General features: G+C 41.5%; 2 pseudogenes; one reads left to right on the top strand and one right to left on the bottom strand.

Moving 5' to 3' along the window:
• Positions 1-52,507: 52,507 nt before the first annotated feature.
• LOC136789181 (ubiquitin carboxyl-terminal hydrolase 42-like) lies at positions 52,508-105,657 on the bottom strand (annotated as a pseudogene).
• Positions 86,468-95,022, top strand: LOC136789177 (ubiquitin carboxyl-terminal hydrolase 42-like; annotated as a pseudogene).
• Positions 105,658-130,794: the final 25,137 nt, after the last annotated feature.

Here is a 130,794-nt window from a genome sequence, read left to right as displayed (position 1 = left end):
GTGTACCAACCAGGACCTATGGTCCTTCAATCTGAGGGCTTAAGTTTGCTGTATCTAAAGGAAGTTACATGTGCACAAAGTACCACAAAATAGCTGACATGCGGCAAATCATCCCCTGTGGTAAAATAAATAAAGTTTCCTATATGCAACAAGTGCCACATCTTTTTTTCTCTTTTTAACTTGCATGTTTCTTTCAGACTTGATGATTTGTATTTCTCTGCGCTCCACTTTGACAATGCCAGTCGCAAGCGTAACAAAAAGAGGAAAAAGGAGAAACATCAGGAAAGTGAAAGGCTTCTTGGAATACTTAGATCCTCGTTTCCAGAAGAAAACCCGGGAGAAGAAGGAAGAATCCCATCCTCCAGATGGCTCTTTATGAGAGCAATGCAGAAGTGAGGGCAGTAAACAACCTCACAAGGAAGGGAAGCCTTCCAGTGCAGGTGAAAGCAAGAAATACAGCTCCATCGCATCCAGCGAGTATATTAAAGGTAAGCGGCTGCAGCATGTTTATGGGATTCCTTTTAGATTAATCTAGAGATTATTTAAAACAGTCTTTAAATGCTTGATGACTGAACAGTCTGCTGGATATTAAAATATGTTTTGAAAAATATGTTTCAAGTGTTGTTTTTTCAGCTATGTGGGGAGAACAAATACAGTGGCTATGAATATTTTGGCTATTATTCAGAACAGCATGTGGAGGGATATGTAAAATATGTAATATGTAAAAATCCAGCTTTTTTTCTACTTTTTGGTGGTTTTTTTTTTTTTTTGTCTTTTTCTTTTTTTCCCTGCTATTATAGGTTTAAGAATATAGAGGAATGCGCTGATGGAAGCCATGTAAAGAGTCTCCAAATTTGCATTGGGTTTAAGCTGAAAGAATTTTATGTCTGCACAAATTATGATACTGTCATACTTCTTTGTTGTTCTACCTCAATATACATCTAATTGTTAGACTGCTGGATTTGTTCCCAGTATTGATGACAAAGCCCACTATAGATGCTGTCTGCGTTACTGGAAAATGATTTGTTTCAAAGTAAAATGACTTCCAGGTGAGGTAAATGCTGAGCATGCTCTTCCTGCCTCCTTCTTCACAGTGCTCATAGTAGATCGCTTACGTATGTATTAGTCAGATTCTCTTATAAACTCCTAGTGCGTCTCTGGAATTTTGAATTTACAGTGACTTTACGCTCTTCTCTCTCGCTCCTCTAGGCGGTTTCATCTGTTACCAGAGCTCTAGAACTATTTGTGAAACCTGAAGAGCCGGATGGAGAGAATTGCTACAAATGTAGCGAGTAAGATTATTACTAATTATGTCTTAATACTAGATATTAGTTTTACGTATTGCATGACTTAGAGCATAAGTTATCTTTTAACTTCATTTAGAAATAAGGAGACGCAGCTTTGTTGTTGTTGTTGTTGTTGTTGCTTCATTTTGTAGTAGTGGTGAGCTGAAGCAAGGAGCTATGGAGAATGATTTGGAGTGGAAGGCAGCAGCAGGTTCCTGTGAGTTGAGAATGTGAGCTGGCTCTGTGGTAATTAATGTTAGCAGCCTGTGCTGGCTCACTAAGCAGCGTCTTGCACAGCTCTTGAACTGTGAAACCTGTCGATGTGGACTAATGTCTGAAATGAGCTCCCTTAAGCCTAACCCGTGCACAGGGAAAGCCTGTTGAGTTCAGGCGCTCTCTATGCTGATCAATATGTAAGATGTTTCTACGTATGTGAGAAACAATTGAACTTTTGTATAAGATGGTTTGGCAAAACAAGTTGTTAGTCAAACATCCCCTCAGAAAAGCACAGAGTGCCCGGCTCAGTTCTGTAGGATTCATGCCTGACCCCTCTAAATGAAAAATGCAGTATCCACTTCTTGTTGTTGGAAACTAAGGAAATTAGGGTGTTGAATCAAGAGCGTCCAGTAGGTTATTAAAGCAATTTAATCCCAGGTTCGTCTTAGCCTGCGGATCCTAGAAAGCAACATGCAGTGTATTCAGGATTCTCATAACTGATGTCTGAGGAAGAGAAAGAACTGTAATAGCACCTCACATCTGAATTGCATGGTCCTTCCTTAATGTGCTCTTTGAGGTGAGATCGGTTCAGTCACACATAAAGCCAGAATTTTCCGCCTTTTTGTGAGTTTAAAAGGAAAGGCCTTGCACATGTACAGTACTTTTTCCATTGCTGATAACTGTTATTAGTCTTATATGTAACTCATTTTTAATATATTTTTTTATATTTTATAACTCCCTGGTAATAGGCTTTCGTGAGAGATTCCTGTTCCCGCTATGCTCTGAGTTGTTGGGAAAACTTACCTTCTTCTCTGTATTAACAAACGTGACATGCAGTGCATGGGTTTATGAAAAGAAAAAAACAAATAAATTATGCAAGTAAATATCATTCAAATAGCATAAGCATGCGTGAGACATTGAAACGAGTTTGTTTTGGGGGCGAAAATGAAGATGCTTTCAAACACTTGTCTCTGCTTGTTTTTAAGGTGTAAAAAGATGGTTCCTGCATCCAAGAGATTTACCATACACCGTTCTTCCAACGTTCTCACAATATCACTGAAAAGATTTGCAGATTTCACAGGTGGAAAGATCAACAAGGTATATTTACCGCTGTAATGCAACTTTGTCATCATGTAATGGGACATCCCCCAAAGCTGAAAGTTGTTAATATTTTCAGACAATATTTCAGTATGGTTACACAGCTGCTAACCTAATGACTTGAGTCTTCTGCTCTGCAACTTCACGTTTTGTTTTCAAGCAGTGCATACATCAGTTTAGGCTTTGGACAAGGAGATTTGTAATGCAAATAGTGATAAACCAGAATCAGTGCTACTGACGAGCGTAATGGTGAAATGCAGCAAATCAAGTATTCCTGGAGAACTGCGAGATTACAAAACCAATAAGCCATGAAGCACTTTTTTTTTTTTTAATCAATTCTTATATGCTGAAATAACACCTTCAAGAAAATCTGTTTATCTAGCCAGGCGACGGTGTCTACCTGTAAGCACAAAGGAAATGCCTTGAGAGTTCGTTTGCTGTATTTGAAGTTTTTATACCCTGCAGAAATAATTATTTAGAGTAACATGTAACTGAGGAGATTGTAGCAGGAAGTATATTATTTCTAGCATTAAATTGCATTTTTAACATTACATTTTTAACAATGATCGATACAGAGTATTTGTCATGCAAATCACCTGTGTACACCAAGTAATACTTATTTCAATATATATCTGTACAGTATTTACATTTTATATTTAAACTCTAACTCGAAACATTTTCCAAGAAAATACAGAAATAAAACTGGTAAGCCGCAAGTCTTAATCTGCAGCATTTGGTCTACAACAGACCTGGCTTTTCCAGCAAGCATATCTACATAGATATGTCACAAATCTTAAAAAAATAGGCATTGTTTTTATCTATGAAGCATTATAAATGCTGCTTGGTTTATAAAGCTTCAGTTTTGTACCCATTTAAAACTGTTCAAAATTTTAAGTGATTTAGAGCTTACTTTGTCAGAATATTTTAAAATTTAAGTCAGTCCAGGGGAGTTTAACTGTTATATACAGTTCTCTCCCTAGATTGCACTGGCAACGGGGCAGCAATTTAATGCTAGAAATAATATACTTCCTGCTACAATCTCCTCAGTTACATGTTACTCTAAATAATTATTTCTGCAGGGTATAAGAACTTCAAATACAGCAAACGAACTCTCAAGGCATTTCCTTTCTGCTTACAGGTAGACACCGTCGCCTGGCTAGATAAACAGATTTTCTTGAAGGTGTTATTTCAGCATATAAGAATTGATTAAAAAAAAAAAAAAGTGCTTCATGGCTTATTGGTTTTGTAATCTCACAGTTCTCCAGGAATACTTGATTTGCTGCATTTCACCATTACGCTCGTCAGTAGCACTGATTCTGGTTTATCACTATTTGCATTACAAATATCCTTGTCCAAAGCCTAAACTGATGTATGCACTGCTTGAAAACAAAACGTGAAGTTGCAGAGCAGAAGACTCAAGTCATTAGGTTAGCAGCTGCGTAACCATACTGCTTTCCAAACATAAGATGTAGAGCTTACTGAGTTTCTATGAAGAGTTTAAATGGCTCCCATTAAGCAAAGATGTCCCCACACTGATACTTCCTCTTAAGCAAGGATTCTACCTCCTTTGGCTGAGGCTTGCTCCCTTACTCACATTCGAACATTCATCCAAGTAGCCTGCAATTCCACATTCGTGGGGGAAAGTCTGTAGAATAGAAAAGGTTCCTCCGGTCTCTTCCTCTCAGCCTTTTTTTGAAGCATGCAATAAAGCAAAACTTTCACAGGCTGACCTTCCATGCAAAACAAGGCAACTTAGTAAGACAGGAACCACAAAACTGATTGTTCTTTAAAGTTAAAATGAGATTTGAAGTAGATCAAGTTAGCAAGTGTTGTTAAGTCCGTAAGTAAGTCTCTTTTTGCCAATGCAGCACAGTTCCCTATCATGTAGCCAGAGCTGCTTCTGTAGCTCCAAGAAGCAAAACTGCTTTGACAAAATACTGTGTCATGAAAGCATTTGTTGGCGCAGGAGGCACAGCTCAGGTTCAACAAGTTTGTGAAAAAATGAGTACTAACAGAAGCAGCAGCGTCCAAAGAAACACTTTATGTCCCCACTGCAAAATGAGGGGCTTTACCTTGAGTGTTATGCACGCTGTCAATAGAAAAGCACTGTAACAGAATCTGCCACAGCAGTTTGTATGTTACTGAAAGACCATCAGAGGGGGACTGCAGAAAGATCTTTCAGAAGTTCCAAAAATACATGTGGGGGTGGGAGTTTAGTTGTGTTAGATAACACAATCTTAGATAAAGATTTTGGTCTTAACGTAAAAGTAAGGGCGTCTACTGATTTCTTCAACTCCAACAACTGAAGCACAAGTCTGAAAAATCGCCTTTAAGAATGCAATGAAAATATTTAACTCTTCTGTATGGTCATAGTTTGTTGTCAAGCAAAGGAATGAATGCTGATGCCTTAACTATCTAGGGCTGTAGCTTACAGAAAGACTACACCTTCCTGTTTTTTTCCCTTTAAAAACGTTAAATGCATGTGAAATTATTTGGGGGTGTTTTCACATGCAAAGCCTAATGCAACGTGTGCAAGCCCTCTCATCTTCTTCCTTTAGTAGTGTCGCATTAAGGGGTGTAGCTGATTGACCGTTACGGGTCCGGTCGGCTTCAGGGTACTGAACTATCACGGCCACGGATTCACCAACAACGCAGCACGCCCTCGCTCTAGTCGCGTTCAGGGAGAACTATCACGGCCAGGAACAATGCAATTAAGTGCAGTTTATTACGGCAACAGATACACAGGTCCTTTGGATTGCCAGTGATAAATTCACTGTCTGCAAAAGCAAGCTAGCATGCATGAAATGCACAGGTACACAGCCTAGGTATTAAGACGTTAAAAAGCATAAAGACACTAGAGATTTCTAAGTTTCCGTGGAGACGCCTGGTATAACCAAGCGTTCAGATCTTACCTCACAGCATCCCAATGGGCGGGGGGGTGGGGGGGTGAGAGGCTCAGCCTGTCGACTGATGTCAGAAGGTATCCTTCGTGACAGTATCTTCCCCAACATTCCCTTTCTCTTAAGCCAATTTACATTATTTTCTATCTTTTAGGTGGAGCTTGAGTGACTCCAGTCATGCATATCTTGGTTGTGATTGGTAGAAATTATCTCGCTTGCGTTTAAAGGTACAGGCTCCGAGAAATTCAGAGGATGTGCTCAGTGAGGGGTGGTTGCACCTTGGAGGCGGGTAGCTTTTGGGATGGAGGTGTGCGTATAATGCCTAGTCACTTAAGGCAATTACTCCACAAGGAGTAACCTTACTCCTTTAACTTAACTACTGGAACTACTTTAAGCTTTAACTACAGCATATCTAAAACATGAGAAGGATGTTACTATGTAAAAAGCAGATGAAACCAGTCCTTAAATCTTACTGCTTATTGTGCGTGAGCAGACTGGCATGAGTTTTAGCTATACTGGCAAATATCAAAGCACACCTGTGTAGTCCCAAAGCTGGGAGAAAAACAAGGAAACCTTGAAGAAAATGGGGAGGCCTGTAGCTTGTGTAGTCTTTTAGCTGAGAAAATAAGGAAGGAGAGAGACAGGTAGCCTTGAGCTAGCAGAAGCAAGGAAGAGAAGGGACACGCCGGTCAGTCACTTCAGTTGCCTTAGGGGAATCGCTTTGGAAGTCTTTATTCACAGTAGTCCCGTTCCCTATCAGTGCAACAAGTAAGAACTGCATTTTCTACTTTTGTTTTGAAGAAAACGGAGGCAGGATAAAGCGCACGCTTACTTAGATCTCTTTGGGCAAAAGGCTTAGATTTTTCAGAGGGTCTACAATAAATAGCACCTCCACATCCTTGGGCCACAGAGACTTGGCTTGAATCTTCTGCAGGTGGTATCCGGCCCCAGTTTGCGGTGCGTGACATCAGTTTTTTAGTACTCGGTTTCTTGGATTTGCCAGACCGCCTTGAAGATGGCTTTTTAGAATTTGAAGATTTGGGCTTGTTAACCGTGGTCATTGTTCTCATCTGCGACAGAGACAAATGTTCTGGTTGACGTAAGAATACCAAGAAGCATTCCAAGAAGAAAAGAGTAGTAGAAGTCCTGTCACTTAATCTCAAAGAAACAGCCTTTAAGAACTAAATTGCTGGTATGAATGATTTAAAAGGAATCCCCAAACTAAACACACAAAGTAAAAATTTCCATCCAAACTCTATCAGTATTACTTTTAGCTTCTGCAGAACTAGTGGCTGATGCCATTTCTTTCACTTTCGTAGGATTTTAATCCATTACAACTCTGGAGTCTTTTTAATATAAAAATGTAAATGACATTCTCTGAGGGGAATCAGTTATTTATTGCATTTTTGGGGCTTTGCAATTATCTATTAATTATTACCTATTATCTAATAGATAATGGTTGTGATTTATATATAATTGTTGCTCGCGTTAGTAATGGAACACTATTACTTTACTGCCTGCGCTTTTCTGTTTCGTGTGCACAAAGGTACCTGCATTTCGCTGCTACTTTACTTCTGTCTTTCCAGGGCTCGCCCTCTACCGCACTGTCTACTGCACCAGTCATGATGGGTTTGTTGTGATTCTATAATGAGCCTAGCTTTTGAATACACTTTTTCTGGGCGTCACTTTGTGATAGCAAGTTAATTTGTGAGGGCTTATCACTTATGACCTGCTGCTCAGTAGGTACACGCTTGGCCTCTGTTAAGCAGAGAGTCAATCACAGCTTAAGATTTTGTCCAAGATGCCATTCACGAAACTGAGTTTAACCTTGACATAACTGAGTTTAACCTTTAAACCTGAAGCTTCGTTAAAGAATAAAGCAGCACCCAAGCCAGGAAACAGAAGTTAATCGTCACTTTACCCTGAAACGCACGTAAAGCCAGTGAGCTATTCTGTGCTGGCAGGATCGCTGCCGGGATGGCCGACGAGGCGGCGGGCACAGGGGGCCACAGGTCCTGCTCCCCGGGGCCACAGGTCCTGTCACAGGGGGCTGCCAGGGGTCTCCAGGCGCCGGGAACAGCGGCAACAGCGGGGACAGAGGGGACAGCAGCGACAGCAGCCGCCACCTCAGCCGAGGCCGTCTCCACAACTGCCACGACGGCCTCGGAACGCCGCCCAACTCGGAGCTCCAGCGTGACGCCTTTTTAACCTGGCCGCGGTGCTCACGGCTACAAGCAGAGCGTTTCCTCCGGCGTGTCTTTACTGTCGGTGCCGGATCGGCCCTCACCCCGAGCTCTCCCTGCCGGGAGGGCTTTGCGGTTGGGGTTTCCCTCCCGCCGCCGCCGCGGGCAGGCCCCGCGCGCAAGGTGTCCGCGCTGGGGAGCAGCACGTCGCCCGCGGCGAGAGCCCGAGGGCGCGACACGAAAAAGCCCCGAAACGAAAAAGCCCTGACGTGCGGGCGAGGTGCGCCTCAGGTGCTGCCCTGAGAGGGCGCTCGGGCACTGGGACAGCTGCCCAGGGCAGTGGTCATGGCACCGAGCCTGACGGGGGTCAAGAAGTGTTTGAACGATGCTCTCAGACGTAGGGTCTGCTTTTGGGGTGGTCCTGTGTGGAGCCAGGAGTTGGACTCGGGGATTATTGTGAGTCCTTTCCACCTTGGGATGTTCTCTGATTCTAGGTCAGCAATCCATTATCTGATGAGAGGTGTGGAGTCATTCAAAGGGAAGAGAGAACAAAACACTTCTAGTTTTCAGAAGCGGGTATTTGGTAACCAAAACGATGATTCCTTTTCTTCTAGAGCAAGTAGCAGCAGGGATCCGCTTTACAATATGCTGGCAACAAGGAAACGAAGAATTGCAAACAAGACATAGGACTTGATCAGCAGCTTGTATACATGCATCGACTTATAAATGAGCACACAGCTGAGCGATAATGCAAAAATTGGACAAACTAAGTGAAGACGTTAACTGTAAATTTTATAGGTATACACTTTACTATGACGTAAGAACTTGGCAAGACCTTTCAGGGAAAAGAGTTGTTGGCATGTAATTTGAAGTAAGCTTCAAATCCCAGAGGATGACTTTGTTGGAACTTTATTCAGCTGAAAACGTGGAAGCCTTGCTTCTGCTTGAGTTAGTTACAGCTCCAGTTTACTTTGGTTGGGAGGGAAGGCATTCCAGGCTAATGTGCTGTACCTGTTCCTTCAGCTCATTGTCCATAAACGGAGGAGCAAATGAAATTATTTGAATCTCCATTAAATGCAGCACTACAAAGTGGAGTAGAGGGCGATCTAGCACTTGATTTTTCTGTAAGCAGAAAACCCAACAGAATCTCAACAACAGTTTTCAAATCTTGTCCTGCAGTAAATGACCAGCTGAGTGAAGCTTGCATTTAGAGTATGTGCTCCTACGTTAGATGGAAATAGCTTTTCCTCTTCAGAAGTGCAACTGAGTGGTGGACTGGCAGCTACGTAGGGAACTAGTTGTGCCAAAGGGTTTGTGTTGAATGCACAGAAAAATATGCAGGTCCCAACAGGAAAGGATTGTCTGTAGGCATCACACTGAGTACAGATGTTGTCCGTGGGTTCGTGCCCAGTGCACCGCGCCAATAAGCACCCCGAGTCGGAATGCACACGAAGGTCTTTTAATTACATAATTAATTACAGAACTCTGCAGAGTCAGGTACTTGGCTATCTTTCGCAAAGCAAGCACACCTCTGACTCGAATCACCGTCATTCATACACAGGAAACTTGTGAAAACTGTCTCTTTGGCTCCTTTTGACTGGTTATTACAGCTCACCTAACTTATCTCTACTGAGCTTGCGCATTACAGAGGAACACCGGGGGGGGGGGGGTACAGGAGGAGGGGGCACACACAGAATCCCACATTAGCATAGATTAGCATTTTGACAGGTGTGATTTCTAATGTGTTAATGACCCTTAATGAGCAAAAGGTTACTATAGGTCAGTCTGGAGCTGGTTTTCTCCTTCTTGTTTTTTCCCTTTTATCCCTTCTCTTCCTTGCTTCTGCTAGCTCAAGGCTACCTGTCTCTCTCCTTCCTTATTTTCTCAGCTAAAAGACTACACAAGCTACAGGCCTCCCCATTTTCTTCAAGGTTTCCTTGTTTTTCTCCCAGCTTTGGGACTACACGGGTGTGCTTTGATATTTGCCAGTATAGCTAAAACTCATGCCAGTCTGCTCACGCACAATAAGCAGTAAGATTTAAGGACTGGTTTCATCTGCTTTTTACATAGTAACATCCTTCTCATGTTTTAGATATGCTGTAGTTAAAGCTTAAAGTAGTTCCAGTAGTTAAGTTAAAGGAGTAAGGTTACTCCTTGTGGAGTAATTGCCTTAAGTGACTAGGCATTATAAGCACACCTCCATCCCAAAAGCTACCCGCCTCCAAGGTGCAACCACCCCTCACTGAGCACATCCTCTGAATTTCTCGGAGCCTGTACCTTTAAACGCAAGCGAGATAATTTCTACCAATCACAACCAAGATATGCATGACTGGAGTCACTCAAGCTCCACCTAAAAGATAGAAAATAATATAAATTGGCTTAAGTGCTGCATTGGCAAAAAGAGACTTACTTACGGACTTAACAACACTTGCTAACTTGATCTATTTCAAATCTCATTTTAACTTTAAAGAACAATCAGTTTTGCGGTTCCTGTCTTACTAAGTTGCCTTGTTTTGCATGGAAGGTCAGCCTGTGAATGTTTTGCTTTATTGCATGCTTCAAAAAAAGGCTGAGAGGAAGAGACCGGAGGAACCTTTTCTATTCTATAGACTTTCCCCCACGAATGTGGAATTGCAGGCTACTTGGATGAATGTTCGAATGTGAGTAAGGGAGCAAGCCTCAGCCAAAGGAGGTAGAATCCTTGCTTAAGAGGAAGTATCAGTGTGGGGACATCTTTGCTTAATGGGAGCCATTTAAACTCTTCATAGAAACTCAGTAAGCTCTACATCTTATGTTTGGAAAGCAGTATGGTTACGCAGCTGCTAACCTAATGACTTGAGTCTTCTGCTCTGCAACTTCACGTTTTGTTTTCAAGCAGTGCATACATCAGTTTAGGCTTTGGACAAGGAGATTTGTAATGCAAATAGTGATAAACCAGAATCAGTGCTACTGACGAGCGTAATGGTGAAATGCAGCAAATCAAGTATTCCTGGAGAACTGTGAGATTACAAAACCATGAAGCACTTTTTTTTTTTTAATCAATTCTTATATGCTGAAATAATACCTTCAAGAAAATCTGTTTATCTAGCCAGGCGACGGTGTCTACCGGTAAGCACAAAGGAAATGCCTTGAAAGTTCGTTTGCTGTATTTGAAGTTCTTATACCCTGCAGAAATAATTATTCAGGGTAACATGTAACTGAGGAGATTGTAGCAGGAAGTATATTATTTCTAGCATTAAATTGCTGCCCCGTTGCCAGTGCAATCTAGGGAGAGAACTGTATATAACAGTTAAACTCCCCTGGACTGACTTAAATTTTAAAATATTCTGACAAAGTAAGCTCTAAATCACTTAACAAAACTGAAGCTTTATAAACCAAGCAGCATTTATAATGCTTCATAGATAAAAACAATGCCTATTTTTTAAGATTTGTTACATATCTATGTAGATATGCTTGCTGGAAAAGCCAGGTCTGTTGTAGACCAAATGCTGCAGATTAAGACTTGTGGCTTACCAGTTTCATTTCTGTATTTTCTTGGAAAATGTTTCGAGTTAGAGTTTAAATATAAAATGTAAATACTGTACAGATATATATTGAAATAAGTATTACTCGGTGTACACAGGTGATTTGCATGACAAATACTCTGTATCGATCATTGTTACAAATGTAATGTTCTGTGTAAATCCAGTGCGTGTTAATCTTTTCATTTGTCATCAAGAGCTGTTACTTAAGCCTGGACATTCTCAAAAATAAAGTGTGAAACTATATACCATTGTGTAGCTCCTCCTTTATCAAGAGTACATGCAAGATAATTGCTCCTTTTTTTTTCTTTCTAGAGGATGATTCAATTTTATAGCATGGATTATAACTGCTCTTGCAAGTGACCTTCTTTTAAGCACAACAGTTTAAATGATCAGGTTACAGAGAAAACCCTTTCACTGCAAAATAGATTCAATAAAGGCTTGTGGCTTACCAGTTTCATTTCAAAACCCAAGTTGTTGGGTTTGATGGAAAAATGGTTGGTTTGGATCGGGTCGTCGGTTTTGATGGTAGGTTTAGTCTGAGTATTGAAGGCTTCCATCAGTAAGCTCTGCATCTGAAAGACAAAGGGAAGAAATGTCATTCCCTGTTGTGACACTCAACATGGAACTGTCTGGCTCAGTGGTTTTCTTTCTAAAGAGAGAAGTCACAACCCTGCACGCGGCTTGATCTGCTCTCTGACTACAGGGCTGAACTGACTGGAGAAGGTGGCTTCCAAAGCCCTCCCATTAAACTGACTGCATTTCAGTTCTATGCTAAAATTGGTCAACTGTACAGAATATTAGGACAAAGCTACCTGCTTTGATAGCAAATGGTAGACCTTAGGTAAGTTACATTCATTTGAAGGTTTGACTGGACGGCATCCTTGTTTTACTAGTGATCTTGTGGTCAAGCTGACCAAATCCTAGCCACAGAACAGAAGCGTTCAGAAACTGGCTAGAGAGAGCACTTAGGAATGCAGGAATTTAACTGCTTTAACACTGCTCTTTCTCTCACGTATCTGGAATTTCCTTAAATCACAAATTATCACTAGCTATCCTTGTTAATTTATTCAAAGTAACATGCGTCCAGGTGAAAAGGCACACTCTAACAAGTCCTCAGTTGTTCCTAGTCTGCTCCTAGCTTACTTGAGAGGTTCAAAACAGTTAAAAATAAATAAATAAATAAATAACCTGCTGAAGCGGCCTTTTTTCAGATTAGATTCCACCATTCAGAAAATCCTGCTTAAGAGACGTTTTTTCTTTTCTTTGAAAGACTGACCTTCCCACACAATCTTAGATAAAGATTTTGGTCTTAACGTAAAAGTAAGGGCGTCTTCAACTCCAACAACTGAAGCACAGGTCTGAAAAATCGCCTTTAGGAATGCAATGAAAATATTTAACTCTTCTGTATGGTCATAGTTTGTTGTCAAGCAAAGGAATGAATACTGATGCCTTAACTATCTAGGGCTGTAGCTTACAGAAAGACTACACCTTCCTGTTTTTTTCCCTTTAAAAACGTTAAATGCATGTGAAATTATTTGGGGGTGTTTTCACATGCAAAGCCTACTGCAACGCGTGCAAGCCCTGTCATCTTCTTCCTTTAGTGGTGTCGCATTAAGGGGTGTAGCTGATTGACCGTTACGGGTCCGGTCGGCTTCAGGGTACTGAACTATCACGGCCACGGATTCACCAACAACGCAGCACGCCCTCGCTCTAGTCGCGTTCAAGGAGAACTATCACGGCCAGGAACAATGCAGTTAAGTGCAGTTTATTACGGCAACAGATACACAGGTCCTTTGGATTGCCAGTGATAAATTCACTGTCTGCAAAAGCAAGCTAGCATGCATGAAATGCACAGGTACACACCCTAGGTATTAAGACGTTAAAAAGCATAAAGACACTAGAGATTTCTAAGTTTCCGTGCAGACGCTTGGTATAACCAAGCGTTCAGATCTTACCTCACAGCATCCCAATGGGCGGGGGGGGTGGAGGGGTGGGGGGGTGAGAGGCTCAGCCTGTCGACTGATGTCAGAAGGTATCCTTCGTGACAGTATCTTCCCCAACATTCCCTTTCTCTTAAGCCAATTTACATTATTTTCTATCTTTTAGGTGGAGCTTGAGTGACTCCAGTCATGCATATCTTGGTTGTGATTGGTAGAAATTATCTCGCTTGTGTTTAAAGGTACAGGCTCCGAGAAATTCAGAGGATGTGCTCAGTGAGGGGTGGTTGCACCTTGGAGGCAGGTAGCTTTTGGGATGGAGGTGTGCTTATAATGCCTAGTCACTTAAGGCAATTACTCCACAAGGAGTAACCTTACTCCTGTAACTTAACTACTGGAACTACTTTAAGCTTTAACTACAGCATATCTAAAACATAAGAAGGATGTTACTATGTAAAAAGCAGATGAAACCAGTCCTTAAATCTTACTGCTTATTGTGCGTGAGCAGACTGGCATGAGTTTTAGCTATACTGGCAAATATCAAAGCACACCTGTGTAGTCCCAAAGCTGGGAGAAAAACAAGGAAACCTTGAAGAAAATGGGGAGGCCTGTAGCTTGTGTAGTCTTTTAGCTGAGAAAATAAGGAAGGAGAGAGACAGGTAGCCTTGAGCTAGCAGAAGCAAGGAAGAGAAGGGATAAAAGGGAAAAAACAAGAAGGAGAAAACCAGCTCCAGACTGACCTATAGTAACCTTTTGCTCATTAAGGGTCATTAACACATTAGAAATCACACCTGTCAAAATGCTAATCTATGCTAATGTGGGATTCTGTGTGTGCCCCCTCCTCCTGTACCCCCCCCCCCTCCCCCCCCCCCGGTGTTCCTCTGTAATGCGCAAGCTCAGTAGAGATAAGTTAGGTGAGCTGTAATAACCAGTCAAAAGGAGCCAAAGAGACAGTTTTCACAAGTTTCCTGTGTATGAATGACGGTGATTCGAGTCAGAGGTGTGCTTGCTTTGCGAAAGATAGCCAAGTACCTGACTCTGCAGAGTTCTGTAATTAATTATGTAATTAAAAGACCTTCGTGTGCATTCCGACTCGGGGTGCTTATTGGCGCGGTGCACTGGGCGCGAACCCACGGACAACATCTGTACTCAGTGTGATGCCTACAGACAATCCTTTCCTGTTGGGACCTGCATATTTTTCTGTGCATTCAACACAAACCCTTTGGCACAACTAGTTCCCTACGTAGCTGCCAGTCCACCACTCAGTTGCACTTCTGAAGAGTAAAAGCTATTTCCATCTAACGTAGGAGCACATACTCTAAATGCAAGCTTCACTCAGCTGGTCATTTACTGCAGGACAAGATTTGAAAACTGTTGTTGAGATTCTGTTGGGTTTTCTGCTTACAGAAAAATTAAGTGCTAGATCGCCCTCTACTCCACTTTGTAGTGCTTCATTTAATGGAGATTCAAATAATTTCATTTGCTCCTCCGTTTATGGACAATGAGCTGAAGGAACAGGTACAGCACATTAGCCTGGAATGCCTTCCCTCCCAACCAAAGTAAACTGGAGCTGTAACTAACACAAGCAGAAGCAAGGCTTCCACGTTTTCAGCTGAATAAAGTTCCAACAAAGTCATCCTCTGGGATTTGAAGCTTACTTCAAATTACATGCCAACAACTCTTTTCCCTGAAAGGTCTTGCCAAGTTCTTACGTCATAGTAAAGTGTATACCTATAAAATTTACAGTTAACGTCTTCGCTTAGTTTGTCCAATTTTTGCATTATCGCTCAGCTGTGTGCTCATTTATAAGTCGATGCATGTATACAAGCTGCTGATCAAGTCCTATGTCTTGTTTGCAATTCTTCGTTTCCTTGTTGCCAGCATATTGTAAAGCGGATCCCTGCTGCTACTTGCTCTAGAAGAAAAGGAATCATCGTTTTGGTTACCAAATACCCGCTTCTGAAAACTAGAAGTGTTTTGTTCTCTCTTCCCTTTGAATGACTCCACACCTCTCATCAGATAATGGATTGCTGACCTAGAATCAGAGAACATCCCAAGGTGGAAAGGACTCACAATAATCCCCGAGTACAACTCCTGGCTCCACACAGGACCACCCCAAAAGCAGACCCTACGTCTGAGAGCATCGTTCAAACACTTCTTGACCCCCGTCAGGCTCGGTGCCATGACCACTGCCCTGGGCAGCTGTCCCAGTGCCCGAGCGCCCTCTCAGGGCAGCACCTGAGGCGCACCTCGCCCGCACGTCAGGGCTTTTTCGTTTCGGGGCTTTTTCGTGTCGCACCCTCGGGCTCTCGCCGCGGGCGACGTGCTGCTCCCCAGCGCGGACACCTTGCGCGCGGGGCCTGCCCGCGGCGGCGGCGGGAGGGAAACCCCAACCGCAAAGCCCTCCCGGCAGGGAGAGCTCGGGGTGAGGGCCGATCCGGCACCGACAGTAAAGACACGCCGGAGGAAACGCTCTGCTTGTAGCCGTGAGCACCGCGGCCAGGTTAAAAAGGCGTCACGCTGGAGCTCCGAGTTGGGCGGCGTTCCGAGGCCGTCGTGGCAGTTGTGGAGACGACCTCGGCTGAGGTGGCGGCTGCTGTCGCTGCTGTCCCCTCTGTCCCCGCTGTTGCCGCTGTTCCCGGCGCCTGGAGACCCCCGGCAGCCCCCTGTGACCTGTGGCCCCGGGGAGCAGGACCTGTGGCCCCCCGTGCCCGCCGCCTCGTCGGCCATCCCGGCAGCGATCCTGCCAGCACAGAATAGCTCACTGGCTTTACGTGCGTTTCAGGGTAAAGTGACGATTAACTTCTATTTCCTGGCTTGGGTGCTGCTTTATTCTTTAACGAAGCTTCAGGTTTAAAGGTTAAACTCAGTTATGTCAAGGTTAAACTCAGTTTCGTGAATGGCATCTTGGACAAAATCTTAAGCTGTGATTGACTCTCTGCTTAACAGAGGCCAAGCGTGTACCTACTGAGCAGCAGGTCATAAGTGATAAGCCCTCACAAATTAACTTGCTATCACAAAGTGACGCCCAGAAAAAGTGTATTCAAAAGCTAGGCTCATTATAGAATCACAACAAACCCATCATGACTGGTGCAGTAGACAGTGCGGTAGAGGGCGAGCCCTGGAAAGACAGAAGTAAAGTAGCAGCGAAATGCAGGTACCTTTGTGCACACGAAACAGAAAAGCGCAGGCAGTAAAGTAATAGTGTTCCATTACTAACGCGAGCAACAATGATATATAAATTGCAACCATTATCTATTAGATAATAGGTAATAATTAATAGATAATTGCAAAGCCCCAAAAATGCAATAAATAACTGATTCCCCTCAGAGAATGTCATTTACATTTTTATATTAAAAAGACTCCAGAGTTGTAATGGATTAAAATCCTACGAAAGTGAAAGAAATGGCATCAGCCACTAGTTCTGCAGAAGCTAAAAGTAATACTGATAGAGTTTGGATGGAAATTTTTACTTTGTGTGTTTAGTTTGGGGATTCCTTTTAAATCATTCATACCAGCAATTTAGTTCTTAAAGGCTGTTTCTTTGAGATTAAGTGACAGGACTTCTACTACTCTTTTCTTCTTGGAATGCTTCTTGGTATTCTTACGTCAACCAGAACATTTGTCTCTGTCGCAGATGAGAACAATGACCACGGTTAACAAGCCCAAATCTTCAAATTCTAAAAAGCCATCTTCAAGGCGGTCTGGCAAATCCAAGAAACCGAGTACTAAAAACCTGATGTCACGCACCGCAAACTGGGGCCGGATACCACCTGCAGAAGATTCAAGCCAAGTCTCTGTGGCCCAAGGATGTGGAGGTGCTATTTATTGTAAATCCTCTGAAAAATCTAAGCCTTTTGCCCAAAGAGATCTGAGTAAGCGTGCGCTTTATCCTGCCTCCGTGTTCTTCAAAACAAAAGTAGAAAATGCAGTTCTTACTTGTTGCACTGATAGAGAACGGGATTACTGTGAATAAAGACTTCCAAAGCGATTCCCCTAAGGCAACTGAAGTGACTGATGTTACAGAAATTAATTTTGATATATTTACAGTCGACAGAGAAATATGGGGAGCATTTTGTAATGCACAGATTCATCCGTGTCTTTTCTGTTTTGCAAAGAAAAGTGTTTGATTGTTGCTATTCACAGCTTCCATTATTCACAGGTTTTTGAATGCTAACATTGCTCAGGAAAAGATCTGATATTTGTAGGGGTACCGTCATTCCTAGTTATTTGTTTTTACATTGTCCTTGCATTTATTACCATATAATTTCAAGTCTAAGTTTGTGGTTTAAGTTATAATAAGGAAAAAAGCAGTAGTTGAGGTAATCAGGTTAAAGATTATAGATGGAGAGGAACTTGGCGTTAGATACTAAAAACAGGATGGCAGTTAGCCTTGCCTTAGAAAAATTAAAATGGTTGACTAAACTTTTTTTTCCCAAAACGTTGTGTTGACCAGCCAATTTGAATTTGGCGGTATTAAAGCTGTCTGCAATAAGTTTTTCTGTTTTGGATTGTAGCTAGTTCCTCTAGGTGCTCCCGCAGAATAGTATTTTTACTAAACCTATATATACTTTACATATTTACTATACCTATATATACCTAATGCCTTTCTTGGAAACAAACAAACAAAATCTCTTTTTAAATATAACTTTCTTGCAGTTGTTAATGATGGAATTGCTCCGCCACAAAGGATTCTTTTTCCACCTGAGAAGATACGTATGGATTGGCAAGAAACACAAAGTGTTGGAGTTGGCCTGTACAATCTTGGCAACACATGTTTTCTTAATGCTACTCTACAGTGTTTGACCTACACCCCCCCCCCCACTTGCCAATTACATGCTTTCTCTTGAGCACAGCCAGTCATGTGAGTACTTTCTAACAGTATTTTAAATCTGTTGGATAGCTCTGAAGGTGAAAGAACAGCAGTGATTCTGTGGGACAAAGTTACTTGCCTGATTTTACCTGTAGAAGCTGGCTTTGAGCATTGTATTAGCAGTGGGCTCAGAATAGCATATGGAGTGCGTTTAATGCACCATATGTGTTTTTTGTTTGTTTTTTTAAAAGGATCTTTTCTTGATTCATGGGAATAATGAAGTGCATTGGACAGTAATGCATTTAATGAACATTTGGCATTTGGGCTATTTGGGCTTCCTGCTGCTAGAAAGGCAATAAAATTTAGGATGTTGGCATCATAGGTCTTTAGTCTTCACAGCCTAGGTTCCATAATGCACTACAATAAATGGTCTGTTCGTTGTTGAACCAATTAAAAAAAAAAAAGAAACAAACAAAAACAAAACCTAGAAAGCAATATGAGCTGTTATGAACATGACTAGATTTTTTTTGTGGGACTGTATTAAAATCTAGACTGATTTTGGTCTAAATAAAATGTTGTACTATAAACTAAATGTTGTACTAAACGTGCATGCTTTTTAGGCTGGTATCTTTGTATCGATACCTAGAAATTTAACTGTTTTCTTCCTGTATATAGAAATTGTTTCAGTTAAGAGTCCTGTTGAAAAAAGGAGGGCAGAAGTACTATTACATACATTACTTTAGTTTTTCCTTTCTCCCAAAGGACTCGTAGCTCTGTATCATGAAGCTCACCTGACAGCACTGTGCTGAAAATAACCCACATTCTCTTAATGCTGTATCATCAATGTCAAATATTCTTTCCTCATATATTTTGCAGCCTGTGGAGTTCACATTCCTGTCAGCCTTCACAAACGTGACTTTGCAGTAGTCTTTTAGATTTCTCATCACAAAATGCACTTGAACACAGGCTTAATGGATATTTTTATTCTATAAAGTTGTGTGAAATGAAATGTTACGAGACTGTTGGGACAAGGAGAGTGGATATTGTATCTATAGTTTAAATGTTACTTATATGTTTGTTTGTAGTTATGTCTGTTTCGCTAGACTGGGATGCTTTCTTCTTTCACTCTTCAGGTCGTGAACAAGATTTTTGCATGATGTGCACGATGGAGACTCCCATTAACCAGGCCCTGCGTTGCACTGTTGATGCCATCGAGCCTACGCGTGTTATCAATAATCTCAGTCGTAAGTGGCTTCAGATGTGTTTCTTTTTCAGTATCTTGTAATCTTCAAATAATTATTTGATGTGTATAAATGGTTTTAACACTATAAAGAAGAGAGGTTTTAGAAATACGAGAATTATTTCATTTTTAAATGAGGTAAATACTATCATCTTCTTATTTAGGAATAGGACAACATTTCCGTTTTGGCAGTCAAGAAGACGCACACGAGTTCTTGCGCTATACTGTCGATGCTATGCAGGAAGCGTGCTTGAATGGAAGCACCAAGTCAGCATAAACAAATTCACTTTTATACGTTCTCTAGCACCTTGTAGTCCTTTATTTACTATCAAAACTGAAAGTCTACGTCATCCTTGGTTTTCATAAAACTCTTTGAAGAGTTAACTGTGTGCCTTAAATCTTCTGAGGTCTGATTATAATTTATTTCCAGATTGGACAGATCTTCTCAAGCTACCACCATCATTCATCAAATATTTGGAGGATTTCTAAGATCAAGAGGTACTTTTAAAAATATTCCTGTCCTTAGAACTGATCTGTGTCTTTTGTCGGTAGTAAAGCAGTCTGCAGCTTGTCTAAAGTAGTATCTATCGACAACTTGAATTTGGACAGTTAGTCTCCTCCACGTATTGTTAAGCATTTATGTTTTGCTTCCAGTGAAGTGCTTGAATTGCAAAGCAGTTTCGGATACGTATGAGGCATTTCTTGATATCACTTTGGATATAAAGGTAGGATGTTTTGTAAATATAATTCATGATGTTTAAGTACATGTATAACTTTCTAAATTAAACTTGTTTAACTTAAAAAACCAAACCACATACAATGTTAAAATATAAGAGCTTGGTGGTGGTTAGAAAGTGGATTGGACTTTGTCCTTCTGTGGAACCCCTGTAAATAGTCTCCACGTAAGGAGACAGCTCCACGTAAGGACACAGTTCAAGAGCTGTGCAAGACGCTGCTTAGTGAGCCAGCACAGGCTGCTAACATTAATTACCACAGAGCCAGCTCACATTCTCAACTCACAGGAACCTGCTGCTGCCTTCCACTCCAAATCATTCTCCATAGCTCCTTGCTTCAGCTCACCACTACTACAAAATGAAGCAACAACAACAACAACAACAAAGCTGCGTCTCCTTATTTCTAAATGAAGTTAAAAGATAACTTATGCTCTAAGTCATGCAATACATAAAACTAATATCTAGTATTAAGACATAATTAGTAATAATCTTACTCGCTACATTTGTAGCAATTCTCTCCATCCGGCTCTTCAGGTTTCACAAATAGTTCTAGAGCTCTGGTAACAGATGAAACCGCCTAGAGGAGCGAGAGAGAAGAGCGTAAAGTCACTGTAAATTCAAAATTCCAGAGACGCACTAGGAGTTTATAAGAGAATCTGACTAATACATACTTAAGCGATCTACTATGAGCACTGTGAAGAAGGAGGCAGGAAGAGCATGCTCAGCGTTTACCTCACCTGGAAGTCATTTTACTTTGAAACAAATCATTTTCCAGTAACGCAGACAGCATCTATAGTGTGCTTTGTCATCAATACTGGGAACAAATCCAGCAGTCTAACAATTAGATGTATATTGAGGTAGAACAACAAAGAAGTATGACAGTATCATAATTTGTGCAGACATAAAATTCTTTCAGCTTAAACCCAATGCAAATTTGGAGACTCTTTACATGGCTTCCATCAGCGCATTCATCTATATTCTTAAACCTATAATAGCAGGGAAAAAAAGAAAAAGACAAAAAAAACCCACCAAAAAGTAGAAAAAAAGCTGGATTTTTACATATTACATATTTTTACATATTACATATTTTACATATCCCTCCGCATGCTGTTCTGAATAATAGCCAAAATATTCATAGCCACTGTATTTGTTCTCCCCACATAGCTGAAAAAACAACACTTGAAACATATTTTTCAAAACATATTTTAATATCCAGCAGACTGTTCAGTCATCAAGCATTTAAAGACTGTTTTAAATAATCTCTAGATTAATCTAAAAGGAATCCCATAAACATGCTGCAGCCGCTTACCTTTAATATACTCGCTGGATGCGATGGAGCTGTATTTCTTGCTTTCACCTGCACTGGAAGGCTTCCCTTCCTTGTGAGGTTGTTTACTGCCCTCACTTCTGCATTGCTCTCATAAAGAGCCATCTGGAGGATGGGATTCTTCCTTCTTCTCCCGGCTTTTCTTCTGGAAACGAGGATCTAAGTATTCCAAGAAGCCTTTCACTTTCCTGATAATTCTCCTTTTTCCTCTTTTTGTTACGCTTGCGATTGGCATTGTCAAAGTGGAGCGCAGAGAAATACAAATCATCAAGTCTGAAAGAAACATGCAAGTTAAAAAGAGAAAAAAAGATGTGGCACTTGTTGCATATAGGAAACTTTATTTATTTTACCACAGGGGATGATTTGCCGCATGTCAGCTATTTTGTGGTACTTTGTGCACATGTAACTTCCTTTAGATACAGCAAACTTAAGCCCTCAGATTGAAGGACCATAGGTCCTGGTTGGTACACAGATCATTAACAATGGTTAGCTCTGGAATATATGCAAGTAAAAAAAAAAAATGTTTTAACCTATTCCAGAATGGTGTGCAGATGTGATTCGAACTACGTGGTCCAAAGCTAGTGTTCTGACACAATTCAGCAATATCTTTCCTGTCTTCACTGATCAACCTAATGATCCCCAGTCATGATCCCCAGCCAGATTATGCTATCTAAATAACTTAGAAACTATGAAAAAAACCCAAAACAAAACATGAGAAGCACCCGGAAAAGAATTAGGAAAAAAACTGCTGAGTATGCTGGAATCCCTGCTTACTTGGATTCCTTCTCTCCCTGTTTATCTTCAGACTTCTTTTTCTTCTAGAACTTCTTATATTTTTTCATGTTTTCACCACCTAAAAGCTCCTTTTCTGCCTTTCTGCGTTTCCTTTCTATTTCACTTTCACTACCTTCTGCGTGAGCATATTGTCTTTTTCTGTTTCCTTCTTTTGCTTTTTCTGGCGACAGTTCTCCAAATGAGCTGACACAGGTGGAAGTGCATGTCTCTCACGCGAATGTTTTCCAGAATGTTGCTGAGCTACTGAGCAACGATGTGAGTCTGCTCTGGGTGTGCTAAAGTGATGTACATCTTCCTCTCTCAAGAGGGAACCGTGAGGCCATCTGCTTTTGTAATGATAAGCCCAAATCTTCAAATTCTAAAAAGCCATCTTCAAGGCGGTCTGGCAAATCCAAGAAACCGAGTACTAAAAAACTGATGTCACGCACCGCAAACTGGGGCCGGATACCACCTGCACAAGATTCAAGCCAAGTCTCTGTGGCCCAAGGATGTGGAGGTGCTATTTATTGTAGACCCTCTGAAAAATCTAAGCCTTTTGCCCAAAGAGATCTGAGTAAGCGTGCGCTTTATCCTGCCTCCGTGTTCTTCAAAACAAAAGTAGAAAATGCAGTTCTTACTTGTTGCACTGATAGAGAACGGGACTACTGTGAATAAAGACTTCCAAAGCGATTCCCCTAAGGCAACTGAAGTGACTGACGTTACAGAAATTAATTTTGATATATTTACAGTCGACAGAGAAATATGGGGAGCATTTTGTAATGCACAGATTCATCCGTGTCTTTTCTGTTTTGCAAAGAAAAGTGTTTGATTGTTGCTATTCACAGCTTCCATTATTCACAGGTTTTTGAATGCTAACATTGCTCAGGAAAAGATCTGATATTTGTAGGGGTACCGTCATTCCTAGTTATTTGTTTTTACATTGTCCTTGCATTTATTACCATATAATTTCAAGTCTAAGTTTGCGGTTTAAGTTATAATAAGGAAAAAAGCAGTAGTTGAGGTAATCAGGTTAAAGATTATAGATGGAGAGGAACTTGGCGTTAGATACTAAAAACAGGATGGCAGTTAGCCTTGCCTTAGAAAAATTAAAATGGTTGACTAAACTTTTTTTTCTCAAAACGCTGTGTTGACCAGCCAATTTGAATTTGGCGGTATTAAAGCTGTCTGCAATAAGTTTTTCTGTTTTGGATTGTAGCTAGTTCCTCTAGGTGCTCCCGCAGAATAGTATTTTTACTATACCTATATATACTTTACATATTTACTATACCTATATATACCTAATGCCTTTCTTAGAAACAAACAAACAAAATCTCTTTTTAAATATAACTTTCTTGCAGTTGTTAATGATGGAATTGCTCCGCCACAAAGGATTCTTTTTCCACCTGAGAAGATACGTATGGATTGGCAAGAAACACAAAGTGTTGGAGTTGGCCTGTACAATCTTGGCAACAAACGTTTTCTTAATGCTACTCTACAGTGTTTGACCTACAAAAAAAAATCCAGCTCTTTTTTTACTTTTTGGTTTTTTTTTTGTCTTTTTCTTTTCTTCCCTGCTGTTATAGGTTTAAGAATATAGAGGAATGCGCTGATGGAAGCCATGTAAAGAGTCTCCAAATTTGCATTGGGTTTAAGCTGAAAGAATTTTGTCTGTTTTGATGTTTCTACGTATGTGAGAAACAATTGAACACTTGTCTAAGATGGTTTGGCAAAACAAGTTGTTAGTCAAACATCCCCTCAGAAAAGCACAGAGTGCCCGGCTCAGTTCTGTAGGATTCATGCCTGACCCCTCTAAATGAAAAATGCAGTATCCACTTCTTGTTGTTGGAAACTAAGGAAATTAGGGTGTTGAATCAAGAGCGTCCAGTAGGTTATTAAAGCAATTTAATCCCAGGTTCGTCTTAGCCTGCGGATCCTAGAAAGCAACATGCAGTGTATTCAGGATTCTCATAACTGATGTCTGAGGAAGAGAAAGAACTGTAATAGCACCTCACATCTGAATTGCATGGTCCTTCCTTAATGTGCTCTTTGAGGTGTGATCGGTTCAGTCACACATAAAGCCAGAATTTTCCGTCTTTTTGTGAGTTTAAAAGGAAAGGCCTTGCACATGTACAGTACTTTTTCCATTGCTGATAACTGTTATTAGTCTTACATATAACTCACTTTTAATATATTTTTTTATATTTTATAACTCCCTTGTAATAGGCTTTCGTGAGAGATTCCTGTTCCCGCTATGCTCTGAGTTGTTGGGAAAACTTACCTTCTTCTCTGTATTAACAAACGTGACATGCAGTGCATGGGTTTATGAAAAGAAAAAAACAAACATATTATGCAAGTAAATATTATTCAAATAGCATAAGCATGCGTGAGACATTGAAACGAGTTTGTTTTGGGGGCGAAAAAGAAGATGCTTTCAAACACTTGTCTCTGCTTGTTTTTAAGGTGTAAAAAGATGGTTCCTGCATCCAAGAGATTTACCATACACCGTTCTTCCAACGTTCTCACAATATCACTGAAAAGATTTGCAGATTTCACAGGTGGAAAGATCAACAAGTTATATTTACCGCTGTAACGCAACTTTGTCATCATGTAATGGGACATCCCCCAAAGCTGAAAGTTGTTAATATTTTCAGACAATAATTGTAGACCAACGACATTGGGATGCTGTGAGGTAAGATCTGAACGCTTGGTTATACCAGGCGTCTCCACGGAAACTTAGAAATCTCTGGTGTCTTTATGCTTTTTAACGTCTTAATACCTAGGCTTTGTACCTGTGCATTTCATGCATGCTAGCTTGCTTTTGCAGACAGTGAATTTATCACTGGCAATCCAAAGGACCTGTGTATCTGTTGCCGTAATAAACTGCACTTAACTGCATTGTTCCTGGCCGTGATAGTTCTCCTTGAACGCGACTAGAGCGAGGGCGTGCTGCGTTGTTGGTGAATCCGTGGCCGTGATAGTTTAGTACCCTGAAGCCGACCGGACCCGTAACGGTCAATCAGCTACACCCCTTAATGCGACACCACTAAAGGAAGAAGGTGACAGGGCTTGCACGCGTTGCAGTAGGCTTTGCATGTGAAAACACCCCCAAATAATTTCACATGCATTTAACGTTTTTAAAGGGAAAAAAACAGGAAGGTGTAGTCTTTCTGTAAGCTACAGCCCTAGATAGTTAAGGCATCAGTATTCATTCCTTTGCTTGACAACAAACTATGACCATACAGAAGAGTTAAATATTTTCATTGCATTCTTAAAGGCGATTTTTCAGACTTGTGCTTCAGTTGTTGGAGTTGAAGACGCCCTTACTTTTACGTTAAGACCAAAATCTTTATCTAAGATTGTGTGGGAAGGTCAGTCTTTCAAAGAAAAGAAAAAACATCTCTTAAGCAGGATTTTCTGAATGGTGGAATCTAATCTGAAAAAAGGCCGCTTCAGCAGGTTATTTATTTATTTATTTATTTTTAACTGTTTTGAACCTCTCAAGTAAGCTAGGAGCAGACTAGGAACAACTGAGGACTTGTTAGAGTGTGCCTTTTCACCTGGACGCATGTTACTTTGAATAAATTAACAAGGATAGCTAGTGATAATTTGTGATTTAAGGAAATTCCAGATACGTGAGAGAAAGAGCAGTGTTAAAGCAGTTAAATTCCTGCATTCCTAAGTGCTCTCTCTAGCCAGTTTCTGAACGCTTCTGTTCTGTGGCTAGGATTTGGTCAGCTTGACCACAAGATCACTAGTAAAACAAGGATGCCGTCCAGTCAAACCTTCAAATGAATGTAACTTACCTAAGGTCTACCATTTGCTATCAAAGCAGGTAGCTTTGTCCTAATATTCTGTACAGTTGACCAATTTTAGCATAGAACTGAAATGCAGTCAGTTTAATGGGAGGGCTTTGGAAGCCACCTTCTCCAGTCAGTTCAGCCCTGTAGTCAGAGAGCAGATCAAGCCGCGTGCAGGGTTGTGACTTCTCTCTTTAGAAAGAAAACCACTGAGCCAGACAGTTCCATGTTGAGTATCACAACAGGGAATGACATTTCTTCCCTTTGTCTTTCAGATGCAGAGCTTACTGATGGAAGCCTTCAATACTCAGACTAAACCTACCATCAAAACCGACGACCTTTTTACCATCCAAACCAACCATTTTTCCATCAAACCCAACAACTTGGGTTTTGAAATGAAACTGGTAAGCCACAAGCCTTTATTGAATCTATTTTGCAGTGAAAGGGTTTTCTCTGTAACCTGATCATTTAAACTGTTGTGCTTAAAAGAAGGTCACTTGCAAGAGCAGTTATAATCCATGCTATAAAATTGAATCATCCTCTAGAAAGAAAAAAAAAGGAGCAATTATCTTGCATGTACTCTTGATAAAGGAGGAGCTACACAATGGTATATAGTGTCACACTTTATTTTTGAGAATGTCCAGGCTTAAGTAACAGCTCTTGATGATAAATGAAAAGATTAACACGCAGTGGATTTACACAGAACATTACATTTGTAACAATGATCGATACAGAGTATTTGTCATGCAAATCACCTGTGTACACCGAGTAATACTTATTTCAATATATATCTGTACAGTATTTACATTTTATATTTAAACTCTAACTCGAAACATTTTCCAAGAAAATACAGAAATGAAACTGGTAAGCCACAAGTCTTAATCTGCAGCATTTGGTCTACAACAGACCTGGCTTTTCCAGCAAGCATACCTACATAGATATGTAACAAATCTTAAAAAATAGGCATTGTTTTTATCTATGAAGCATTATAAATGCTGCTTGGTTTATAAAGCTTCAGTTTTGTACCCGTTTAAAACTGTCCAAAATGTTAAGTGATTTAGAGCTTACTTTGTCAGAATATTTTAAAATTTAAGTCAGTCCAGGGGAGTTTAACTGTTATATACAGTTCTCTCCCTAGATTGCACTGGCAACGGGGCAGCAATTTAATGCTAGAAATAATATACTTCCTGCTACAATCTCCTCAGTTACATGTTACCCTGAATAATTATTTCTGCAGGGTATAAGAACTTCAAATACAGCAAACGAACTTTCAAGGCATTTCCTTTGTGCTTACCGGTAGACACCGTCGCCTGGCTAGATAAACAGATTTTCTTGAAGGTATTATTTCAGCATATAAGAATTGATTAAAAAAAAAAAAGTGCTTCATGGTTTTGTAATCTCACAGTTCTCCAGGAATACTTGATTTGCTGCATTTCACCATTACGCTCGTCAGTAGCACTGATTCTGGTTTATCACTATTTGCATTACAAATCTCCTTGTCCAAAGCCTAAACTGATGTATGCACTGCTTGAAAACAAAACGTGAAGTTGCAGAGCAGAAGACTCAAGTCATTAGGTTAGCAGCTGCGTAACCATACTGCTTTCCAAACATAAGATGTAGAGCTTACTGAGTTTCTATGAAGAGTTTAAATGGCTCCCATTAAGCAAAGATGTCCCCACACTGATACTTCCTCTTAAGCAAGGATTCTACCTCCTTTGGCTGAGGCTTGCTCCCTTACTCACATTCGAACATTCATCCAAGTAGCCTGCAATTCCACATTCGTGGGGGAAAGTCTATAGAATAGAAAAGGTTCCTCCAGTCTCTTCCTCTCAGCCTTTTTTTGAAGCATGCAATAAAGCAAAACATTCACAGGCTGACCTTCCATGCAAAACAAGGCAACTTAGTAAGACAGGAACCGCAAAACTGATTGTTCTTTAAAGTTAAAATGAGATTTGAAATAGATCAAGTTAGCAAGTGTTGTTAAGTCCGTAAGTAAGTCTCTTTTTGCCAATGCAGCACAGTTCCCCATCATGTAGCCAGAGCTGCTTCTGTAGCTCCAAGAAGCAAAACTGCTTTGACAAAATACTGTGTCATGAAAGCATTTGTTGGCGCAGGAGGCACAGCTCAGGTTCAACAAGTTTGTGAAAAAATGAGTACTAACAGAAGCAGCAGCGTCCAAAGAAACACTTTATGTCCCCACTGCAAAATGAGGGGCTTTACCTTGAGTGTTATGCACACTGTCAATAGAAAAGCACTGTAACAGAATCTGCCACGGCAGTTTGTATGTTACTGAAAGACCATCAGAGGGGGACTGCAGAAAGATCTTTCAGAAGTTCCAAAAATACATGTGGGGGTGGGAGTTTAGTTGTGTTAGATAACACAATCTTAGATAAAGATTTTGGTCTTAACGTAAAAGTAAGGGCGTCTACTGATTTCTTCAACTCCAACAACTGAAGCACAAGTCTGAAAAATCGCCTTTAAGAATGCAATGAAAATATTTAACTCTTCTGTATGGTCATAGTTTGTTGTCAAGCAAAGAACTATCACGGCCAGGAACAATGCAGTTAAGTGCAGTTTATTACGGCAACAGATACACAGGTCCTTTGGATTGCCAGTGATAAATTCACTGTCTGCAAAAGCAAGCTAGCATGCATGAAATGCACAGGTACACACCCTAGGTATTAAGACGTTAAAAAGCATAAAGACACTAGAGATTTCTAAGTTTCCGTGCAGACGCTTGGTATAACCAAGCGTTCAGATCTTACCTCACAGCATCCCAATGGGCGGGGGGGGTGGAGGGGTGGGGGGGTGAGAGGCTCAGCCTGTCGACTGATGTCAGAAGGTATCCTTCGTGACAGTATCTTCCCCAACATTCCCTTTCTCTTAAGCCAATTTACATTATTTTCTATCTTTTAGGTGGAGCTTGAGTGACTCCAGTCATGCATATCTTGGTTGTGATTGGTAGAAATTATCTCGCTTGCGTTTAAAGGTACAGGCTCCGAGAAATTCAGAGGATGTGCTCAGTGAGGGGTGGTTGCACCTTGGAGGCGGGTAGCTTTTGGGATGGAGGTGTGCTTATAATGCCTAGTCACTTAAGGCAATTACTCCACAAGGAGTAACCTTACTCCTGTAACTTAACTACTGGAACTACTTTAAGCTTTAACTACAGCATATCTAAAACATGAGAAGGATGTTACTATGTAAAAAGCAGATGAAACCAGTCCTTAAATCTTACTGCTTATTGTGCGTGAGCAGACTGGCATGAGTTTTAGCTATACTGGCAAATATCAAAGCACACCTGTGTAGTCCCAAAGCTGGGAGAAAAACAAGGAAACCTTGAAGAAAATGGGGAGGCCTGTAGCTTGTGTAGTCTTTTAGCTGAGAAAATAAGGAAGGAGAGAGACAGGTAGCCTTGAGCTAGCAGAAGCAAGGAAGAGAAGGGATAAAAGGGAAAAAACAAGAAGGAGAAAACCAGCTCCAGACTGACCTATAGTAACCTTTTGCTCATTAAGGGTCATTAACACATTAGAAATCACACCTGTCAAAATGCTAATCTATGCTAATGTGGGATTCGGTGTGTGCCCCCTCCTCCTGTACCCCCTCCCCCCCCCCCCGGTGTTCCTCTGTAATGCGCAAGCTCAGTAGAGATAAGTTAGGTGAGCTGTAATAACCAATCAAAAGGAGCCAAAGAGACAGTTTTCACAAGTTTCCTGTGTATGAATGACGGTGATTCGAGTCAGAGGTGTGCTTGCTTTGCGAAAGATAGCCAAGTACCTGACTCTGCAGAGTTCTGTAATTAATTATGTAATTAAAAGACCTTCGTGTGCATTCCGACTCGGGGTGCTTATTGGCGCGGTGCACTGGGCACGAACCCACGGACAACATCTGTACTCAGTGTGATGCCTACAGACAATCCTTTCCTGTTGGGACCTGCATATTTTTCTGTGCATTCAACACAAACCCTTTGGCACAACTAGTTCCCTACGTAGCTGCCAGTCCACCACTCAGTTGCACTTCTGAAGAGGAAAAGCTATTTCCATCTAACGTAGGAGCACATACTCTAAATGCAAGCTTCGCTCAGCTGGTCATTTACTGCAGGACAAGATTTGAAAACTGTTGTTGAGATTCTGTTGGGTTTCCTGCTTACAGAAAAATTAAGTGCTAGATCGCCCTCTACTCCACTTTGTAGTGCTGCATTTAATGGAGATTCAAATAATTTCATTTGCTCCTCCGTTTATGGACAATGAGCTGAAGGAACAGGTACAGCACATTAGCCTGGAATGCCTTCCCTCCCAACCAAAGTAAACTGGAGCTGTAACTAACACAAGCAGAAGCAAGGCTTCCACGTTTTCAGCTGAATAAAGTTTCAACAAAGTCATCCTCTGGGATTTGAAGCTTACTTCAAATTACATGCCAACAACTCTTTTCCCTGAAAGGTCTTGCCAAGTTCTTACGTCATAGTAAAGTGTATACCTATAAAATTTACAGTTAACGTCTTCACTTAGTTTGTCCAATTTTTGCATTATCGCTCAGCTGTGTGCTCATTTATAAGTCGATGCATGTATACAAGCTGCTGATCAAGTCCTATGTCTTGTTTGCAATTCTTCGTTTCCTTGTTGCCAGCATATTGTAAAGCGGATCCCTGCTGCTACTTGCTCTAGAAGAAAAGGAATCATCGTTTTGGTTACCAAATACCCGCTTCTGAAAACTAGAAGTGTTTTGTTCTCTCTTCCCTTTGAATGACTCCACACCTCTCATCAGATAATGGATTGCTGACCTAGAATCAGAGAACATCCCAAGGTGGAAAGGACTCACAATAATCCCCGAGTCCAACTCCTGGCTCCACACAGGACCACCCCAAAAGCAGACCCTACGTCTGAGAGCATCGTTCAAACACTTCTTGACCCCCGTCAGGCTCGGTGCCATGACCACTGCCCTGGGCAGCTGTCCCAGTGCCCGAGCGCCCTCTCAGGGCAGCACCTGAGGCGCACCTCGCCCGCACGTCAGGGCTTTTTCGTTTCGGGGCTTTTTCGTGTCGCGCCCTCGGGCTCTCGCCGCGGGCGACGTGCTGCTCCCCAGCGCGGACACCTTGCGCGCGGGGCCTGCCCGCGGCGGCGGCGGGAGGGAAACCCCAACCGCAAAGCCCTCCCGGCAGGGAGAGCTCGGGGTGAGGGCCGATCCGGCACCGACAGTAAAGACACGCCGGAGGAAACGCTCTGCTTGTAGCCGTGAGCACCGCGGCCAGGTTAAAAAGGCGTCACGCTGGAGCTCCGAGTTGGGCGGCGTTCCGAGGCCATCGTGGCAGTTGTGGAGACGGCCTCGGCTGAGGTGGCGGCTGCTGTCGCTGCTGTCCCCTCTGTCCCCGCTGTTGCCGCTGTTCCCGGCGCCTGGAGACCCCCGGCAGCCCCCTGTGACCTGTGGCCCCGGGGAGCAGGACCTGTGGCCCCCCGTGCCCGCCGCCTCGTCGGCCATCCCGGCAGCGATCCTGCCAGCACAGAATAGCTCACTGGCGTTACGTGCGTTTCAGGGTAAAGTGACGATTAACTTCTATTTCCTGGCTTGGGTGCTGCTTTATTCTTTAACGAAGCTTCAGGTTTAAAGGTTAAACTCAGTTATGTCAAGGTTAAACTCAGTTTCGTGAATGGCATCTTGGACAAAATCTTAAGCTGTGATTGACTCTCTGCTTAACAGAGGCCAAGCGTGTACCTACTGAGCAGCAGGTCATAAGTGATAAGCCCTCACAAATTAACTTGCTATCACAAAGTGACGCCCAGAAAAAGTGTATTCAAAAGCTAGGCTCATTATAGAATCACAACAAACCCATCATGACTGGTGCAGTAGACAGCGCGGTAGAGGGCGAGCCCTGGAAAGACAGAAGTAAAGTAGCAGCGAAATGCAGGTACCTTTGTGCACACGAAACAGAAAAGCGCAGGCAGTAAAGTAATAGTGTTCCATTACTAACGCGAGCAACAATTATATATAAATCACAACCATTATCTATTAGATAATAGGTAATAATTAATAGATAATTGCAAAGCTCCAAAAATGCAATAAATAACTGATTCCCCTCAGAGAATGTCATTTACATTTTTATATTAAAAAGACTCCAGAGTTTTTCTCTGGAAAAACTCTCAGAGTTTTTCTCTGGAAAAATTCAGTTTTTCCAGGGTTTGATGGAAAAATGGTTGGTTTGGATGGTAAAAAGGTCGTCGGTTTTGATGGTAGGTTTAGTCTGAGTATTGAAGGCTTCCATCAGTAAGCTCTGCATCTGAAAGACAAAGGGAAGAAATGTCATTCCCTGTTGTGATACTCAACATGGAACTGTCTGGCTCAGTGGTTTTCTTTCTAAAGAGAGAAGTCACAACCCTGCACGCGGCTTGATCTGCTCTCTGACTACAGGGCTGAACTGACTGGAGAAGGTGGCTTCCAAAGCCCTCCCATTAAACTGACTGCATTTCAGTTCTATGCTAAAATTGGTCAACTGTACAGAATATTAGGACAAAGCTACCTGCTTTGATAGCAAATGGTAGACCTTAGGTAAGTTACATTCATTTGAAGGTTTGACTGGACGGCATCCTTGTTTTACTAGTGATCTTGTGGTCAAGCTGACCAAATCCTAGCCACAGAACAGAAGCGTTCAGAAACTGGCTAGAGAGAGCACTTAGGAATGCAGGAATTTAACTGCTTTAACACTGCTCTTTCTCTCACGTATCTGGAATTTCCTTAAATCACAAATTATCACTAGCTATCCTTGTTAATTTATTCAAAGTAACATGCGTCCAGGTGAAAAGGCACACTCTAACAAGTCCTCAGTTGTTCCTAGTCTGCTCCTAGCTTACTTGAGAGGTTCAAAACAGTTAAAAATAAATAAATAAATAAATAACCTGCTGAAGCGGCCTTTTTTCAGATTAGATTCCACCATTCAGAAAATCCTGCTTAAGAGATGTTTTTTCTTTTCTTTGAAAGACTGACCTTCCCACACAATCTTAGATAAAGATTTTGGTCTTAACGTAAAAGTAAGGGCGTCTTCAACTCCAACAACTGAAGCACAAGTCTGAAAAATCGCCTTTAAGAATGCAATGAAAATATTTAACTCTTCTGTATGGTCATAGTTTGTTGTCAAGCAAAGGAATGAATACTGATGCCTTAACTATCTAGGGCTGTAGCCTACAGAAAGACTACACCTTCCTGTTTTTTTCCCTTTAAAAACGTTAAATGCATGTGAAATTATTTGGGGGTGTTTTCACATGCAAAGCCTACTGCAACGCGTGCAAGCCCTGTCACCTTCTTCCTTTAGTGGTGTCGCATTAAGGGGTGTAGCTGATTGACCGTTACGGGTCCGGTCGGCTTCAGGGTACTAAACTATCACGGCCACGGATTCACCAACAGCGCAGCACGCCCTCGCTCTAGTCGCGTTCAAGGAGAACTATCACGGCCAGGAACAATGCAGTTAAGTGCAGTTTATTACGGCAACAGATACACAGGTCCTTTGGATTGCCAGTGATAAATTCACTGTCTGCAAAAGCAAGCTAGCATGCATGAAATGCACAGGTACAAAGCCTAGGTATTAAGACGTTAAAAAGCATAAAGACACCAGAGATTTCTAAGTTTCCGTGGAGACGCCTGGTATAACCAAGCGTTCAGATCTTACCTCACAGCATCCCAATGGGCCATGGGGGGGGTGGGGGGGTGGGGGGGTGAGAGGCTCAGCCTGTCGACTGATGTCAGAAGGTATCCTTCGTGACAGTATCTTCCCCAACATTCCCTTTCTCTTAAGCCAATTTACATTATTTTCTATCTTTTAGGTGGAGCTTGAGTGACTCCAGTCATGCATATCTTGGTTGTGATTGGTAGAAATTATCTCGCTTGCGTTTAAAGGTACAGGCTCCGAGAAATTCAGAGGATGTGCTCAGTGAGGGGTGGTTGCACCTTGGAGGCGGGTAGCTTTTGGGATGGAGGTGTGCTTATAATGCCTAGTCACTTAAGGCAATTACTCCACAAGGAGTAACCTTACTCCTGTAACTTAACTACTGGAACTACTTTAAGCTTTAACTACAGCATATCTAAAACATGAGAAGGATGTTACTATGTAAAAAGCAGATGAAACCAGTCCTTAAATCTTACTGCTTATTGTGCGTGAGCAGACTGGCATGAGTTTTAGCTATACTGGCAAATATCAAAGCACACCTGTGTAGTCCCAAAGCTGGGAGAAAAACAAGGAAACCTTGAAGAAAATGGGGAGGCCTGTAGCTTGTGTAGTCTTTTAGCTGAGAAAATAAGGAAGGAGAGAGACAGGTAGCCTTGAGCTAGCAGAAGCAAGGAAGAGAAGGGATAAAAGGGAAAAAACAAGAAGGAGAAAACCAGCTCCAGACTGACCTATAGTAACCTTTTGCTCATTAAGGGTCATTAACACATTAGAAATCACACCTGTCAAAATGCTAATCTATGCTAATGTGGGATTCGGTGTGTGCCCCCTCCTCCTGTACCCCCTCCCCCCCCCCCCCGGTGTTCCTCTGTAATGCGCAAGCTCAGTAGAGATAAGTTAGGTGAGCTGTAATAACCAATCAAAAGGAGCCAAAGAGACAGTTTTCACAAGTTTCCTGTGTATGAATGACGGTGATTCGAGTCAGAGGTGTGCTTGCTTTGCGAAAGATAGCCAAGTACCTGACTCTGCAGAGTTCTGTAATTAATTATGTAATTAAAAGACCTTCGTGTGCATTCTGACTCGGGGTGCTTATTGGCGCGGTGCACTGGGCACGAACCCACGGACAACATCTGTACTCAGTGTGATGCCTACAGACAATCCTTTCCTGTTGGGACCTGCATATTTTTCTGTGCATTCAACACAAACCCTTTGGCACAACTAGTTCCCTACGTAGCTGCCAGTCCACCACTCAGTTGCACTTCTGAAGAGGAAAAGCTATTTCCATCTAACGTAGGAGCACATACTCTAAATGCAAGCTTCGCTCAGCTGGTCATTTACTGCAGGACAAGATTTGAAAACTGTTGTTGAGATTCTGTTGGGTTTCCTGCTTACAGAAAAATTAAGTGCTAGATCGCCCTCTACTCCACTTTGTAGTGCTGCATTTAATGGAGATTCAAATAATTTCATTTGCTCCTCCGTTTATGGACAATGAGCTGAAGGAACAGGTACAGCACATTAGCCTGGAATGCCTTCCCTCCCAACCAAAGTAAACTGGAGCTGTAACTAACTCAAGCAGAAGCAAGGCTTCCACGTTTTCAGCTGAATAAAGTTCCAACAAAGTCATCCTCTGGGATTTGAAGCTTACTTCAAATTACATGCCAACAACTCTTTTCCCTGAAAGGTCTTGCCAAGTTCTTACGTCATAGTAAAGTGTATACCTATAAAATTTACAGTTAACGTCTTCACTTAGTTTGTCCAATTTTTGCATTATCGCTCAGCTGTGTGCTCATTTATAAGTCGATGCATGTATACAAGCTGCTGATCAAGTCCTATGTCTTGTTTGCAATTCTTCGTTTCCTTGTTGCCAGCATATTGTAAAGCGGATCCCTGCTGCTACTTGCTCTAGAAGAAAAGGAATCATCGTTTTGGTTACCAAATACCCGCTTCTGAAAACCAGAAGTGTTTTGTTCTCTCTTCCCTTTGAATGACTCCACACCTCTCATCAGATAATGGATTGCTGACCTAGAATCAGAGAACATCCCAAGGTGGAAAGGACTCACAATAATCCCCGAGTCCAACTCCTGGCTCCACACAGGACCACCCCAAAAGCAGACCCTACGTCTGAGAGCATCGTTCAAACACTTCTTGACCCCCGTCAGGCTCGGTGCCATGACCACTGCCCTGGGCAGCTGTCCCAGTGCCCGAGCGCCCTCTCAGGGCAGCACCTGAGGCGCACCTCGCCCGCACGTCAGGGCTTTTTCGTTTCGGGGCTTTTTAGTGTCGCGCCCTCGGGCTCTCGCCGCGGGCGACGTGCTGCTCCCCAGCGCGGACACCTTGCGCGTGGGGCCTGCCCGCGGCGGCGGCGGGAGGGAAACCGCAACCGCAAAGCCCTCCCGGCAGGGAGAGCTCGGGGTGAGGGCCGATCCGGCACCGACAGTAAAGACACGCCGGAGGAAACGCTCTGCTTGTAGCCGTGAGCACCGCGGCCAGGTTAAAAAGGCGTCACGCTGGAGCTCCGAGTTGGGCGGCGTTCCGAGGCCGTCGTGGCAGTTGTGGAGACGGCCTCGGCTGAGGTGGCGGCTGCTGTCGCTGCTGTCCCCTCTGTCCCCGCTGTTGCCGCTGTTCCCGGCGCCTGGAGACCCCCGGCAGCCCCCTGTGACCTGTGGCCCCGGGGAGCAGGACCTGTGGCCCCCCGTGCCCGCCGCCTCGTCGGCCATCCCGGCAGCGATCCTGCCAGCACAGAATAGCTCACTGGCGTTACGTGCGTTTCAGGGTAAAGTGACGATTAACTTCTATTTCCTGGCTTGGGTGCTGCTTTATTCTTTAACGAAGCTTCAGGTTTAAAGGTTAAACTCAGTTATGTCAAGGTTAAACTCAGTTTCGTGAATGGCATCTTGGACAAAATCTTAAGCTGTGATTGACTCTCTGCTTAACAGAGGCCAAGCGTGTACCTACTGAGCAGCAGGTCATAAGTGATAAGCCCTCACAAATTAACTTGCTATCACAAAGTGACGCCCAGAAAAAGTGTATTCAAAAGCTAGGCTCATTATAGAATCACAACAAACCCATCATGACTGGTGCAGTAGACAGCGCGGTAGAGGGCGAGCCCTGGAAAGACAGAAGTAAAGTAGCAGCGAAATGCAGGTACCTTTGTGCACACGAAACAGAAAAGCGCAGGCAGTAAAGTAATAGTGTTCCATTACTAACGCGAGCAACAATTATATATAAATCACAACCATTATCTATTAGATAATAGGTAATAATTAATAGATAATTGCAAAGCTCCAAAAATGCAATAAATAACTGATTCCCCTCAGAGAATGTCATTTACATTTTTATATTAAAAAGACTCCAGAGTTTTTCTCTGGAAAAACTCTCAGAGTTTTTCTCTGGAAAAATTCAGTTTTTCCAGGGTTTGATGGAAAAATGGTTGGTTTGGATGGTAAAAAGGTCGTCGGTTTTGATGGTAGGTTTAGTCTGAGTATTGAAGGCTTCCATCAGTAAGCTCTGCATCTGAAAGACAAAGGGAAGAAATGTCATTCCCTGTTGTGATACTCAACATGGAACTGTCTGGCTCAGTGGTTTTCTTTCTAAAGAGAGAAGTCACAACCCTGCACGCGGCTTGATCTGCTCTCTGACTACAGGGCTGAACTGACTGGAGAAGGTGGCTTCCAAAGCCCTCCCATTAAACTGACTGCATTTCAGTTCTATGCTAAAATTGGTCAACTGTACAGAATATTAGGACAAAGCTACCTGCTTTGATAGCAAATGGTAGACCTTAGGTAAGTTACATTCATTTGAAGGTTTGACTGGACGGCATCCTTGTTTTACTAGTGATCTTGTGGTCAAGCTGACCAAATCCTAGCCACAGAACAGAAGCGTTCAGAAACTGGCTAGAGAGAGCACTTAGGAATGCAGGAATTTAACTGCTTTAACACTGCTCTTTCTCTCACGTATCTGGAATTTCCTTAAATCACAAATTATCACTAGCTATCCTTGTTAATTTATTCAAAGTAACATGCGTCCAGGTGAAAAGGCACACTCTAACAAGTCCTCAGTTGTTCCTAGTCTGCTCCTAGCTTACTTGAGAGGTTCAAAACAGTTAAAAATAAATAAATAAATAAATAACCTGCTGAAGCGGCCTTTTTTCAGATTAGATTCCACCATTCAGAAAATCCTGCTTAAGAGATGTTTTTTCTTTTCTTTGAAAGACTGACCTTCCCACACAATCTTAGATAAAGATTTTGGTCTTAACGTAAAAGTAAGGGTGTCTTCAACTCCAACAACTGAAGCACAAGTCTGAAAAATCGCCTTTAAGAATGCAATGAAAATATTTAACTCTTCTGTATGGTCATAGTTTGTTGTCAAGCAAAGGAATGAATACTGATGCCTTAACTATCTAGGGCTGTAGCCTACAGAAAGACTACACCTTCCTGTTTTTTTCCCTTTAAAAACGTTAAATGCATGTGAAATTATTTGGGGGTGTTTTCACATGCAAAGCCTACTGCAACGCGTGCAAGCCCTGTCACCTTCTTCCTTTAGTGGTGTCGCATTAAGGGGTGTAGCTGATTGACCGTTACGGGTCCGGTCGGCTTCAGGGTACTAAACTATCACGGCCACGGATTCACCAACAGCGCAGCACGCCCTCGCTCTAGTCGCGTTCAAGGAGAACTATCACGGCCAGGAACAATGCAGTTAAGTGCAGTTTATTACGGCAACAGATACACAGGTCCTTTGGATTGCCAGTGATAAATTCACTGTCTGCAAAAGCAAGCTAGCATGCATGAAATGCACAGGTACAAAGCCTAGGTATTAAGACGTTAAAAAGCATAAAGACACCAGAGATTTCTAAGTTTCCGTGGAGACGCCTGGTATAACCAAGCGTTCAGATCTTACCTCACAGCATCCCAATGGGCCATGGGGGGGGTGGGGGGGTGGGGGGGTGAGAGGCTCAGCCTGTCGACTGATGTCAGAAGGTATCCTTCGTGACAGTATCTTCCCCAACATTCCCTTTCTCTTAAGCCAATTTACATTATTTTCTATCTTTTAGGTGGAGCTTGAGTGACTCCAGTCATGCATATCTTGGTTGTGATTGGTAGAAATTATCTCGCTTGCGTTTAAAGGTACAGGCTCCGAGAAATTCAGAGGATGTGCTCAGTGAGGGGTGGTTGCACCTTGGAGGCGGGTAGCTTTTGGGATGGAGGTGTGCTTATAATGCCTAGTCACTTAAGGCAATTACTCCACAAGGAGTAACCTTACTCCTGTAACTTAACTACTGGAACTACTTTAAGCTTTAACTACAGCATATCTAAAACATGAGAAGGATGTTACTATGTAAAAAGCAGATGAAACCAGTCCTTAAATCTTACTGCTTATTGTGCGTGAGCAGACTGGCATGAGTTTTAGCTATACTGGCAAATATCAAAGCACACCTGTGTAGTCCCAAAGCTGGGAGAAAAACAAGGAAACCTTGAAGAAAATGGGGAGGCCTGTAGCTTGTGTAGTCTTTTAGCTGAGAAAATAAGGAAGGAGAGAGACAGGTAGCCTTGAGCTAGCAGAAGCAAGGAAGAGAAGGGATAAAAGGGAAAAAACAAGAAGGAGAAAACCAGCTCCAGACTGACCTATAGTAACCTTTTGCTCATTAAGGGTCATTAACACATTAGAAATCACACCTGTCAAAATGCTAATCTATGCTAATGTGGGATTCGGTGTGTGCCCCCTCCTCCTGTACCCCCTCCCCCCCCCCCCGGTGTTCCTCTGTAATGCGCAAGCTCAGTAGAGATAAGTTAGGTGAGCTGTAATAACCAATCAAAAGGAGCCAAAGAGACAGTTTTCACAAGTTTCCTGTGTATGAATGACGGTGATTCGAGTCAGAGGTGTGCTTGCTTTGCGAAAGATAGCCAAGTACCTGACTCTGCAGAGTTCTGTAATTAATTATGTAATTAAAAGACCTTCGTGTGCATTCCGACTCGGGGTGCTTATTGGCGCGGTGCACTGGGCACGAACCCACGGACAACATCTGTACTCAGTGTGATGCCTACAGACAATCCTTTCCTGTTGGGACCTGCATATTTTTCTGTGCATTCAACACAAACCCTTTGGCACAACTAGTTCCCTACGTAGCTGCCAGTCCACCACTCAGTTGCACTTCTGAAGAGGAAAAGCTATTTCCATCTAACGTAGGAGCACATACTCTAAATGCAAGCTTCGCTCAGCTGGTCATTTACTGCAGGACAAGATTTGAAAACTGTTGTTGAGATTCTGTTGGGTTTCCTGCTTACAGAAAAATTAAGTGCTAGATCGCCCTCTACTCCACTTTGTAGTGCTGCATTTAATGGAGATTCAAATAATTTCATTTGCTCCTCCGTTTATGGACAATGAGCTGAAGGAACAGGTACAGCACATTAGCCTGGAATGCCTTCCCTCCCAACCAAAGTAAACTGGAGCTGTAACTAACTCAAGCAGAAGCAAGGCTTCCACGTTTTCAGCTGAATAAAGTTCCAACAAAGTCATCCTCTGGGATTTGAAGCTTACTTCAAATTACATGCCAACAACTCTTTTCCCTGAAAGGTCTTGCCAAGTTCTTACGTCATAGTAAAGTGTATACCTATAAAATTTACAGTTAACGTCTTCACTTAGTTTGTCCAATTTTTGCATTATCGCTCAGCTGTGTGCTCATTTATAAGTCGATGCATGTATACAAGCTGCTGATCAAGTCCTATGTCTTGTTTGCAATTCTTCGTTTCCTTGTTGCCAGCATATTGTAAAGCGGATCCCTGCTGCTACTTGCTCTAGAAGAAAAGGAATCATCGTTTTGGTTACCAAATACCCGCTTCTGAAAACTAGAAGTGTTTTGTTCTCTCTTCCCTTTGAATGACTCCACACCTCTCATCAGATAATGGATTGCTGACCTAGAATCAGAGAACATCCCAAGGTGGAAAGGACTCACAATAATCCCCGAGTCCAACTCCTGGCTCCACACAGGACCACCCCAAAAGCAGACCCTACGTCTGAGAGCATCGTTCAAACACTTCTTGACCCCCGTCAGGCTCGGTGCCATGACCACTGCCCTGGGCAGCTGTCCCAGTGCCCGAGCGCCCTCTCAGGGCAGCACCTGAGGCGCACCTCGCCCGCACGTCAGGGCTTTTTCGTTTCGGGGCTTTTTAGTGTCGCGCCCTCGGGCTCTCGCCGCGGGCGACGTGCTGCTCCCCAGCGCGGACACCTTGCGCGTGGGGCCTGCCCGCGGCGGCGGCGGGAGGGAAACCCCAACCGCAAAGCCCTCCCGGCAGGGAGAGCTCGGGGTGAGGGCCGATCCGGCACCGACAGTAAAGACACGCCGGAGGAAACGCTCTGCTTGTAGCCGTGAGCACCGCGGCCAGGTTAAAAAGGCGTCACGCTGGAGCTCCGAGTTGGGCGGCGTTCCGAGGCCGTCGTGGCAGTTGTGGAGACGGCCTCGGCTGAGGTGGCGGCTGCTGTCGCTGCTGTCCCCTCTGTCCCCGCTGTTGCCGCTGTTCCCGGCGCCTGGAGACCCCCGGCAGCCCCCTGTGACCTGTGGCCCCGGGGAGCAGGACCTGTGGCCCCCCGTGCCCGCCGCCTCGTCGGCCATCCCGGCAGCGATCCTGCCAGCACAGAATAGCTCACTGGCTTTACGTGCGTTTCAGGGTAAAGTGACGATTAACTTCTATTTCCTGGCTTGGGTGCTGCTTTATTCTTTAACGAAGCTTCAGGTTTAAAGGTTAAACTCAGTTATGTCAAGGTTAAACTCAGTTTCGTGAATGGCATCTTGGACAAAATCTTAAGCTGTGATTGACTCTCTGCTTAACAGAGGCCAAGCGTGTACCTACTGAGCAGCAGGTCATAAGTGATAAGCCCTCACAAATTAACTTGCTATCACAAAGTGACGCCCAGAAAAAGTGTATTCAAAAGCTAGGCTCATTATAGAATCACAACAAACCCATCATGACTGGTGCAGTAGACAGCGCGGTAGAGGGCGAGCCCTGGAAAGACAGAAGTAAAGTAGCAGCGAAATGCAGGTACCTTTGTGCACACGAAACAGAAAAGCGCAGGCAGTAAAGTAATAGTGTTCCATTACTAACGCGAGCAACAATTATATATAAATCACAACCATTATCTATTAGATAATAGGTAATAATTAATAGATAATTGCAAAGCTCCAAAAATGCAATAAATAACTGATTCCCCTCAGAGAATGTCATTTACATTTTTATATTAAAAAGACTCCAGAGTTTTTCTCTGGAAAAACTCTCAGAGTTTTTCTCTGGAAAAATTCAGTTTTTCCAGGGTTTGATGGAAAAATGGTTGGTTTGGATGGTAAAAAGGTCGTCGGTTTTGATGGTAGGTTTAGTCTGAGTATTGAAGGCTTCCATCAGTAAGCTCTGCATCTGAAAGACAAAGGGAAGAAATGTCATTCCCTGTTGTGATACTCAACATGGAGCTGTCTGGCTCAGTGGTTTTCTTTCTAAAGAGAGAAGTCACAACCCTGCACGCGGCTTGATCTGCTCTCTGACTACAGGGCTGAACTGACTGGAGAAGGTGGCTTCCAAAGCCCTCCCATTAAACTGACTGCATTTCATTTCTATGCTAAAATTGGTCAACTGTACAGAATATTAGGACAAAGCTACCTGCTTTGATAGCAAATGGTAGACCTTAGGTAAGTTACATTCATTTGAAGGTTTGACTGGACGGCATCCTTGTTTTACTAGTGATCTTGTGGTCAAGCTGACCAAATCCTAGCCACAGAACAGAAGCGTTCAGAAACTGGCTAGAGAGAGCACTTAGGAATGCAGGAATTTAACTGCTTTAACACTGCTCTTTCTCTCACGTATCTGGAATTTCCTTAAATCACAAATTATCACTAGCTATCCTTGTTAATTTATTCAAAGTAACATGCGTCCAGGTGAAAAGGCACACTCTAACAAGTCCTCAGTTGTTCCTAGTCTGCTCCTAGCTTACTTGAGAGGTTCAAAACAGTTAAAAATAAATAAATAAATAAATAACCTGCTGAAGCGGCCTTTTTTCAGATTAGATTCCACCATTCAGAAAATCCTGCTTAAGAGATGTTTTTTCTTTTCTTTGAAAGACTGACCTTCCCACACAATCTTAGATAAAGATTTTGGTCTTAACGTAAAAGTAAGGGCGTCTTCAACTCCAACAACTGAAGCACAAGTCTGAAAAATCGCCTTTAAGAATGCAATGAAAATATTTAACTCTTCTGTATGGTCATAGTTTGTTGTCAAGCAAAGGAATGAATACTGATACCTTAACTATCTAGGGCTGTAGCTTACAGAAAGACTACACCTTCCTGTTTTTTTCCCTTTAAAAACGTTAAATGCATGTGAAATTATTTGGGGGTGTTTTCACATGCAAAGCCTACTGCAACGCGTGCAAGCCCTGTCACCTTCTTCCTTTAGTGGTGTCGCATTAAGGGGTGTAGCTGATTGACCGTTACGGGTCCGGTCGGCTTCAGGGTACTAAACTATCACGGCCACGGATTCACCAACAACGCAGCACGCCCTCGCTCTAGTCGCGTTCAAGGAGAACTATCACGGCCAGGAACAATGCAGTTAAGTGCAGTTTATTACGGCAACAGATACACAGGTCCTTTGGATTGCCAGTGATAAATTCACTGTCTGCAAAAGCAAGCTAGCATGCATGAAATGCACAGGTACAAAGCCTAGGTATTAAGACGTTAAAAAGCATAAAGACACCAGAGATTTCTAAGTTTCCGTGGAGACGCCTGGTATAACCAAGCGTTCAGATCTTACCTCACAGCATCCCAATGGGCCATGGGGGGGGTGGGGGGGTGGGGGGGTGAGAGGCTCAGCCTGTCGACTGATGTCAGAAGGTATCCTTCGTGACAGTATCTTCCCCAACATTCCCTTTCTCTTAAGCCAATTTACATTATTTTCTATCTTTTAGGTGGAGCTTGAGTGACTCCAGTCATGCATATCTTGGTTGTGATTGGTAGAAATTATCTCGCTTGCGTTTAAAGGTACAGGCTCCGAGAAATTCAGAGGATGTGCTCAGTGAGGGGTGGTTGCACCTTGGAGGCGGGTAGCTTTTGGGATGGAGGTGTGCTTATAATGCCTAGTCACTTAAGGCAATTACTCCACAAGGAGTAACCTTACTCCTGTAACTTAACTACTGGAACTACTTTAAGCTTTAACTACAGCATATCTAAAACATAAGAAGGATGTTACTATGTAAAAAGCAGATGAAACCAGTCCTTAAATCTTACTGCTTATTGTGCGTGAGCAGACTGGCATGAGTTTTAGCTATACTGGCAAATATCAAAGCACACCTGTGTAGTCCCAAAGCTGGGAGAAAAACAAGGAAACCTTGAAGAAAATGGGGAGGCCTGTAGCTTGTGTAGTCTTTTAGCTGAGAAAATAAGGAAGGAGAGAGACAGGTAGCCTTGAGCTAGCAGAAGCAAGGAAGAGAAGGGATAAAAGGGAAAAAACAAGAAGGAGAAAACCAGCTCCAGACTGACCTATAGTAACCTTTTGCTCATTAAGGGTCATTAACACATTAGAAATCACACCTGTCAAAATGCTAATCTATGCTAATGTGGGATTCGGTGTGTGCCCCCTCCTCCTGTACCCCCTCCCCCCCCCCCGGTGTTCCTCTGTAATGCGCAAGCTCAGTAGAGATAAGTTAGGTGAGCTGTAATAACCAATCAAAAGGAGCCAAAGAGACAGTTTTCACAAGTTTCCTGTGTATGAATGACGGTGATTCGAGTCAGAGGTGTGCTTGCTTTGCGAAAGATAGCCAAGTACCTGACTCTGCAGAGTTCTGTAATTAATTATGTAATTAAAAGACCTTCGTGTGCATTCCGACTCGGGGTGCTTATTGGCGCGGTGCACTGGGCACGAACCCACGGACAACATCTGTACTCAGTGTGATGCCTACAGACAATCCTTTCCTGTTGGGACCTGCATATTTTTCTGTGCATTCAACACAAACCCTTTGGCACAACTAGTTCCCTACGTAGCTGCCAGTCCACCACTCAGTTGCACTTCTGAAGAGGAAAAGCTATTTCCATCTAACGTAGGAGCACATACTCTAAATGCAAGCTTCGCTCAGCTGGTCATTTACTGCAGGACAAGATTTGAAAACTGTTGTTGAGATTCTGTTGGGTTTCCTGCTTACAGAAAAATTAAGTGCTAGATCGCCCTCTACTCCACTTTGTAGTGCTGCATTTAATGGAGATTCAAATAATTTCATTTGCTCCTCCGTTTATGGACAATGAGCTGAAGGAACAGGTACAGCACATTAGCCTGGAATGCCTTCCCTCCCAACCAAAGTAAACTGGAGCTGTAACTAACTCAAGCAGAAGCAAGGCTTCCACGTTTTCAGCTGAATAAAGTTCCAACAAAGTCATCCTCTGGGATTTGAAGCTTACTTCAAATTACATGCCAACAACTCTTTTCCCTGAAAGGTCTTGCCAAGTTCTTACGTCATAGTAAAGTGTATACCTATAAAATTTACAGTTAACGTCTTCACTTAGTTTGTCCAATTTTTGCATTATCGCTCAGCTGTGTGCTCATTTATAAGTCGATGCATGTATACAAGCTGCTGATCAAGTCCTATGTCTTGTTTGCAATTCTTCGTTTCCTTGTTGCCAGCATATTGTAAAGCGGATCCCTGCTGCTACTTGCTCTAGAAGAAAAGGAATCATCGTTTTGGTTACCAAATACCCGCTTCTGAAAACTAGAAGTGTTTTGTTCTCTCTTCCCTTTGAATGACTCCACACCTCTCATCAGATAATGGATTGCTGACCTAGAATCAGAGAACATCCCAAGGTGGAAAGGACTCACAATAATCCCCGAGTCCAACTCCTGGCTCCACACAGGACCACCCCAAAAGCAGACCCTACGTCTGAGAGCATCGTTCAAACACTTCTTGACCCCCGTCAGGCTCGGTGCCATGACCACTGCCCTGGGCAGCTGTCCCAGTGCCCGAGCGCCCTCTCAGGGCAGCACCTGAGGCGCACGGGGCTCGGCGGGGCGGCCCGGGAGGGGAGGAGGACGGCGGGGCGAAGCGGCGGCTCCCTCAGAGCCGTCTCCCCGCCGCCTCGCCCGCACGTCGGGGCTTTTTCGTGTCGCGCCCTCGGGCTCTCGCCGCGGGCGACGTGCTGCTCCCCAGCGCGGACACCTTGGGCGCGGGGCCTGCCCGCGGCGGCGGCGGGAGGGAAACCCCAACCGCAAAGCCCTCCCGGCAGGGAGAGCTCGGGGTGAGGGCCGATCCGGCACCGATAGTAAAGACACGCCGGAGGAAACGCTCTGCTTGTAGCCGTGAGCACCGCGGCCAGGTTAAAAAGGCGTCACGCTGGAGCTCCGAGTTGGGCGGCGTTCCGAGGCCGTCGTGGCAGTTGTGGAGACGGCCTCGGCTGAGGTGGCGGCTGCTGTCGCTGCTGTCCCCTCTGTCCCCGCTGTTGCCGCTGTTCCCGGCGCCTGGAGACCCTCGGCAGCCCCCTGCCTTTATATACCCTTTATATATACCCTTTTTATATACCCTTTATATATAATATATATATATTATATATAAATCGCAACCATTATCTATTAGTGTCCTGGTTCCAGTTAGGACAGAGTTAATTTTCCTCATAGTAGCTGGTAGGGTGCTATGTTTTGGATTAGGATGAGAAGAGCGCTGATAACATGCTGATGTTTTAATTGTTGCAGAGCAGTGTTTACACCAGGCCAAGGACTTTTCAGCTTCTCGCTCTGTCCTGCCAGCGAGCAGGCTAGGGGTGCAGCAGGAGCTGGGAGGGGACAGACCCAGGACAGCTGACCCAAACTGGCCAAAGGGGTATTCCATACCATCTGACGTCATGCTAAACAATATATAGGGGTGGCTGGCCGGGGTGGGGGGCCGGCTGCTCGGGGATAGGCTGGGCATCGGTCAGCGGGTGGTGAGCAATTGCATTGTGCATCACTTGTTTCTTACACATTATTGTTATTAATACTATTATCATTATCACTGTTATTATTATTGTTATTATTATATTCCTGTCTTAATAAACTGTCTTTATCTCAACTCACAGACTTCACTTTCCCGTTTCTCTCCCCCATCCCAGAGAGGGAGGGGGGAGGGTGAGCGAACGGCTGTGTGGTGTTTAGCTGCCAGCCGGGTTAAACCACAACAATTAGATAATAGGTAATAATTAATAGATAATTGCAAAGCTCCAAAAATGCAATAAATAACTGATTCCCCTCAGAGAATGTCATTTACATTTTTATATTAAAAAGACTCCAGAGTTGTAATGGATTAAAATCCTACGAAAGTGAAAGAAATGGCATCAGCCACTAGTTCTGCAGAAGCTAAAAGTAATACTGATAGAGTTTGGATGGAAATTTTTACTTTGTGTGTTTAGTTTGGGGATTCCTTTTAAATCATTCATACCAGCAATTTAGTTCTTAAAGGCTGTTTCTTTGAGATTAAGTGACAGGACTTCTACTACTCTTTTCTTCTTGGAATGCTTCTTGGTATTCTTACGTCAACCAGAACATTTGTCTCTGTCGCAGATGAGAACAATGACCACGGTTAACAAGCCCAGATCTTCAAATTCTAAAAAGCCATCTTCAAGGCGGTCTGGCAAATCCAAGAAACCGAGTACTAAAAAACTGATGTCACGCACCGCAAACTGGGGCCGGATACCACCTGCAGAAGATTCAAGCCAAGTCTCTGTGGCCCAAGGATGTGGAGGTGCTATTTATTGTAGACCCTCTGAAAAATCTAAGCCTTTTGCCCAAAGAGATCTGAGTAAGCGTGCGCTTTATCCTGCCTCCGTGTTCTTCAAAACAAAAGTAGAAAATGCAGTTCTTACTTGTTGCACTGATAGAGAACGGGACTACTGTGAATAAAGACTTCCAAAGCGATTCCCCTAAGGCAACTGAAGTGACTGACGTTACAGAAATTAATTTTGATATATTTACAGTCGACAGAGAAATATGGGGAGCATTTTGTAATGCACAGATTCATCCGTGTCTTTTCTGTTTTGCAAAGAAAAGTGTTTGATTGTTGCTATTCACAGCTTCCATTATTCACAGGTTTTTGAATGCTAACATTGCTCAGGAAAAGATCTGATATTTGTAGGGGTACCGTCATTCCTAGTTATTTGTTTTTACGTTGTCCTTGCATTTATTACCATATAATTTCAAGTCTAAGTTTGCGGTTTAAGTTATAATAAGGAAAAAAGCAGTAGTTGAGGTAATCAGGTTAAAGATTATAGATGGAGAGGAACTTGGCGTTAGATACTAAAAACAGGATGGCAGTTAGCCTTGCCTTAGAAAAATTAAAATGGTTGACTAAACTTTTTTTTTCTCAAAACGCTGTGTTGACCAGCCAATTTGAATTTGGCGGTATTAAAGCTGTCTGCAATAAGTTTTTCTGTTTTGGATTGTAGCTAGTTCCTCTAGGTGCTCCCGCAGAATAGTATTTTTACTATACCTATATATACTTTACATATTTACTATACCTATATATACCTAATGCCTTTCTTAGAAACAAACAAACAAAATCTCTTTTTAAATATAACTTTCTTGCAGTTGTTAATGATGGAATTGCTCCGCCACAAAGGATTCTTTTTCCACCTGAGAAGATACGTATGGATTGGCAAGAAACACAAAGTGTTGGAGTTGGCCTGTACAATCTTGGCAACACATGTTTTCTTAATGCTACTCTACAGTGTTTGACCTACACCCCCCCCCCCACTTGCCAATTACATGCTTTCTCTTGAGCACAGCCAGTCATGTGAGTACTTTCTAACAGTATTTTAAATCTGTTGGATAGCTCTGAAGGTGAAAGAACAGCAGTGATTCTGTGGGACAAAGTTACTTGCCTGATTTTACCTGTAGAAGCTGGCTTTGAGCATTGTATTAGCAGTGGGCTCAGAATAGCATATGGAGTGCGTTTAATGCACCATATGTGTTTTTTGTTTGTTTTTTTAAAAGGATCTTTTCTTGATTCATGGGAATAATGAAGTGCATTGGACAGTAATGCATTTAATGAACATTTGGCATTTGGGCTATTTGGGCTTCCTGCTGCTAGAAAGGCAATAAAATTTAGGATGTTGGCATCATAGGTCTTTAGTCTTCACAGCCTAGGTTCCATAATGCACTACAATAAATGGTCTGTTCGTTGTTGAACCAATTAAAAAAAAAAAGAAACAAACAAAAACAAAACCTAGAAAGCAATATGAGCTGTTATGAACATGACTAGATTTTTTTTGTGGGACTGTATTAAAATCTAGACTGATTTTGTTCTAAATAAAATGTTGTACTATAAACTAAATGTTGTACTAAACGTGTATGCTTTTTAGGCTGGTATCTTTGTATCGATACCTAGAAATTTAACTGTTTTCTTCCTGTATATAGAAATTGTTTCAGTTAAGAGTCCTGTTGAAAAAAGGAGGGCAGAAGTACTATTACATACATTACTTTAGTTTTTCCTTTCTCCCAAAGGACTCGTAGCTCTGTATCATGAAGCTCACCTGACAGCACTGTGCTGAAAATAACCCACATTCTCTTAATGCTGTATCATCAATGTCAAATATTCTTTCCTCATATATTTTTCAGCCTGTGGAGTTAACATTCCTGTCAGCCTTCACAAACGTGACTTTGCAGTAGTCTTTTAGATTTCTCATCACAAAATGCACTTGAATACAGGCTTAATGGATATTTTTATTCTATAAAGTTGTGTGAAATAAAATGTTACGAGGCTGTTGGGACAAGGAGAGTGGATATTGTATCTATAGTTTAAATGTTACTTATATGTTTGTAGTTATGTCTGTTTCGCTGGACTGGGATGCTTTCTTCTTTCACTCTTCAGGTCGTGAACAAGATTTTTGCATGATGTGCACGATGGAGACTCCCATTAACCAGGCCCTGCGTTGCACTGTTGATGCCATCGAGCCTACGCGTGTTATCAATAACCTCAGTCGTAAGTGGCTTCAGATGTGTTTCTTTTTCAGTATCTTGTAATCTTCAAATAATTATTTGATGTGTATAAATGGTTTTAACACTATAAAGAAGAGAGGTTTTAGAAATACGAGAATTATTTCATTTTTAAATGAGGTAAATACTATCATCTTCTTATTTAGGAATAGGACAACATTTCCGTTTTGGCAGTCAAGAAGACGCACACGAGTTCTTGCGCTATACTGTCGATGCTATGCAGGAAGCGTGCTTGAATGGAAGCACCAAGTCAGCATAAACAAATTCACTTTTATACGTTCTCTAGCACCTTGTAGTCCTTTATTTACTATCAAAACTGAAAGTCTACGTCATCCTTGGTTTTCATAAAACTCTTTGAAGAGTTAACTGTGTGCCTTAAATCTTCTGAGGTCTGATTATAATTTATTTCCAGATTGGACAGATCTTCTCAAGCTACCACCATCATTCATCAAATATTTGGAGGATTTCTAAGATCAAGAGGTACTTTTAAAAATATTCCTGTCCTTAGAACTGATCTGTGTCTTTTGTCGGTAGTAAAGCAGTCTGCAGCTTGTCTAAAGTAGTATCTATCGACAACTTGAATTTGGACAGTTAGTCTCCTCCACGTATTGTTAAGCATTTATGTTTTGCTTCCAGTGAAGTGCTTGAATTGCAAAGCAGTTTCGGATACGTATGAGGCATTTCTTGATATCACTTTGGATATAAAGGTAGGATGTTTTGTAAATATAATTCATGATGTTTAAGTACATGTATAACTTTCTAAATTAAACTTGTTTAACTTAAAAAACCAAACCACATACAATGTTAAAATATAAGAGCTTGGTGGTGGTTAGAAAGTGGATTGGACTTTGTCCTTCTGTGGAACCCCTGTAAATAGTCTCCACGTAAGGAGACAGCTCCACGTAAGGACACAGTTCAAGAGCTGTGCAAGACGCTGCTTAGTGAGCCAGTACAGGCTGCTAACATTAATTACCACAGAGCCAGCTCACATTCTCAACTCACAGGAACCTGCTGCTGCCTTCCACTCCAAATCATTCTCCATAGCTCCTTGCTTCAGCTCACCACTACTACAAAATGAAGCAACAACAACAACAACAACAACAAAGCTGCGTCTCCTTATTTCTAAATGAAGTTAAAAGATAACTTATGCTCTAAGTCATGCAATACATAAAACTAATATCTAGTATTAAGACATAATTAGTAATAATCTTACTCGCTACATTTGTAGCAATTCTCTCCATCCGGCTCTTCAGGTTTCACAAATAGTTCTAGAGCTCTGGTAACAGATGAAACCGCCTAGAGGAGCAAGAGAGAAGAGCGTAAAGTCACTGTAAATTCAAAATTCCAGAGACGCACTAGGAGTTTATAAGAGAATCTGACTAATACATACGTAAGCGATCTACTATGAGCACTGTGAAGAAGGAGGCAGGAAGAGCATGCTCAGCGTTTACCTCACCTGGAAGTCATTTCACTTTGAAACAAATCATTTTCCAGTAACGCAGACAGCATCTATAGTGTGCTTTGTCATCAATACTGGGAACAAATCCAGCAGTCTAACAATTAGATGTATATTGAGGTAGAACAACAAAGAAGTATGACAGTATCATAATTTGTGCAGACATAAAATTCTTTCAGCTTAAACCCAATGCAAATTTGGAGACTCTTTACATGGCTTCCATCAGCGCATTCCTCTATATTCTTAAACCTATAATAGCAGGGAAAAAAAGAAAAAGACAAAAAAAACCCACCAAAAAGTAGAAAAAAAGCTGGATTTTTACATATTACATATTTTTACATATTACATATTTTACATATCCCTCCACATGCTGTTCTGAATAATAGCCAAAATATTCATAGCCACTGTATTTGTTCTCCCCACATAGCTGAAAAATCAACACTTGAAACATATTTTTCAAAACATATTTTAATATCCAGCAGACTGTTCAGTCATCAAGCATTTAAAGACTGTTTTCAATAATCTCTAGATTAATCTAAAAGGAATCCCATAAACATGCTGCAGCCGCTTACCTTTAATATACTCGCTGGATGCGATGGAGCTGTATTTCTTGCTTTCACCTGCACTGGAAGGCTTCCCTTCCTTGTGAGGTTGTTTACTGCCCTCACTTCTGCATTGCTCTCATAAAGAGCCATCTGGAGGATGGGATTCTTCCTTCTTCAAAAAGTAAAACAAAAAGTAAAAAAAAGGCTGGATTTTTTTTTTGTAGGTCAAACACTGTAGAGTAGCATTAAGAAAACGTGTGTTGCCAAGATTGTACAGGCCAACTCCAACACTTTGTGTTTCTTGCCAATCCATACGTATCTTCTCAGGTGGAAAAAGAATCCTTTGTGGCGGAGCAATTCCATCATTAACAACTGCAAGAAAGTTATATTTAAAAAGAGATTTTGTTTGTTTGTTTCTAAGAAAGGCATTAGGTATATATAGGTATAGTAAATATATAAAGTATATATAGGTATAGTAAAAATACTATTCTGCGGGAGCACCTAGAGGAACTAGCTACAATCCAAAACAGAAAAACTTATTGCAGACAGCTTTAATACCGCCAAATTCAAATTGGCTGGTCAACACAACGTTTTGGGAAAAAAAAGTTTAGTCAACCATTTTAATTTTTCTAAGGCAAGGCTAACTGCCATCCTGTTTTTAGTATCTAACGCCAAGTTCCTCTCCATCTATAATCTTTAACCTGATTACCTCAACTACTGCTTTTTTCCTTATTATAACTTAAACCACAAACTTAGACTTGAAATTATATGGTAATAAATGCAAGGACAATGTAAAAACAAATAACTAGGAATGACGGTACCCCTACAAATATCAGATCTTTTCCTGAGCAATGTTAGCATTCAAAAACCTGTGAATAATGGAAGCTGTGAATAGCAACAATCAAACACTTTTCTTTGCAAAACAGAAAAGACACGGATGAATCTGTGCATTACAAAATGCTCCCCATATTTCTCTGTCGACTGTAAATGTATCAAAATTAATTTCTGTAACGTCAGTCACTTCAGTTGCCTTAGGGGAATCGCTTTGGAAGTCTTTATTCACAGTAGTCCCGTTCTCTATCAGTGCAACAAGTAAGAACTGCATTTTCTACTTTTGTTTTGAAGAAAACGGAGGCAGGATAAAGCGCACGCTTACTCAGATCTCTTTGGGCAAAAGGCTTAGATTTTTCAGAGGGTCTACAATAAATAGCACCTCCACATCCTTGGGCCACAGAGACTTGGCTTGAATCTTCTGCAGGTGGTATCCGGCCCCAGTTTGCGGTGCGTGACATCAGTTTTTTAGTACTCGGTTTCTTGGATTTGCCAGACCGCCTTGAAGATGGCTTTTTAGAATTTGAAGATTTGGGCTTGTTAACCGTGGTCATTGTTCTCATCTGCGACAGAGACAAATGTTCTGGTTGACGTAAGAATACCAAGAAGCATTCCAAGAAGAAAAGAGTAGTAGAAGTCCTGTCACTTAATCTCAAAGAAACAGCCTTTAAGAACTAAATTGCTGGTATGAATGATTTAAAAGGAATCCCCAAACTAAACACACAAAGTAAAAATTTCCATCCAAACTCTATCAGTATTACTTTTAGCTTCTGCAGAACTAGTGGCTGATGCCATTTCTTTCACTTTCGTAGGATTTTAATCCATTACAACTCTGGAGTCTTTTTAATATAAAAATGTAAATGACATTCTCTGAGGGGAATCAGTTATTTATTGCATTTTTGGAGCTTTGCAATTATCTATTAATTATTACCTATTATCTAATAGATAATGGTTGCGATTTATATATAATTGTTGCTCGCGTTAGTAATGGAACACTATTACTTTACTGCCTGCGCTTTTCTGTTTCGTGTGCACAAAGGTACCTGCATTTCGCTGCTACTTTACTTCTGTCTTTCCAGGGCTCGCCCTCTACCGCACTGTCTACTGCACCAGTCATGATGGGTTTGTTGTGATTCTATAATGAGCCTAGCTTTTGAATACACTTTTTCTGGGCGTCACTTTGTGATAGCAAGTTAATTTGTGAGGGCTTATCACTTATGACCTGCTGCTCAGTAGGTACACGCTTGGCCTCTGTTAAGCAGAGAGTCAATCACAGCTTAAGATTTTGTCCAAGATGCCATTCACGAAACTGAGTTTAACCTTTAAACCTGAAGCTTCGTTAAAGAATAAAGCAGCACCCAAGCCAGGAAATAGAAGTTAATCGTCACTTTACCCTGAAATGCACGTAAAGCCAGTGAGCTATTCTGTGCTGGCAGGATCGCTGCTGGGATGGCCGACGAGGCGGTGGGCACGGGGGGCCACAGGTCCTGCTCCCCGGGGCCACAGGTCCTGTCACAGGGGGCTGCCAGGGGTCTCCAGGCGCCGGGAACATCGGCAACAGCGGGGACAGAGGGGACACCAGCGACAGCAGCCGCCACCTCAGCCGAGGCCGTCTCCACAACTGCCACGACGGCCTCGGAACGCCGCCCAACTCGGAGCTCCAGCGTGACGCCTTTTTAACCTGGCCGCGGTGCTCACGGCTACAAGCAGAGCGTTTCCTCCGGCGTGTCTTTACTGTCGGTGCCGGATCGGCCCTCACCCCGAGCTCTCCCTGCCGGGAGGGCTTTGCGGTTGCGGTTTCCCTCCCGCCGCCGCGGGCAGGCCCCGCGCGCAAGGTGTCCGCGCTGGGGAGCAGCACGTCGCCCGCGGCGAGAGCCCGAGGGCGCGACACGAAAAAGCCCCGAAACGAAAAAGCCCCGACGTGCGGGCGAGGCGGCGGGGAGACGGCTCTGAGGGAGCCGCCGCTTCGCCCCGCCGTCCTCCTCCCCTCCCGGGCCGCCCCGCCGAGCCCCGTGCGCCTCAGGTGCTGCCCTGAGAGGGCGCTCGGGCACTGGGACAGCTGCCCAGGGCAGTGGTCATGGCACCGAGCCTGACAGGGGTCAAGAAGTGTTTGAACGATGCTCTCAGACGTAGGGTCTGCTTTTGGGGTGGTCCTGTGTGGAGCCAGGAGTTGGACTCGGGGATTATTGTGAGTCCTTTCCACCTTGGGATGTTCTCTGATTCTAGGTCAGCAATCCATTATCTGATGAGAAGTGTGGAGTCATTCAAAGGGAAGAGAGAACAAAACACTTCTAGTTTTCAGAAGCGGGTATTTGGTAACCAAAACGATGATTCCTTTTCTTCTAGAGCAAGTAGCAGCAGGGATCCGCTTTACAATATGCTGGCAACAAGGAAACGAAGAATTGCAAACAAGACATAGGACTTGATCAGCAGCTTGTATACATTCATCGACTTATAAATGAGCACACAGCTGAGCGATAATGCAAAAATTGGACAAACTAAGTGAAGACGTTAACTGTAAATTTTATAGGTATACACTTTACTATGACGTAAGAACTTGGCAAGACCTTTCAGGGAAAAGAGTTGTTGGCATGTAATTTGAAGTAAGCTTCAAATCCCAGAGGATGACTTTGTTGAAACTTTATTCAGCTGAAAACGTGGAAGCCTTGCTTCTGCTTGTGTTAGTTACAGCTCCAGTTTACTTTGGTTGGGAGGGAAGGCATTCCAGGCTAATGTGCTGTACCTGTTCCTTCAGCTCATTGTCCATAAACGGAGGAGCAAATGAAATTATTTGAATCTCCATTAAATGCAGCACTACAAAGTGGAGTAGAGGGTGATCTAGCACTTGATTTTTCTGTAAGCAGGAAACCCAACAGAATCTCAACAACAGTTTTCAAATCTTGTCCTGCAGTAAATGACCAGCTGAGCGAAGCTTGCATTTAGAGTATGTGCTCCTACGTTAGATGGAAATAGCTTTTCCTCTTCAGAAGTGCAACTGAGTGGTGGACTGGCAGCTACGTAGGGAACTAGTTGTGCCAAAGGGTTTGAGTTGAATGCACAGAAAAATATGCAGGTCCCAACAGGAAAGGATTGTCTGTAGGCATCACACTGAGTACAGATGTTGTCCGCGGGTTCGTGCCCAGTGCACCGCGCCAATAAGCACCCCGAGTCGGAATGCACACGAAGGTCTTTTAATTACATAATTAATTACAGAACTCTGCAGAGTCAGGTACTTGGCTATCTTTCGCAAAGCAAGCACACCTCTGACTCGAATCACCGTCATTCATACACAGGAAACTTGTGAAAACTGTCTCTTTGGCTCCTTTTGATTGGTTATTACAGCTCACCTAACTTATCTCTACTGAGCTTGCGCATTACAGAGGAACACCGGGGGGGGGGGAGGGGGTACAGGAGGAGGGGGCACACACCGAATCCCACATTAGCATAGATTAGCATTTTGACAGGTGTGATTTCTAATGTGTTAATGACCCTTAATGAGCAAAAGGTTACTATAGGTCAGTCTGGAGCTGGTTTTCTCCTTCTTGTTTTTTCCCTTTTATCCCTTCTCTTCCTTGCTTCTGCTAGCTCAAGGCTACCTGTCTCTCTCCTTCCTTATTTTCTCAGCTAAAAGACTACACAAGCTACAGGCCTCCCCATTTTCTTCAAGGTTTCCTTGTTTTTCTCCCAGCTTTGGGACTACACAGGTGTGCTTTGATATTTGCCAGTATAGCTAAAACTCATGCCAGTCTGCTCACGCACAATAAGCAGTAAGATTTAAGGACTGGTTTCATCTGCTTTTTACATAGTAACATCCTTCTTATGTTTTAGATATGCTGTAGTTAAAGCTTAAAGTAGTTCCAGTAGTTAAGTTACAGGAGTAAGGTTACTCCTTGTGGAGTAATTGCCTTAAGTGACTAGGCATTATAAGCACACCTCCATCCCAAAAGCTACCCGCCTCCAAGGTGCAACCACCCCTCACTGAGCACATCCTCTGAATTTCTCGGAGCCTGTACCTTTAAACGCAAGCGAGATAATTTCTACCAATCACAACCAAGATATGCATGACTGGAGTCACTCAAGCTCCACCTAAAAGATAGAAAATAATGTAAATTGGCTTAAGAGAAAGGGAATGTTGGGGAAGATACTGTCACGAAGGATACCTCCTGACATCAGTCGACAGCCTGAGCGTCTCACCCCCCTACCCCCCCCACCCATTGGGATGCTGTGAGGTAAGATCTGAACGCTTGGTTATACCAGGCGTCTGCACGGAAACTTAGAAATCTCTAGTGTCTTTATGCTTTTTAACATCTTAATACCTAGGCTGTGTACCTGTGCATTTCATGCATGCTAGCTTGCTTTTGCAGACAGTGAATTTATCACTGGCAATCCAAAGGACCTGTGTATCTGTTGCCGTAATAAACTGCACTTAACTGCATTGTTCCTGGCCGTGATAGTTCTCCTTGAACGCGACTAGAGCGAGGGCGTGCTGCGTTGTTGGTGAATCCGTGGCCGTGATAGTTCAGTACCCTGAAGCCGACCGGACCCGTAACGGTCAATCAGCTACACCCCTTAATGCGACACTACTAAAGGAAGAAGATGACAGGGCTTGCATGCGTTGCATTAGGCTTTGCATGTGAAAACACCCCCAAATAATTTCACATGCATTTAACGTTTTTAAAGGGAAAAAAACAGGAAGGTGTAGTCTTTCTGTAAGCTACAGCCCTAGATAGTTAAGGCATCAGCATTCATTCCTTTGCTTGACAACAAACTATGACCATACAGAAGAGTTAAATATTTTCATTGCATTCTTAAAGGCGATTTTTCAGACTTGTGCTTCAGTTGTTGGAGTTGAAGAAATCAGTAGACGCCCTTACTTTTACGTTAAGACCAAAATCTTTATCTAAGATTGTGTTAGCTAACACAACTAAACTCCCACCCCCACATGTTTTTTTGGAACTTCTGAAAGATCTTTCTGCAGTCCCACTCTGATGGTCTTTCAGTAACATACAAACTGCCGTGGCAGATTCTGTTACAGTGCTTTTCTATTGACAGTGTGCATAACACTCAAGGTAAAGCCCCTCATTTTGCAGTGGGGACATAAAGTGTTTCTTTGGACGCTGCTGCTTCTGTTAGTACTCATTTTTTCACAAACTTGTTGAACCTGAGCTGTGCCTCCTGCGCCAACGAATGCTTTCATGACACAGTATTTTGTCAAAGCAGTTTTGCTTCTTGGAGCTACAGAAGCTACATGATAGGGAATGTAACAAACTTGAGCTCCTGATTGGCTTCATGCTGAACTCTGTGCTGTTCTTGTCATAATCTTGGTCACTCAGTAGATAATATGGTTTAATTACGAATAGAATCATGTGATGAAGAAGATCTCACACTGCAACAAATTCAACATCTCAAATGAAATTTTACATTTTCCGTGATTTTCTTTCTGAGCAGAAGTGTGTAGTATTAAATATATATATATATATATATATATATCTGTGAGGAAGCCACGGTCGCAGTTACTCAGATATTTTAATAAGCACTTGCAGTAAGATAAATTGCTGCATCTTTTAGCATTATTTAATTGTAGGGTTAGAGACATGTTGATTCAACAGAGCTGTAAAGTTTCTAAGAGGTCACTTTGAAAAATACCAGCTAAATTACAGGCAAGACTGCACCCGTTCTTAAAAACAAACAACCCCCCCAATCATCTATTTTCCTCTTACAGATAACTGAAGTAATCCCCGAAGAACACAGTTCACTATCCAAAGGCAAGTTTTATTTTTAAACATTTTCTACATTTTATACCTAGCTGCAACTTAACAACCAGTTAACAGTCGGTGACAATCCTGTTCAGTGTTGAAAATGTCATTCTGGCATAGGAAACAAAGGACTTCATCTTCTTGCTTTTCTTCTTGGATCTTCACGTTCCAGATACGTGAGAGAAAGAGCAGCGTTAAAGCAGTTAAATTCCTGCATTCCTAAGTGCTCTCTCTAGCCAGTTTCTGAACGCTTCTGTTCTGTGGCTAGGATTTGGTCAGCTTGACCACAAGATCACTAAAAAAGCAGGTAGCTTTGTCCTAATATTCTGTACAGTTGACCAATTTTAGCATAGAACTGAAATGCAGTCAGTTGAATGGGAGGGCTTTGGAAGCTGCCTTCTCCAGTCAGTCCAGCCCTGTAGTCAGAGAGCAGATCAAGCCGGGTGCAGGGTTGTGACTTCTCTCTTTAGAAAGAAAACCACTGAGCCAGACAGCTCCATGTTGAGTATCACAACAGGAAATGACATTTCTTCCCTTTGTCTTTCAGATGCAGAGCTTACTGATGGAAGCCTTCAATACTCAGACTAAACCTACCATCAAAACCGACGACCTTTTTACCATCCAAACCAACCATTTTTCCATCAAACCCAACAACTTGGATTTTGAAATGAAACTGGTAAGCCACAAGCCTTTATTGAATCTATTTTGCAGTGAAAGGGTTTTCTCTGTAACCTGATCATTTAAACTGTTGTGCTTAAAAGAAGGTCACTTGCAAGAGCAGTTATAATCCATGCTATAAAATTGAATCATCCTCTAGAAAGAAAAAAAAAAGGAGCAATTATCTTGCATGTACTCTTGATAAAGGAGGAGCTACACAATGGTATATAGTTTCACACTTTATTTTTGAGAATGTCCAGGCTTAAGCAACAGCTCTTGATGATAAATGAAAAGATTAACACGCAGTGGATTTACACAGAACATTACATTTGTAACAATGATCGATACAGAGTATTTGTCATGCAAATCACCTGTGTGCACCGAGGAATACTTATTTCAATATATATCTGTACAGTATTTACATTTTATATTTAAACTCTAACTCGAAACATTTTCCAAGAAAATACAGAAATGAAACTGGTAAGCCACAAGTCTTAATCTGCAGCATTTGGTCTACAACAGACCTGGCTTTTCCAGCAAGCATATCTACATAGATATGTAACAAATCTTAAAAAATAGGCATTGTTTTTATCTATGAAGCATTATAAATGCTGCTTGGTTTATAAAGCTTCAGTTTTGTACCCATTTAAAACTGTTCAAAATGTTAAGTGATTTAGAGCTTACTTTGTCAGAATATTTTAAAATTTAAGTCAGTCCAGGGGAGTTTAACTGTTATATACAGTTCTCTCCTAGATTGCACTGGCAACGGGGCAGCAATTTAATGCTAGAAATAATATACTTCCTGCTACAATCTCCTCAGTTACATGTTACTCTAAATAATTATTTCTGCAGGGTATAAGAACTTCAAATACAGCAAACGAACTCTCAAGGCATTTCCTTTGTGCTTACAGGTAGACACCGTCGCCTGGCTAGATAAACAGATTTTCTTGAAGGTGTTATTTCAGCATATAAGAATTGATTAAAAAAAAAAAAAAAGTGCTTCATGGCTTATTGGTTTTGTAATCTCACAGTTCTCCAGGAATACTTGATTTGCTGCATTTCACCATTACGCTCGTCAGTAGCACTGATTCTGGTTTATCACTATTTGCATTACAAATCTCCTTGTCCAAAGCCTAAACTGATGTATGCACTGCTTGAAAACAAAACGTGAAGTTGCAGAGCAGAAGACTCAAGTCATTAGGTTAGCAGCTGCGTAACCATACTGCTTTCCAAACATAAGATGTAGAGCTTACTGAGTTTCTATGAAGAGTTTAAATGGCTCCCATTAAGCAAAGATGTCCCCACACTGATACTTCCTCTTAAGCAAGGATTCTACCTCCTTTGGCTGAGGCTTGCTCCCTTACTCACATTCGAACATTCATCCAAGTAGCCTGCAATTCCACATTCGTGGGGGAAAGTCTGTAGAATAGAAAAGGTTCCTCCAGTCTCTTCCTCTCAGCCTTTTTTTGAAGCATGCAATAAAGCAAAACATTCACAGGCTGACCTTCCATGCAAAACAAGGCAACTTAGTAAGACAGGAACCGCAAAACTGATTGTTCTTTAAAGTTAAAATGAGATTTGAAATAGATCAAGTTAGCAAGTGTTGTTAAGTCCGTAAGTAAGTCTCTTTTTGCCAATGCAGCACAGTTCCCTATCATGTAGCCAGAGCTGCTTCTGTAGCTCCAAGAAGCAAAACTGCTTTGACAAAATACTGTGTCATGAAAGCATTTGTTGGCGCAGGAGGCACAGCTCAGGTTCAACAAGTTTGTGAAAAAATGAGTACTAACAGAAGCAGCAGCGTCCAAAGAAACACTTTATGTCCCCACTGCAAAATGAGGGGCTTTACCTTGAGTGTTATGCACGCTGTCAATAGAAAAGCACTGTAACAGAATCTGCCACGGCAGTTTGTATGTTACTGAAAGACCATCAGAGTGGGACTGCAGAAAGATCTTTCAGAAGTTCCAAAAAAACATGTGTGGGGTGGGAGTTTAGTTGTGTTAGATAACACAATCTTAGATAAAAAGCATCTTCATTTTCGCCCCCAAAACAAACTCATTTTAATGTCTCACGCATGCTTATGCAATTTGAATAATATTTACTTGCATAATATGTTTGTTTTTTTCTTTTCATAAACCCATGCACTGCATGTCACGTTTGTTAATACAGAGAAGAAGGTAAGTTTTCCCAACAACTCAGAGCATAGCGGGAACAGGAATCTCTCACGAAAGCGTATTACCAGGGAGTTATAAAATATAAAAAAATATATTAAAAATGAGTTATATATAAGACTAATAACAGTTATCAGCAATGGAAAAAGTACTGTGCATGTGCAAGGCCTTTCCTTTTAAACTCACAAAAAGACAGAAAATTCTGGCTTTATGTGTGACTGAACCAATCGCACCTCAAAGAGCACTTTAAGGAAGGACCATGCAATTCAGATGTGAGGTGCTATTACAGTTCTTTCTCTTCCTCAGACATCAGTTATGAGAATCCTGAATACACTGCATGTTGCTTTCTAGGATCCGCAGGCTAAGACGAACCTGGGATTAAATTGCTTTAATAACCTATTGGACGCTCTTGATTCAACACCCTAATTTCCTTAGTTTCCAACAACAAGAAGTGGATACTGCATTTTTCATTTAGAGGGGTCAGGCATGAATCCTACAGAACTGAGCCGGGCACTCTGTGCTTTTCTGAGGGGATGTTTGACTAACAACTTGTTTTGCCAAACCATCTTAGACAAATGTTCAATTGTTTCACACAAACGTAGAAACATCTTACATATTGATCAGCATAGAGAGCGCCTGAACTCAACAGGCTTTCCCTGTGCACGGGTTAGGCTTAAGGGAGCTCATTTCAGACATTAGTCCACATTGACAGGTTTCACAGTTCAAGAGCTGTGCAAGACGCTGCTTAGTGAGCCAGCACAGGCTGCTAACATTAATTACCACAGAGCCAGCTCACATTCTCAACTCACAGGAACCTGCTGCTGCCTTCCACTCCAAATCATTCTCCATAGCTCCTTGCTTCAGCTCACCACTACTACAAAATGAAGCAACAACAACAACAACAACAAAGCTGCGTCTCCTTATTTCTAAATGAAGTTAAAAGATAACTTATGCTCTAAGTCACGCAATACATAAAACTAATATCTAGTATTAAGACATAATTAGTAATAATCTTACTCGCTACATTTGTAGCAATTCTCTCCATCCGGCTCTTCAGGTTTCACAAATAGTTCTAGAGCTCTGGTAACAGATGAAACCGCCTAGAGGAGCGAGAGAGAAGAGCGTAAAGTCACTGTAAATTCAAAATTCCAGAGACGCACTAGGAGTTTATAAGAGAATCTGACTAATACATACGTAAGCGATCTACTATGAGCACTGTGAAGAAGGAGGCAGGAAGAGCATGCTCAGCATTTACCTCACCTGGAAGTCATTTTACTTTGAAACAAATCATTTTCCAGTAACGCAGACAGCATCTATAGTGTGCTTTGTCATCAATACTGGGAACAAATCCAGCAGTCTAACAATTAGATGTATATTGAGGTAGAACAACAAAGAAGTATGACAGTATCATAATTTGTGCAGACATAAAATTCTTTCAGCTTAAACCCAATGCAAATTTGGAGACTCTTTACATGGCTTCCATCAGCGCATTCATCTATATTCTTAAACCTATAATAGCAGGGAAAAAAAGAAAAAGACAAAAAAAAACCACCAAAAAGTAGAAAAAAAGCTGGATTTTTACATATTACATATTTTTACATATTACATATTTTACATATCCCTCCGCATGCTGTTCTGAATAATAGCCAAAATATTCATAGCCACTGTATTTGTTCTCCCCACATAGCTGAAAAATCAACACTTGAAACATATTTTTCAAAACATATTTTAATATCCAGCAGACTGTTCAGTCATCAAGCATTTAAAGACTGTTTTAAATAATCTCTAGATTAATCTAAAAGGAATCCCATAAACATGCTGCAGCCGCTTACCTTTAATATACTCGCTGGATGCGATGGAGCTGTATTTCTTGCTTTCACCTGCACTGGAAGGCTTCCCTTCCTTGTGAGGTTGTTTACTGCCCTCACTTCTGCATTGCTCTCATAAAGAGCCATCTGGAGGATGGGATTCTTCCTTCTTCTCCCGGGTTTTCTTCTGGAAACGAGGATCTAAGTATTCCAAGAAGCCTTTCACTTTCCTGATGTTTCTCCTTTTTCCTCTTTTTGTTACGCTTGCGACTGGCATTGTCAAAGTGGAGCGCAGAGAAATACAAATCATCAAGTCTGAAAGAAACATGCAAGTTAAAAAGAGAAAAAAAGATGTGGCACTTGTTGCATATAGGAAACTTTATTTATTTTACCACAGGGGATGATTTGCCGCATGTCAGCTATTTTGTGGTACTTTGTGCACATGTAACTTCCTTTAGATGCAGCAAACTTAAGCCCTCAGATTGAAGGACCATAGGTCCTGGTTGGTACACAGATCATTAACAATGGTTAGCTCTGGAATATGTGCAAGTAAAAAAAAAAAATGTTTTAACCTAATCCAGAATGGTGTGCAGATGTGATTCGAACTACGTGGTCCAAAGCTAGTGCTCTGACACAATTCAGCAATATCTTTCCTGTCTTCACTGATCAACCTAATGATCCCCAGTCATGATCCCCAGCCAGATTATGCTATCTAAATAACTTAGAAACTATGAAAAAAACCCAAAACAAAACATGAGAAGCACCCAGAAAAGAATTAGGAAAAAAACTGCTGCGTATGCTGGAATCCCTGCTTACTTGGATTCCTTCTCTCCCTGTTTATCTTCAGACTTCTTTTTCTTCTAGAACTTCTTATATTTTTTCATGTTTTCACCACCTAAAAGCTCCTTTTCTACCTTTCTGCGTTTCCTTTCTATTTCACTTTCACTACCTTCTGCATGAGCATATTGTCTTTTTCTGTTTCCTTCTTTTGCCTTTTTCTGGCGACAGTTCTCCAAATGAGCTGACACAGGTGGAAGTGCATGTCTCTCACGCGAATGTTTTCCAGAATGTTGCTGAGCTACTGAGCAACGATGTGAGTCTGCTCTGGGTGTGCTAAAGTGATGTACATCTTCCTCTCTCAAGAGGGAACCGTGAGGCCATCTGCTTTTGTAATGATAATGCTTATGTGACCTGCTGGAGTAAGTCTGAGTCAATTTGTCAAAGTCTTTATCACCGTGAGAGAACTTTCTCTCTCTACTGTCTCCTGCTGCATGAGGTGAATAGCAATCCTTGTAATATCTACATTTTTCCCATTTCCGTGGTTCATCTTGATAGTATCTTTCTCTGCTCCAACTTCTTTCCCCTTTGGAATGGTAATATCTAGTGCTATCTTGTTCTGATCTTCCTCTGCTTCGAGATCTGTACTTTGAATATTTTACTGGTCTTCTGCCATTATCAGGGCTGTTCCTTTCACTATGGAAAGATCTGTACCTGCTTCCCTCCCAATACTCCTGCTTGTGACGCTTTTGCTTAACAACTTCCGCACTCCGAGAGCACCTTCTCTTGCTGGAATGACCATCTTTTTGACTCTCCTTCTCTTCAGTAGGAGAATGTTCCCTCTTTCTCTGGTAATGCTCTTTGTCAGTTTTTTTAGTCTCGTCCTTTGTATCTTGGCATCTACCTGTAATAGCTAAGGAGGAAAGGTTTTTAGAACTACATTCAGTGTCAGACTTTAGAGAGGAAGTTTGCCGCAATTTCTCACCAGTCTCAGAAGACTCTTTGATGTAGAAAACGTTTTCTTTTGAAATCAGTTCATGTTCTTCTGATCTTCTTGGTTTCTCCTTGTCTCCACGGTCATCACATTGGTACTGTTCAAGGTATTCATCATTCTCAGTAGATTTCGGAGGTCCCGGGACACTGCACAAAATAAAAACACGTTTCCGTCTCCCTCCATCTGCTGCTCTGAGAAAAAAGGGGTGGGGGCGATGGGGGAACAGCCAATGTTTCTCCAGATAATGGAGAAAAATGGAAAAACATTCTATGAAGAAACACAAGTTCTCCGTGAGGCACCAACCTGCATCAGAGTGATATGCACAGTGCTGATCATTAGTTCTGTTCGTAACACTGGCCATACAGTACGGAATTCTACTGATTTAAATCCTTCCATTAAATAGTATTAGTAGACAGATAAAACCACAATGAACTTCCATAAAATCTTGTCTTAATCAGACTGTGCTCATTTTACCTTATTTCCTCTGACAAGCTGTTTAACTGGCTGGCTGTGAGGGATTCCATGATGACTTCTCGAGGGACTGGAGGCACAGCTCCAGGCATCTGCAATTAAAACGCACAAGTCAGCAGACAGAAAAAATTCTGTTTATACTGAGGACTAGTCTTGTCAGAATTTCTACATTAAATGCTAAGCAAGACCGCTTTGGGTTGTATGCATTATCTACACTTCAAAGATAACCCCAACTCACCTCCCAAAATCTACTTTATGAAACTTAAGAATTTTGATCTCAGCTCAGCTTAAGCTGACAAGTTCTAATGTCAGCTCAGCTCTGCAAATTCTAATGGGATAATATCACAAAGTGTTACGATCAAATTTGTGCTGTGTTTTCTCAGCATTTCACCTGAATTAGGAACATGATAAACACTCCCGAATACATCATAGGTGAGAAATTCTCGATGGAGCAAACTACTATGTTTCAAGCAATCCATTTGTTTTAGAAAAGAACATCTCAGAAGGTTTAACAGGTTCAACTTGGCAAGTGGAATCATCAAGTTTCAGTCCGTTTTCTTCAGATTCATTAACTAAACTAATAGCACCGTTCAGTGGAACAGTTTTTGGCAGCTCATGCTGGGATCTTCCTTCATCAGCATTCTGACAGGAAGAATGGGAATTCTGCAATGTACGGACTACCTTTCCAACCAAAATTCCACATTGCATTGCAATTCCTTTTAAATAAGCCCTTTGACTCCTCCTCAGATTTTCCTGAAGATTCTGCACCGTAAGGGACTGTGTTATCAGAGCTGAGTTTAGGATTTCCATTCACTGTTGGCTCCACAAAAATTTCAGCAGAAACTCTTTTTTTTTTTTTTTTTTTTTTTTGTATTTGCTCCATTTGCTTTACCGACTTTGTGATTGTGGATGAAGGAACAGCCTTGTAGAGATCTTCATCCTCCACAGCACTGCTAAGACAGTCAGGCTGTGACACAGTCTGACGAGCAGGCAATTCATTGTGAATACTGATGGTGATCTTCTGGTTTTTTGACGTATCAGTAATTGAAGGCCTGGTAATCGCCTGTTTTTGAACACAGGCCATTGGTGGTGCTGAAGATGGCCTTTTTAGGGTGACACCAGTGGTATTTGCATCCTCTTTTATGGATCCATTTCCATTTAAACGACTTGAATTCTGTATTTAAAAAGAAGAAATTGCAAGATGGATTAATGCAAACACTGCATTTAACATTTTTAAACATGTCATTCTCCTACTAAGTATTTCTACAAATGGTCTTAACACCTAAAAAGCAAAAAACACTGCCCTTTAAAGATAAATGCAAGTCCCATAAGTGTATTTAATTCCTGCTTTTGGTTTACTGCATATTGATATCAAATTAACATCATTTTTGAAAACCATCCAAACAACTTAACATTACCTAAAGCTATTCCCAAATATATTGCTTTTCCCCTTTAAACATACCCCAAAAAGCCTGGAATAATTGTTCTGGTGCTCAGGAATAAGACAATTTGGTTTCCCTGTCTTAGCTAAAGTGACGTCGATAGGAAAAACAAGTCCTCTTTTAAATGATTCGAGGATTACTACACTCTACTTAAATTGTCAAAGAGTGTAGCTCTCTGTGCTTTACAAAGCTGTCTAGGAGGTATAAATAATGGAGTCGCATGGCTGCGCAATTTAGCAGTAACCACTGTTTGAATGACTCTGGCTGTAGCATGAGGGCTGTGAAGGAAGCTGCAGCGTGGGAAGGAAAACAAAACGAAGATGCCAAAAACCAAACAAAAAACCCCACACCAAACCCCAAACCCACTATCTGTTTGGTGCCATTATCTGCCCTCCCGCTTCCCTAAATTACCTTAATCATATGAGGAGGAAGTCGTGGTCCCAGAAATCCAGCCTGCTTACTGTTAGCCCCCCGCTGACCAGGGGGGAAGGAACAGGGATAAGATGGTGCTGCTAAGTGAAAAGCACGTTCTCCGAGCGTCAAATCATAGCGCCTTCAGAAAAGAGCAGTGATCTCAGTTTTGTTTTTCTTTCAGCCTACTCTTGGATTAAATCCCATCCTATAATTTTATAGGAGCAGTTCATACGATATGGAAGCCTTCTCTACAGAAGACTTAGCCAAGACTACAAACTGAAAAGTAGGTAACAGTCTTCCTACTATGACTATCACTTTCAGAGCGATAATTCATTCTTACACCACAGATGACCTTCATTTCTCTCCTTCTCTAAATTAGCCAGCTACAGATAACACATATACAGCAATTTACACAAGTGCTGCAGTTTAAGGCCAAGCAACAAAAGATAATAAATGACAGAGAATTTCAGGTTAGACAGAACTGAATTAGATAAACAATAATCTTTTCCTGGGAGAGAAAGAAAAACACTTGCAAAAAGAAAAGTATCAATAACAGGAGAGTAAATCTCTTCTGAACACATTTTAATATTTATTTCATATTTACCTGATATAAAAAAGTAAGTAAGCTTGCTGACCAAGAACTCTTTTAATGTCAGTACGGACTACTTTTGCATCATTCATCTGATACCAAAGTCCATTACCAGCCTGCAAATAAAGACAACGATATCTTTAGATGAATTGCATGTTTTCCAAATGAAATCACAGATAGGAATAAAATACACACGTGTCAAATAAATATATAATGAAATCTTTTTCCCTAGAAACAGTACTACTAGTAACACTTTAACTGGTTTGCCAGCACAACCTTTACCCTGTTAGAAATGATGTTGACTTCTACCTTCATGTATCATACATAGTGTCCTGAGCGACAGTTGATACCATGATGCACCAGCACCGCTTATAAGGTGTAGAGGAGTGGTTCTCCACTTGATTGAGACATGTAGGCTCGGAGGTCCAAATACTCAGGATATTTTACCTCCTAAAGAGAGACCAAGAAGACAGAAAAATTATATCAGAGTACTTCGTGGACTAGGCAGAGAAAAACACTTCCAAAAAACAGAGACTGGAATTATATGAATATATCTCTTGATTCACTAAAAATAAGTCTTCCCATAAGCAACGTTTAATACTAGAAGTTGCAGAGAACTGTTTTCTGACGAATTAGCCTTCTCAGAGGAAAGTATATGCTTCTTGTCAAGCAGGAACTTTACTGATATTAAGAGAAAGAATAAGCCACAGTCGTTGGTCTACAATTATTGTCTGAAAATATTAACAACTTTCAGCATTGGGGGATGTCCCATTACATGATGACAAAGTTGCGTTACAGCGGTAAATATACCTTGTTGATCTTTCCACCTGTGAAATCTGCAAATTCTTTTCAGTGATATTGTGAGAACGTTGGAAGAACGGTGTATGGTAAATCTCTTGGATGCAGGAACCATCTTTTTACACCTTAAAAACAAGCAGAGACAAGTGTTTGAAAGCATCTTCTTTTTTGCCCCCAAAACAAACTCGTTTTAATGTCTCACGCATGCTTATGCTATTTGAATAGCATGCTCAGCGTTTACCTCACCTGGAAGTCATTTTTCTTTGAAACAAATCATTTTCCAGTAATGCAGACAGCATCTATAGTGTGCTTTGTCATCAATACTGGGAACAAGTCCAGGAGTCTAACAATTAGATGTATATTGAGGTAGAACAACAAAAAAGTATGACAGTATCATAATTTGTGCAGAAATAAAATTCTTTCCCCTTAAACCCAATGCAAACGTGGAGACTATTTACAGGGGTTCCACAGAAGGACAAAGTCCAATCCACTTTCTAACCACCACCAAGCTCTTATATTTTAACATTGTATGTGGTTTGGTTTTTTAAGTTAAACAAGTTTAATTTAGAAAGTTATACATGTACTTAAACATCATGAATTATATTTACAAAACATCCTACCTTTATATCCAAAGTGATATCAAGTAATGCCTCATACGTATCCGAAACTGCTTTGCAATTCAAGCACTTCACTGGAAGCAAAATATAAATGCTTAACAATACGTGGAGGAGACTAACTGTCCAAATTCAAGTTGTCGATAGATACTACTTTAGACAAGCTGCAGACTGCTTTAATACTGACAAAAGACACAGATCAGTTCTAAGGACAGGAATATTTTTTAAAGTACCTCTTGATCTTAGAAATCCTCCAAATATTTGATGAATGATGGTGGTAGCTTGAGAAGATCTGTCCAATCTGGAAATAAATTATAATCAGACCTCAGAAGATTTAAGGCACACAGTAAACTCTTCAAAGAGTTTTATGAAAACCAAGGATGACGTAGACTTTCAGTTTTGATAGTAAATAAAGGACTACAAGGTGCTAGAGAACGTATAAAAGTGAATTTGTTTATGCTGACTTGACAACTCGACAACTTGAATTTGGACAGTTAGTCTCCTCCACGTATTGTTAAGCATTTATATTTATAACCTCAATATACATCTAATTGTTAGACTGCTGGATTTGTTCCCAGTATTGATGACAAAGCACACTATAGATGCTGTCTGCGTTACTGGAAAATGATTTGTTTCAAAGTAAAATGACTTCCAGGTGAGGTAAACGCTGAGCATGCTCTTCCTGCCTCCTTCTTCACAGTGCTCATAGTAGATCGCTTACGTATGTATTAGTCAGATTCTCTTATAAACTCCTAGTGCGTCTCTGGAATTTTGAATTTACAGTGACTTTACGCTCTTCTCTCTCGCTCCTCTAGGCGGTTTCATCTGTTACCAGAGCTCTAGAACTATTTGTGAAACCTGAAGAGCCGGATGGAGAGAATTGCTACAAATGTAGCGAGTAAGATTATTACTAATTATGTCTTAATACTAGATATTAGTTTTATGTATTGCGTGACTTAGAGCATAAGTTATCTTTTAACTTCATTTAGAAATAAGGAGACGCAGCTTTGTTGTTGTTGTTGTTGTTGCTTCATTTTGTAGTAGTGGTGAGCTGAAGCAAGGAGCTATGGAGAATGATTTGGAGTGGAAGGCAGCAGCAGGTTCCTGTGAGTTGAGAATGTGAGCTGGCTCTGTGGTAATTAATGTTAGCAGCCTGTGCTGGCTCACTAAGCAGCGTCTTGCACAGCTCTTGAACTGTGAAACCTGTCAATGTGGACTAATGTCTGAAATGAGCTCCCTTAAGCCTAACCCGTGCACAGGGAAAGCCTGTTGAGTTCAGGCGCTCTCTATGCTGATCAATATGTAAGATGTTTCTACGTATGTGAGAAACAATTGAACTTTTGTCTAAGATGGTTTGGCAAAACAAGTTGTTAGTCAAACATCCCCTCAGAAAAGCACAGAGTGCCCGGCTCAGTTCTGTAGGATTCATGCCTGACCCCTCTAAATGAAAAATGCAGTATCCACTTCTTGTTGTTGGAAACTAAGGAAATTAGTGTGTTGAATCAAGAGCGTCCAATAGGTTATTAAAGCAATTTAATCCCAGGTTCGTCTTAGCCTGCGGATCCTAGAAAGCAACATGCAGTGTATTCAGGATTCTCATAACTGATGTCTGAGGAAGAGAAAGAACTGTAATAGCACCTCACATCTGAATTGCATGGTCCTTCCTTAATGTGCTCTTTGAGGTGTGATCGGTTCAGTCACACATAAAGCCAGAATTTTCCGCCTTTTTGTGAGTTTAAAAGGAAAGGCCTTGCACATGTACAGTACTTTTTCCATTGCTGATAACTGTTATTAGTCTTATATAAAACTCATTTTTAATATATTTTTTTATATTTTATAACTCCCTGGTAATAGGCTTTCGTGAGAGATTCCTGTTCCCGCTGTGCTCTGAGTTGTTGGGAAAACTTCCCTTCTTCTCTGTATTAACAAACGTGACATGCAGTGCATGGGTTTATGAAAAGAAAAAAACAAACATATTATGCAAGTAAATATTATTCAAATAGCATAAGCATGCGTGAGACATTGAAACGAGTTTGTTTTGGGGGTGAAAAAGATGCTTTCAAACACTTGTCTCTGCTTGTTTTTAAGGTGTAAAAAGATGGTTCCTGCATCCAAGAGATTTACCATACACCGTTCTTCCAACGTTCTCACAATATCACTGAAAAGATTTGCAGATTTCACAGGTGGAAAGATCAACAAGGTATATTTACCGCTGTAACGCAACTTTGTCATCATGCAATGGGACATCCCCCAATGCTGAAAGTTGTTAATATTTTCAGACAATAATTGTAGACTAACGACTGTGGCTTATTCTTTCTCTTAATATCAGTAAAGTTCCTGCTTGACAAGAAGCATATACTTTCCTCTGAGAAGGCTAATTCGTCAGAAAACAGTTCTCTGCAACTTCTAGTATTAAACGTTGCTTATGGGAAGACTTATTTTTAGTGAATCAAGAGATATATTCATATAATTCCAGTCTCTGTTTTTTGAAAGTGTTTTTCTCTGCCTAGTCCACGAAGTACTCTGATATAATTTTTCTGTCTTCTTGGTCTCTCTTTAGGAGGTAAAATATCCTGAGTATTTGGACCTCCGAGACTACATGTCTCAATCAAGTGGTGAACCACTCCTCTACACCTTATAAGCGGTGCTGGTGCATCATGGTATCAACTGTCGCTCAGGACACTATGTATGCTACATGAAGGTAGAAGTCAACACCATTTCTAACAGGGTAAAGGTTGTGCTGGCAAACCAGTTAAAGTGTTACTAGTAGTACTGTTTCTAGGAAAAAAGACTTTCTGAAATAATCCCAAACTTGAAAATGGGATCTTGTATAAAATCTTAAGCTGTGATTGATTCTGCTTAAGAGAGGCCACACGTGTACCTACTGACAAGCTAGGTGATAAGTGTTTTTTGTACACTTATAAGTGGTCATTTTGTAAAGAGACTGCTGGAAAATCTGAACAGTGCTGCTGCAGAACTCTGAATGGGGGGATAGCAACTATCTTAACTGATCTGGAATCTTGAGTTTACTTTTCAGTGGACAGGAGGAGAGTCTCTCAAGGCAAACAGAGAGAGAAATAACACCCGATACTCATGTCAACATAAATTTATGCTCAGAGTGTAGGTGTAGGAACAGCATCGGTATGTATATGGAACATCGGGAGAGGAAACTATATCGGTATTTACAGCTTTTCTACTTCCTTGTCAGAGAGACGTTATCTCCAAATTAGAAATTGATGTATTTTGAATAAGAGGTGGTGGATCGGATTTATTCTTACTAGTGTTAATATTTGCTCTTGTATAGTACCTAATATCTGATAATGCATCAATCAATCGTCAAAAATAAACTTAAAAATGTGTAAGGCTTATCTCGTTGGTCGATACAAAGACCAAGGTCTTTTCTCCTTTCTCTTTCAAGTCTAAGTCTGAAAGGTCTTGCCAAGTTCTTACGTCATAGTAAAGTGTATACCTATAAAATTTACAGTTAACGTCTTCACTTAGTTTGTCCAATTTTTGCATTATCGCTCAGCTGTGTGCTCATTTATAAGTCGATGCATGTATACAAGCTGCTGATCAAGTCCTATGTCTTGTTTGCAATTCTTCGTTTCCTTGTTGCCAGCATATTGTAAAGCGGATCCCTGCTGCTACTTGCTCTAGAAGAAAAGGAATCATCGTTTTGGTTACCAAATACCCGCTTCTGAAAACTAGAAGTGTTTTGTTCTCTCTTCCCTTTCAATGACTCCACACCTCTCATCAGATAATGGATTGCTGACCTAGAATCAGAGAACATCCCAAGGTGGAAAGGACTCACAATAATCCCCGAGTCCAACTCCTGGCTCCACACAGGACCACCCCAAAAGCAGACCCTACGTCTGAGAGCATCGTTCAAACACTTCTTGACCCCCGTCAGGCTCGGTGCCATGACCACTGCCCTGGGCAGCTGTCCCAGTGCCCGAGCGCCCTCTCAGGGCAGCACCTGAGGCGCACGGGGCTCGGCGGGGCGGCCCGGGAGGGGAGGAGGACGGCGGGGCGAAGCGGCGGCTCCCTCAGAGCCGTCTCCCCGCCGCCTCGCCCGCACGTCGGGGCTTTTTCGTTTCGGGGCTTTTTCGTGTCGCGCCCTCGGGCTCTCGCCGCGGGCGACGTGCTGCTCCCCAGCGCGGACGCCTTGCGCGCGGGGCCTGCCCGCGGCGGCGGCGGGAGGGAAACCCCAACCGCAAAGCCCTCCCGGCAGGGAGATCTCGGGGTGAGGGCCGATCCGGCACCGACAGTAAAGACACGCCGGAAGAAACGCTCTGCTTGTAGCCGTGAGCACCGCGGCCAGGTTAAAAAGGCGTCACGCTGGAGCTCCGAGTTGGGCGGCGTTCCGAGGCCGTCGTGGCAGTTGTGGAGACGGCCTCGGCTGAGGTGGCGGCTGCTGTCGCTGCTGTCCCCTCTGTCCCCGCTGTTGCCGCTGTTCCCGGCGCCTGGAGACCCCCGGCAGCCCCCTGTGACCTTTGGCCCCGGGGAGCAGGACCTGTGGCCCCCCGTGCCCACCGCCTCGTCGGCCATCCCGGCAGCAATCCTGCCAGCACAGAATAGCTCACTGGCGTTACGTGCGTTTCAGGGTAAAGTGACGATTAACTTCTATTTCCTGGCTTGGGTGCTGCTTTATTCTTTAACGAAGCTTCAGGTTTAAAGGTTAAACTCAGTTATGTCAAGGTTAAACTCAGTTTCGTGAATGGCATCTTGGACAAAATCTTAAGCTGTGATTGACTCTCTGCTTAACAGAGGCCAAGCGTGTACCTACTGAGCAGCAGGTCATAAGTGATAAGCCCTCACAAATTAACTTGCTATCACAAAGTGACGCCCAGAAAAAGTGTATTCAAAAGCTAGGCTCATTATAGAATCACAACAAACCCATCATGACTGGTGCAGTAGACAGTGCGGTAGAGGGCGAGCCCTGGAAAGACAGAAGTAAAGTAGCAGCGAAATGCAGGTACCTTTGTGCACACGAAACAGAAAAGCGCAGGCAGTAAAGTAATAGTGTTCCATTACTAACGCGAGCAACAATTATATATAAATCACAACCATTATCTATTAGATAATAGGTAATAATTAATAGATAATTGCAAAGCTCCAAAAATGCAATAAATAACTGATTCCCCTCAGAGAATGTCATTTACATTTTTATATTAAAAAGACTCCAGAGTTGTAATGGATTAAAATCCTACGAAAGTGAAAGAAATGGCATCAGCCACTAGTTCTGCAGAAGCTAAAAGTAATACTGATAGAGTTTGGATGGAAATTTTTACTTTGTGTGTTTAGTTTGGGGATTCCTTTTAAATCATTCATACCAGCAATTTAGTTCTTAAAGGCTGTTTCTTTGAGATTAAGTGACAGGACTTCTACTACTCAAGTACTACGCAAGTAAGCGTGCGCTTTATCCTGCCTCCGTTTTCTTCAAAACAAAAGTAGAAAATGCAGTTCTTACTTGTTGCACTGATAGAGAACGGGACTACTGTGAATAAAGACTTCCAAAGCGATTCCCCTAAGGCAACTGAAGTGACTGACGTTACAGAAATTAATTTTGATACATTTACAGTCGACAGAGAAATATGGGGAGCATTTTGTAATGCACAGATTCATCCGTGTCTTTTCTGTTTTGCAAAGAAAAGTGTTTGATTGTTGCTATTCACAGCTTCCATTATTCACAGGTTTTTGAATGCTAACATTGCTCAGGAAAAGATCTGATATTTGTAGGGGTACCGTCATTCCTAGTTATTTGTTTTTACATTGTCCTTGCATTTATTACCATATAATTTCAAGTCTAAGTTTGTGGTTTAAGTTATAATAAGGAAAAAAGCAGTAGTTGAGGTAATCAGGTTAAAGATTATAGATGGAGAGGAACTTGGCGTTAGATACTAAAAACAGGATGGCAGTTAGCCTTGCCTTAGAAAAATTAAAATGGTTGACTAAACTTTTTTTTCCCAAAACGTTGTGTTGACCAGCCAATTTGAATTTGGCGGTATTAAAGCTGTCTGCAATAAGTTTTTCTGTTTTGGATTGTAGCTAGTTCCTCTAGGTGCTCCCGCAGAATAGTATTTTTACTATACCTATATATACTTTATATATTTACCTATATATACCTAATGCCTTTCTTAGAAACAAACAAAAAAAATCTCTTTTTAAATACAACTTTCTTGCAGTTGTTAATGATGGAATTGCTCCGCCACAAAGGATTCTTTTTCCACCTGAGAAGATACGTATGGATTGGCAAGAAACACAAAGTGTTGGAGTTGGCCTGTACACTCTTGGCAACACATGTTTTCTTAATGCTACTCTACAGTGTTTGACCTACACCCCCCCCCCCACTTGCCAATTACATGCTTTCTCTTGAGCACAGCCAGTCATGTGAGTACTTTCTAACAGTATTTTAAATCTGTTGGATAGCTCTGAAGGTGAAAGAACAGCAGTGATTCTGTGGGACAAAGTTACTTGCCTGATTTTACCTGTAGAAGCTGGCTTTGAGCATTGTATTAGCAGTGGGCTCAGAATAGCATATGGAGTGCGTTTAATGCACCATGTGTGTTTTTTGTTTGTTTTTTTAAAAGGATCTTTTCTTGATTCATGGGAATAATGAAGTGCATTGGACAGTAATGCATTTAATGAACATTTGGCATTTGGGCTATTTGGGCTTCCTGCTGCTCGAAAGGCGATAAAATTTAGGATGTTGGCATCATAGGTCTTTAGTCTTCACAGCCTAGGTTCCATAATGCACTACAATAAATGGTCTGTTCGTTGTTGAACCAATTAAAAAAACAAACAAACAAAAAAAAAAAACCTAGAAAGCAATATGAGCTGTTATGAACATGACTAGATTTTTTTGTGGGACTGTATTAAAATCTAGACTGATTTTGTTCTAAATAAAATGTTGTACTATAAACTAAATGTTGTACTAAACGTGTATGCTTTTTAGGCTGGTATCTTTGTATCGATACCTAGAAATTTAACTGTTTTCTTCCTGTATATAGAAATTGTTTCAGTTAAGAGTCCTGTTGAAAAAAGGAGGGCAGAAGTACTATTACATACATTACTTTAGTTTTTCCTTTCTCCCAAAGGACTCGTAGCTCTGTATCATGAAGCTCACCTGACAGCACTGTGCTGAAAATAACCCACATTCTCTTAATGCTGTATCATCAATGTCAAATATTCTTTCCTCATATATTTTGCAGCCTGTGGAGTTCACATTCCTGTCAGCCTTCACAAACGTGACTTTGCAGTAGTCTTTTAGATTTCTCATCACAAAATGCACTTGAACACAGGCTTAATGGATATTTTTATTCTATAAAGTTGTGTGAAATGAAATGTTACGAGACTGTTGGGACAAGGAGAGTGGATACTGTATCTATAGTTTAAATGTTACTTATATGTTTGTTTGTTGTTATGTCTGTTTCGCTAGACTGGGATGCTTTCTTCTTTCACTCTTCAGGTCGTGAACAAGATTTTTGCATGATGTGCACGATGGAGACTCCCATTAACCAGGCCCTGCGTTGCACTGTTGATGCCATCGAGCCTACGCGTGTTATCAATAACCTCAGTCGTAAGTGGCTTCAGATGTGTTTCTTTTTCAGTATCTTGTAATCTTCAAATAATTATTTGATGTGTATAAATGGTTTTAACACTATAAAGAAGAGAGATTTTAGAAATACGAGAATTATTTCATTTTTAAATGAGGTAAATACTATCATCTTCTTATTTAGGAATAGGACAACATTTCCGTTTTGGCAGTCAAGGAGACGCACACAAGTTCTTGCGCTATACTGTCGATGCTATGCAGGAAGCGTGCTTGAATGGAAGCACCAAGTCAGCATAAACAAATTCACTTTTATACGTTCTCTAGCACCTTGTAGTCCTTTATTTACTATCAAAACTGAAAGTCTACGTCATCCTTGGTTTTCATAAAACTCTTTGAAGAGTTAACCGTGTGCCTTAAATCTTCTGAGGTCTGATTATAATTTATTTCCAGATTGGACAGATCTTCTCAAGCTACCACCATCATTCATCAAATATTTGGAGGATTTCTAAGATCAAGAGGTACTTTTAAAAATATTCCTGTCCTTAGAACTGATCTGTGTCTTTTGTCGGTAGTAAAGCAGTCTGCAGCTTGTCTAAAGTAGTATCTATCAACAACTTGAATTTGGACAGTTAGTCTCCTCCACGTATTGTTAAGCATTTATATTTTGCTTCCAGTGAAGTGCTTGAATTGCAAAGCAGTTTCGGATACGTATGAGGCATTTCTTGATATCACTTTGGATATAAAGGTAGGATGCTTTGTAAATATAATTCATGATGTTTAAGTACATGTATAACTTTCTAAATTAAACTTGTTTAACTTAAAAAACCAAACCACATACAGTGTTAAAATATAAGAGCTTGGTGGTGGTTAGAAAGTGGATTGGACTTTGTCCTTCTGTGGAACCCCTGTAAATAGTCTCCACGTAAGGAGACAGCTCCACGTAAGGACACAGTTCAAGAGCTGTGCAAGACGCTGCTTAGTGAGCCAGCACAGGCTGCTAACATTAATTACCACAGAGCCAGCTCACATTCTCAACTCACAGGAACCTGCTGCTGCCTTCCACTCCAAATCATTCTCCATAGCTCCTTGCTTCAGCTCACCACTACTACAAAATGAAGCAACAACAACAACAACAACAACAACAACAAAGCTGCGTCTCCTTATTTCTAAATGAAGTTAAAAGATAACTTATGCTCTAAGTCATGCAATACATAAAACTAATATCTAGTATTAAGACATAATTAGTAATAATCTTACTCGCTACATTTGTAGCAATTCTCTCCATCCAGCTCTTCAGGTTTCACAAATAGTTCTAGAGCTCTGGTAACAGATGAAACCGCCTAGAGGAGCGAGAGAGAAGAGCGTAAAGTCACTGTAAATTCAAAATTCCAGAGATGCACTAGGAGTTTATAAGAGAATCTGACTAATACATACTTAAGCGATCTACTATGAGCACTGTGAAGAAGGAGGCAGGAAGAGCATGCTCAGCGTTTACCTCACCTGGACGTCATTTTACTTTGAAACAAATCATTTTCCAGTAACGCAGACAGCATCTATAGTGTGCTTTGTCATCAATACTGGGAACAAATCCAGCAGTCTAACAATTAGATGTATATTGAGGTAGAACAACAAAGAAGTATGACAGTATCATAATTTGTGCAGACATAAAATTCTTTCAGCTTAAACCCAATGCAAATTTGGAGACTCTTTACATGGCTTCCATCAGCGCATTCCTCTATATTCTTAAACCTATAATAACAGGGAAGAAAAGAAAAAGACAAAAAAAAAAAAAAACAAAAAGTAAAAAAAAAGCTGGATTTTTTTTTTGTAGGTCAAACACTGTAGAGTAGCATTAAGAAAACGTGTGTTGCCAAGATTGTACAGGCCAACTCCAACACTTTGTGTTTCTTGCCAATCCATACGTATCTTCTCAGGTGGAAAAAGAATCCTTTGTGGCGGAGCAATTCCATCATTAACAACTGCAAGAAAGTTGTATTTAAAAAGAGATTTTGTTTGTTTGTTTCTAAGAAAGGCATTAGGTATATATAGGTATAGTAAATATATAAAGTATATATAGGTATAGTAAAAATACTATTCTGCGGGAGCACCTAGAGGAACTAGCTACAATCCAAAACAGGGAGAGAAGGAATCCAAGTAAGCAGGGATTCCAGCATAATCAGCATTTTTTTCCTAATTCTTTTCTGGGTGCTTCTCATGTGTTTTTTTTTTTTTCATAGTTTCTAAGTTATTTAGATAGCATAATCTGGCTGGGGATCGTGACTGGGGATCATTAGGTTGATCAGTGAAGACAGGAAAGAAATTGCTGAATTGTGTCAGAACACTAGCTTTGGACCACGTAGTTTGAATCACATCTGCACACCATCAAGGTGTACTAGAAATCTGAAAACACTTTATGCTTTGTTCTCTCAGTCATTTTGGTATAACAAACTAGCTTATGGTTTAAACCCTCCATTAGGTTAGTGGTTTCCCTAAACGTAACATGTCCCTGTGTGCTACAGTAAGACAGTAACAAAAAATTAAGTATAGAAATTCATCCTGTCGTTATTCAGCTTCTGCCTATGGACACACAATTATGCTTATTTAAAGCGGTATCATCTTGAAACCTAATCAGCATGTTAGAAAGCACTTAGTATCAGTTATCGGCTTTTGTCCTGGAGGGCTAAGGTTTGTTTTGTTTTGTTGTACATTCAGCATTTCCTTTTCTAGCTTCCATTCCCCTGTCGTTTTGCATGAGGAAAACATGCAGCTTTACAAAGTAGAACGGAAAGAGATGCTTTTCAGTCTAACTTTTCAGTTTTTTGTAGGAGTTTTAAATGTGGTAGGTGCAAAACAGCATAAGTACTGCTGCCAAAGTTATATTCAAACAAGTATTTCTTGGAGAAGCAGAAGAAGCCCAGGGAGAAATAAATTTACAAACATGCTCTTCATGCTCTCCTTTCCCAAGATTTCTCTGAGATATATCCCATAGTCTGTGGGTTTTGAGGTATGTGGTTCCCAGGAGTGAAAAGGAGGGCCAAACATCTCTCCTCTCGCATCTCAACGTGCCAGGGCTTTAGTGTACTGCCACTTATGGCTCCGCTTTTCACCTGGAAAAAGCGACCTCATGCTGTAAACTGAGGAGCCCTGCTATTGTTCTACTTGTTGTTTTTTTTTTTTTTTCCCCTGCTCATACAGGCTTAGAAATGTGCTGATGAAACAATAAAAAAGCCAGCTTGGTACATCTCCTTACAAAAAAAAATAAATACAAGCTTGAGCTCCTGATTGGCTTCATGCTGAACTCTGTGCTGTTCTTGTCATAATCTTGGTCTCTCAGTAGATAATATGGTTTAATTACGAATAGAATCATGTGATGAAGAAGATCTCACACTGCAACAAATCCAACATCTCAAATGAAATTTTACATTTTCCGTGATTTTCTTTCTGAGCAGAAGTGTGTAGTATTAAATATATATATATATATCTGTGATGAAGCCACGGTCGCAGTTACTCAGATATTTTAATAAGCACTTGCAGTAAGATAAATTGCTGCATCTTTTAGCATTATTTAATTGTAGGGTTAGAGACATGTTGATTCAACAGAGCTGTAAAGTTTCTAAGAGGTCACTTTGAAAAATACCAGCTAAATTACAGGCAAGACTGCACCCGTTCTTAAAAACAAACAACCCCCCCAATCATCTATTTTCCTCTTACAGATAACTGAAGTAATCCCCGAAGAACACAGTTCACTATCCAAAGGCAAGTTTTATTTTTAAACATTTTCTACATTTTATACCTAGCTGCAACTTAACAACCAGTTAACAGTCGGTGACAATCCTGTTCAGTGTTGAAAATGTCATTATGGCATAGGAAACAAAGGACTTCATCTTCTTGCTTTTCTTCTTGGATCTTCACGTTCCAGATACGTGAGAGAAAGAGCAGCGTTAAAGCAGTTAAATTCCTGCATTCCTAAGTGCTCTCTCTAGCCAGTTTCTGAACGCTTCTGTTCTGTGGCTAGGATTTGGTCAGCTTGACCACAAGATCACTAAAAAAGCAGGTAGCTTTGTCCTAATATTCTGTACAGTTGACCAATTTTATCATAGAACTGAAATGCAGTCAGTTGAATGGGAGGGCTTTGGAAGCTGCCTTCTCCAGTCAGTCCAGCCCTGTAGTCAGAGAGCAGATCAAGCCGGGTGCAGGGTTGTGACTTCTCTCTTTAGAAAGAAAACCACTGAGCCAGACAGCTCCATGTTGAGTATCACAACAGGAAATGACATTTCTTCCCTTTGTCTTTCAGATGCAGAGCTTACTGATGGAAGCCTTCAATACTCAGACTAAACCTACCATCAAAACCGACGACCTTTTTACCATCCAAACCAACCATTTTTCCATCAAACCCAACAACTTGGGTTTTGAAATGAAACTGGTAAGCCACAAGCCTTTATTGAATCTATTTTGCAGTGAAAGGGTTTTCTCTGTAACCTGATCATTTAAACTGTTGTGCTTAAAAGAAGGTCACTTGCAAGAGCAGTTATAATCCATGCTATAAAATTGAATCATCCTCTAGAAAGAAAAAAAAAAGGAGCAATTATCTTGCATGTACTCCTGATAAAGGAGGAGCTACACAATGGTATATAGTTTCACACTTAATTTTTGAGAATGTCCAGGCTTAAGTAACAGCTCTTGATGATAAATGAAAAGATTAACACGCAGTGGATTTACACAGAACATTACATTTGTAACAATGATCGATACAGAGTATTTGTCATGCAAATCACCTGTGTGCACCGAGGAATACTTATTTCAATATATATCTGTACAGTATTTACATTTTATATTTAAACTCTAACTCGAAACATTTTCCAAGAAAATACAGAAATGAAACTGGTAAGCCACAAGTCTTAATCTGCAGCATTTGGTCTACAACAGACCTGGCTTTTCCAGCAAGCATATCTACATAGATATGTAACAAATCTTAAAAAATAGGCATTGTTTTTATCTATGAAGCATTATAAATGCTGCTTGGTTTATAAAGCTTCAGTTTTGTACCCGTTTAAAACTGTTCAAAATGTTAAGTGATTTAGAGCTTACTTTGTCAGAATATTTTAAAATTTAAGTCAGTCCAGGGGAGTTTAACTGTTATATACAGTTCTCTCCTAGATTGCACTGGCAACGGGGCAGCAATTTAATGCTAGAAATAATATACTTCCTGCTACAATCTCCTCAGTTACATGTTACTCTAAATAATTATTTCTGCAGGGTATAAGAACTTCAAATACAGCAAACGAACTCTCAAGGCATTTCCTTTGTGCTTACCGGTAGACACCGTCGCCTGGCTAGATAAACAGATTTTCTTGAAGGTGTTATTTCAGCATATAAGAATTGATTAAAAAAAAAAAAAGTGCTTCATGGCTTATTGGTTTTGTAATCTCACAGTTCTCCAGGAATACTTGATTTGCTGCATTTAACCATTACGCTCGTCAGTAGCACTGATTCTGGTTTATCACTATTTGCATTACAAATCTCCTTGTCCAAAGCCTAAACTGATGTATGCACTGCTTGAAAACAAAACGTGAAGTTGCAGAGCAGAAGACTCAAGTCATTAGGTTAGCAGCTGCGTAACCATACTGCTTTCCAAACATAAGATGTAGAGCTTACTGAGTTTCTATGAAGAGTTTAAATGGCTCCCATTAAGCAAAGATGTCCCCACACTGATACTTCCTCTTAAGCAAGGATTCTACCTCCTTTGGCTGAGGCTTGCTCCCTTACTCACATTCGAACATTCATCCAAGTAGCCTGCAATTCCACATTCGTGGGGGAAAGTCTGTAGAATAGAAAAGGTTCCTCCAGTCTCTTCCTCTCAGCCTTTTTTTGAAGCATGCAATAAAGCAAAACTTTCACAGGCTGACCTTCCATGCAAAACAAGGCAACTTAGTAAGACAGGAACCGCAAAACTGATTGTTCTTTAAAGTTAAAATGAGATTTGAAATAGATCAAGTTAGCAAGTGTTGTTAAGTCCGTAAGTAAGTCTCTTTTTGCCAATGCAGCACAGTTCCCTATCATGTAGCCAGAGCTGCTTCTGTAGCTCCAAGAAGCAAAACTGCTTTGACAAAATACTGTGTCATGAAAGCATTCGTTGGCGCAGGAGGCACAGCTCAGGTTCAACAAGTTTGTGAAAAAATGAGTACTAACAGAAGCAGCAGCGTCCAAAGAAACACTTTATGTCCCCACTGCAAAATGAGGGGCTTTACCTTGAGTGTTATGCACGCTGTCAATAGAAAAGCACTGTAACAGAATCTGCCACGGCAGTTTGTATGTTACTGAAAGACCATCAGAGTGGGACTGCAGAAAGATCTTTCAGAAGTTCCAAAAAAACATGTGGGGGTGGGAGTTTAGTTGTGTTAGATAACACAATCTTAGATAAAGATTTTGGTCTTAATGTAAAAGTAAGGGCGTCTACTGATTTCTTCAACTCCAACAACTGAAGCACAAGTCTGAAAAATCGCCTTTAAGAATGCAATGAAAATATTTAACTCTTCTGTATGGTCATAGTTTGTTGTCAAGCAAAGGAATGAATGCTGATGCCTTAACTATCTAGGGCTGTAGCTTACAGAAAGACTACACCTTCCTGTTTTTTTCCCTTTAAAAACGTTAAATGCATGTGAAATTATTTGGGGGTGTTTTCACATGCAAAGCCTAATGCAACGCGTGCAAGCCCTGTCATCTTCTTCCTTTAGTAGTGTCGCATTAAGGGGTGTAGCTGATTGACCGTTACGGGTCCGGTCGGCTTCAGGGTACTGAACTATCACGGCCACGGATTCACCAACAACGCAGCACGCCCTCGCTCTAGTCGCGTTCAAGGAGAACTATCACGGCCAGGAACAATGCAGTTAAGTGCAGTTTATTACGGCAACAGATACACAGGTCCTTTGGATTGCCAGTGATAAATTCACTGTCTGCAAAAGCAAGCTAGCATGCATGAAATGCACAGGTACAAAGCCTAGGTATTAAGACGTTAAAAAGCATAAAGACACCAGAGATTTCTAAGTTTCCGTGGAGACGCCTGGTATAACCAAGCGTTCAGATCTTACCTCACAGCATCCCAATGGGCCATGGGGGGGGTGGGGGGGTGAGAGGCTCAGCCTGTCGACTGATGTCAGAAGGTATCCTTCGTGACAGTATCTTCCCCGACATTCCCTTTCTCTTAAGCCAATTTACATTATTTTCTATCTTTTAGGTGGAGCTTGAGTGACTCCAGTCATGCATATCTTGGTTGTGATTGGTAGAAATTATCTCGCTTGCGTTTAAAGGTACAGGCTCCGAGAAATTCAGAGGATGTGCTCAGTGAGGGGTGGTTGCACCTTGGAGGCGGGTAGCTTTTGGGATGGAGGTGTGCTTATAATGCCTAGTCACTTAAGGCAATTACTCCACAAGGAGTAACCTTACTCCTGTAACTTAACTACTGGAACTACTTTAAGCTTTAACTACAGCATATCTAAAACATAAGAAGGATGTTACTATGTAAAAAGCAGATGAAACCAGTCCTTAAATCTTACTGCTTATTGTGCGTGAGCAGACTGGCATGAGTTTTAGCTATACTGGCAAATATCAAAGCACACCCGTGTAGTCCCAAAGCTGGGAGAAAAACAAGGAAACCTTGAAGAAAATGGGGAGGCCTGTAGCTTGTGTAGTCTTTTAGCTGAGAAAATAAGGAAGGAGAGAGACAGGTAGCCTTGAGCTAGCAGAAGCAAGGAAGAGAAGGGATAAAAGGGAAAAAACAAGAAGGAGAAAACCAGCTCCAGACTGACCTATAGTAACCTTTTGCTCATTAAGGGTCATTAACACATTAGAAATCACACCTGTCAAAATGCTAATCTATGCTAATGTGGGATTCGGTGTGTGTCCCCCTCCTCCTGTACCCCCTCCCCCCCGGTGTTCCTCTGTAATGCGCAAGCTCAGTAGAGATAAGTTAGGTGAGCTGTAATAACCAGTCAAAAGGAGCCAAAGAGACAGTTTTCACAAGTTTCCTGTGTATGAATGACGGTGATTCGAGTCAGAGGTGTGCTTGCTTTGCGAAAGATAGCCAAGTACCTGACTCTGCAGAGTTCTGTAATTAATTATGTAATTAAAAGACCTTCGTGTGCATTCCGACTCGGGGTGCTTATTGGCGCGGTGCACTGGGCACGAACCCGCGGACAACATCTGTACTCAGTGTGATGCCTACAGACAATCCTTTCCTGTTGGGACCTGCATATTTTTCTGTGCATTCAACACAAACCCTTTGGCACAACTAGTTCCCTACGTAGCTGCCAGTCCACCACTCAGTTGCACTTCTGAAGAGGAAAAGCTATTTCCATCTAACGTAGGAGCACATACTCTAAATGCAAGCTTCACTCAGCTGGTCATTTACTGCAGGACAAGATTTGAAAACTGTTGTTGAGATTCTGTTGGGTTTTCTGCTTACAGAAAAATCAAGTGCTAGATCGCCCTCTACTCCACTTTGTAGTGCTGCATTTAATGGAGATTCAAATAATTTCATTTGCTCCTCCGTTTATGGACAATGAGCTGAAGGAACAGGTACAGCACATTAGTCTGGAATGCCTTCCCTCCCAACCAAAGTAAACTGGAGCTGTAACTAACACAAGCAGAAACAAGGCTTCCACGTTTTCAGCTGAATAAAGTTCCAACAAAGTCATCCTCTGGGATTTGAAGCTTACTTCAAACTATAAAATTTACAGTTAACGTCTTCACTTAGTTTGTCCAATTTTTGCATTATCGCTCAGCTGTGTGCTCATTTATAAGTCGATGAATGTATACAAGCTGCTGATCAAGTCCTATGTCTTGTTTGCAATTCTTCGTTTCCTTGTTGCCAGCATATTGTAAAGCGGATCCCTGCTGCTACTTGCTCTAGAAGAAAAGGATTCATCGTTTTGGTTACCAAATACCCGCTTCTGAAAACTAGAAGTGTTTTGTTCTCTCTTCCCTTTGAATGACTCCACACCTCTCATCAGATAATGGATTGCTGACCTAGAATCAGAGAACATCCCAAGGTGGAAAGGACTCACAATAATCCCCGAGTCCAACTCCTGGCTCCACACAGGACCACCCCAAAAGCAGACCCTACGTCTGAGAGCATCGTTCAAACACTTCTTGACCCCCGTCAGGCTCGGTGCCATGACCACTGCCCTGGGCAGCTGTCCCAGTGCCCGAGCGCCCTCTCAGGGCAGCACCTGAGGCGCACGGGGCTCGGCGGGGCGGCCCGGGAGGGGAGGAGGACGGCGGGGCGAAGCGGCGGCTCCCTCAGAGCCGTCTCCCCGCCGCCTCGTCCGCACGTCGGGGCTTTTTCGTGTCGCGCCCTCGGGCTCTCGCCGCGGGCGACGTGCTGCTCCCCAGCGCGGACACCTTGCGCGCGGGGCCTGCCCGCGGCGGCGGCGGGAGGGAAACCCCAACCGCAAAGCCCTCCCAGCAGGGAGAGCTCGGGGTGAGGGCCGATCCGGCACCGACAGTAAAGACACGCCGGAGGAAACGCTCTGCTTGTAGCCGTGAGCACCGCGGCCAGGTTAAAAAGGCGTCACGCTGGAGCTCCGAGTTGGGCGGCGTTCCGAGGCCGTCGTGGCAGTTGTGGAGACGGCCTCGGCTGAGGTGGCGGCTGCTGTCGCTGCTGTCCCCTCTGTCCCCGCTGTTGCCGCTGTTCCCGGCGCCGGGAGACCCCCGGCAGCCCCCTGTGACAGGACCTGTGGCCCCGGGGAGCAGGACCTGTGGCCCCCTGTGCCCACCGCCTCGTCGGCCATCCCGGCAGCAATCCTGCCAGCACAGAATAGCTCACTGGCGTTACGTGCGTTTCAGGGTAAAGTGACGATTAACTTCTATTTCCTGGCTTGGGTGCTGCTTTATTCTTTAACGAAGCTTCAGGTTTAAAGGTTAAACTCAGTTATGTCAAGGTTAAACTCAGTTTCGTGAATGGCATCTTGGACAAAATCTTAAGCTGTGATTGACTCTCTGCTTAACAGAGGCCAAGCGTGTACCTACTGAGCAGCAGGTCATAAGTGATAAGCCCTCACAAATTAACTTGCTATCACAAAGTGACGCCCAGAAAAAGTGTATTCAAAAGCTAGGCTCATTATAGAATCACAACAAACCCATCATGACTGGTGCAGTAGACAGTGCGGTAGAGGGCGAGCCCTGGAAAGACAGAAGTAAAGTAGCAGCGAAATGCAGGTACCTTTGTGCACACGAAACAGAAAAGCGCAGGCAGTAAAGTAATAGTGTTCCATTACTAACGCGAGCAACAATTATATATAAATCACAACCATTATCTATTAGATAATAGGTAATAATTAATAGATAATTGCAAAGCTCCAAAAATGCAATAAATAACTGATTCCCCTCAGAGAATGTCATTTACATTTTTATATTAAAAAGACTCCAGAGTTGTAATGGATTAAAATCCTACGAAAGTGAAAGAAATGGCATCAGCCACTAGTTCTGCAGAAGCTAAAAGTAATACTGATAGAGTTTGGATGGAAATTTTTACTTTGTGTGTTTAGTTTGGGGATTCCTTTTAAATCATTCATACCAGCAATTTAGTTCTTAAAGGCTGTTTCTTTGAGATTAAGTGACAGGACTTCTACTACTCAAGTACTACGCAAGTAAGCGTGCGCTTTATCCTGCCTCCATTTTCTTCAAAACAAAAGTAGAAAATGCAGTTCTTACTTGTTGCACTGATAGAGAACGGGACTACTGTGAATAAAGACTTCCAAAGCGATTCCCCTAAGGCAACTGAAGTGACTGACGTTACAGAAATTAATTTTGATACATTTACAGTCGACAGAGAAATATGGGGAGCATTTTGTAATGCACAGATTCATCCGTGTCTTTTCTGTTTTGCAAAGAAAAGTGTTTGATTGTTGCTATTCACAGCTTCCATTATTCACAGGTTTTTGAATGCTAACATTGCTCAGGAAAAGATCTGATATTTGTAGGGGTACCGTCATTCCTAGTTATTTGTTTTTACATTGTCCTTGCATTTATTACCATATAATTTCAAGTCTAAGTTTGTGGTTTAAGTTATAATAAGGAAAAAAGCAGTAGTTGAGGTAATCAGGTTAAAGATTATAGATGGAGAGGAACTTGGCGTTAGATACTAAAAACAGGATGGCAGTTAGCCTTGCCTTAGAAAAATTAAAATGGTTGACTAAACTTTTTTTTCCCAAAACGTTGTGTTGACCAGCCAATTTGAATTTGGCGGTATTAAAGCTGTCTGCAATAAGTTTTTCTGTTTTGGATTGTAGCTAGTTCCTCTAGGTGCTCCCGCAGAATAGTATTTTTACTATACCTATATATACTTTATATATTTACCTATATATACCTAATGCCTTTCTTAGAAACAAACAAACAAAATCTCTTTTTAAATATAACTTTCTTGCAGTTGTTAATGATGGAATTGCTCCGCCACAAAGGATTCTTTTTCCACCTGAGAAGATACGTATGGATTGGCAAGAAACACAAAGTGTTGGAGTTGGCCTGTACAATCTTGGCAACACACGTTTTCTTAATGCTACTCTACAGTGTTTGACCTACACCCCCCCCCCACTTGCCAATTACATGCTTTCTCTTGAGCACAGCCAGTCATGTGAGTACTTTCTAACAGTATTTTAAATCTGTTGGATAGCTCTGAAGGTGAAAGAACAGCAGTGATTCTGTGGGACAAAGTTACTTGCCTGATTTTACCTGTAGAAGCTGGCTTTGAGCATTGTATTAGCAGTGGGCTCAGAATAGCATATGGAGTGCGTTTAATGCACCATGTGTGTTTTTTGTTTGTTTTTTTAAAAGGACCTTTTCTTGCTTCATGGGAATAATGAAGTGCATTGGACAGTAATGCATTTAATGAACATTTGGCATTTGGGCTATTTGGGCTTCCTGCTGCTAGAAAGGCAATAAAATTTAGGATGTTGGCATCATAGGTCTTTAGTCTTCACAGCCTAGGTTCCATAATGCACTACAATAAATGGTCTGTTCGTTGTTGAACCAATTAAAAAAAAAAAAGAAGCAAACAAAACCAAAACCTAGAAAGCAATATGAGCTGTTATGAACATGACTAGATTTTTTTGTGGGACTGTATTAAAATCTAGACTGATTTTGTTCTAAATAAAATGTTGTACTATAAACTAAATGTTGTACTAAACGTGTATGCTTTTTAGGCTGGTATCTTTGTATCGATACCTAGAAATTTAACTGTTTTCTTCCTGTATATAGAAATTGTTTCAGTTAAGAATCCTGTTGAAAAAAGGAGGGCAGAAGTACTATTACATACATTACTTTAGTTTTTCCTTTCTCCCAAAGGACTCGTAGCTCTGTATCATGAAGCTCACCTGACAGCACTGTGCTGAAAATAACCCACATTCTCTTAATGCTGTATCATCAATGTCAAATATTCTTTCCTCATATATTTTGCAGCCTGTGGAGTTCACATTCCTGTCAGCCTTCACAAACGTGACTTTGCAGTAGTCTTTTAGATTTCTCATCACAAAATGCACTTGAACACAGGCTTAATGGATATTTTTTTTCTATAAAGTTGTGATTTTTGCATGATGTGCACGATGGAGACTCCCATTAACCAGGCCCTGCGTTGCACTGTTGATGCCATCGAGCCTACGCGTGTTATCAATAACCTCAGTCGTAAGTGGCTTCAGATGTGTTTCTTTTTCAGTATCTTGTAATCTTCAAATAATTATTTGATGTGTATAAATGGTTTTAACACTATAAAGAAGAGAGATTTTAGAAATACGAGAATTATTTCATTTTTAAATGAGGTAAATACTATCATCTTCTTATTTAGGAATAGGACAACATTTCCGTTTTGGCAGTCAAGGAGACGCACACGAGTTCTTGCGCTATACTGTTGATGCTATGCAGGAAGCGTGCTTGAATGGAAGCACCAAGTCAGCATAAACAAATTCACTTTTATACGTTCTCTAGCACCTTGTAGTCCTTTATTTACTATCAAAACTGAAAGTCTACGTCATCCTTGGTTTTCATAAAACTCTTTGAAGAGTTAGCTGTGTGCCTTAAATCTTCTGAGGTCTGATTATAATTTATTTCCAGATTGGACAGATCTTCTCAAGCTACCACCATCATTCATCAAATATTTGGAGGATTTCTAAGATCAAGAGGTACTTTTAAAAATATTCCTGTCCTTAGAACTGATCTGTGTCTTTTGTCGGTAGTAAAGCAGTCTGCAGTTTGTCTAAAGTAGTATCTATCGACAACTTGAATTTGGACAGTTAGTCTCCTCCACGTATTGTTCAGCATTTATATTTTGCTTCCAGTGAAGTGCTTGAATTGCAAAGCAGTTTCGGATACGTATGAGGCATTTCTTGATATCACTTTGGATATAAAGGTAGGATGTTTTGTAAATATAATTCATGATGTTTAAGTACATGTATAACTTTCTAAATTAAACTTGTTTAACTTAAAAAACCAAACCACACACAATGTTAAAATATAAGAGCTTGGTGGTGGTTAGAAAGTGGATTGGACTTTGTCCTTCTGTGGAACCCCTGTAAATAGTCTCCACGTTTACATTGGGTTTAAGGGGAAAGAATTTTATGTCTGCACAAATTATGATACTGTCATACTTCTTTGTTGTTCTACCTCAATATACATCTAATTGTTAGACTGCTGGATTTGTTCCCAGTATTGATGACAAAGCACACTATAGATGCTGTCTGTGTTACTGGAAAATGATTTGTTTCAAAGAAAAATGACTTCCAGGTGAGGTAAACGCTGAGCATGCTATTCAAATAGCATAAGCATGCGTGAGACATTGAAACGAGTTTGTTTTGGGGGCAAAAAAGAAGATGCTTTCAAACACTTGTCTCTGCTTGTTTTTAAGGTGTAAAAAGATGGTTCCTGCATCCAAGAGATTTACCATACACCGTTCTTCCAACGTTCTCACAATATCACTGAAAAGATTTGCAGATTTCACAGGTGGAAAGATCAACAAGGTATATTTACCGCTGTAATGCAACTTTGTCATCATGTAATGGGACATCCCCCAAAGCTGAAAGTTGTTAATATTTTCAGACAATAATTGTAGACTAACGACTGTGGCTTATTCTTTCTCTTAATATCAGTAAAGTTCCTGCTTGACAAGAAGCATATACTTTCCTCTGAGAAGGCTAATTCGTCAGAAAACAGTTCTCTGCAACTTCTAGTATTAAACGTTGCTTATGGGAAGACTTATTTTTAGTGAATCAAGAGATATATTCATATAATTCCAGTCTCTGTTTTTTGGAAGTGTTTTTCTCTGGCTAGTCCACGAAGTACTCTGATATAATTTTTCTGTCTTCTTGGTCTCTCTTTAGGAGGTAAAATATCCTGAGTATTTGGACCTCCGAGACTACATGTCTCAATCAAGTGGAGAACCACTCCTCTACACCTTATAAGCGGTGCTGGTGCATCATGGTATCAACTGTCGCTCAGGACACTATGTATGCTACATGAAGGTAGAAGTCAACATCATTTCTAACAGGGTAAAGGTTGTGCTGGCAAACCAGTTAAAGTGTTACTAGTAGTACTGTTTCTAGGGAAAAAGATTTCATTATATGTTTATTTGACACGTGTGTATTTTATTCCTATCTGTGATTTCATTTGGAAAACATGCAATTCATCTAAAGATATCGTTGTCTTTATTTGCAGGCTGGTAATGGACTTTGGTATCAGATGAATGATGCAAAAGTAGTCCGTACTGACATTAAAAGAGTTCTTGGTCAGCAAGCTTACTTACTTTTTTATATCAGGTAAATATGAAATAAATATTAAAATGTGTTCAGAAGAGATTTACTCTCCTGTTATTGATACTTTTCTTTTTGCAAGTGTTTTTCTTTCTCTCCCAGGAAAAGATTATTGTTTATCTAATTCAGTTCTGTCTAACCTGAGATTCTCTGTCATTTATTATCTTTTGTTGCTTGGCCTTAAACTGCAGCACTTGTGTAAATTGCTGTATATGTGTTATCTGTAGCTGGCTAATTTAGAGAAGGAGAGAAATGAAGGTCATCTGTGGTGTAAGAATGAATTATTGCTCTGAAAGTGATAGTCATAGTAGGAAGACTGTTACCTACTTTTCAGTTTGTAGTCTTGGCTAAGTCTTCTGTAGAGAAGGCTTCCATATCGTATGAACTGTTCCTATAAAATTATAGGATGGGATTTAATCCAAGAGTAGGCTGAAAGAAAAAGTAAACTGAGATCACTGCTCTTTTCTGAAGGCGCTATGATTTGACGCTCGGAGAACGTGCTTTTCACTTAGCAGCACCATCTTATTCCTGTTCCTTCCCCCCTGGTCAGCGGGGGGCTAACAGTAAGCAGGCTGGATTTCTGGGACCACGACTTCCTCCTCATATGATTAAGGTAATTTAGGGAAGCGGGAGGGCAGATAATGGCACCAAACAGATAGTGGGTTTGGGGTTTGGTGTGGGGTTTTTGTTTGGTTTTTGGCATCTTCGTTTTGTTTTCCTTCCCACGCTGCAGCTTCCTTCACAGCCCTCATGATACGGCCAGAGTCATTCAAACAGTGGTTACTGCTAAATTGCGCAGCCATGCGACTCCATTATTTATACCTCCTAGACAGCTTTGTAAAGCACAGAGAGCTACACTCTTTGACAATTTAAGTAGAGTGTAGTAATCCTCGAATCATTTAAAAGAGGACTTGTTTTTCCTATCGACGTCACTTTAGCTAAGACAGGGAAACCAAATTGTCTTATTCCTGAGCACCAGAACAATTATTCCAGGCTTTTTGGGGTATGTTTAAAGGGGAAAAGCAATATATTTGGGAATAGCTTTAGGTAATGTTAAGTTGTTTGGATGGTTTTCAAAAATGATGTTAATTTGATATCAATATGCAGTAAACCAAAAGCAGGAATTAAATACACTTATGGGACTTGCATTTATCTTTAAAGGGCAGTGTTTTTTGCTTTTTAGGTGTTAAGACCATTTGTAGAAATACTTAGTAGGAGAATGACATGTTTAAAAATGTTAAATGCAGTGTTTGCATTAATCCATCTTGCAATTTCTTCTTTTTAAATACAGAATTCAAGTCGTTTAAATGGAAATGGATCCATAAAAGAGGATGCAAATACCACTGGTGTCACCCTAAAAAGGCCATCTTCAGCACCACCAATGGCCTGTGTTCAAAAACAGGCGATTACCAGGCCTTCAATTACTGATACGTCAAAAAACCAGAAGATCACCATCAGTATTCACAATGAATTGCCTGCTCGTCAGACTGTGTCACAGCCTGACTGTCTTAGCAGTGCTGTGGAGGATGAAGATCTCTACAAGGCTGTTCCTTCATCCACAATCACAAAGTCGGTAAAGCAAATGAAGCAAATACAAAAAAAAAAAAAAAAAAGAGTTTCTGCTGAAATTTTTGTGGAGCCAACAGTGAATGGAAATCCTAAACTCAGCTCTGATAACACAGTCCCTTACGGTGCAGAATCTTCAGGAAAATCTGAGGAGGAGTCAAAGGGCTTATTTAAAAGGAATTGCAATGAAATGTGGAATTTTGGTTGGAAAGGTAGTCCGTACATTGCAGAATTCCCATTCTTCCTGTCAGAATGCTGATGAAGGAAGATCCCAGCATGAGCTGCCAAAAACTGTTCCACTGAACGGTGCTATTAGTTTAATTAATGAATCTGAAGAAAACGGACTGAAACTTGATGATTCCACTTGCCAAGTTGAACCTGTTAAACCTTCTGAGATGTTCTTTTCTAAAACAAATGGATTGCTTGAAACATAGTAGTTTGCTCCATCGAGAATTTCTCACCTATGATGTATTCGGGAGTGTTTATCATGTTCCTAATTCAGGTGAAATGCTGAGAAAACACAGCACAAATTTGATCGTAACACTTTGTGATATTATGCCATTAGAATTTGCAGAGCTGAGCTGACATTAGAACTTGTCAGCTTAAGCTGAGCTGAGATCAAAATTCTTAAGTTTCATAAAGTAGATTTTGGGAGGTGAGTTGGGGTTATCTTTGAAGTGTAGATAATGCATACAACCCAAAGCGGTCTTGCTTAGCATTTAATGTAGAAATTCTGACAAGACTAGTCCTCAGTACAAACAGTATTTTTTCTGTCTGCTGACTTGTGCGTTTTAATTGCAGATGCCTGGAGCTATGCCTCCAGTCCCTCGAGAAGTTATCATGGAATCCCTCACAGCCAGCCAGTTGAACAGCTTGTCAGAGGAAATAAGGTAAAATGATCACAGTCTGATTAAGACAAGATTTTATGGAAGTTCGTTGCAGTTCTATCTGTCTACTAATACTATTTAATGGAAGGATTTAAATCAGTAGAATTCCGTACTGTATGGCCAGTGTTACGAACAGAACTAATGATCAGCACTGTGCATATCACTCTGATGCAGGTTGGTGCCTCACGGAGAACTTGTGTTTCTTCATAGAATGTTTTTCCATTTTTCTCCGTTATCTGGAGAAACATTGGCTGTTCCCCCGTCGCCCCCACCCCTTTTTTCTCAGAGCAGCAGGTGGAGGGAGACGGAAACGTGTTTTTATTTTGTGCAGTGTCCCGGGACCTCCGAAATCTACTGAGAATGATGAATACCTTGAACAGTACCAATGTGATGACCGTGGAGACAAGGAGAAACCAAGAAGATCAAATGAACATGAACTGATTTCAAAAGAAAACGTTTTCTACATCAAAGAGTCTTCTGAGACTGGTGAGAAATTGCGGCAAACTTCCTCTCTAAAGTCTGACACTGAATGTAGTTCTAAAAACCTTTCCTCCTTAGCTATTACAGGTAGATGCCAAGATACAAAGGACGAGACTAAAAAAACTGACAAAGAGCATTACCCGAGAAAGAGGGAACATTCTCCTACTGAAGAGAAGGAGAGTCAAAAAGATGGTCATTCCAGCAAGAGAAGGTGCTCTCGGAGTGTGGAAGTTGTTAAGCAAAAGCGTCACAAGCAGGAGTATTGGGAGGGAAGCAGGTACAGATCTTTCCATAGTGAAAGGAACAGCCCTGATAATGGCAGAAGACCAGTAAAATATTCAAAGTACAGATCTCGAAGCAGAGGAAGATCAGAACAAGATAGCACTAGATATTACCATTCCAAAGGGGAAAGAAGTTGGAGCAGAGAAAGATACTATCAAGATGAACCACGGAAATGGGAAAAATGTAGATATTACAAGGATTGCTATTCACCTCATGCAGCAGGAGACAGTAGAGAGAGAAAGTTCTCTCACGGTGATAAAGACTTTGACAAATTGACTCAGACTTACTCCAGCAGGTCACATAAGCATTATCATTACAAAAGCAGATGGCCTCACGGTTCCCTCTTGAGAGAGGAAGATGTACATCACTTTAGCACACCCAGAGCAGACTCACATCGTTGCTCAGTAGCTCAGCAACATTCTGGAAAGCATTCGCGTGAGAGACATGCACTTCCACCTGTGTCAGCTCATTTGGAGAACTGTCGCCAGAAAAAGGCAAAAGAAGGAAACAGAAAAAGACAATATACTCATGCAGAAGGTAGTGAAAGTGAAATAGAAAGGAAACGCAGAAAGGTAGAAAAGGAGCTTTTAGGTGGTGAAAACATGAAAAAATATAAGAAGTTCTAGAAGAAAAAGAAGTCTGAAGATAAACAGGGAGAGAAGGAATCCAAGTAAGCAGGGATTCCAGCATACTCAGCAGTTTTTTTCCTAATTCTTTTCCGGGTGCTTCTCATGTTTCGTTTTGGGTTTTTTTCATAGTTTCTAAGTTATTTAGATAGCATAATCTGGCTGGGGATCATGACTGGGGATCATTAGGTTGATCAGTGAAGACAGGAAAGATATTGCTGAATTGTGTCAGAGCACTAGCTTTGGACCACGTAGTTCGAATCACATCTGCACACCATTCTGGATTAGGTTAAAACATTTTTTTTTTTTTTACTTGCATATATTCCAGAGCTAACCATTGTTAATGATCTGTGTACCAACCAGGACCTATGGTCCTTCAATCTGAGGGCTTAAGTTTGCTGCATCTAAAGGAAGTTACATGTGCACAAAGTACCACAAAATCGCTGACATGCGGCAAATCATCCCCTGTGGTAAAATAAATAAAGTCTCCTATATGCAACAAGTGCCACATCTTTTTTTCTCTTTTTAACTTGCATGTTTCTTTCAGACTATTTCTTTCAGCAATATCTTGCCACAATGCCCCAGCCCAGATGGGCTTGCCCCTGCGCTGCCAGTTGTTCTGCTTCCATTGCTGTAACCACCCCCACAGGGCATTTGCTACCATCCATGAATCAGTATAGAGATAGAGAACTGGCCACTTTTCTCGTTCAGCAATATCTAAAGCCAGCTGAATGGCTTTCACTTCTGCAAACTGACTCGATTCACCTTCTCCCTCAGCAGCTTCTGCAACTCGTCGTGTAGGACTCCATACAGCAGCTTTCCATCTCCGATGCTTTCCCACAATACGACAGGACCCGTCAGTGAACAAGGCATATTTCTTCTCATTTTCCGGTAGCTTGTTGTACAGTGGGGCTTCTTCAGCACGAACCACCTCCTCCTCTGATGATATCCCAAAGTATTTGCCTTCTGGCCAGTCCATAATCACCTCCAAGATTCCTGGGCGACTGGGGTTTCCTATTCGAGCCCGCTGAGTAATCAGTGCAACCCACTTGCTCCATGTAGCATCAGTTGCATGATGCGTAGAGGGGACCCTTCCTTTGAACATCCAGCCTAGTACCGGCAGTCGGGGTGCCAGGAGGAGCTGCGCTTCAGTACCGACCACTTCCGAAGCAGATCGAACTCCTTCATATGCTGCCAATATCTCCTTTTCGGTTGGAGTATAGCGGGCCTCAGATCCTCTGTATCCCCGACTCCAAAACCCCAGGGGTCGACCTCGAGTTTCCCCAGGTTCTTTCTGCCAGAGGCTCCAGGTGGGACCATTCTCCCCGGCTGCGGTGTAGAGCACATTCTTTACATCTGGTCCTGTTCGGACTGGCCCGAGGGCTACTGCATGAACTATTTCCTGCTTAATTTGTTCAAAGGCTTGTCGTTGCTCAGGGCCCCATTCAAAAGCATTCTTCTTACGGGTTACTTGGTAGAGCAGGTTTACAATCAGACTGTAATTTGGAATATGCATTCTCCAAAACCCCACGACACCTAGGAAAGTTTGTGTTTCTTTTTTGCTAGTTGGTGGAGACATAGCTGTTATTTTGTTGATCACATCCATTGGGATTTGACGACGTCCATCTTGCCATTTTATTCCTAAAAACTGGATCTCTCGTGCAGGTCCTTTAACTTTATTCTGTTTTATGGCAAAACCGGCCTTCAGAAGGATTTGGACTATTTTCTTCCCTTTCTCGAAAACTTCTTCTGCAGTGTCACCCCACACAATGATGTCATCGATGTACTGCAGGTGTTCAGGAGCTTCCCCCTGCTCCAGCGCAGACTGGATCAGTCCATGGCAAATGGTAGGGCTGTGTTTCCACCCCTGGGGCAGCCGATTCCAAGTATATTGGACTCCCCTCCAAGTGAAAGCAAACTGTGGCCTGCACTGTGCTGCTAGAGGGATGGAGAAAAATGCATTAGCGATATCAATTGTGGCATACCACTTGGCTGCCTTTGATTCCAGTTCATACTGGAGTTCTAGCATGTCTGGCACTGCAGCACTCAGTGGTGGCGTGACTTCGTTCAGGCCACGGTAGTCCACTGTTAGTCTCCACTCACCATTAGACTTTCGCACTGGCCATATGGGACTATTAAAAGGTGAATGAGTCTTGCTGATCACTCCTTGGCTCTCCAGTTGACGAATTAGCTTATGGATGGGACTCAGGGAGTCTCGGTTGGTGCGATATTGCCGCCGGTGCACAGTTGTGGTAGCGATCGGCACTTGCTGTTCTTCAACCCTCAGCAACCCCACAACAGAAGGGTCCTCTGAGAGACCAGGCAAGGTAGACAACTGTTTAATGTCCTCTGTCTCCAAGGCAGCTATGCCAAAAGCCCAGCGGAACCCTTTTGGGTCCTTGAAATATCCTCTTCTAAGATAGTCTATGCCAAGGATGCACGGAGCATCCGGGCCAGTCACAATACGGTGCTTTTGCCACTCATTGCCGGTTAGACTCACTTCAGCCTCCAATACAGTTAACTGCTGGGATCCCCCCGTCACGCCATAAATACAGATGGGCTCTGGCCCTGTATAGCTTGATGGCATTAGAGTACATTGTGCACCGGTGTCTACCAAAGCCTTATACTTCTGTGCGTCTGACGTGCCAGGCCATCGAATCCACACAGTCCAATAAACTCGATTGTCCCTTTCCTCCCCCTGGCTGGAGGCAGGGCCCCTCTAGTCCTGGTCAGAATCTTCGTTTCTGTGTCTGAAGGACTGCCTGCTGGAAGTTGGAGCAGCAAACTTTTCAGAGAATTCCTTTTTCCCAATTGTTTTCCTTTGCAATTCACGTACCCGTGCCTCTAGGGTCGCAGTAGATTTTCCATCCCATTTTCTCATGTCCTCTCCATGGTCACGTAGGTAAAACCACAGGGTGGCGCGGTGTGTGTGCCCACCATATTGTCTTCCTTGCATAGATGAACGTTTACCCCTAATAGCTGAGACACTGGTTTGTACAGGTGGGGAGGAAAATAATCTCTCTTCAAGTTGGTGGATCTTTTCGGAAAGTTTCTCCAAAGAATTCTCTTTAAGCTGGTAGACACTGGTTCGTTCAGGTGGAGGGGAAGATAAATTCTCTTTAAGTTGGTGGACCTCTTCAGAGAGTTTCTCCACAGCCGAGACACAGGCCTGTAGGGAAGAGGAGAGATTTCCTTCGTACTGCCGGAGTAATTTAGCCACTTCATTCACTGGGGGATTCTCCTCCGCTTTCCAGGCTATTATTGCCAATGAGCTGGCATATGATGATGGTGCACTCCGTACAAACTTCCACCACATAGGTGGTGTACACTGGACTGCATCTGGATCTGCAGATGTTTGTGCGTCGTCTAGGGCCTTATAAATTACTTCCCGTACGGCCAATTCCCTCAGGTACTGAATTCCCTTCTCCATGGTGGTCCATTTGCCTGGTAGACATACAAGTTCTTCCTTGAAGGGATACCTTTCCTGCACAGCTGACAGGAGACGCCTCCAGAGACTGCGAGATCGTGCTCCATCTCCAATTGCTTTGTCAATGCATGCGTCCCTAGCAAGGGATCCCAGCCGCCTGGCTTCCTTGCCCTCTAATTCCACATAATCGGCTCCAGTGTCCCAGCACCGGAGCAGCCAGGTGACAAGCTGCTCACCTATACAGAAACCAAAATCTTTTCGCACATCTCGTAGCTCACGCTGGTATAGAGTCCGGGTAGTTACTGTTGATTTTTCGACATCCCCATCCTCCTCTTCAGTCTCCTGCACCTTTGATGGCCCAGCCTCGTCTTCACTATGCCCAGACTTAGCAGAAGACTGTTTGCATTCTAAACGACCTGAGCCTCTATACCATTTCTTCACCTTGTCTACAGGGTCAACTTGCACTGCTACAGCTCGTTTCTCTGACCCAGACGCAGGGTCTGCCACAGGGGTTGGAATGCCCTCTGCGGGGTCAACTTGCACTGCTACAGCTCATTTCTCTGACCCAGACGCAGGGTCTGCCACAGGGGTTGGAATGCCCTCTGCGGGGTCAACTTGCACTGCTACAGCTCGTTTCTCTGACCCAGACGCAGTAGTGGGAGCGGCTGCCGCTGCTGGAGCAGTGCAGTGAGTCCAGAGAGTGCACTGGCACCACTGGGGATGCACTGCAGTGACTCCAGAGAGTGCACTGGCACCACTGGGGATGCACTGCAGTGAGTCCAGAGAGTGCACTGGCACCACTGGGGATGCACTACAGTGATTCCAGAGAGTGCACTGGCACCACTGGGGATGCACTGCAGTGACTCCAGAGAGTGCACTGGCACCACTGGCGATGCAGTGCAGTGAGTCCAGAGAGTGCACTGGCACCACTGGGGATGCACTGCATTGAGTCCAGAGAGTGCACTGGCACCACTGGGGATGCAGTGCAGTGACTCCAGAGAGTGCACTGGCACCACTGGGGATGCACTGCATTGAGTCCAGAGAGTGCACTGGCACCACTGGGGATGCACTGCAGTGAGTCCATAGAGTGCACTGGCACCACTAGGGATGCACTGCATTGAGTCCAGAGAGTGCACTGGCACCACTGGGGATGCACTGCAGTGAGTCCAGAGAGTGCACTGGCAACACTAGGGATGCAGTGCAGTGAGTCCAGAGAGTGCACTGGCACCACTGGGGATGCACTGCAGTGACTCCAGAGAGTGCACTGGCACCACTGGGGATGCAGTGCAGTGAGTCCAAAGAGTGCACTGGCACCACTGGGGATGCACTGCAGTGGCTCCATAGAGTGCACTGGCACCAATGGGGATTCAGTGCAGTGAGTCCAAAGAGTGCACTGGCACCACTGGGGATGCAGTGCAGTGAGTCCAGAGAGTGCACTGGGACCACTGGGGATGCAGTGCACTGAGTCCGGAGAAACATTGGCTGTTCCCCCGTCGCCCCCACCCCTTTTTTCTCAGAGCAGGAGGTGGAGGGAGGCAGAAACGTGTTTTTATTTTGTGCAGTGTCCCGGGACACCGGTGGCTATCCAAAAGGCAAAAGAAGGAAACAGAAAAAGACAATATACTCATGCAGAAGGTAGTGAAAGTGAAATAGAAAGGAAACGCAGAAAGGTAGAAAAGGAGCTTTTAGGTGGTGAAAACATGAAAAAATATAAGAAGTTCTAGAAGAAAAAGAAGTCTGAAGATAAACAGGGAGAGAAGGAATCCAAGTAAGCAGGGATTCCAGCATACGCAGCAGTTTTTTTCCTAATTCTTTTCTGGGTGCTTCTCATGTTTCGTTTTGGTTTTTTTTCATAGTTTCTAAGTTATTTAGATAGCATAATCTGGCTGGGGATCATGACTTGGGATCATTAGGTTGATCAGTGAAGACAGGAAAGATATTGCTGAATTGTGTCAGAACACTAGCTTTGGACCACGTAGTTCGAATCACATCTGCACACCATTCTGGAATAGGTTAAACCATTTTTTTTTTTTACTTGCACATATTCCAGAGCTAACCATTGTTAATGATCTGTGTACCAACCAGGACCTATGGTCCTTCAATCTGAGGGCTTAAGTTTGCTGCATCTAAAGGAAGTTACATGTGCACAAAGTACCACAAAATAGCTGACATGCGGCAAATCATCCCCTGTGGTAAAATAAATAAAGTTTCCTATATGCAACAAGTGCCACATCTTTTTTTCTCTTTTTAACTTGCATGTTTCTTTCAGACTTGATGATTTGTATTTCTCTGCGCTCCACTTTGACAATGCCAGTCGCAAGCGTAACAAAAAGAGGAAAAAGGAGAAACATCAGGAAAGTGAAAGGCTTCTTGGAATACTTAGATCCTCGTTTCCAGAAGAAAACCCGGGAGAAGAAGGAAGAATCCCATCCTCCAGATGGCTCTTTATGAGAGCAATGCAGAAGTGAGGGCAGTAAACAACCTCACAAGGAAGGGAAGCCTTCCAGTGCAGGTGAAAGCAAGAAATACAGCTCCATCGCATCCAGCGAGTATATTAAAGGTAAGCGGCTGCAGCATGTTTATGGGATTCCTTTTAGATTAATCTAGAGATTATTTAAAACAGTCTTTAAATGCTTGATGACTGAACAGTCTGCTGGATATTAAAATATGTTTTGAAAAATATGTTTCAAGTGTTGTTTTTTCAGCTATGTGGGGAGAACAAATACAGTGGCTATGAATATTTTGGCTATTATTCAGAACAGCATGTGGAGGGATATGTAAAATATGTAATATGTAAAAATATGTAACGTAAAAATCCAGCTTTTTTTCTACTTTTTGGTGGGTTTTTTTTTGGTCTTTTTCTTTTCCCTGCTATTATAGGTTTAAGAATATAGAGGAATGCGCTGATGGAAGCCATGTAAAGAGTCTCCAAATTTGCATTGGGTTTAAGCTGAAAGAATTTTATGTCTGCACAAATTATGATACTGTCATACTTCTTTGTTGTTCTACCTCAATATACATCTAATTGTTAGACTGCTGGATTTGTTCCCAGTATTGATGACAAAGCACACTATAGATGCTGTCTGCGTTACTGGAAAATGATTTGTTTCAAAGTAAAATGACTTCCAGGTGAGGTAAACGCTGAGCATGCTCTTCCTGCCTCCTTCTTCACAGTGCTCATAGTAGATCGCTTAAGTATGTATTAGTCAGATTCTCTTATAAACTCCTAGTGCGTCTCTGGAATTTTGAATTTACAGTGACTTTACGCTCTTCTCTCTCGCTCCTCTAGGCGGTTTCATCTGTTACCAGAGCTCTAGAACTATTTGTGAAACCTGAAGAGCCGGATGGAGAGAATTGCTACAAATGTAGCGAGTAAGATTATTACTAATTATGTCTTAATACTAGATATTAGTTTTATGTATTGCATGACTTAGAGCATGTTATCTTTTAACTTCATTTAGAAATAAGGAGACGCAGCTTTGTTGTTGTTGTTGTTGCTTCATTTTGTAGTAGTGGTGAGCTGAAGCAAGGAGCTATGGAGAATGATTTGGAGTGGAAGGCAGCAGCAGGTTCCTGTGAGTTGAGAATGTGAGCTGGCTCTGTGGTAATTAATGTTAGCAGCCTGTGCTGGCTCACTAAGCAGCGTCTTGCACAGCTCTTGAACTGTGTCCTTACGTGGAGCTGTCTCCTTACGTGGAGACTATTTACAGGGGTTCCACAGAAGGACAAAGTCCAATCCACTTTCTAACCACCACCAAGCTCTTATATTTTAACATTGTATGTGGTTTGGTTTTTTAAGTTAAACAAGTTTAATTTAGAAAGTTATACATGTACTTAAACATCATGAATTATATTTACAAAACATCCTACCTTTATATCCAAAGTGATATCAAGAAATGCCTCATACGTATCCGAAACTGCTTTGCAATTCAAGCACTTCACTGGAAGCAAAATATAAATGCTTAACAATACGTGGAGGAGACTAACTGTCCAAATTCAAGTTGTCGATAGATACTACTTTAGACAAGCTGCAGACTGCTTTACTACCGACAAAAGACACAGATCAATTCTAAGGACAGGAATATTTTTAAAAGTACCTCTTGATCTTAGAAATCCTCCAAATATTTGATGAATGATGGTGGTAGCTTGAGAAGATCTGTCCAATCTGGAAATAAATTATAATCAGACCTCAGAAGATTTAAGGCACACAGTTAACTCTTCAAAGAGTTTTATGAAAACCAAGGATGACGTAGACTTTCAGTTTTGATAGTAAATAAAGGTCTACAAGGTGCTAGAGAACGTATAAAAGTGAATTTGTTTATGCTGACTTGGTGCTTCCATTCAAGCACGCTTCCTGCATAGCATCAACAGTATAGCGCAAGAACTCGTGTGCGTCTTCTTGACTGCCAAAACGGAAATGTTGTCCTATTCCTAAATAAGAAGATGATAGTATTTACCTCATTTAAAAATGAAATAATTCTCGTATTTCTAAAATCTCTCTTCTTTATAGTGTTAAAACCATTTATACACATCAAATAATTATTTGAAGATTACAAGATACTGAAAAAGAAACACATCTGAAGCCACTTACGACTGAGGTTATTGATAACACGCGTAGGCTCGATGGCATCAACAGTGCAACGCAGGGCCTGGTTAATGGGAGTCTCCATCGTGCACATCATGCAAAAATCTTGTTCACGACCTGAAGAGTGAAAGAAGAAAGCATCCCAGTCTAGCGAAACAGACATAACTACAAACAAACATATAAGTAACATTTAAACTATATATACAGTATCCACTCTCCTTGTCCCAACAGTCTCGTAACATTTTATTTCACACAACTTTATAGAATAAAAATATCCATTAAGCCTGTGTTCAAGTGCATTTTGTGATGAGAAATCTAAAAGACTACTGCAAAGTCACGTTTGTGAAGGCTGACAGGAATGTGAACTCCACAGGCTGCAAAATATATGAGGAAAGAATATTTGACATTGATGATACAGCATTAAGAGAATGTGGGTTATTTTCAGCACAGTGCTGTCAGGTGAGCTTCATGATACAGAGCTACGAGTCCTTTGGGAGAAAGGAAAAACTAAAGTAATGTATGTAATAGTACTTCTGCCCTCCTTTTTTCAACAGGACTCTTAACTGAAACAATTTCTATATACAGGAAGAAAACAGTTAAATTTCTAGGTATCGATACAAAGATACCAGCCTAAAAAGCATGCACGTTTAGTACAACATTTAGTTTATAGTACAACATTTTATTTAGAACAAAATCAGTCTAGATTTTAATACAGTCCCACAAAAAAATCTAGTCATGTTCATAACAGCTCATATTGCTTTCTAGGTTTTGTTTTTTTTTTTGTTTTTTTTTTTTTAATTGGTACAACAACGAACAGACCATTTATTGTAGTGCATTATGGAACCTAGGCTGTGAAGACTAAAGACCTATGATGCCAACATCCTAAATTTTATTGCCTTTCTAGCAGCAGGAAGCCCAAATAGCCCAAATGCCAAATGTTCATTAAATGCATTACTGTCCAATGCACTTCATTATTCCCATGAAGCAAGAAAAGATCCTTTTAAAAAAACAAACAAAAAACACACATGGTGCATTAAACGCACTCCATATGCTATTCTGAGCCCACTGCTAATACAATGCTCAAAGCCAGCTTCTACAGGTAAAATCAGGCAAGTAACTTTGTCCCACAGAATCACTGCTGTTCTTTCACCTTCAGAGCTATCCAACAGATTTAAAATACTGTTAGAAAGTACTCACATGACTGGCTGTGCTCAAGAGAAAGCATGTAATTGGCAAGTGGGGGGGTGTAGGTCAAACACTGTAGAGTAGCATTAAGAAAACGTGCGTTGCCAAGATTGTACAGGCCAACTCCAACACTTTGTGTTTCTTGCCAATCCATACGTATCTTCTCAGGTGGAAAAAGAATCCTTTGTGGCGGAGCAATTCCATCATTAACAACTGCAAGAAAGTTATATTTAAAAAGAGATTTTGTTTGTTTGTTTCTAAGAAAGGCATTAGGTATATATAGGTATAGTAAATATATAAAGTATATATAGGTATAGTAAAAATACTATTCTGCGGGAGCACCTAGAGGAACTAGCTACAATCCAAAACAGAAAAACTTATTGCAGACAGCTTTAATACCGCCAAATTCAAATTGGCTGGTCAACACAACGTTTTGGGAAAAAAAGTATAGTCAACCATTTTAATTTTTCTAAGGCAAGGCTAACTGCCATCCTGTTTTTAGTATCTAACGCCAAGTTCCTCTCCATCTATAATCTTTAACCTGATTACCTCAACTACTGCTTTTTTCCTTATTATAACTTAAACCACAAACTTAGACTTGAAATTATATGGTAATAAATGCAAGGACAATGTAAAAACAAATAACTAGGAATGACGGTACCCCTACAAATATCAGATCTTTTCCTGAGCAATGTTAGCATTCAAAAACCTGTGAATAATGGAAGCTGTGAATAGCAACAATCAAACACTTTTCTTTGCAAAACAGAAAAGACATGGATGAATCTGTGCATTACAAAATGCTCCCCATATTTCTCTGTCGACTGTAAATATATCAAAATTAATTTCTGTAACGTCAGTCACTTCAGTTGCCTTAGGGGAATCGCTTTGGAAGTCTTTATTCACAGTAGTCCCGTTCTCTATCAGTGCAACAAGTAAGAACTGCATTTTCTACTTTTGTTTTGAAGAAAACGGAGGCAGGATAAAGCGCACGCTTACTTGCGTAGTACTTGAGTAGTAGAAGTCCTGTCACTTAATCTCAAAGAAACAGCCTTTAAGAACTAAATTGCTGGTATGAATGATTTAAAAGGAATCCCCAAACTAAACACACAAAGTAAAAATTTCCATCCAAACTCTATCAGTATTACTTTTAGCTTCTGCAGAACTAGTGGCTGATGCCATTTCTTTCACTTTCGTAGGATTTTAATCCATTACAACTCTGGAGTCTTTTTAATATAAAAATGTAAATGACATTCTCTGAGGGGAATCAGTTATTTATTGCATTTTTGGAGCTTTGCAATTATCTATTAATTATTACCTATTATCTAATAGATAATGGTTGTGATTTATATATAATTGTTGCTCGCGTTAGTAATGGAACACTATTACTTTACTGCCTGCGCTTTTCTGTTTCGTGTGCACAAAGGTACCTGCATTTCGCTGCTACTTTACTTCTGTCTTTCCAGGGCTCGCCCTCTACCGCACTGTCTACTGCACCAGTCATGATGGGTTTGTTGTGATTCTATAATGAGCCTAGCTTTTGAATACACTTTTTCTGGGCGTCACTTTGTGATAGCAAGTTAATTTGTGAGGGCTTATCACTTATGACCTGCTGCTCAGTAGGTACACGCTTGGCCTCTGTTAAGCAGAGAGTCAATCACAGCTTAAGATTTTGTCCAAGATGCCATTCACGAAACTGAGTTTAACCTTGACATAACTGAGTTTAACCTTTAAACCTGAAGCTTCGTTAAAGAATAAAGCAGCACCCAAGCCAGGAAATAGAAGTTAATCGTCACTTTACCCTGAAACGCACGTAACGCCAGTGAGCTATTCTGTGCTGGCAGGATTGCTGCCGGGATGGCCGACGAGGCGGTGGGCACAGGGGGCCACAGGTCCTGCTCCCCGGGGCCACAGGTCCTGTCACAGGGGGCTGCCGGGGGTCTCCAGGCGCCGGGAACAGCGGCAACAGCGGGGACAGAGGGGACAGCAGCGACAGCAGCCACCACCTCAGCCGAGGCCGTCTCCACAACTGCCACGACGGCCTCGGAACGCCGCCCAACTCGGAGCTCCAGCGTGACGCCTTTTTAACCTGGCCGCGGTGCTCACGGCTACAAGCAGAGCGTTTCTTCCGGCGTGTCTTTACTGTCGGTGCCGGATCGGCCCTCACCCCGAGCTCTCCCTGCCGGGAGGGCTTTGCGGTTGGGGTTTCCCTCCCGCCGCCGCCGCGGGCAGGCCCCGCGCGCAAGGCGTCCGCGCTGGGGAGCAGCACGTCGCCCGCGGCGAGAGCCCGAGGGCGCGACACGAAAAAGCCCCGACGTGCGGGCGAGGCGGCGGGGAGACGGCTCTGAGGGAGCCGCCGCTTCGCCCCGCCGTCCTCCTCCCCTCCCGGGCCGCCCCGCCGAGCCCCGTGCGCCTCAGGTGCTGCCCTGAGAGGGCGCTCGGGCACTGGGACAGCTGCCCAGGGCAGTGGTCATGGCACCGAGCCTGACGGGGGTCAAGAAGTGTTTGAACGATGCTCTCAGACTTAGGGTCTGCTTTTGGGGTGGTCCTGTGTGGAGCCAGGAGTTGGACTCGGGGATTATTGTGAGTCCTTTCCACCTTGGGACGTTCTCTGATTCTAGGTCAGCAATCCATTATCTGATGAGAGGTGTGGAGTCATTCAAAGGGAAGAGAGAACAAAACACTTCTAGTTTTCAGAAGCGGGTATTTGGTAACCAAAACGATGATTCCTTTTCTTCTAGAGCAAGTAGCAGCAGGGATCCGCTTTACAATATGCTGGCAACAAGGAAACGAAGAATTGCAAACAAGACATAGGACTTGATCAGCAGCTTGTATACATGCATCGACTTATAAATGAGCACACAGCTGAGCGATAATGCAAAAATTGGACAAACTAAGTGAAGACGTTAACTGTAAATTTTATAGGTATACACTTTACTATGACGTAAGAACTTGGCAAGACCTTTCAGGGAAAAGAGTTGTTGGCATGTAATTTGAAGTAAGCTTCAAATCCCAGAGGATGACTTTGTTGGAACTTTATTCAGCTGAAAACGTGGAAGCCTTGCTTCTGCTTGTGTTAGTTACAGCTCCAGTTTACTTTGGTTGGGAGGGAAGGCATTCCAGGCTAATGTGCTGTACCTGTTCCTTCAGCTCATTGTCCATAAACGGAGGAGCAAATGAAATTATTTGAATCTCCATTAAATGCAGCACTACAAAGTGGAGTAGAGGGCGATCTAGCACTTGATTTTTCTGTAAGCAGAAAACCCAACAGAATCTCAACAACAGTTTTCAAATCTTGTCCTGCAGTAAATGACCAGCTGAGCGAAGCTTGCATTTAGAGTATGTGCTCCTACGTTAGATGGAAATAGCTTTTCCTCTTCAGAAGTGCAACTGAGTGGTGGACTGGCAGCTACGTAGGGAACTAGTTGTGCCAAAGGGTTTGTGTTGAATGCACAGAAAAATATGCAGGTCCCAACAGGAAAGGATTGTCTGTAGGCATCACACTGAGTACAGATGTTGTCCGCGGGTTCGTGCCCAGTGCACCGCGCCAATAAGCACCCCGAGTCGGAATGCACACGAAGGTCTTTTAATTACATAATTAATTACAGAACTCTGCAGAGTCAGGTACTTGGCTATCTTTCGCAAAGCAAGCACACCTCTGACTCGAATCACCGTCATTCATACACAGGAAACTTGTGAAAACTCTCTCTTTGGCTCCTTTTGACTGGTTATTACAGCTCACCTAACTTATCTCTACTGAGCTTGCGCATTACAGAGGAACGCCGGGGGGGAGGGGGTACAGGAGGAGGGGGACACACACCGAATCCCACATTAGCATAGATTAGCATTTTGACAGGTGTGATTTCTAATGTGTTAATGACCCTTAATGAGCAAAAGGTTACTATAGGTCAGTCTGGAGCTGTTTTTCTCCTTCTTGTTTTTTCCCTTTTATCCCTTCTCTTCCTTGCTTCTGCTAGCTCAAGGCTACCTGTCTCTCTCCTTCCTTATTTTCTCAGCTAAAAGACTACACAAGCTACAGGCCTCCCCATTTTCTTCAAGGTTTCCTTGTTTTTCTCCCAGCTTTGGGACTACACGGGTGTGCTTTGATATTTGCCAGTATAGCTAAAACTCATGCCAGTCTGCTCACGCACAATAAGCAGTAAGATTTAAGGACTGGTTTCATCTGCTTTTTACATAGTAACATCCTTCTTATGTTTTAGATATGCTGTAGTTAAAGCTTAAAGTAGTTCCAGTAGTTAAGTTACAGGAGTAAGGTTACTCCTTGTGGAGTAATTGCCTTAAGTGACTAGGCATTATAAGCACACCTCCATCCCAAAAGCTACCCGCCTCCAAGGTGCAACCACCCCTCACTGAGCACATCCTCTGAATTTCTCGGAGCCTGTACCTTTAAACGCAAGCGAGATAATTTCTACCAATCACAACCAAGATATGCATGACTGGAGTCACTCAAGCTCCACCTAAAAGATAGAAAATAATGTAAATTGGCTTAAGAGAAAGGGAATGTCGGGGAAGATACTGTCACGAAGGATACCTTCTGACATCAGTCGACAGGCTGAGCCTCTCACCCCCCCACCCCCCCACCCCCCCCATGGCCCATTGGGATGCTGTGAGGTAAGATCTGAACGCTTGGTTATACCAGGCGTCTCCACGGAAACTTAGAAATCTCTGGTGTCTTTATGCTTTTTAACGTCTTAATACCTAGGCTTTGTACCTGTGCATTTCATGCATGCTAGCTTGCTTTTGCAGACAGTGAATTTATCACTGGCAATCCAAAGGACCTGTGTATCTGTTGCCGTAATAAACTGCACTTAACTGCATTGTTCCTGGCCGTGATAGTTCTCCTTGAACGCGACTAGAGCGAGGGCGTGCTGCGTTGTTGGTGAATCCGTGGCCGTGATAGTTCAGTACCCTGAAGCCGACCGGACCCGTAACGGTCAATCAGCTACACCCCTTAATGCGACACTACTAAAGGAAGAAGATGACAGGGCTTGCACGCGTTGCATTAGGCTTTGCATGTGAAAACACCCCCAAATAATTTCACATGCATTTAACGTTTTTAAAGGGAAAAAAACAGGAAGGTGTAGTCTTTCTGTAAGCTACAGCCCTAGATAGTTAAGGCATCAGCATTCATTCCTTTGCTTGACAACAAACTATGACCATACAGAAGAGTTAAATATTTTCATTGCATTCTTAAAGGCGATTTTTCAGACTTGTGCTTCAGTTGTTGGAGTTGAAGAAATCAGTAGACGCCCTTACTTTTACATTAAGACCAAAATCTTTATCTAAGATTGTGTTATCTAACACAACTAAACTCCCACCCCCACATGTTTTTTTGGAACTTCTGAAAGATCTTTCTGCAGTCCCACTCTGATGGTCTTTCAGTAACATACAAACTGCCGTGGCAGATTCTGTTACAGTGCTTTTCTATTGACAGCGTGCATAACACTCAAGGTAAAGCCCCTCATTTTGCAGTGGGGACATAAAGTGTTTCTTTGGACGCTGCTGCTTCTGTTAGTACTCATTTTTTCACAAACTTGTTGAACCTGAGCTGTGCCTCCTGCGCCAACGAATGCTTTCATGACACAGTATTTTGTCAAAGCAGTTTTGCTTCTTGGAGCTACAGAAGCAGCTCTGGCTACATGATAGGGAACTGTGCTGCATTGGCAAAAAGAGACTTACTTACGGACTTAACAACACTTGCTAACTTGATCTATTTCAAATCTCATTTTAACTTTAAAGAACAATCAGTTTTGCGGTTCCTGTCTTACTAAGTTGCCTTGTTTTGCATGGAAGGTCAGCCTGTGAAAGTTTTGCTTTATTGCATGCTTCAAAAAAAGGCTGAGAGGAAGAGACCGGAGGAACCTTTTCTATTCTACAGACTTTCCCCCACGAATGTGGAATTGCAGGCTACTTGGATGAATGTTCGAATGTGAGTAAGGGAGCAAGCCTCAGCCAAAGGAGGTAGAATCCTTGCTTAAGAGGAAGTATCAGTGTGGGGACATCTTTGCTTAATGGGAGCCATTTAAACTCTTCATAGAAACTCAGTAAGCTCTACATCTTATGTTTGGAAAGCAGTATGGTTAAGCAGCTGCTAACCTAATGACTTGAGTCTTCTGCTCTGCAACTTCACGTTTTGTTTTCAAGCAGTGCATACATCAGTTTAGGCTTTGGACAAGGAGATTTGTAATGCAAATAGTGATAAACCAGAATCAGTGCTACTGACGAGCGTAATGGTGAAATGCAGCAAATCAAGTATTCCTGGAGAACTGTGAGATTACAAAACCAATAAGCCATGAAGCACTTTTTTTTTTTTAATCAACTCTTATATGCTGAAATAACACCTTCAAGAAAATCTGTTTATCTAGCCAGGCGACGGTGTCTACCGGTAAGCACAAAGGAAATGCCTTGAGAGTTCGTTTGCTGTATTTGAAGTTCTTATACCCTGCAGAAATAATTATTTAGAGTAACATGTAACTGAGGAGATTGTAGCAGGAAGTATATTATTTCTAGCATTAAATTGCTGCCCCGTTGCCAGTGCAATCTAGGAGAGAACTGTATATAACAGTTAAACTCCCCTGGACTGACTTAAATTTTAAAATATTCTGACAAAGTAAGCTCTAAATCACTTAACATTTTGAACAGTTTTAAACGGGTACAAAACTGAAGCTTTATAAACCAAGCAGCATTTATAATGCTTCATAGATAAAAACAATGCCTATTTTTTAAGATTTGTTACATATCTATGTAGGTATGCTTGCTGGAAAAGCCAGGTCTGTTGTAGACCAAATGCTGCAGATTAAGACTTGTGGCTTACCAGTTTCATTTCTGTATTTTCTTGGAAAATGTTTCGAGTTAGAGTTTAAATATAAAATGTAAATACTGTACAGATATATATTGAAATAAGTATTCCTCGGTGCACACAGGTGATTTGCATGACAAATACTCTGTATCGATCATTGTTACAAATGTAATGTTCTGTGTAAATCCACTGCGTGTTAATCTTTTCATTTATCATCAAGAGCTGTTACTTAAGCCTGGACATTCTCAAAAATAAAGTGTGAAACTATATACCATTGTGTAGCTCCTCCTTTATCAAGAGTACATGCAAGATAATTGCTCCTTTTTTTTTTCTTTCTAGAGGATGATTCAATTTTATAGCATGGATTATAACTGCTCTTGCAAGTGACCTTCTTTTAAGCACAACAGTTTAAATGATCAGGTTACAGAGAAAACCCTTTCACTGCAAAATAGATTCAATAAAGGCTTGTGGCTTACCAGTTTCATTTCAAAACCCAAGTTGTTGGGTTTGATGGAAAAATGGTTGGTTTGGATGGTAAAAAGGTCGTCGGTTTTGATGGTAGGTTTAGTCTGAGTATTGAAGGCTTCCATCAGTAAGCTCTGCATCTGAAAGACAAAGGGAAGAAATGTCATTCCCTGTTGTGATACTCAACATGGAGCTGTCTGGCTCAGTGGTTTTCTTTCTAAAGAGAGAAGTCACAACCCTGCACCCGGCTTGATCTGCTCTCTGACTACAGGGCTGGACTGACTGGAGAAGGCAGCTTCCAAAGCCCTCCCATTCAACTGACTGCATTTCAGTTCTATGATAAAATTGGTCAACTGTACAGAATATTAGGACAAAGCTACCTGCTTTTTTAGTGATCTTGTGGTCAAGCTGACCAAATCCTAGCCACAGAACAGAAGCGTTCAGAAACTGGCTAGAGAGAGCACTTAGGAATGCAGGAATTTAACTGCTTTAACGCTGCTCTTTCTCTCACGTATCTGGAACGTGAAGATCCAAGAAGAAAAGCAAGAAGATGAAGTCCTTTGTTTCCTATGCCATAATGACATTTTCAACACTGAACAGGATTGTCACCGACTGTTAACTGGTTGTTAAGTTGCAGCTAGGTATAAAATGTAGAAAATGTTTAAAAATAAAACTTGCCTTTGGATAGTGAACTGTGTTCTTCGGGGATTACTTCAGTTATCTGTAAGAGGAAAATAGATGATTGGGGGGTTGTTTGTTTTTAAGAACGGGTGCAGTCTTGCCTGTAATTTAGCTGGTATTTTTCAAAGTGACCTCTTAGAAACTTTACAGCTCTGTTGAATCAACATGTCTCTAACCCTACAATTAAATAATGCTAAAAGATGCAGCAATTTATCTTACTGCAAGTGCTTATTAAAATATCTGAGTAACTGCGACCGTGGCTTCATCACAGATATATATATATATATTTAATACTACACACTTCTGCTCAGAAAGAAAATCACGGAAAATGTAAAATTTCATTTGAGATGTTGGATTTGTTGCAGTGTGAGATCTTCTTCATCACATGATTCTATTCGTAATTAAACCATATTATCTACTGAGAGACCAAGATTATGACAAGAACAGCACAGAGTTCAGCATGAAGCCAATCAGGAGCTCAAGTTTGTATTTATTTTTTTTTGTAAGGAGATGTACCAAGCTGGCTTTTTTATTGTTTCATCAGCACATTTCTAAGCCTGTATGAGCAGGGGAAAAAAAAAAAAAAACAACAAGTAGAACAATAGCAGGGCTCCTCAGTTTACAGCATGAGGTCGCTTTTTCCAGGTGAAAAGCGGAGCCATAAGTGGCAGTACACTAAAGCCCTGGCACGTTGAGATGCGAGAGGAGAGATGTTTGGCCCTCCTTTTCACTCCTGGGAACCACATACCTCAAAACCCACAGACTATGGGATATATCTCAGAGAAATCTTGGGAAAGGAGAGCATGAAGAGCATGTTTGTAAATTTATTTCTCCCTGGGCTTCTTCTGCTTCTCCAAGAAATACTTGTTTGAATATAACTTTGGCAGCAGTACTTATGCTGTTTTGCACCTACCACATTTAAAACTCCTACAAAAAACTGAAAAGTTAGACTGAAAAGCATCTCTTTCCGTTCTACTTTGTAAAGCTGCATGTTTTCCTCATGCAAAACGACAGGGGAATGGAAGCTAGAAAAGGAAATGCTGAATGTACAACAAAACAAAACAAACCTTAGCCCTCCAGGACAAAAGCCGATAACTGATACTAAGTGCTTTCTAACATGCTGATTAGGTTTCAAGATGATACCGCTTTAAATAAGCATAATTGTGTGTCCATAGGCAGAAGCTGAATAACGACAGGATGAATTTCTATACTTAATTTTTTGTTACTGTCTTACTGTAGCACACAGGGACTTGTTACGTTTAGGGAAACCGCTAACCTAATGGAGGGTTTAAACCATAAGCTAGTTTGTTATACCAAAATGACTGAGAGAACAAAGCATAAAGTGTTTTCAGATTTCTAGTACACCTTGATGGTGTGCAGATGTGATTCAAACTACGTGGTCCAAAGCTAGTGTTCTGACACAATTCAGCAATTTCTTTCCTGTCTTCACTGATCAACCTAATGATCCCCAGTCATGATCCCCAGCCAGATTATGCTATCTAAATAACTTAGAAACTATGAAAAAAAAAAAAAACACATGAGAAGCACCCAGAAAAGAATTAGGAAAAAAAATGCTGATTATGCTGGAATCCCTGCTTACTTGGATTCCTTCTCTCCCTGTTTTGGATTGTAGCTAGTTCCTCTAGGTGCTCCCGCAGAATAGCATTTTTACTATACCTATATATACTTTATATATTTACTATACCTATATATACCTAATGCCTTTCTTAGAAACAAACAAACAAAATCTCTTTTTAAATATAACTTTCTTGCAGTTGTTAATGATGGAATTGCTCCGCCACAAAGGATTCTTTTTCCACCTGAGAAGATACGTATGGATTGGCAAGAAACAAAAAGTGTTGGAGTTGGCCTGTACAATCTTGGCAACACAGGTTTTCTTAATGCTACTCTACAGTGTTTGACCTACAAAAAAAAAATCCAGCTTTTTTTTTACTTTTTGTTTTTTTTTTTTTGTCTTTTTCTTTTCTTCCCTGCTATTATAGGTTTAAGAATATAGAGGAATTACGCTGATGGAAGCCATGTAAAGAGTCTCCAAATTTGCATTGGGTTTAAGCTGAAAGAATTTTATGTCTGCACAAATTATGATACTGTCATACTTCTTTGTTGTTCTACCTCAATATACATCTAATTGTTAGACTGCTGGATTTGTTCCCAGTATTGATGACAAAGCACACTATAGATGCTGTCTGCGTTACTGGAAAATGATTTGTTTCAAAGTAAAATGACTTCCAGGTGAGGTAAACGCTGAGCATGCTCTTCCTGCCTCCTTCTTCACAGTGCTCATAGTAGATCGCTTAAGTATGTATTAGTCAGATTCTCTTATAAACTCCTAGTGCGTCTCTGGAATTTTGAATTTACAGTGACTTTACGCTCTTCTCTCTCGCTCCTCTAGGCGGTTTCATCTGTTACCAGAGCTCTAGAACTATTTGTGAAACCTGAAGAGCCGGATGGAGAGAATTGCTACAAATGTAGCGAGTAAGATTATTACTAATTATGTCTTAATACTAGATATTAGTTTTATGTATTGCATGACTTAGAGCATAAGTTATCTTTTAACTTCATTTAGAAATAAGGAGACGCAGCTTTGTTGTTGTTGTTGTTGCTTCATTTTGTAGTAGTGGTGAGCTGAAGCAAGGAGCTATGGAGAATGATTTGGAGTGGAAGGCAGCAGCAGGTTCCTGTGAGTTGAGAATGTGAGCTGGCTCTGTGGTAATTAATGTTAGCAGCCTGTGCTGGCTCACTAAGCAGCGTCTTGCACAGCTCTTGAACTGTGTCCTTACGTGGAGCTGTCTCCTTACGTGGAGACTATTTACAGGGGTTCCACAGAAGGACAAAGTCCAATCCACTTTCTAACCACCACCAAGCTCTTATATTTTAACATTGTATGTGGTTTGGTTTTTTAAGTTAAACAAGTTTAATTTAGAAAGTTATACATGTACTTAAACATCATGAATTATATTTACAAAACATCCTACCTTTATATCCAAAGTGATATCAAGAAATGCCTCATACGTATCCGAAACTGCTTTGCAATTCAAGCACTTCACTGGAAGCAAAATATAAATGCTTAACAATACGTGGAGGAGACTAACTGTCCAAATTCAAGTTGTCGATAGATACTACTTTAGACAAGCTGCAGACTGCTTTACTACCGACAAAATACACAGATCAGTTCTAAGGACAGGAATATTTTTAAAAGTACCTCTTGATCTTAGAAATCCTCCAAATATTTGATGAATGATGGTGGTAGCTTGAGAAGATCTGTCCAATCTGGAAATAAATTATAATCAGACCTCAGAAGATTTAAGGCACACAGTTAACTCTTCAAAGAGTTTTATGAAAACCAAGGATGACGTAGACTTTCAGTTTTGATAGTAAATAAAGGACTACAAGGTGCTAGAGAACGTATAAAAGTGAATTTGTTTATGCTGACTTGGTGCTTCCATTCAAGCACGCTTCCTGCATAGCATCGACAGTATAGCGCAAGAACTCGTGTGCGTCTCCTTGACTGCCAAAACGGAAATGTTGTCCTATTCCTAAATAAGAAGATGATAGTATTTACCTCATTTAAAAATGAAATAATTCTCGTATTTCTAAAATCTCTCTTCTTTATAGTGTTAAAACCATTTATACACATCAAATAATTATTTGAAGATTACAAGATACTGAAAAAGAAACACATCTGAAGCCACTTACGACTGAGGTTATTGATAACACGCGTAGGCTCGATGGCATCAACAGTGCAACGCAGGGCCTGGTTAATGGGAGTCTCCATCGTGCACATCATGCAAAAATCTTGTTCACGACCTGAAGAGTGAAAGAAGAAAGCATCCCAGTCTAGCGAAACAGACATAACTACAAACAAACATATAAGTAACATTTAAACTATAGATACAGTATCCACTCTCCTTGTCCCAACAGTCTCGTAACATTTCATTTCACACAACTTTATAGAAAAAAAATATCCATTAAGCCTGTGTTCAAGTGCATTTTGTGATGAGAAATCTAAAAGACTACTGCAAAGTCACGTTTGTGAAGGCTGACAGGAATGTGAACTCCACAGGCTGCAAAATATATGAGGAAAGAATATTTGACATTGATGATACAGCATTAAGAGAATGTGGGTTATTTTCAGCACAGTGCTGTCAGGTGAGCTTCATGATACAGAGCTACGAGTCCTTTGGGAGAAAGGAAAAACTAAAGTAATGTATGTAATAGTACTTCTGCCCTCCTTTTTTCAACAGGATTCTTAACTGAAACAATTTCTATATACAGGAAGAAAACAGTTAAATTTCTAGGTATCGATACAAAGATACCAGCCTAAAAAGCATACACGTTTAGTACAACATTTAGTTTATAGTACAACATTTTATTTAGAACAAAATCAGTCTAGATTTTAATACAGTCCCACAAAAAAATCTAGTCATGTTCATAACAGCTCATATTGCTTTCTAGGTTTTGGTTTTTTGTTTTGTTTTTTTTTTTGTTTTTTTTTTTTTTAATTGGTTCAACAACGAACAGACCATTTATTGTAGTGCATTATGGAACCTAGGCTGTGAAGACTAAAGACCTATGATGCCAACATCCTAAATTTTATTGCCTTTCTAGCAGCAGGAAGCCCAAATAGCCCAAATGCCAAATGTTCATTAAATGCATTACTGTCCAATGCACTTCATTATTCCCATGAAGCAAGAAAAGATCCTTTTAAAAAAACAAACAAAAAACACACATGGTGCATTAAACGCACTCCATATGCTATTCTGAGCCCACTGCTAATACAATGCTCAAAGCCAGCTTCTACAGGTAAAATCAGGCAAGTAAGTTTGTCCCACAGAATCACCGCTGTTCTTTCACCTTCAGAGCTATCCAACAGATTTAAAATACTGTTAGAAAGTACTCACATGGCTGGCTGTGCTCAAGAGAAAGCATGTAATTGGCAAGTGGGGGGGTGTAGGTCAAACACTGTAGAGTAGCATTAAGAAAACGTGTGTTGCCAAGATTGTACAGGCCAACTCCAACACTTTGTGTTTCTTGCCAATCCATACGTATCTTCTCAGGTGGAAAAAGAATCCTTTGTGGCGGAGCAATTCCATCATTAACAACTGCAAGAAAGTTATATTTAAAAAGAGATTTTGTTTGTTTCTAAGAAAGGCATTAGGTATATATAGGTATAGTAAATATGTAAAGTATATATAGGTATAGTAAAAATACTATTCTGCGGGAGCACCTAGAGGAACTAGCTACAATCCAAAACAGAAAAACTTATTGCAGACAGCTTTAATACCGCCAAATTCAAATTGGCTGGTCAACACAACGTTTTGGGAAAAAAAAGTTTAGTCAACCATTTTAATTTTTCTAAGGCAAGGCTAACTGCCATCCTGTTTTTAGTATCTAACGCCAAGTTCCTCTCCATCTATAATCTTTAACCTGATTACCTCAACTACTGCTTTTTTCCTTATTATAACTTAAACCACAAACTTAGACTTGAAATTATATGGTAATAAATGCAAGGACAATGTAAAAACAAATAACTAGGAATGACGGTACCCCTACAAATATCAGATCTTTTCCTGAGCAATGTTAGCATTCAAAAACCTGTGAATAATGGAAGCTGTGAATAGCAACAATCAAACACTTTTCTTTGCAAAACAGAAAAGACACGGATGAATCTGTGCATTACAAAATGCTCCCCATATTTCTCTGTCGACTGTAAATGTATCAAAATTAATTTCTGTAACGTCAGTCACTTCAGTTGCCTTAGGGGAATCGCTTTGGAAGTCTTTATTCACAGTAGTCCCGTTCTCTATCAGTGCAACAAGTAAGAACTGCATTTTCTACTTTTGTTTTGAAGAAAACGGAGGCAGGATAAAGCGCACGCTTACTTGCGTAGTACTTGAGTAGTAGAAGTCCTGTCACTTAATCTCAAAGAAACAGCCTTTAAGAACTAAATTGCTGGTATGAATGATTTAAAAGGAATCCCCAAACTAAACACACAAAGTAAAAATTTCCATCCAAACTCTATCAGTATTACTTTTAGCTTCTGCAGAACTAGTGGCTGATGCCATTTCTTTCACTTTCGTAGGATTTTAATCCATTACAACTCTGGAGTCTTTTTAATATAAAAATGTAAATGACATTCTCTGAGGGGAATCAGTTATTTATTGCATTTTTGGAGCTTTGCAATTATCTATTAATTATTACCTATTATCTAATAGATAATGGTTGTGATTTATATATAATTGTTGCTCGCGTTAGTAATGGAACACTATTACTTTACTGCCTGCGCTTTTCTGTTTCGTGTGCACAAAGGTACCTGCATTTCGCTGCTACTTTACTTCTGTCTTTCCAGGGCTCGCCCTCTACCGCACTGTCTACTGCACCAGTCATGATGGGTTTGTTGTGATTCTATAATGAGCCTAGCTTTTGAATACACTTTTTCTGGGCGTCACTTTGTGATAGCAAGTTAATTTGTGAGGGCTTATCACTTATGACCTGCTGCTCAGTAGGTACACGCTTGGCCTCTGTTAAGCAGAGAGTCAATCACAGCTTAAGATTTTGTCCAAGATGCCATTCACGAAACTGAGTTTAACCTTGACATAACTGAGTTTAACCTTTAAACCTGAAGCTTCGTTAAAGAATAAAGCAGCATCCAAGCCAGGAAATAGAAGTTAATCGTCACTTTACCCTGAAACGCACGTAACGCCAGTGAGCTATTCTGTGCTGGCAGGATTGCTGCCGGGATGGCCGACGAGGCGGCGGGCACGGGGGGCCACAGGTCCTGCTCCCCGGGGCCACAGGTCCTGTCACAGGGGGCTGCCGGGGGTCTCCAGGCGCCGGGAACAGCGGCAACAGCGGGGACAGAGGGGACAGCAGCGACAGCAGCCGCCACCTCAGCCGAGGCCGTCTCCACAACTGCCACGACGGCCTCGGAACGCTGCCCAACTCGGAGCTCCAGCGTGACGCCTTTTTAACCTGGCCGCGGTGCTCACGGCTACAAGCAGAGCGTTTCTTCCGGCGTGTCTTTACTGTCGGTGCCGGATCGGCCCTCACCCCGAGCTCTCCCTGCCGGGAGGGCTTTGCGGTTGGGGTTTCCCTCCCGCCGCCGCCGCGGGCAGGCCCCGCGCGCAAGGTGTCCGCGCTGGGGAGCAGCACGTCGCCCGCGGCGAGAGCCCGAGGGCGCGACACGAAAAAGCCCCGACGTGCGGGCGAGGCGGCGGGGAGACGGCTCTGAGGGAGCCGCCGCTTCGCCCCGCCGTCCTCCTCCCCTCCCGGGCCGCCCCGCCGAGCCCCGTGCGCCTCAGGTGCTGCCCTGAGAGGGCGCTCGGGCACTGGGACAGCTGCCCAGGGCAGTGGTCATGGCACCGAGCCTGACGGGGGTCAAGAAGTGTTTGAACGATGCTCTCAGACGTAGGGTCTGCTTTTGGGGTGGTCCTGTGTGGAGCCAGGAGTTGGACTCGGGGATTATTGTGAGTCCTTTCCACCTTGGGATGTTCTCTGATTCTAGGTCAGCAATCCATTATCTGATGAGAGGTGTGGAGTCATTCAAAGGGAAGAGAGAACAAAACACTTCTAGTTTTCAGAAGCGGGTATTTGGTAACCAAAACGATGATTCCTTTTCTTCTAGAGCAAGTAGCAGCAGGGATCCGCTTTACAATATGCTGGCAACAAGGAAACGAAGAATTGCAAACAAGACATAGGACTTGATCAGCAGCTTGTATACATGCATCGACTTATAAATGAGCACACAGCTGAGCGATAATGCAAAAATTGGACAAACTAAGTGAAGACGTTAACTGTAAATTTTATAGGTATACACTTTACTATGACGTAAGAACTTGGCAAGACCTTTCAGACTTAGACTTGAAAGAGAAAGGAGAAAAGACCTTGGTCTTTGTATCGACCAACGAGATAAGCCTTACACATTTTTAAGTTTATTTTTGACGATTGATTGATGCATTATCAGATATTAGGTACTATACAAGAGCAAATATTAACACTAGTAAGAATAAATCCGATCCACCACCTCTTATTCAAAATACATCAATTTCTAATTTGGAGATAACGTCTCTCTGACAAGGAAGTAGAAAAGCTGTAAATACCGATATAGTTTCCTCTCCCGATGTTCCATATACATACCGATGCTGTTCCTACACCTACACTCTGAGCATAAATTTATGTTGACATGAGTATCGGGTGTTATTTCTCTCTCTGTTTGCCTTGAGAGACTCTCCTCCTGTCCACTGAAAAGTAAACTCAAGATTCCAGATCAGTTAAGACAGTTGCTATCCCCCCATTCAGAGTTCTGCAGCAGCACTGTTCAGATTTTCCAGCAGTCTCTTTACAAAATGACCACTTATAAGTGTACAAAAAACACTTATCACCTAGCTTGTCAGTAGGTACACGTGTGGCCTCTCTTAAGCAGAATCAATCACAGCTTAAGATTTTATACAAGATCCCATTTTCAAGTTTGGGATTATTTCAGAAAGTCTTTTTTCCTAGAAACAGTACTACTAGTAACACTTTAACTGGTTTGCCAGCACAACCTTTACCCTGTTAGAAATGATGTTGACTTCTACCTTCATGTAGCATACATAGTGTCCTGAGCGACAGTTGATACCATGATGCACCAGCACCGCTTATAAGGTGTAGAGGAGTGGTTCTCCACTTGATTGAGACATGTAGTCTCGGAGGTCCAAATACTCAGGATATTTTACCTCCTAAAGAGAGACCAAGAAGACAGAAAAATTATATCAGAGTACTTCGTGGACTAGCCAGAGAAAAACACTTCCAAAAAACAGAGACTGGAATTATATGAATATATCTCTTGATTCACTAAAAATAAGTCTTCCCATAAGCAACGTTTAATACTAGAAGTTGCAGAGAACTGTTTTCTGACGAATTAGCCTTCTCAGAGGAAAGTATATGCTTCTTGTCAAGCAGGAACTTTACTGATATTAAGAGAAAGAATAAGCCACAGTCGTTAGTCTACAATTATTGTCTGAAAATATTAACAACTTTCAGCATTGGGGGATGTCCCATTACATGATGACAAAGTTGCGTTACAGCGGTAAATATACCTTGTTGATCTTTCCACCTGTGAAATCTGCAAATCTTTTCAGTGATATTGTGAGAACGTTGGAAGAACGGTGTATGGTAAATCTCTTGGATGCAGGAACCATCTTTTTACACCTTAAAAACAAGCAGAGACAAGTGTTTGAAAGCATCTTCTTTTTCGCCCCCAAAACAAACTCGTTTCAATGTCTCACGCATGCTTATGCTATTTGAATAATATTTACTTGCATAATATGTTTGTTTTTTTCTTTTCATAAACCCATGCACTGCATGTCACGTTTGTTAATACAGAGAAGAAGGTAAGTTTTCCCAACAACTCAGAGCATAGCGGGAACAGGAATCTCTCACGAAAGCCTATTACCAGGGAGTTATAAAATATAAAAAAATATATTAAAAGTGAGTTATATGTAAGACTAATAACAGTTATCAGCAATGGAAAAAGTACTGTACAAGTGCAAGGCCTTTCCTTTTAAACTCACAAAAAGGCAGAAAATTCTGGCTTTATGTGTGACTGAACCGATCACACCTCAAAGAGCACATTAAGGAAGGACCATGCAATTCAGATGTGAGGTGCTATTACAGTTCTTTCTCTTCCTCAGACATCAGTTATGAGAATCCTGAATACACTGCATGTTGCTTTCTAGGATCCGCAGGCTAAGACGAACCTGGGATTAAATTGCTTTAATAACCTATTGGACGCTCTTGATTCAACACCCTAATTTCCTTAGTTTCCAACAACAAGAAGTGGATACTGCATTTTTCATTTAGAGGGGTCAGGCATGAATCCTACAGAACTGAGCCGGGCACTCTGTGCTTTTCTGAGGGGATGTTTGACTAACAACTTGTTTTGCCAAACCATCTTATACAAAAGTTCAATTGTTTCTCACATACGTAGAAACATCTTACATATTGATCAGCATAGAGAGCGCCTGAACTCAACAGGCTTTCCCTGTGCACGGGTTAGGCTTAAGGGAGCTCATTTCAGACATTAGTCCACATCGACAGGTTTCACAGTTCAAGAGCTGTGCAAGACGCTGCTTAGTGTCTAACAAACTCGTTTTAATGTCTCACGCATGCTTATGCTATTTGAATAGCATGCTCAGCGTTTACCTCACCTGGAAGTCATTTTTCTTTGAAACAAATCATTTTCCAGTAACACAGACAGCATCTATAGTGTGCTTTGTCATCAATACTGGGAACAAGTCCAGGAGTCTAACAATTAGATGTATATTGAGGTAGAACAACAAAGAAGTATGACAGTATCATAATTTGTGCAGAAATAAAATTCTTTCCCCTTAAACCCAATGCAAACGTGGAGACTATTTACAGGGGTTCCACAGAAGGACAAAGTCCAATCCACTTTCTAACCACCACCAAGCTCTTATATTTTAACATTGTATGTGGTTTGGTTTTTTAAGTTAAACAAGTTTAATTTAGAAAGTTATACATGTACTTAAACATCATGAATTATATTTACAAAACATCCTACCTTTATATCCAAAGTGATATCAAGAAATGCCTCATACGTATCCGAAACTGCTTTGCAATTCAAGCACTTCACTGGAAGCAAAATATAAATGCTTAACAATACGTGGAGGAGACTAACTGTCCAAATTCAAGTTGTCGATAGATACTACATTAGACAAACTGCAGACTGCTTTACTACTGACAAAAGACACAGATCAGTTCTAAGGACAGGAATATTTTTTAAAGTACCTCTTGATCTTAGAAATCCTCCAAATATTTGATGAATGATGGTGGTAGCTTGAGAAGATCTGTCCAATCTGGAAATAAATTATAATCAGACCTCAGAAGATTTAAGGCACACGGTTAACTCTTCAAAGAGTTTTATGAAAACCAAGGATGACGTAGACTTTCAGTTTTGATAGTAAATAAAGGACTACAAGGTGCTAGAGAACGTATAAAAGTGAATTTGTTTATGCTGACTTGACAACTCGACAACTTGAATTTGGACAGTTAGTCTCCTCCACGTATTGTTAAGCATTTATATTTATAACCTCAATATACATCTAATTGTTAGACTGCTGGATTTGTTCCCAGTATTGATGACAAAGCACACTATAGATGCTGTCTGCGTTACTGGAAAATGATTTGTTTCAAAGTAAAATGACTTCCAGGTGAGGTAAACGCTGAGCATGCTCTTCCTGCCTCCTTCTTCACAGTGCTCATAGTAGATCGCTTACGTATGTATTAGTCAGATTCTCTTATAAACTCCTAGTGCGTCTCTGGAATTTTGAATTTACAGTGACTTTACGCTCTTCTCTCTTGCTCCTCTAGGCGGTTTCATCTGTTACCAGAGCTCTAGAACTATTTGTGAAACCTGAAGAGCTGGATGGAGAGAATTGCTACAAATGTAGCGAGTAAGATTATTACTAATTATGTCTTAATACTAGATATTAGTTTTATGTATTGCGTGACTTAGAGCATAAGTTATCTTTTAACTTCATTTAGAAATAAGGAGACGCAGCTTTGTTGTTGTTGTTGTTGTTGCTTCATTTTGTAGCAGTGGTGAGCTGAAGCAAGGAGCTATGGAGAATGATTTGGAGTGGAAGGCAGAAGCAGGTTCCTGTGAGTTGAGAATGTGAGCTGGCTCTGTGGTAATTAATGTTAGCAGCCTGTGCTGGCTCACTAAGCAGCGTCTTGCACAGCTCTTGAACTGTGAAACCTGTCAATGTGGACTAATGTCTGAAATGAGCTCCCTTAAGCCTAACCCGTGCACAGGGAAAGCCTGTTGAGTTCAGGCGCTCTCTATGCTGATCAATATGTAAGATGTTTCTACGTATGTGAGAAACAATTGAACTTTTGTATAAGATGGTTTGGCAAAACAAGTTGTTAGTCAAACATCCCCTCAGAAAAGCACAGAGTGCCCGGCTCAGTTCTGTAGGATTCATGCCTGACCCCTCTAAATGAAAAATGCAGTATCCACTTCTTGTTGTTGGAAACTAAGGAAATTAGGGTGTTGAATCAAGAGCGTCCAATAGGTTATTAAAGCAATTTAATCCCAGGTTCGTCTTAGCCTGCGGATCCTAGAAAGCAACATGCAGTGTATTCAGGATTCTCATAACTGATGTCTGAGGAAGAGAAAGAACTGTAATAGCACCTCACATCTGAATTGCATGGTCCTTCCTTAATGTGCTCTTTGAGGTGTGATCGGTTCAGTCACACATAAAGCCAGAATTTTCCGCCTTTTTGTGAGTTTAAAAGGAAAGGCCTTGCACATGTACAGTACTTTTTCCATTGCTGATAACTGTTATTAGTCTTATATATAACTCATTTTTAATATATTTTTTTATATTTTATAACTCCCTGGTAATACGCTTTCGTGAGAGATTCCTGTTCCCGCTATGCTCTGAGTTGTTGGGAAAACTTACCTTCTTCTCTGTATTAACAAACGTGACATGCAGTGCATGGGTTTATGAAAAGAAAAAAACAAACATATTATGCAAGTAAATATTATTCAAATAGCATAAGCATGCATGAGACATTGAAACGAGTTTGTTTTGGGGGCGAAAAAGAAGATGCTTTCAAACACTTGTCTCTGCTTGTTTTTAAGGTGTAAAAAGATGGTTCCTGCATCCAAGAGATTTACCATACACCGTTCTTCCAACGTTCTCACAATATCACTGAAAAGATTTGCAGATTTCACAGGTGGAAAGATCAACAAGGTATATTTACCGCTGTAACGCAACTTTGTCATCATGTAATGGGACATCCCCCAAAGCTGAAAGTTGTTAATATTTTCAGACAATAATTGTAGACTAACGACTGTGGCTTATTCTTTCTCTTAATATCAGTAAAGTTCCTGCTTGACAAGAAGCATATACTTTCCTCTGAGAAGGCTAATTCGTCAGAAAACAGTTCTCTGCAACTTCTAGTATTAAACGTTGCTTATGGGAAGACTTATTTTTAGTGAATCAAGAGATATATTCATATAATTCCAGTCTCTGTTTTTTGGAAGTGTTTTTCTCTGGCTAGTCCACGAAGTACTCTGATATAATTTTTCTGTCTTCTTGGTCTCTCTTTAGGAGGTAAAATATCCTGAGTATTTGGACCTCCGAGACTACATGTCTCAATCAAGTGGAGAACCACTCCTCTACACCTTATAAGCGGTGCTGGTGCATCATGGTATCAACTGTCGCTCAGGACACTATGTATGCTACATGAAGGTAGAAGTCAACATCATTTCTAACAGGGTAAAGGTTGTGCTGGCAAACCAGTTAAAGTGTTACTAGTAGTACTGTTTCTAGGAAAAAAGACTTTCTGAAATAATCCCAAACTTGAAAATGGGATCTTGTATAAAATCTTAAGCTGTGATTGATTCTGCTTAAGAGAGGCCACACGTGTACCTACTGACAAGCTAGGTGATAAGTGTTTTTTGTACACTTATAAGTGGTCATTTTGTAAAGAGACTGCTGGAAAATCTGAACAGTGCTGCTGCAGAACTCTGAATGGGGGGATAGCAACTGTCTTAACTGATCTGGAATCTTGAGTTTACTTTTCAGTGGACAGGAGGAGAGTCTCTCAAGGCAAACAGAGAGAGAAATAACACCCGATACTCATGTCAACATAAATTTATGCTCAGAGTGTAGGTGTAGGAACAGCATCGGTATGTATATGGAACATCGGGAGAGGAAACTATATCGGTATTTACAGCTTTTCTACTTCCTTGTCAGAGAGACGTTATCTCCAAATTAGAAATTGATGTATTTTGAATAAGAGGTGGTGGATCGGATTTATTCTTACTAGTGTTAATATTTGCTCTTGTATAGTACCTAATATCTGATAATGCATCAATCAATCGTCAAAAATAAACTTAAAAATGTGTAAGGCTTATCTCGTTGGTCGATACAAAGACCAAGGTCTTTTCTCCTTTCTCTTTCAAGTCTAAGTCTGAAAGGTCTTGCCAAGTTCTTACGTCATAGTAAAGTGTATACCTATAAAATTTACAGTTAACGTCTTCACTTAGTTTGTCCAATTTTTGCATTATCGCTCAGCTGTGTGCTCATTTATAAGTCGATGCATGTATACAAGCTGCTGATCAAGTCCTATGTCTTGTTTGCAATTCTTCGTTTCCTTGTTGCCAGCATATTGTAAAGCGGATCCCTGCTGCTACTTGCTCTAGAAGAAAAGGAATCATCGTTTTGGTTACCAAATACCCGCTTCTGAAAACTAGAAGTGTTTTGTTCTCTCTTCCCTTTGAATGACTCCACACCTCTCATCAGATAATGGATTGCTGACCTAGAATCAGAGAACATCCCAAGGTGGAAAGGACTCACAATAATCCCCGAGTCCAACTCCTGGCTCCACACAGGACCACCCCAAAAGCAGACCCTACGTCTGAGAGCATCGTTCAAATACTTCTTGACCCCCGTCAGGCTCGGTGCCATGACCACTGCCCTGGGCAGCTGTCCCAGTGCCCGAGCGCCCTCTCAGGGCAGCACCTGAGGCGCACGGGGCTCGGCGGGGCGGCCCGGGAGGGGAGGAGGACGGCGGGGCGAAGCGGCGGCTCCCTCAGAGCCGTCTCCCCGCCGCCTCGCCCGCACGTCGGGGCTTTTTCGTGTCGGGGCTTTTTCGTGTCGCGCCCTCGGGCTCTCGCCGCGGGCGACGTGCTGCTCCCCAGCGCGGACACCTTGCGCGCGGGGCCTGCCCGCGGCGGCGGCGGGAGGGAAACCCCAACCGCAAAGCCCTCCCGGCAGGGAGAGCTCGGGGTGAGGGCCGATCCGGCACCGACAGTAAAGACACGCCGGAAGAAACGCTCTGCTTGTAGCCGCCTCGTCGGCCATCCCGGCAGCAATCCTGCCAGCACAGAATAGCTCACTGGCGTTACGTGCGTTTCAGGGTAAAGTGACGATTAACTTCTATTTCCTGGCTTGGGTGCTGCTTTATTCTTTAACGAAGCTTCAGGTTTAAAGGTTAAACTCAGTTATGTCAAGGTTAAACTCAGTTTCGTGAATGGCATCTTGGACAAAATCTTAAGCTGTGATTGACTCTCTGCTTAACAGAGGCCGAGCGTGTACCTACTGAGCAGCAGGTCATAAGTGATAAGCCCTCACAAATTAACTTGCTATCACAAAGTGACGCCCAGAAAAAGTGTATTCAAAAGCTAGGCTCATTATAGAATCACAACAAACCCATCATGACTGGTGCAGTAGACAGTGCGGTAGAGGGCGAGCCCTGGAAAGACAGAAGTAAAGTAGCAGCGAAATGCAGGTACCTTTGTGCACACGAAACAGAAAAGCGCAGGCAGTAAAGTAATAGTGTTCCATTACTAACGCGAGCAACAATTATATATAAATCACAACCATTATCTATTAGATAATAGGTAATAATTAATAGATAATTGCAAAGCTCCAAAAATGCAATAAATAACTGATTCCCCTCAGAGAATGTCATTTACATTTTTATATTAAAAAGACTCCAGAGTTGTAATGGATTAAAATCCTACGAAAGTGAAAGAAATGGCATCAGCCACTAGTTCTGCAGAAGCTAAAAGTAATACTGATAGAGTTTGGATGGAAATTTTTACTTTGTGTGTTTAGTTTGGGGATTCCTTTTAAATCATTCATACCAGCAATTTAGTTCTTAAAGGCTGTTTCTTTGAGATTAAGTGACAGGACTTCTACTACTCAAGTACTACGCAAGTAAGCGTGCGCTTTATCCTGCCTCCATGTTCTTCAAAACAAAAGTAGAAAATGCAGTTCTTACTTGTTGCACTGATAGAGAACGGGACTACTGTGAATAAAGACTTCCAAAGCGATTCCCCTAAGGCAACTGAAGTGACTGACGTTACAGAAATTAATTTTGATATATTTACAGTCGACAGAGAAATATGGGGAGCATTTTGTAATGCACAGATTCATCCATGTCTTTTCTGTTTTGCAAAGAAAAGCGTTTGATTGTTGCTATTCACAGCTTCCATTATTCACAGGTTTTTGAATGCTAACATTGCTCAGGAAAAGATCTGATATTTGTAGGGGTACCGTCATTCCTAGTTATTTGTTTTTACATTGTCCTTGCATTTATTACCATATAATTTCAAGTCTAAGTTTGCGGTTTAAGTTATAATAAGGAAAAAAGCAGTAGTTGAGGTAATCAGGTTAAAGATTATAGATGGAGAGGAACTTGGCGTTAGATACTAAAAACAGGATGGCAGTTAGCCTTGCCTTAGAAAAATTAAAATGGTTGACTATACTTTTTTTCCCAAAACGTTGTGTTGACCAGCCAATTTGAATTTGGCGGTATTAAAGCTGTCTGCAATAAGTTTTTCTGTTTTGGATTGTAGCTAGTTCCTCTAGGTGCTCCCGCAGAATAGTATTTTTACTATACCTATATATACTTTATATATTTACTATACCTATATATACCTAATGCCTTTCTTAGAAACAAACAAAATCTCTTTTTAAATATAACTTTCTTGCAGTTGTTAATGATGGAATTGCTCCGCCACAAAGGATTCTTTTTCCACCTGAGAAGATACGTATGGATTGGCAAGAAACACAAAGTGTTGGAGTTGGCCTGTACAATCTTGGCAACACACGTTTTCTTAATGCTACTCTACAGTGTTTGACCTACACCCCCCCACTTGCCAATTACATGCTTTCTCTTGAGCACAGCCAGCCATGTGAGTACTTTCTAACAGTATTTTAAATCTGTTGGATAGCTCTGAAGGTGAAAGAACAGCGGTGATTCTGTGGGACAAAGTTACTTGCCTGATTTTACCTGTAGAAGCTGGCTTTGAGCATTGTATTAGCAGTGGGCTCAGAATAGCATATGGAGTGCTTTTAATGCACCATGTGTGTTTTTTGTTTGTTTTTTTAAAAGGATCTTTTCTTGCTTCATGGGAATAATGAAGTGCATTGGACAGTAATGCATTTAATGAACATTTGGCATTTGGGCTATTTGGGCTTCCTGCTGCTAGAAAGGCAATAAAATTTAGGATGTTGGCATCATAGGTCTTTAGTCTTCACAGCCTAGGTTCCATAATGCACTACAATAAATGGTCTGTTCGTTGTTGTACCAATTAAAAAAAAAAAAAAAAAAAAAACCAAAACCTAGAAAGCAATATGAGCTGTTATGAACATGACTAGATTTTTTTGTGGGACTGTATTAAAATCTAGACTGATTTTGTTCTAAATAAAATGTTGTACTATAAACTAAATGTTGTACTAAACGTGCATGCTTTTTAGGCTGGTATCTTTGTATCGATACCTAGAAATTTAACTGTTTTCTTCCTGTATATAGAAATTGTTTCAGTTAAGAGTCCTGTTGAAAAAAGGAGGGCAGAAGTACTATTACATACATTACTTTAGTTTTTCCTTTCTCCCAAAGGACTCGTAGCTCTGTATCATGAAGCTCACCTGACAGCACTGTGCTGAAAATAACCCACATTCTCTTAATGCTGTATCATCAATGTCAAATATTCTTTCCTCATATATTTTGCAGCCTGTGGAGTTCACATTCCTGTCAGCCTTCACAAACGTGACTTTGCAGTAGTCTTTTAGATTTCTCATCACAAAATGCACTTGAACACAGGCTTAATGGATATTTTTTTTCTATAAAGTTGTGTGAAATGAAATGTTACGAGACTGTTGGGACAAGGAGAGTGGATACTGTATCTATAGTTTAAATGTTACTTATATGTTTGTTTGTAGTTATGTCTGTTTCGCTGGACTGGGATGCTTTCTTCTTTCACTCTTCAGGTCGTGAACAAGATTTTTGCATGATGTGCACGATGGAGACTCCCATAAACCAGGCCCTGCGTTGCACTGTTGATGCCATCGAGCCTACGCGTGTTATCAATAACCTCAGTCGTAAGTGGCTTCAGATGTGTTTCTTTTTCAGTATCTTGTAATCTTCAAATAATTATTTGATGTGTATAAATGGTTTTAACACTATAAAGAAGAGAGATTTTAGAAATACGAGAATTATTTCATTTTTAAATGAGGTAAATACTATCATCTTCTTATTCTTAGGAATAGGACAACATTTCCGTTTTGGCAGTCAAGAAGACGCACACGAGTTCTTGCGCTATACTGTCGATGCTATGCAGGAAGCGTGCTTGAATGGAAGCACCAAGTCAGCATAAACAAATTCACTTTTATACGTTCTCTAGCACCTTGTAGTCCTTTATTTACTATCAAAACTGAAAGTCTACGTCATCCTTGGTTTTCATAAAACTCTTTGAAGAGTTAGCTGTGTGCCTTAAATCTTCTGAGGTCTGATTATAATTTATTTCCAGATTGGACAGATCTTCTCAAGCTACCACCATCATTCATCAAATATTTGGAGGATTTCTAAGATCAAGAGGTACTTTTAAAAATATTCCTGTCCTTAGAACTGATCTGTGTCTTTTGTCGGTAGTAAAGCAGTCTGCAGCTTGTCTAAAGTAGTATCTATCGACAACTTGAATTTGGACAGTTAGTCTCCTCCACGTATTGTTAAGCATTTATATTTTGCTTCCAGTGAAGTGCTTGAATTGCAAAGCAGTTTCGGATACGTATGAGGCATTTCTTGATATCACTTTGGATATAAAGGTAGGATGTTTTGTAAATATAATTCATG

This window comes from Anser cygnoides, unplaced genomic scaffold (assembly GCF_040182565.1).
Source record: "Anser cygnoides isolate HZ-2024a breed goose unplaced genomic scaffold, Taihu_goose_T2T_genome scaffold_42_1, whole genome shotgun sequence".
Taxonomy (NCBI): Eukaryota; Metazoa; Chordata; class Aves; order Anseriformes; family Anatidae; genus Anser; species Anser cygnoides.
Note: the sequence above shows the minus strand (reverse complement) of the source record. Positions and strands in the feature narration are given on the sequence as shown.